Source organism: Dendrobates tinctorius, unplaced genomic scaffold, assembly GCF_039654945.1.
Source record: "Dendrobates tinctorius isolate UK_male_01 unplaced genomic scaffold, ASM3965494v1 ptg000276l, whole genome shotgun sequence".
NCBI lineage: Eukaryota > Metazoa > Chordata > Amphibia > Anura > Dendrobatidae > Dendrobates > Dendrobates tinctorius.
This window is the reverse complement of record NW_027361943.1, coordinates 4,650,600-4,756,688: the sequence shown is the minus strand read 5'-3', so window position 1 is coordinate 4,756,688 and position 106,089 is coordinate 4,650,600. Positions and strand designations below refer to the sequence as shown.

At 46.4% G+C, this 106,089-nt stretch overlaps 1 protein-coding gene and 1 long non-coding RNA gene across 6 annotated transcripts; both read right to left on the bottom strand.

Moving 5' to 3' along the window:
- Positions 1-6,494: 6,494 nt before the first annotated feature.
- On the bottom strand, positions 6,495-99,733 carry MED26 (mediator complex subunit 26). 5 transcript variants are annotated; one of them, XM_073559850.1, is made up of 3 exons: positions 99,590-99,733; positions 13,661-13,735; positions 6,495-9,475 (listed from the first exon to the last, which is right to left on the bottom strand). In XM_073559850.1, exons 1-3 carry the CDS (start codon positions 99,716-99,718, stop codon positions 7,814-7,816), a joined length of 1,866 nt encoding a protein of 621 aa, XP_073415951.1. In that variant the 5' UTR covers positions 99,719-99,733; the 3' UTR covers positions 6,495-7,813. The 5 variants fall into 5 exon arrangements, with proteins under 5 accessions (XP_073415951.1, XP_073415952.1, XP_073415953.1 ...); XM_073559851.1 differs by lacking the exon at positions 99,590-99,733 and adding an exon at positions 98,837-99,438; XM_073559852.1 differs by lacking the exon at positions 99,590-99,733 and adding an exon at positions 98,544-98,774.
- Positions 72,564-77,202, bottom strand: LOC141072571 (uncharacterized). The gene is made up of 2 exons (XR_012226703.1): positions 75,842-77,202; positions 72,564-75,605 (listed from the first exon to the last, which is right to left on the bottom strand). It is a non-coding gene; the product is annotated as an uncharacterized lncRNA (long non-coding RNA).
- Positions 99,734-106,089: the final 6,356 nt, after the last annotated feature.

Genomic DNA, 106,089 nt, shown 5'->3' with positions numbered 1-106,089 from the left:
GGCTGCTCATTGATATGGCAGGCCTGTACAAGAAGCAGAGCAAAGAGGCTCCGATCAACCTTTGTGAAGAGAGGAATAGAGACAGCCGACAAACCCAACGAAATGCTGATACGCGACTTAGTCAAGCAGGACATAGAACAAAATACAGAAGCACCTGGCAAAGGAGAGAGTTCACCTCGGAGAGACCCAGCAATGCCAGCTTTTGCACCAGAGATACCTGGTGGAGGTGCCTGTAATGCCAGTGCTGAGGAGCCTATGGACTTTACAAATGGCCTTACAACAGCTGGGAACAAGTGATCTTAATCTGCACCTGCAGCTTATTCTACTGTACCGAGGCTGCAGAACGCCGGGATAGGGAGGAGAGAGCTTTCAAGCTTCAGATGGCTCAAATAGAGAGGGGTAAGCGTTCTCAGCTAACCCCCTCCCAGGACATAAATCCAAGGAGACCACGTTTGTAAAACTTCCCTGTGATGGAGAAGGATACGGACTTAGATACTTTTCTTCGGAGTTTGAAAAAACTTGCAGGCAATACCATCTACCCCATGAGCAGTGGGCATAGTATCTAACTCCAGGGTTGAGAGGCAAAGTCCTGGAAGTTTTTGCTGACATCCCACCAGAGCTAGATGGGAACTATGAGGCAATAAAAGAGGCACTGATCAGGAAATACAACTTAACCCCAGAAGTGTATTGGAGTAAGTTCCGGAACCTACAACATGGCTCAACTGACAGCTATGCGGATGTCATGAACACCTTGAGGACCACATTCCACCAATGGATCAGGGGACTTTCTGTTAAGAGTTTTGAGGACTTAACGGATCTTATCATCAAGGATCAATTTCTTCATATGTGCCCCACGGATGTACAACAATTTGTGTGTGATTGAAAGCCACAAACTGCACAGATTGCTGACTGTTATGTGGCTAACAGGATGCCTGAGGTGCGGAAGCCATCGGGATTTTGCTGGGAGGTAAGCCAAACTGGGACTCTTCTCCCTCTGCCGGCCGATCACCAGTGCTGTCCAAGTCCACCTCCTATGGGGTCCCAGGGACTAGACATTCTTTAGGCAATGCACACCGATGCTTCTGCAACAAAGTGGGACATGTTAGCGCAGTCTCCCTGATAGGGAGAAATGCCCAAATACAAACTCAAAGCTGTCTGGGTCCCCACCTTCTGTCCTCTTTGTGGCCGGCTCTGATATGAGGACCAATGAGAAGTCAGTCAATCTGTCACTGTTGGCAAAGTCACCGTTGGCCTCAGGGACACTGGACCAGAGATAACTCTAGTGTGTCCATAAATGGTAAACCCTGCAGATATACCTGGAAAGGGTCTATAAACGGGACTGGAGGGGTCAGCCCTGCCATGCCCATGTATTCCTGGACTGGGGAGCAGGGAAAGGACAGAGGTGGGAGTATCAGAGGCTATTCCCATCAATGTTTTGAAAGGCAGTCTTAGGGAGGATAGTGTCCCACTATATCCCTCCCTTGCAAGGTAAATGCTACAGTGGTGGAAGTGACCCACCGGAGATCCCGTGAGGGAAAATGTACCAATGCACAGGAATGTACGTGTGTGGCAGCTGTGACCCAGAGTCAGGCTGCAGCTCAGACACATCCCCAGAGATTAGAGGAGCCTCAAATAGAACTGCCAGAACAGAAGGGCCATACTATGGCCCGGGAGCCTCCTCGTATGGCAGACCCTGCAAGGTCCCCGATAACCGACAGTGAAGACTCAGCTTCAGACCACAGACTGGCATTCACACTAAGCCAGGGCCTACAGACTGACAGAGCTTCCAGGAGGTCATGGGGACAGATATCAGTCTGGAGAAGCTCAGATGTCTTGCAGAACAACCCCCTACTGCTTCTGACAACAGGAGAATATACTGGGAGGAGGGCAGACTGTATAAAGAGACTCTCCCCACAGATATTACAGAACCTTGGGACTGTGAACATTCCTTATCTATTTAGGGAACAATTATTGAGAACTGCTCATGAAATTCCTCTGGCTGGACAGCTTGGAATACAAAAGACTAAAGCGCGCCTGCCACAACTTTTATTGGCCGGGGACAGATATTGCCAATTACTGTCGATCATGTGTAGTTTGTCAGAGAGTTGGAAAGTCTGGGAATATACAGAAAGCCCCATTGAAACCACTGCCAGTGATCGATGAGCCTTTCCAGCGAGTGGCTGTGGATATGGCTGTGGATATCATAGGGTCACTTGCAATACTTAGCAGCTCTGGCAAAAAGTTCATCCTCACCGTGGTGGACTATGGTACACGATATCCAGAAGCTGTGGCACTGTCCTCCATCTGAGCAAAGTGGCGGATGCTTTACTGACTGTTTTCTCTTGTGTGGGTTTCCTCAGGGAAATGTTAACCAATCAAGGAACCCAATTTATGTCCAATCTGATGGAAACCCTCTGCAAAAAAAAAAATACAAGTGCAGCATTTTTTGGCCAGCGTCTATCATCATACAAGTGCAGCATTTTTTGGCCAGCGTCTATCATCCCCAAATCAACGGACTCTTGAGTGTTTTATCGGGACATTAAAACAAATGTTCAAAATGCTAGTGGAGACTGAAGGAAGAGACTGGGAGCGGTACCTCACTCATCTGTTTGAGTACAGAAAGGTACCCCAGGCGTCTACAGGATTCTCCCCCTTTGAACTGGTTTATGGGAGGAGGGTCAGGGGGGCCACTTGACTTGATTAAGGACTGTCGGGAGGGTGACCCCAAAACTACAGCAGGCTAAATGATATTAATTATGTGGTGAACATAGATGAACATGCAAAGTGTCAGAAAGTATTCCATGCAAATACAGTGGGGAAAAAAAGTATTTAGTCACCAATTGTGCAAGTTCTCCCACTTACAAAGATGAAAGAGGCATGTAATTGACATCATAGGTAGATGACAACTATGAGAGTTAAAATGAGAAAACAAATCCAGAAAATCACCTTGTCTGATCTGGCAAGATTTATTTTTCAAATTATGGTGTAAAATAAGTATTTGGTAATTAACAAACGCTCATCTCAATATTTTGTTATATATCCTTTGTTGGCAATGACAGAGGTCAAACGTTTTCTGTAAGTCTACACAAGGTTGGCACACACTGTTGGTGGTATGTTGGCCCATTCTTCCATGCAGAGCACCTCTAGAGCAGTGAAGTTTTGGGCCTGTCGCTGGCCAACACAGACTTTCAAATCTCTCCAAAGGTTTCCTATGGGGTTGAGATCTTGAGACTGGCTAGGCCTCTCCAGGACCTTCATGTATTTCTTACGAAGCCACTCCTTTATTGCCCTTGTGGTGTGCTTGGGATCATTATAATGCTGAAAGACCCATCCACGTTTCATCTTCAATGCCCTTGCTGATGGAAGGAGGTTTACACTCAATCTCACAATACATGGCTCCATTCATTCTTTCATGTACATGAATCAGTCGTCCTGGTCCCTTTGCAGAGAAATAGCCCCAAAGCATGATGTTGCCACCCCCATGCTTCACAGTAGAGATGTATTCTTTGGATGCAACTCAGCATTCTGTCTCCTCCAAGCACGACGAGGTTTGTTTCTACCAAACAGTTCTACTTTAGTTTCATCAGACCATATGACATTCTCACAATACTCATCTGGATAATCAAAATGCTCTCTAGCAAAACTTCAGACGGGACCAGACATGTACTGTCTTAAGCAGAGGGTTACATCTGGCACTGCAGGATCTGAGTCCCTGGCAGCGGAGTGTGTTACTGATGGTAGCCTTTGTTACAGTGGTCCCAGCTCTATACAGGTCATTCACTAGGTCCCCTATGTGGTTCTGGGATTCCTGCTCACTGTTCTTATGATCATTTTGACCCCACAGGGTGAGCTCTGGCGTGGAGTCCCAGATCGAGGGAGATCATCAATGGTCTTGTATGTCTTCCATTTTCTTATTATTGCTCCCACAGTTGATTTCATCACACCAAGCTGCTTGCCTATTGCAGATTCAGTTTTCGCAGCCTGGTGAAGGGCTACAATTTTGTTTCTGTTGTCCTGCGACAGCACTTTGGTCTTCACCAAAGTGGAGTTTAGAGTGTGACTGTTTGAGGTTGTGGACAGGTGTCTTTTATACTGATAAGTTCAAACAGGTGCCATTACTACATGTAATGAGTGGAGGACAGAGGAGCCTTTTAAAGATGTTACTGGTCTGTGAGAGCCAGAAATCTTGCATGTTTTTAGGTGACCAAATACTTATTTTCCACCATAATTTGAAAAATAAATCTTGCCAAATCAGGCAGTGATTTTCTGGATTTCTTTTCTCATTTTGACTCTCAGTTGTGGTCTACCTATGATGTCAATTACAGGCCTCTCTCATCTTTTAAGTGGGAGAACTTGCACAATTGGTGGCTGACTAAATACTTTTTTCCCCACTGTATGTTGAAGGCTCATCACTACAGGGAGACCTGTGTCTTACCTGTCTGTAGCATGCCTGAAGAGGGGGAGAGGCTGATTGTTACTAGATGTGGGTCTGGGACTCAGTATATGGAGTCAGCAGAGTTTAACCCTGAGCTATCCCACAGTCAGAGGTCTTAGCTGATGGGGGTGCTCAGCGAGTTCACAGAAGACTTGACAGGGAAGCCTGGGAGGACTCACTTAGCAACTTCACCGTGATAACAGACCATAGCTCACTGAGTTGGCTCAGAGCAGTTGGGGACAATGGGAAATTGCTTAGATCGAGCCTGATGTTACAGCAATATTATTTTACATTTAAACATAAGAAAGGAATCAATCAAGGCAACGCTGACGGCTTATCTCGCCAAGGCGAGGTGGAATCAGATACGCACTCGGGAGATGACCTGTAAGTCAGCCCCACCCATGCACGTTCATAAGGAGGGAGGTGTAGTAGAAATATGTATTTGTAGGCAATGTATGGCCTGCAGGTAACTAGCATCTGTCCTTAGGTGGCAGGTCTCAGAGGTGATTGCCTTTTCTCAGGATAACCTATGCTGTCTTTCCTGGTCTCTGACACCAGGGGGGCCTTCCTGCAAACAAAGAATAGGGGCATTTCACACCTTTGATGCCTTGAGGGCAGATGCCAAATGGGACATATTTGCAGCCTGACAATTTCTATTCACTATGGGAAAGAAAAGCTAAGACAAGAACCGTTAGAAAAATAATGTATTCAATGGTAAAGTAGCCATGGTCCAGTTACAAACCAGCAATTAGAATATTAACATGAGAGGCTGGTCTAGAAATCTGATCTGCAGGCTAAACCCTATAAATTAGGCCCATACACAAAAGTTGTTCACAGATGAGGGCAGCCAAGCTGATGTGATCCATTTCATATTTCTCCCTCCCTCAGGGAACAGAATACCAGACTGCATAGTTTAGATATTTCTGCACATTTTCCCCCTTTTATTTTTATAATTGTTTTGCCTAATTGTATGTCACTTTTTATTTCCATATTTTTATATCCTTTTATTGTAAGCACTGTACCTTTTCTATTAAAGCTTAAAACTTTAATAAATTTGAACCTTGTATGCTCTAAAGAATCCATAGCCTCAGAGTGTGTGATCCTGGTGATTGACATATAGAAGTTTAATTTCCGCGACTCATCACCAGTGTGTTCGGTGAGTGGTAGCAGCGTATATGAAGAGAGTGTGTCGGGGGTGTGATTTATGCTCCTATTGCAACACAGGACAGAGGTTGAAGGCTGGACTGAGAGGAGATAGATTAACCATTGCAGGCACCACCCCAAGTCACACGCTGAGACAGGGGTACGTGACACTGATTCTCATTTGTTCAAGAATTTCTTGGCAGATCATATTTAAGCAATTTCTTGATTGAGAACAGGTGTGGCAGAAATCAGGCTGGGGTGTGACTAGGGAATTTGAACTCTGCTTCCTAAAAAAGATGTGATAAACCACAGTTAATTTATGTTTTAATTATGTGAGGGGGGGTAGGGGCATTTATTTATTTTTTTTGAATACAGGGCCCTGTAGGTTTAGATTAAAAACCTTCCTTTAGAAACTGCATTTGTTTTTTTGTGTTATCTTTGTCTAATACTTAAATTTGCTTGGTGATCTGAAACCTTTAAGTGTGACAAACCAGCAAATGAATAGGAAATCAGGATTTCATACAAATGTATATAGCAAGAAATTCTTTGTTAGTTTAGGGCAACCCCTTTAAATTCATAAGAATAGGATCTGATGTCAGAAAAATACAGCATTTAAAACACCTGGCCTTCAAGATAAATGTTTTTCATGTGATCATAAAAAAAGATACCCATCTACAAAGATCAAACCTGTTCAATTATGGCCCGTTCACATCAAATCTTTCTTACCACAAAAGTACTGTTTTTGCACAGTAAAAACTAACATTCTTCTGCAAGTAAGTGTCTGCATTTGACAGTCTTTAGTATTTGTTTTTGGTAACCACTGTTTTTTTTTTTTTTTTTCACAGAAAAGCAACATGTAGGATCCAAATGTCCATTTTAGGATTTCCAGGTCCCTCTTAAATAAGGCCAAACTATACACAATTTGTATTTTTTTTATTATGGTTTCCACATTTATATCACAATTTGTCCACTGATAGGACCAAAGTTAGCAAATTTGCCCTCTTCTGCATATCAGAAATACAGAAGTCTTACTGTACATTCAACTAAGGCTTTTGTTTTTTTAGTTTTATTTTTTGGAAAAAAAAAAAGGGGGAGAAAAAAAAAAAACATGTTTATGATGAAGATCCCATAAGGCAGATTACATCTAAAAGGAATGATAGCAAGTAGTTTTAAGGTTTGTTTTTTGCCTTCCTAGCATACAAACCAGCCTTCTTTGCATTGTGTCAAGACAATTTAGAAGCTGTTAGCACCGTCCATCACCTTGAAGATTTGGAGGTGAGGGTCATTTGAAAAACTGACGTGACAGAGGAAAGGACTTGAAAACACTGAAACTAAAGTAATAAAATGTGCTTTTAAAACAAGAGTCAATACCAAATTTTGAGTCAGTATTGGGCTTCTAAACAGTGAATAGCAGCAGCTTAGGGATCGGTCAATCACAAATACAGAGGCTGTGAGATTAATACAAATCATTTTTAAAAAGGAAAATATAAAAAAAAACCTAATGGGGAGGGGGGAATGAATGATTTTAAGATTCTTCCCCTGCCCACGACACAAGGGACCAGTTGTGATGCTTGGAACTGAACACTTGCGTTTGCGCCTCTACTTGGGACGCTTTGTCAATTTTTTCAAATTGAAATAAAATCTGAAGAAAAAAAATTTACAAAAAAAAGTTCAAATAAATAAATGCATACTCTGTTATGGTAACTTATTCTCAACTTAATTAAATCCTCTTTCACATAAGGTTTAGGTACCTGTCTCATATATATATATATTTTTTGTTTTATTCCAGCCCTTGATCAGGTACCGGAAAATTCTTTTTTTTGCATTTGAAAGGGTAGATTTGAACTTAACACTTAAATTTTTCACATATTTTTCTTTTTTATTACAGCCGACTCGCTATAGGAGTTTTAAAACTCCAAACTTAGCCCCCTTGCACACCCTTCCATTGCATTTCCGAACCCCCTTCCGAATCCTTTTAGTAAACCGGTAGCAGCATTTAGCACAAAAGAACGGGTGTCGCAGACGTAGGTGGAGCTCCGGCAGGGAATGCAATTCCCAGGATGTAGTGGACACAAAGCTTCTCCTCTTCCAGGTGCTCTACAACCCCACACTCCACATCCCCTGACACAGGGAATTCCTCTCATGTAAATCTTCCGTATAGAGCAGTGGTCGGCAAACGACCCATGGTTTGCAGTGAAAACTGCAGATATGAGAAAGCAGATTCGCAACTGGTGGTCAGTCTAGGCAGACATAAGGCAAGATGTTTAATCTACCATCATCACCATGAGGATCCAAGGAGATGCACTGCGTCCAATCATACCAATTGCCCTGTGTATCGTGACAGCCATTGACGCCAGGCCAATGTTGTTCATGTAGTCTTTCTAAGTCAGCACTAATTACTTCCCTGGTTTTCCCAGGCAGGTCACTAGGGAGGGCAAGTGGCACTAAAACATGAGTTTTTCTAGCTTCTCGCTTAGTGCATTCCTCCTGTTTTAAATATTCAGACATATAATAATGTGCACTCTGCGTATGTACACCAGAGGAAGACAACAAGCTGCTCTGCCGGTTGAGATAGGACTGGATGATCTCATTTCGAGACAATTCCTTCCAGTTTGTCTGCTCAAAAGGACTTGGCAGACCAAATTTGGGGTCCTGTTTGTCTGTCTCAGTCCTGTGCTGTTCTGAGGGGGCTGAACTCTCATTCTGAGTTGGATCTTTGTGTGTCAAAGGTTTTATTTGCCCAGTCATAAAATCAAATTTTAATTTTCGATCCTTTTTAACTCGTGTGTGTTTGCCATCTGTAGAATACCCTTCTTGTTCACCCCAATTACGGGATTTCTTTTTCTTTCGACTGTCTGAGCCTGAAGCAGCATCGTCGCTGTCTATTTTGGAGGGCTCCGGTGACAAGCCAGTGCGCGGTGTTTGAAGGTCCACGTGTGACTGACTACTCCGTGGTGTGTGCTGTTGAGCTATCCTGGGAGACTGCTGGTTGTGCCAGTCACCATGGAGTGGTTGCTCCACTGACCCGTGAGGTGAAGAGACAGCCATTTCTCTTCTGGGAGACTCAAGTCTTTTTGTAATGGCAGGAAGTGTAGCAGGGTGCCCAGGGGATTGATAAGAAGGTGTATGTGCAGTGTCCACACCAGGCAGCCTTTGAGAGGGGCTTGGCGCAGAACCCTTTGGTGCATATGTGGTGTGCTGCCGGGGCACTAGCTCTGCTCTAGTACCACGAGGGCTGAAAGAGGAACAGCGAGGACTACGTGGTTGATGAGAATGAGCATCTTCTAGTGCCGCACTGTGTTGCTGCAGGACGGCCACTTTTAACAAAGAGGAAGTGCTTGGGTGTTTTACAAGTCCAGGAGAGTTTGTATGAGGCCGGACAGCATTTACAGGGATTTTACCATGCTTATCATTCTCAGTATCTTGTCGGTTAGTCTGTGTGTTTCCATCAAGTGGACTAAGTTGGATTTCAGGGGGACTGCCACCGATGCCATTTGTAGGTAGAGGTGAGGAATTAGGAAACAGTTCGTGACTTGTTTTGGCCACTTTGTTAGCAGGCCCCTGGGTACCATCTCTAAGATCCCCCTTCCTCTTTCTATTAGCTAACTTTTCAGCCTTGGGAGAATGTACCTTCTGGATATCATTCCGGACTTTAAGGTCTTGAACAGGTTTTCCACTCAGAAGTACGGCTGGTGTTGACTCTCCCTTACAGTTGTGGGTACCACCTCCATTGGCAGAACCTGGTGGGTTTGGAGTACCCCTGGCTGATTGTTCATTCTGTTGCACAGGCTCTATCAGCTTTTGCCAGCTACGCAGAAGCTTCTTTGCACGTTTAGCTAGATCCTCATTGCTGGTCTTTTTTCGAACATCATTGATTAATTTTCCCAATCTTGTTTCCTGTGTAATAAATAAATACAAATTAGACTTTCCTGCCATGTTGATTTGCATTAAACAGAAAAGCCTCTAATGCGTCTCTCCCATACAAGTCTTACACCAATTCGGAAATTGAATGTGACAAGGTACAGGGTGCATATGTGGTAGCTCAGTTGAGTCCCAATGACTACTGTTCAGATTGTATGGACATTCAAGTGTACCAAAAGAATATGTTCACACACTGCATCTTTTATGCGTTCTTCCAATAAAGAAGCAACGTCAAAAAAGCAGGTTTTACAGAGTATATGCAGAGATTTTTTGGTGACGTTTTTGTCATGGTATATTTATCTCTTGTGCATGCTGATAAAGTTTAGTGCATAAAAAAATAATCTGATTGAACTTTCACACCAAAAACGCAGCAAAACCTGATACCTGCTTTTCTTGCACCATTCATTGCTTTCAATGGGTGAAAAACGCTGCAAAACCGCTGAAAGAAGGGACACGCTGCATTTTGAAAAAGCGCAGCTCTTTGGCAAAACAGTCAGGGAAAAAAAACAAGGCGTGTATGAGATTTCTGAAATCTCAGACTTTGCTGGTAATGTGAAATGCAGCAGAAAATTTGCATTAAAAACCACATCAAAAACACAATGTGTAAACATAGCTTTAAAGATGTATTCTAGTTATTAAAATTACTATAGTTAAACAACTTCAAAAACAACTCAATTACAAGCTTGCTTTTTTTCCCCCACCACTGGCTTTCCAGAGCTTTTATTTTACATAGCATACAGCTTGTTTCTAAGGAGATTGACCACCAGATCTTGGCTAGTATGTGAAGTAGTTACATTTCAGGCTGCGGATTTAACTCCCAAGAATGATCCCAACGTCTTTAGACAAGTCAGCTGCTCATCTCGTTCACCTCTCAGTTCCTGACCTGTTTTCAGTCCTGCAAAATCAACCACCACTTATCGCACTCCCCATTCAGTTTCCAGAGCAGTCCTCCTAATCCCTGCTCTTAATTTCCTGAGCCCTGTGCTAGTTCAAAATGCTGTTTTCCCTGTCTGTAAATAGTGATAATAGTGCACACCTCAGAACAATGACAGATGTGTCACAATGACAATTTGAGAATACCCCCTTAAAGAACTTTCCCCCTACCTCTCCACTTTCAAGATCACTTCTTGTTTTGAGCTAAAGGAAACAATTTAATTTATATTCAGGTGTTGAGTTGTAGGAAGCCGGATGGGTCTCCAAAGCAGATGGGCCCCCACCCGGTATCACACTTTCAACTGTGTCTGCATCCTAGCTGATATGACACCATGAAGAGACTTGAACAGCGGGGAAATGGGCAGAGGTGAGAATTTTTTTTTTCAGTGTGTGTGTGTGTGGGGGTGTGTGGTACAGTTCGGTCATCAAACCGTGCATGTGGAGGTTCCTGTGGACAAATTCACTGTGGGGGTATCATACTATGTTTGGGAACACTTGCTTGCACCATACATTATCTGCATTTTTATAGGTTTTCTTCTTCCTTTTTCATTACATATTTAAAATTAAGCCAGTGGGCTATATGCTTTTTACTGCTTTTACAGCATATTATTACATTATTTTATTCTAAGATCTATTAAAGTATACTTTTTTATTGGGACAACCCCTTTATCTTTTTCTTATGGAAACTTAAACCTGTATATTTGAGAAGGAAAGACTTACTCAATTGTAGACCATTTAATTCTTATATACATATCCAGGTTGGCCAGCAACTTTGTTTGAACTTTCATTTTGGCCCTCTGTGCATTTGAGTTTGACATCCCTGCTTTACATTCACTACTCTTCGTACCACTAGGTCTCCTATACCTTATTCTTCCTCATTATTACACTGCACCAAACAGCAGTCAGGTAGGTAGGTTCCTTTGCCTTACTACTCCCTTCTTATAATCATGCATGTTACCCTGACATTAACATGGAGTATTATTGGATGTTTATCGTTTTTCCACTAGAATGTTGCAAGTCTTGAGGAACTGTCACCCTCTGTATAACTTAAAAGACCACACACTTTGTATTTATGTTCTTTATTGGTATGATTAATTTTATTTTGATTTTGTTTGCATTTTTTATTGTCAGTACACTGATGAAGGTCACTGTTAGACCGAAACGTCTGGACTCTGCATTAAATTTACTTCATATCTTCAAAGTTGAGTGCCAAGTTTATCACATGGTTTTGGCTTTTATGGCAAGTCAGGTGATAAGGCTCGTAAAAGGGTTGATATTGACTTATGATTGCCATTTTCAATAGGTGGCGCTAGAGGTCAAGTCATCTTCCTCTCTGAAGAGAAAATTTGCAAATACACTAATTGTTACCGTGATTAAAAGCGGATTAGTCTGCATTTATTATTAAGCTGCTATGGTCATTTGATTATTATTTTTATTTTGAGTCGTGAGGGAGAGACTGATGAAATCACCTCTAATAGCGATTTTCAGAAAATGATGTAAGCAACCAGCAAACAGGCTGTAATTGATGCTGCGGTTTGGTTAGCATGAATTGTCTAACAGGCACCCTTTAAAGGGAACCGGTCACCAGGTTTGGCCGATATGAGAAACGGCCATCACCTTTCAGGGCTAATATACAGAATTCTATATCCAGTGCAGGTGTACTTCTCTGCCCTGTTGACTTTTGTCGACACCTGCGTACTGCAGGCAGATAAGTACGCCTGCGCAGGAGCGTGATGCTGAGCAGACTGTGTGAATGATGCAGGGACGCGTCATCCACATGAAGCAAGCAGGAGGACAGCATCACAAGAAGATGGGAGACGCTGGACCAGGAAGAACGACACCCCTCGTACTGGACAGCCCCGCAGGTGAGTATTCAGTTCTTTCAGGTCGAGTAGGGGGCTTATATACAACATTACACAATGCTGTATATCAGAAAGGTGGTGGCCATAAATTGTTATCGGCCAAACCAGGTGACAGGTTCCCTAACACCAATATCAAGGTGAACAAGTATAACTGTAAATTAATTTAGGGGGTGATCAGAATTCTGGCCAGTATGCAGTGAGGATGTATGGATCAAGTGACCAAGTCTGCTAAATCTTTCAGAAGGTCTTATGCAGTTAAGCAGGGGGGTTCTGATTTGCCTCTCTAGCAATCCTACCAGCAACCATCACTGAAATTTTGCTTTGTCTTCCAGACCTCATCTTGACCTCCACTGTTCCTGTAAACTGCTGTTAAATGTCTTAATTACATTTTGAACTGAGGAAAGGGCAACTTGAAAACGCTTTGCTATCTTCTTATAGCCTTCTCCTGTCTCAGCAATTTTAAATTTTCAGGGTGCTAGGCAGCTGCTTAGAAGAACCCATGGCTGCTATTTTTTGGCACAAGATTAGAGGAGGCTGGGTTTTTATTAAGCTGGGAAATTTGTATCACCTAGCCTTTCTAACAAAGATAGCGAACAAACCAAACCCTAAACAGGCTAAGGTCTGAAACCTTGATCAAAGTTATCTGAGCACACAGAGTACCCAAACAACTTTTGCATCAGACCAATTTACTTTTTGTAATTTTTAAAATGAAAAAAAAAATAAATAAAATACAAAGGAAATGTGTCATCCTTAACTCTAGGCTCACAATAACTAATTTTGAGCAGGGGAACACATACTTATTCATGTATACTATAAAAATATAATAAATACACCCTCTCCTTTTTTGTGATTGATGACAACTATTACTACCTGTGGTGACTCAGCCAGTTTGAAATTCTCCTCTGGCAGCTATACTCCTAACATTTTTGTAGGTTTACTGTTCTGTTCCTGATGTTAAAGAGAAAAGTACCAGTGGAACGCGTTAAAATGACAGCTATTCAGTTAGTTTTTGAATGGTGGGAATAAAAAAAAATAGTCACAATATAATTGAATGTAGTAAACTTAATATATCTATAAACAGGGCCTAGCAGTTGCTTTGCTACTGGACCTCCACGTAATCACTAGAGCAGGCCAATTCTGCTATACAGTTCTTTATATACACAGTGTCTATTCAGTACTGAGTATACAGTGATCATGAAGGCAGAGATGGTAATCAACTGTGTCAGCCTTCTGCCAGTGGCTCATAGCTCCTGCAGCTGCTCACTCTACAAAGGACACCAACATGTCCCAACAGTCCTATATGTGGACAGCCCGGATGTTTTAAACCAGTGGCCCACTAGTTAGTTACCAAAAATGCCACACCTACCTCCAGTGCCTCTTTGGTAATAGGATACTTCTCCAAGCTGGAGATCACTTCTAACACAGCCACCATGTTAATTATCTGCGGAGAGAAATTCTGACGTCAATCCATGGATTTTAGAAAACAAAAAGCAGTTGCCTGTTTGAAATACAAAGCAAGTGATGTGGAAATTCAGTTTTGAGAGAAATAGTATAATCAATGATAGTGCTGACTGTTGTAACAAAAAGAAGGCATTACGCAAAAGTTGTTTTTCATTTTTATATGGTTAATTGCAGCTTTGATTTTTATAGCATAGCAATAGCCCTCGACCCTGTCCTAGTTAGTGCCATAGCCGCTTTGAATGAAGTGGCTGAGCATGTGCAGCTACCTCCATTCAGCAAGAGTACTTCATGGCTTTTGAAATAGCCATGAAAGTGTTTGTGAAGAGACATGTGTGGTCCCCAAGTCTCCATTAATAGCAACAGGGAGACAGGAATCAGCAGAACCCTAGTCTAGGAGATAAATGCAGGTCCCAGAGATGGGACCCACATACGTACGTCACCATTTATGTTGTATCGGGTGGAAATGTGATCTGTCCAAGATGGAAATACCATTTGCGTGACCGTTTGTAGAAAAGATGTAAGAATTTCCACTCTATATCAGTAAATTTGAAGTTAGCGTGCTCAGGGAAGTATTTACAGATCTTCAGGCTGTGTGCACACGATGCAGATATGCAGCGTTTCCGCAGCGGATTTTACCGCGCAGAAACGTTGCATATCCGCATTGTGATGTACAGTACCTTTAAAATGAATGGAAAAAAAAAAACCGCTGTGCAGACGCTGCGGATTTTTCCGCGGTACAAAATCCGCAGCATGTTACTTCTTTTGTGCGGTTTTCTATCTCCCCTGTCTCCAAATCCGCAGGGGGAAAACCGCAATGGAAAACCGCACAAAAACCGCGTGAAAAATGGAAGAAATCCGCAGGAAAAATGCAGGTCATTTGACCTGCGGTTTTCTTCCATTCTGCACGGAAAAATCCGCAGGGCTTAAAACTCCGTCTGCACTCAGCCTCACACTTTCTCATTCAGTATTTTCAGTCATTTATGCAGGTAACAGAAAGCAGACATATTGGCTGTCACCGCAGAATTAGCATCTCAGTAAACCATTGTTTTTAACAATAGGCTTTCAGGTGATGAGGGTTATCGGTAGAGTGACCCATTCTTCAGTTGTTTCCCACCAGAACTAAGGTATCTTAGTTTTGTGCAAAGGCCAAACGCCAGCAATATGCAGGCTAGGCTCATGTGCTGAATACTACTACTACAGTTTTGGCAAGTATAGAAAATTATGAAACTTCAATCTCTCACCAATTCCAAAATCTCTGGTAGCAAGTCAATAGTAAACTATTTTCTACCATGGGACAATCTGTTCTGGTCTTGTCATGGAGGTTAAGCGCATGCATCTCAGAAACCACTCATTCTCAATGAGACTGAAGGAAACAGCTGAGTAACACTCTGCTATCGCTGGAGGTCCCATTGATGAATCCGAAACAAGGTGTCCCATCTGTATGGAGTACATCATATTACTGATCCACTGACTTATTACTTTCATTTTCTAATCATGAAAAATCCAAAATACACTAGGAATATTTTTTTTTTTTTTTTTTTTTACTAGTAAGAGCCTGCATAATATACCAGCACCCAACATGGGACATTACACGTTCTCCCTATGTAGGGTTAACATAAAAGCCTGATTCAACAATAGGTTATTCTCAGATGACTCATAAGGCCTCACACATCTGTGTTTAAACAAGTATGTAAAATGGTCCAAGTGCCATCAGTGTTTTGTATCTGTGTGTCCATTATGACAATTATTGGGTCATCATGTTTTTCATAAAAAAAGAAAAAAAGTTACCAAGTTCTCCTATACTTTGCACTGTTAAATATGTACAGCACACAGACTCTACTCTGATGCCATCAGTGTGCTGTACACAGACATGTGACTAGCACCATAAAGTATATCAGGTACATGTATACGTGAAAAAAAACAAAAACGGATACAGCATGTATGTACAACACGGGTATATGAATGAGGCCTACTACAGCATTCTCTGAGTTCCACAGCTACACAATTCTGAAGATATCAATGTCTGTTCCAAAGAGAGCAGATAAGGAAATGCAGACCTTTGGACTCTCACTTTTGCAAATCCCTGATCTTTTTAGGACCTCTTGTAAGAGTCATTTCCATTACTACACACAAACCTGTGAACAAGCACTGCAAAACTATTGATGGTAATGACACAAATTGTGTGCAATAGTATACTGTGAAAGAAAAACAAAAAGCAGGGTCCAGCAATGATTCCTCCAGGCTTTGTCAGTTCAAAACACGTGCCCAGTAGCAATGAATGAGTGTGCTCAGATAAGGTGTTATCAGAGCATGCTTGTGTCCAAATGTATGGAATGTAAACAGAGTATTTTCGGCATGCTCGAAGAAATGCTTAAGGGTACCGTTACACCTAGCGATGCACCAGCGATCCCGACTAGCGATATGACGCAGTCAGGATCGCTGGTGCATCGCTAGGTGGTCGCTAGTGAGCTGCCACACAGGCAGAGATCTCACCAGCGACATCGCAGGGGACGGGGATCGCTACTTACCTGTCAGACGCGGCGATCCTGCGTCCTCCCGCCCGGCTCCACACGTCGCTCGTCGTCACAGCAGGAAGCGCCGCAGGAAGTGACCGACGAGAAATGATCTAGGACGTTCTCAGCGATAACCAGTAGGGGAGCTGGTCGGAGGTAAGTATCACATGCAGCGATATCGCTAGCAATATCGCTGCTACGTCACAAAATCGGTGACTTTACAGCGATATCGCTAGCAATATTGCAGTGTGTAACGGGGGCTTTAGTCTCTGCAGCTGCATGTCTCGTGACTGGCTGTTCGATAGCCGCAACACATGCAGGGATTACCTGTTTGTTAGGGAGACATGCAGCAGCGGCAACTAGTGCCCAGACCTTTAAAGCTGTATTTTCTAGGTGCAGTTCTAAATGTCAATTGTTACCATAAAAACAGGAGGGAAACATGGATTTAAAAAGGAGCTATCCCACAAAAGTATTGTTTATTCAACAGATTTAAAAAAATAAATAATGAACAATTGTTAAAATGCTTAAAGAGTAACCGCCGTTTTAAATTCTATTTCGTAAATCAATAGTAAGGCCTGTTTCACACTTCAGTCTTTTTGCCATCAGCCACAATCCGTCAAAGTGTGAAAAAACGGATCCAGTGCAGATTGTAAAAACTGACGCACTGGATCCGTTTCTTCAACGGATCCGTCGCAGCAGCAAGTGCAGGAAATTTAAAGGAATAGGATTCGAGATAGAGAGAGAGAGGGGGGGGGGATTTTCAGTGCCAGAGCAGCTTTTGGGGTTAAATTAAAGGGAATGGAAAGTCTTCCGGGCATGCCCAGTTGAAAAAAAAAAGTAATCAGTCGCTGGATTCCGTCATATAACGGACGGCGATGGATCCATGGCCCATAGGCGTCCATTCTAGCAGTCGACAGATCCGTCACTGTCAAACTTTTCAACGGAGACAAAAACGTTCCTATGGACATTTTTTCCGGCCGACGGATACCTATTTTCCTACGGATCCATCGCACAACGGACGAAACGGAAGGCCATCCGTCACAATCCGTCGCTAATACTAGTCTATGGGGAAAAAGACGGATCCGCCAGGCAAATCCATCGGATCCGTTTTTTTCTGCTAACGACGAATTTTGACTGACGCCAGAAAACTGAAGTGTGAAGCAGGCCTAATAGAAATGAAAAGATATATTACAAAGTTGTATATTTGGGAAATCTGATTCTCTCTCTGAAAAAATATTAGTCATTATCAAATTTCTCAATTGTGGTGTAAAATCTGTATTCAGTGAAGACTTTCCCATGGGATACTGAGGCCACAGGCAGGGCTAGAGAATGTGCACTTATTCTCTATCAGCACCTCTACATACTCTGGCACAAGGAGTTACGCAGGAAGCAGCAAGGGCACTATTGTAAATTTCTCTGCACAGCCTTTTAGTCTTTAAAAACACATCACCCAATTGTGAAAATGCTTAAAGGGAAGCTGTCAGCAGGATTGTGCACAGTAATCTACAGACATTGTCAGGTCGGCACCATTATACTGATTATGATACCTTGGGTGAGGAAATCCATCTTGTGTTTGTTTGAAAACTACAAATAAAGATTAGTCAGTTAATGAGATTCTCATGCTCCGGGGCGGTCTGTGTGGGGGGGGGGGGGGTCTTTATATGGTGCTCTGCTTAGGTATTTATCAGTATGGTTTCTGACAGGTCACTGATCCCTCACTGACCTGCCATATGTACTGTATATGTATATATTTTTATTAAAATAGGGGGCAGGTCACTGAGGGAAATGACCTGTCAGAAGCCATACGGATGCATACCTAATCAGAGCACAACATGAAGACCCCCCCACAGGCTGCCCCGGAGCATGAGAATCTCATTAACTGACTGAAAAATACAAATCAAGATTACACAACAACCCCAAGATGGATTTCATCAACCAAGGCATCATGTTAATCAGTATAACGGCGCCAACCTGACACTGTCTGTAGGTTACTGTGCACAATCCTGCTGACAGGTTCCGTTTAAAGAGGTTGGCCACTACTCCACAAGTCATTTCATGCAAACTTCCATATACAGTTGAAACCAGAAGATTACATACACTACATAAAGACACATATGCATGTTTTCCTCAATATCGGACATGAAATCAGAATAAATCTTTTCCGTTTTAAGTCAATTAGGATTTCCATAATTAATATTTGCCAAATGCCAGAATAATAAGAATGTTTTAAGGCGTTTTTATTTACTGCAAAGTCAAAAGTTTACATACACCAAGATTACTATGCCTTTAAACAATTCTGGATTGCCCATATGATGTAATTTGTTTAGAAGCTTCTGAAAGGTTTTTTGGCAACATCTGAGTCAGAGACAAATCTGTGGATGTATTTTAATGCACACCTGGAACACACTTGCTTTGTGTAACATCATGGGAAAGACTAAAGAAATCATCCAACATATCCAGAAGAGAATTGTGGACTAGCATAAGTCTGGCTCATCGTTGGGTACAATTTCAAGAAACCTTAAAGTGCCTCATTCATCTGTACAATTATACGCAAGTACAAACAAGAAGGGAATGTCCAACAGTCATACTACTCAGGAAGGAGACTGTTTCTGTGTCCCAGAGATGAACGTGCTTTGGTCCGACATGTGCATATCAACCCAGGGACAAACACAAAAGACCTTGTGAAGACGGTGGTGGAAACTGGCAAGATTGTGTCAATATCCACAGTGAAATGATTACTGTACCAACATGGGCTGAAAGACCACTCTGCCAGAAAGAAGTCATTACTCCAAAAGAAACAAAGCCAGATTAAGGTTTGGAAATGCACACAGGAGCAAAAACCTTAATTTTTGGAGACATGTCATGTGGTCTGATGAAACTAAAATGGAACTTTTTGGACATAATGACCATGGTTACGTTTGGAGGAAAAATTAAGAAGCTTAGAAGCCCAAGAACACCATCCCAACTGTGAAACACGGGGATGGCAGCATCATGTTGTGGGATTGTTTTGATGCAGGAGAGACTGGTACACTTCACAAAATAGACGGCATCATGAGAAAAAAAGATTATGTGGCAATACCGAAGCAACATCTCAAGACATCAGCCAGGAAGTTAAAGCTTGGGTGGAAATAGGTCTTCCAAACAGACAATGACCCAAATCATACTGCCAAAATGGTAAAGTGGCTTTAGGATTTCATAGTCAAGGTTTTGGAGCGGCCATAACAAAGCCCTGATCTTAATCCTATTAAAAATTTATGGGCAAAGCTGAAAAGGTAGATGCGAGCAAGATGACCTACAAACCTCATGGTACCAAATACTAATGAAATGTATGTATGGCCGGGGTCACACTGGCGAGGAATACGGCCGAGTGAGAGGCGCTAAAAGCACGCATTAGACACGGACCAATGATTCTCTATGGGGTCACTCGCACCAGCCGTATATTTCTCATCCGTAGCCTACGGTCCGTGCCAATCGCAGCATGCTGTGATTGTCAGCGTACTACGGCCGTAGTACGCCAATGCAAGTCTATGGGTGCGCAAAAACAACGGATTACACACGGACCACACATGTGACTTGCGAGAAATACGCACCCGGTGTCTTTTAGCAAAGCCGGCAATTCAGTGCGCTATACAGTAAACTCACACTGACAGCTTTAATAAAGAAACGAAAGGATATATATACATATTTATATATTCTATATATATGCATTCTATGTGTCTATATCTAATCTTTGGTTTCTGTTATAAAACCTGTCATAGGGCTCCATTATATGTCCATTTTGCAAGCCTGCAAGAAAATCTCGCCATACGGATGCTCACATGCGCAAAATACGTGACCGCACCTTGCTTACGGATGACCTACGGAGCACTATTTAGGGGTCATTCATCCGTATTTCGCCTGTAAACTACGGACCATATTTTGCGCAGGTTAGTGTGACCCCGGCCTAACACTTGACTTTGCACTAAGTAATAAAAATGCCTTAAAACATACCCTCTCATTCTGGCATTTGGCAAACATTAATAATTTTGGTAATACTAATTGACCTAAAACGGGAAAGGTCTATTCTGATTTCATGTCAGATATTGAGAAAAACATGCATTTGTGTCTTTTTATATAGTGCATGTAAACTTCTAGTTTCAACTGTATAAGCCCTTTATTCAATTTTTTGCTTTACCAAACTTTTCTTTAACCCAGGGGAGGGGAATCATTTTTCTGCCAAGGGCCATTTGGATATTTATACCATCCTTCGGGGGCCATACACACTCCACCCACAAGTTACATCCCGACTCTGGCACTGGTGTCAGGACGTAATCTTTCATTGCATACCCTTCAGTGTTCATTAGTGAACATTGGTGTGTATGCTAATAGAGCAAGAAGAAATTAATGAGTTTGTGGCAATCAAAATACAGCTCCCTGCACAAGAATGCGGTCCCTGAGAATCTGCCCGAGGGCCTGATAAAAGGTCATCGAGGGCCGTAAATGGCCCTGGGGCCTGAGGTTCCCCATTCCTGCTTTAACCCATGCTGCTTTCCAGTCCACAATCTCTAGTAGCATGCCCTTTTTTTTGACTATCAGCTGCCGGCATTGACATCAGGGGCTTATCTACAGCATTCTGTAATGCTGTAGATAAGCCCCCGATGTAACCTGAAAGAGAAGAAAAACTAGTTATATTCTACTCACCAGAGGGGGCGGTCCGATCCGGCACCTCCCATCTTCATACGATGCCGTCCTCTTCTTCCCTTCCTGTAGTGGCTCCGGCGCACTGCTCTGCCTTGTTGAGGGCAGAGCAGAGTCCTGCAGTGCGCAGGCGTCAGGAGAGGTCTGGCGCCTGCGCACTGCAGTATTCTGCTCTGCCCTCAACAGGGCAGAGCAGTGTGCCTGCGCCGGAGCCACTACAGGAAGGGAAGAAGAGGACGGCATCGTAAGATGGGAGGCGTCGGACCGCCCCCTCCGGTAAGTATCATCTCACGTGTTTTTCTTATCTTTCAGGTTACATCGGGGGCTTATCTACAGCATTACAGAATGCTGCAGATAAGCCCCTGATGTCAATGCCGGCAAAAAAAGGGTGACAGATAAATGCCATTTACCTGCAGATTACTACTACATCAGCAAGCAGTGTTTTATTTGCGTTGAGAGGTTCCCTTTAAAATGGAATTTTAACTAACTGTACATAAACTAATAGTGCAAGTGAATAGAAGAAACTTTGTAATGTATCTAATAAGAAAAATCAGCTACCTTCCCCACTTATCAACCAACTTCTTACCCTCCCCCCTTGAGGTTATTATCCACACTGAAAAAAAAAAAAGCTCAACTACACCTGCCACCTCACTGTGGCATCATGTAACAGAGCCTATTATACTCTGAAGGAGACGGTATGAGTGAGGAGCAATGAGAGGAAACAGGCAGCGGGAGACATAGAAAGTTCATGCAGAGCTTTCTAACAAGTCTTTTACCTCAATTTATAGCTTGAAACACATCAAGACAATTCAGTAGTGCAGCATTACGGTAATTTCCTGTATGACCCTGCTGCTTTACTGTGTACTTAAAAAAAGGAATGAAGAGAAGAAATCCCTATGTGCTGTGTCTGGGAGAGATCATAGCAGCTTGTGTCCTTCCACAAGCTCCAATTCAATTGCAAATTAAAAGGAGCATTCATAAGGTAAAACGTGTCGGCTTGCTATGAAGTTACTTGAAAGTATGGTTACTCTTTAGTTTTCTATTCTCTATTGCTTAAACAGCATTTTTGTTCATTGAACACCCCCTTTAAGTGTAGAAGATCTTTTGAGCTGGGATTTAATCATGTGACTACAGACTTATTAACAGTCACAAGATTAGTGACTAGCAACTTGCACCTGACTTTCTCCATAGTCCAGAGCAAGACAAGTATTCCGTACTCAGGTTACATTGAAGCCCTTCATGATTACGATTAGGTACTGCTATAAGCAGCACAAGGACGATCCAAGTACCCCCCATGGAGTAGGTTGACCAAGTTTAGAGCCTGTGTGGCATTTCAAAAGTTGAACAATCAGGTTAGATTTTTTACAATCAGCAGAAAGCCTGTCTTTGTTGCTTATAGTAACCATAGTGCAGCTTTAGTTTGATCAGAGCTATATATATATATATATATATATATATATATATATATATATATATATATATATATATATATATATATATATATATAAAAAAGAAAGCAGCTCTGAACAACAAAAGACAGATTTGATAAATGGAGTCTGATGCACCAGAGTGCAAATAATAAAGCAACATTTCTGTGAGTAAATTGACCACTCAAAGGATTTGGACACCATAAGGGCATTTTTGGCACCAGCTCTGCAAAGATCATTTAGATCCCTTACAAAGCTGAATTTTGGTTTGGTCACACATGAGCTTATGCTCTGTTTTCATGTCTAATTGTCATCTGCTCGTATCAGGTCCAGTGTTATATCATGATTTTATTTTAATACACTGCTCAAAAAAAATAAAGAGAACACTAAAATACCACATCCTAGATATCTCTGAGTGAAATATTCCAGTTTCAAATTTTTATTCATTGCATAGTGGAACGTGTTCAGAACAAGAAACAATTATCAATGTAAATCAAAATGAATATCCCATGGAAGTCTGGATTTGGAATGATACTCAAAATCAAAGTGGAAAATCAAATAACAGGCTGATCCAACTTCAGTGGAAATGCCTCATGACAAGGAAAAGATGTTCCCTACTGTACAACGCCTGGGCATGCTCCTGATGAGGCAGCAGATGGTCTCCTGAGGGATCTCCTCCCAGACCTGGAATAAAGCATCCACCAACTCCTGAACAGTCTGTGGTGCAATGTGACTTTGGTGGATGGAGCGAGACATGATGTCCCAGATGTGCTCAATCGGATTCAGGTCTGGGGAACGGGCGGGCCAGTCCATAGCTTCAATGCCTTCCATCTTGCAGGAACTGCTCACACTCCAGCCACATGGGGTCTGGCATTGTCATGTACTAGGAGGAATCCAGGGCCAACCGCACCAGCATTTGGTCTCAAAAGGGGTATGAGGATCTCATCTCGGTACCTAAAGGCAGTCAGGCTACATCTGGAGAGCATATGGAGGGCTGTGCAGCCCTCCAAAGAAACGCCACCCCACACCATTACTGACCCACTGCCAAACCGGTCATGCTGAAGCATGTTGCAGGCAGCAGATTGCTCTCCATGGTGTCTCCAGACTCTCATGTCTGTCACATGTGCTCAGTGTGAACCTGCTTTCATCTGTGAAGATCACAGGGCGCCAGTGGCGAATTTGCCAATCCTGGTGTTCTGTGGCAAATGCCAAGCCTCCTGCACGGTGTTGGGCTGTGAGCACAACCCCCATCTGTGGACGTAGGGCCCTCAGACCATCCTCATGGAGTTTGTTTCTAACAGTTTGTGCAGATACATGCACATTTGTGGCCTGCTTGAGATCCATTTTGCAGGGCTCTGGCAGTGCCCCTCCTGTTCATCTTTGCACAAAGGCTGAGGTAGCGGTCCTGCTGCGGGGTGGTTGCCTTCCTATGGCACCTCCACGTCTCCTGGTAGTGCCTCCAGCCTCTGGAAACTATGCTGACAGACACAGCAAACTTTCTTGCCAAAGCTCGCATTGATGTGCCATCCTGGATGAGCTGCAATACCTGAGACACTTGTGTGGGTTGTAGAGTCCATCTCATGCTACCACGAGTGTGAAAGCACAACCAACATTCAAAAGGGACCAAAACCAGCCAGAAAGCATTGGTGCTGAGATGTGGTATGCGGTCCCCACATGCAGAACCATTCCTTTACTGAGGGAGTCTTGATAATTGCCAATAATTTCCATCTGTTGTCAATTCCATTTGTACAACAGCATGTGAAACTGATTGTCAATCAGTGTTGCTTCCTAAGTGGACAGTTTGATTTCACAGAAGTTTGATTTACTTGGAGTTATATTCTGTTTAAGTGTTCCATTTATTTTTTGAGCAGTGTATAATACCATATAAACAAGCAGAAAATGATGCAAAATGAAAACGAAAAGATTGCAAAAGATTACATTTCTAAACTAAGCCTCTGGAGACCACTTAACCATTACTGATTCTGTATCCTTTAGGAGCTTGGTTACAGGTGCTGCCACTATGGATAAATTATTGAAAAACTGTAATGGCCTACAATTCCCAGGAATGCTGTGACAGTTTAGTGAAGGGATGTGGCCCGCTCTGTATTGCCTCCTCTGAAATTTCCTCCTGGTGGGCCTCAGGAATCCTATAGGGCAGGCCTGGGCAATATGCAGCCCTGTGGGACACATCCGGCCCCCTGAGTGGCACCCTGACACTCACAGCCAGAGGGCAGGAGTCCTCATCTTTGTATGCGAGAATTAACCCTTACAACAGTACAAGCTGGGAGCGAAGCGGGAGATATGTCCTGTGCAGGACAGGTAAGGGTTAAGTCCCCCATAGTGCTCCCCCTGTGATCTGTGGCTTATCACATCCACTCCATAGACTGCAATAAGGATTCCCACCCCCTCCTGTCAGCTCCTGCCCATATATGATGTGGATCTCTGCATGTGGAGTAGAGATGGGAGAATAACTTTTCCAATGTTTCCAATTTATTGCTTGATCAACTGCTATTACAAGTTACGATAAGCTTTATTGCAACTAGTATTGTCAGGCTATGTTCACACGACTAAGGGTACCGTTACACTTAGCGATGCACCAGCGATATGACGCGGTCAGGAACGCTGGTGCATCGCTAGGTGGTCGCTAGTGAGCTGCCACACAGGCAGATCTCACCAGCGACATCGCTGGGGACGGGGATCGCTACTTACCTGTCAGACACGGCGATCCTCCCGCCCGCCTCCAACGGTCCAGGAGCTTCTCGCGCGATCAGCGATAGCCAGCGGGGGAGCGGGTCGGAGATAGTATCACATGCAGCGATATCGCTAGCAATATCGCTGCTACGTCACAAAATCGGTGACTTTACAGCGATATTGCTAGCGATATCGCAGTGTGTAACGGGGGCTTAATATTTGTCCAAGTGCTGTCTATGAGAAAAAAAAATAAACCCGACCTCGGACAGAGCGCTAGGAGCAATGTTATGGATTTGAGCTATTTAGATTACAGCTTGAAAACGTCTGTGTGAGAAAGGTCACAGCATCCACTGGTCTCTTCTGTATTTCGGATCAGACTCGCCTGTTGAAATCTATGGGTGTGCAAACATAAAAAAATTGCATCCCATATGAATCATCCGTATAGCACCCGATTTTTACAAAAATATTTCTATTATTAACACAGGACACATTCATTAAAATTTTCTTCACTTCTGATGTCTAAAAATGGATACCATAAGGATGACAATACAGATGGAAAATCTTTTTCTAGACGAAAATAACGATTTTTTTTATACGCTCATATAAACTTCATTACATAAGCAAATGCTTTTTATAAAGTGACAAAATTAATATTATGCAGAATTAAGGCTGATCCGAAACCAAAGGTGACTCATACTAAATTTAATTCATAATCTAACAACTTTTCTAAATCTATTTCAGTTAAAAAATTCCTACCTTTCCCTCTCTAACTTCCTGTCTGCTTATGGTTTTTTTTTTTTTTATTTTTTTTTTTTTTACTTCCAATGACATTTGTTTGCGAATCCCAGTGCATTTTGGGGTAGTCACACGGGACATCATTAGGGAGCAGAGGCTGCGGATACTGCCACAGATGCTTTCCCCACCATGAAATAAAGCGTCATCTGTTTCAGTGACTGGACTGGTCGTCTCCTTAGAGCCAGCAAGAGAGCGCACGGTCACTGTGCATTCAAAGGAATATAGCATAAGGCCGGAGTCACACTACAGAGAGATACGGCCGAGTCTCGCAGGTTAAAACCAAGCTCTGGCACCGGCACTCCGGAGCAGAGCGTGAAGCTCCATGTATTGCTGTGTGGCTGCACGCTCCGCTCCAGAGTGCCGGCGCCAGAGCTTGGTTTTAAACTGCAAGACTCGGCCGTATCTCGCTGTGTGTGATCCCGGCCTAAGAAGCTCATGCTGAGCATACGTCACAATTTACAACCAACGCATCATCAGGTGAGCAGGACTAGCAAAGCCTCCAAAACAGACATCCCTGATGGCGCCTAAATTCAGAGAGGGTGCAGAGCCTGCAGCAGTGTTTGCAGCGTCTGCCTCCTGATGACGGCTAGTTCGAGTATCCCAGCATGCACTGGTGAATCTCAAACTAAAGGTCATGGGAAGTAAAAAAAAAAAAAAAACCCCCCAAAAAAAACAAAAAAAAAACAGGGAGTCAGAATGTAGAGGGTACGTTAGGGAATTTTTCATAGAAGTATATTAGAAAACAAGATTAGATTATTACACTAAATATACATTTAATATGAAATTCACCTTTGGTTTCAGTCCCCCCTTTAAGTTCAGCCGATTGGTTCAGCCCTCCACAGCAGTGCCAGTTTCTCATGTGGCCCCTTGGGAAAATTAATTGCCCACCCCTGCTATAGGGCATAAGGCTCAGTGCATGTCTCATGCCTGATGCCATGAGGGAGACCTTGCAACTTTGAAAACCTGCCCCTTCTCTAATGCACCAATTTTCGGCCGTGCTGTCTGTGCCTCTTTAGCACATGCAATGTTAGCTTCTGACTGGGCCAACAAGCAAGGGGTTTTGAGCTTGTCCCCATCCTTCCAGGGTCTTAGTAGGTTGCCATGATATATCAGGAAGGGCTTTTTCCCTGGTTGGTGTATTTTATAGTTTCCCAGTTTCCCTCTCCCACCTTTTCCCCCTACCTCAAAGGTTACCCTGCCACTTGGCAAGGAACTCGCTCTCCACTGTGGGTACACTAGTAACTGATCCCCAGGTATAAACGGTCTCACTTGAGCAGACCTACTATGCCCCCTCGATTAGGGGGAACAGGGAACTGCTCACTACTTGCTCGATTGAGTATAGAGCACACTGGTCCATCACTAATCATCTGGCCAAACGTGGAAAACAATTATCAATGCCCGGAGAACATCATTCAACACCCTTAAATTTTCCAGAGCACTTTTCATTGTCAAGTCCCTGAGTTGGGCAGTCCCAAAGTTGTCCTTGGACTCCAAGGTTAGAGATATTGGTAGCCAGTAGAGGGAGAAGAAATTCATTGGTTACATCATATGACTGTTACTGTAACAGACTTGTGGGTGCTGCAGCTTGCCCAGAAGTCCTAGAATAGCGTCCAATAACTGCATGTAGCAAGTCCTCAGCAATTCCTACTTGGTGGGACACGAAACCACAGTATGTGCATATGTCAATCTGGGCCATGGGATAGGTTTTGGTGTCTCCATGGATACACCTCAACCCCACCCTCTGACCATGGACTGGCACAGTTGAGGTCCCTCACTAAGGTGAGGTATGGCCCTGCACACAGGATGCGCAAACAATAAGGAGTCTGCCTACAGAACAGTCCATTGGTTCAGATATCAACAGACAATGGGCTGATATATGACCAGGGGCCTGACCTCTCCAACAGCAATGGTACAAGCTGTACCCCCCTTGAAGCAGTGTCTGACCCCTCTTGGGTCTTTGGGAGTCCCTCAGATGTGGACTTATACCGAATAGAAGAGGTCTATCAGAAAGGTGGCCCCAGGCTTCCTTGAAGGCTGAAGGAGTTCTCCACAGCAAATTATCTTCCACAAGGCTCACAAGATCATCTGCATTCTGGCAATCTACTTGGGCAACCCAGCTTTACCCAGACATAGCTAGTGAATGGATAAATTGGTCCAATACCACTCTTTCCACCATCTGTGCCGGAGACCAGGTCTCAGACTGCAGCCATTTGTTTGCATCAGGTGTAACAGGCCGAACATCTGAGACCTTAGAGGCTTGTTCACTTGGTAGCACCAGAGGTGCACCCGTTACACCCAAATGTGCTGTAATCTCTGCCTTCAGTTTGCCATACTCCCTGGAATCCTGTTGGACAAGATCGTAGTACACGTTCAACTGTACCCCAGTTAAAATACGGAGCTAGGATCTCAGCACATTGCTCTGGGGACAGTTTGTCTCTGTCTGCCACCCGAACAAAAGACAGTCAGGAAGGCCTTGACGCCAGCCTCCAGAGGTGCAGGTTGCCCTGGACTAATTGCTTAATGAGCTCCTCCATGCATTCAGATTGTGTTTGCATCAGTGTAGCTGCCTTTACCCAGGACATTAAGGCCTGTTTCACATTTCCGTTATTTTGACGGGAGGCAAATCCGCCAGAGCGGTCAAAAATGGATCCGCCTCAGTCATGGGCTAAACAGATGCTACAGGATCCGTGTTGTGTACGGATCCGCTGGAGGGGAAATTTAAAGGAACCGCGGCCTAGAAAGGGGGGAGCGAGAAGGAGGAGAGAGAGAGAGAGAGAGAGAGAGGAAGGAGGAGAGAGAGAGAGAGAGAGAGAGAGGGAAGGAGGAGCGAGAGAGAGAGAGAGAGAGAGAGAGAGGGAAGGAGGAGCGAGAGAGAGAGAGAGAGAGAGAGGGAAGGAGGAGCGAGAGAGAGAGAGAGAGAGGGAGGGAAGGAGGAGCGAGAGAGAGAGAGAGAGAGGGAGGGAAGGAGGAGCGAGAGAGAGAGAGAGAGAGGGAGGGAAGGAGGAGCGAGAGAGAGAGAGAGAGAGGGAGGGAAGGAGGAGCGAGAGAGAGAGAGAGAGAGGGAGGAAGGAGGAGCGAGAGAGAGAGAGAGAGAGGGAGGGAAGGAGGAGCGAGAGAGAGAGAGAGAGAGGGAAGGAGAGAGAGAGAGAGAGAGAGAGAGAGAGAGGGGAGGAGCGAGAGAGAGAGAGAGAGGGAAGGAGGAGAGAGAGAGAGAGGGAAGGAGGAGAGAGAGAGAGAGAGAGGGAAGGAGGAGAGAGAGAGAGAGAGAAGGGAGGAGAGAGAGAGAGAGAGAGAGAGAGAGAAGGAGGAGAGAGAGAGAGAGAGAGAGAGAGAGAGGAGGAGAGAGAGAGAGAGAGAGAGAGAGAGAGAGAGAGAAGGAGGAGAGAGAGAGAGAGAGAGAGGGAAGGAGGAGCGAGAGAGAGAGAGAGAGGGAGAGGAGAGAGAGAGAGAGAGAGGGGAGGAGCGAGAGAGAGAGAGAGAGGGAAGGAGAGAGAGAGAGAGGGAAGGAGAGAGAGAGAGAGAGGGAAGGAGGAGAGAGAGAGAGGGAAGGAGGAGAGAGAGAGAGAGAGAGGGAAGGGAGGAGAGAGAGAGAGAGAGGGAAGGAGGAGAGAGAGAGAGAGGGAAGGAGGAGAGAGAGAGAGAGAGAGGGAAGGAGGAGAGAGAGAGAGAGAGAAGGAGGAGAGAGAGAGAGAGAGAGAGGAAGGAGGAGAGAGAGAGAGAGGAGGAGGAGAGGAGAGAGAGAGAGAGAGAGAAGGAGGAGAGAGAGAGAGAGAGAGAGAGAGAGAGAGAAGGAGGAGAGAGAGAGAGAGAGAGAGAGAGAGAAGGAGGAGAGAGAGAGAGAGAGAGAGAGAGAGAGAGAGAGAGAGAGAGAGAGAGAGAGAGAGAGAGAGAGAAGGAGAGAGAGAGAGAGAGAGAGAGAGAGAGGGAAGGAGGAGAGAGAGGAGAGAGAGAGAGAGGGAAGGAGGAGAGAGAGAGAGAGGAGAGAGAGGGAAGGAGGAGAGAGAGAGAGAGAGAGAGGGAAGGAGGAGAGAGAGAGAGGGAAGGAGGAGAGAGAGAGAGGGAAGGAGGAGAGAGAGAGAGAGAGAGAGGAGGAGGAGAGAGAGAGAGAGAGAGAGAGGGAAGGAGGAGAGAGAGAGAGGGAAGGAGGAGAGAGAGAGAGGGAAGGAGGAGAGAGAGAGAGGGAAGGAGGAGAGAGAGAGAGGGAAGGAGGAGAGAGAGAGAGGGAAGGAGGAGAGAGAGAGAGGGAAGGAGGAGAGAGAGAGAGGGAAGGAGGAGAGAGAGAGAGGGAAGGAGGAGAGAGAGAGAGGGAAGGAGGAGAGAGAGAGAGGGAAGGAGGAGAGAGAGAGAGGGAAGGAGGAGAGAGAGAGAGGGAAGGAGGAGAGAGAGAGAGGGAAGGAGGAGAGAGAGAGAGGGAAGGAGGAGAGAGAGAGAGGGAAGGAGGAGAGAGAGAGAGGGAAGGAGAGAGAGAGAGAGGAAGGAGGAGAGAGAGAGAGGGAAGGAGGAGAGAGAGAGAGGGAAGGAGGAGAGAGAGAGAGGGAAGGAGGAGAGAGAGAGAGGAAGGAGGAGAGAGAGAGAGAAGGAGAGAGAGAGAGAGGGAAGGAGAGAGAGAGAGAGGGAAGGAGAGAGAGAGAGGGAAGGAGAGAGAGAGAGGGAAGGAGGAGAGAGAGGGAAGGAGGAGAGAGAGAGGGAAGGAGAGAGAGAGAGGGAAGGAGGAGAGAGAGAGGGAAGGAGGAGAGAGAGAGGGAGGAGGAGAGAGAGCGGGAAGGAGGAGAGAGAGAGCGGGAAGGAGGAGAGAGAGAGCGGGAAGGAGGAGAGAGAGAGCGGGAAGGAGGAGAGAGAGAGGGGGAAGGAGAGAGAGAGCGGGAGGAGGAGAGAGAGAGCGGGAAGGAGGAGAGAGAGAGCGGGAAGGAGGAGAGAGAGAGGGAAGGAGGAGAGAGAGAGGGAAGGAGGAGAGAGAGAGAGAGGGAAGGAGGAGAGAGAGAGGAGAGAGAGAGAGAAGGAGGAGAGAGGGGAAGGAGGAGAGAGAGAGGGAAGGAGGAGAGAGAGAGGGAAGGAGGAGAGAGAGAGGGAGGAGGAGAGAGAGAGGGAAGGAGGAGAGAGAGAGGGAAGGAGGAGAGAGAGAGTGGAAGGAAGAAGGAAGGAGGAGAGAGAAAGAAGGAAGGAGGAGAGAGAAAGAAGGAAGGAGGAGAGAGAAAGAAGGAAGGAGGAGAGAGAAAGAAGGAAGGAGGAGAGAGAAAGAAGGAAGGAGGAGAGAGAAAGAAGGAAGGAGGAGAGAGAAAGAAGGAAGGAGGAGAGAGAAAGAAGGAAGGAGGAGAGAGAAAGAAGGAAGGAGGAGAGAGAAAGAAGGAAGGAGGAGAGAGAAAGAAGGAAGGAGGAGAGAGAAAGAAGGAAGGAGGAGAGAGAAAGAAGGAAGGAGGAGAGAGAAAGAAGGAAGGAGGAGAGAGAAAGAAGGAAGGAGGAGAGAGAAAGAAGGAAGGAGGAGAGAGAAAGAAGGAAGGAGGAGAGAGAAAGAAGGAAGGAGGAGAGAGAAAGAAGGAAGGAGGAGAGAGAAAGAAGGAAGGAGGAGAGAGAAAGAAGGAAGGAGGAGAGAGAAAGAAGGAAGGAGGAGAGAGAAAGAAGGAAGGAGGAGAGAGAAAGAAGGAAGGAGGAGAGAGAAAGAAGGAAGGAGGAGAGAGAAAGAAGGAAGGAGGAGAGAGAAAGAAGGAAGGAGGAGAGAGAAAGAAGGAAGGAGGAGAGAGAAAGAAGGAAGGAAGGAGGAGAGAGAAAGAAGGAAGGAAGGAGGAGAGAGAAAGAAGGAAGGAAGGAGGAGAGAGAAAGAAGGAAGGAAGGAGGAGAGAGAAAGAAGGAAGGAAGGAGGAGAGAGAAAGAAGGAAGGAAGGAGGAGAGAGAAAGAAGGAAGGAAGGAGGAGAGAGAAAGAAGGAAGGAGAAAGAAGGAAGGAGGAGAAGAGAAGAGGAGGAGAGAGACACAGAGAGAGACACAGAGAGAGAGTTTTTTTTCTTTGCACGGCTGTTCCGGAACGCCATTCAGGGGTTAAAAGCCCTGCCCCAGCGAATCTGCTGGGCATGCGCAATAGAAATTAGCGGACAGTCGCTCGGAAAAAACGTTGCAGAGTCCATCCCATCGCCCGGGAGACGCTAAAATTTTGACGGATCTGCCAAAAAACGGGTGGGACGGACAGTCGGTCAAGATCAGCCGCTAATTTAAGTCTATGGGGGGGGGGGGGGGGGGGGGGGGGGGGAAACGGATCCGCCCCTTTTTGGCTGATCCTTTTTTTCCGAAAATTGGCGGATTTTGATTGACGTAAAAAAACGGAGGTGTGAAACAGGCCTTAGACTTTAAACTAATAGACAGTGCCCGCATGCAAACACCAATTGTAGGGTTTCCGCTCTCCTGTAGAAAAATATTAAATTTTACAGTCCTCAGGTGTGGCTACATTTTAACGGTTAACCAAAAAAGATGTTAAAATAGCAAGCTTTCAAGACTATTCAGGTCTCTTCATCAGGCATTATATAACAAAATCTGAAAAATCACCTTTATAAATAGGACATAGAATAGTGCAGTAAACAAGGCAAGTTATGTGAAGCAGGGCTATCGGTGTAGAGATGGAAGAAAACAGTTGGGGCAGTAAACATTAGAGCAGTTCATAGATAAGCAGTGTGAAAGTTTTATTGTTCCATTGTTGTGATGCCTCCTAATGGTTTGAGGAGCACATTCCATAATTGATGTAGAAAGACAAATCCATGCGACACATTCATTCCTGAGCAGTGTGTAAAAGGTCAGAAGTTTGTACTCCTAAACTGTCTGAGATTTGAAACTGATAGCTGCCCAGATATGCACATGGCTTTTATATCAAAACAGCATAAATAGTTTGTCCAACATCAGAGCTCTAAAATTAAAACAGCTGTTCTCCAGTACAAATTGAACAAAAAGTCCTATCTGTAGGCGCAATGAAAGAACGTAAATGTAGCAGCCTCACCAATCTCAGTATTTCAGGCAATACCAGCTCAAGCAGTTTTAAATGTGCTCACCAAAAAAAAAACACCTCTGCTCCGGCCTAAACTCCACTCTGCTGAGCTAACCCAGCTGCTGTTATGGCCTGTAAGCCTCAGGCTGGATTATGAGAACAACCTTTTTGCACCCAGACTTTTGATTGCTCCCAAATCCCAGACCAAAAATCCAGTCGAAAAAACAACCACCCAGTAACCTAGTGTTACTGGTACAGACTTTATATTACTGAGGCCAACCACCTCAGTGACATCTGCCATGCAGTACCTTATCTTCCATTTTTTTTTCTTTTGTTCATTGGCTATTTGTGCACGTTGCGGATTTGCTAGCAGAAATTTCTGATCAGTTTCTGCATCTCTTGGCAGAAAAACTCAGTGGAAAATCCGCATGTTTATTATGCATTTTTGATGCGTATTTTCATGATTTGTAAATCCATAGAGCTAAATAAAGCTATATTTATAATTAAAAAAAAATAAAAAAAAACGGATTACTTACCGGTAATACTCTTTTGTAGAGTCCACGACAGCACCCACTGAGAGAGGGAATCCGCCCCCGGAACAGGAAACCTACAGAGAGATAAATGGGGCGGTCCCCCTCGCTCCCTCAGTTTGTGTTACCGAGAACAACGGAGGAACCGCCATACATGTTTTAGTCAAACTGTTTGGGCGATTCATCTATCTTACCCCTATGCAGTTTTAAGCTTACCAAGTTTAATCACATATCTAACTTAAATCATAATCTCCACCACCAAAGAGACCCATGTGTGAAAAATTCTTACGGGAGGGAAGTGAGCGGGTGCTGTCGTGGACTCTACAAAAGAGTATTACCGGTAAGTAATCCGGTTTTTCCTCTTCGCCACGACAGCACCCACTGAGAGATTTCCAGAGATAATCACTTGGGCGGGCACACCGTGTTAAGGACTGATCTACCAAAAGTTAGATCCTCGGTAGAGGACAAATCTAGTCTATAGTGACTATAAAAGGTAGATGGAGAAGACCAGGTTGCAGCCTTACATATTTGTTCAATTGGGACGTTCGCCCTCTCGGCCCAGGAGGATGATATGGCTCTAGTGGAGTGCGCCTTAATCCCCAGTGGAGGGTCTTCTCCCTTTGCCAAATATGCCCTCGTGATCGCATCTCTAATCCACCTGGATATCGTGCTCGTTGGAACTGCAGACCCCTTTCTGCTGCCCTGGAAGGAGACAAAAAGAGACCTACTCTGCCTCCAGGGACTGGTCCTATCTAGATAGATGTGAAGAGAGCCGTGCTAGCCTAAGGTGTGATATTTCTCCTCGTCCTGTGTTGACGGGTTCTCATAGAATGAAGGTAGACATATCTCTTGAGATCTATGAAATTTAGTTGCCCGTTTGGGCAGGTAGGACGGGTCCGTCTTTAAAATCAGACTGTCTCGTGTTATTAACAGGAACGGAGGGTCTACTGATAGAGCGTGAAGATCACTCACCCTCCTGGCCGATACTAAGGCCACTAGCATAGCCGTTTTCAATGAGAGGCACTTTACTGATGCTGAGCTTATGGGCTCAAACGGTGCCTGAGTGAAGGCATCCAAAACTAGAGTAAGGTTCCACGCTGGTAGCCGAGGCATATGCACCGGTTCTGCTCGTTGACAAGCCGAGATAAACCGAGTCACCCATCTATTTGCTGCCACGTTATAGTTAAACAGGGCTCCTAGGGCTGATACGTGGACCTTTAGAGTGCTCACAGAGTCTCAATTCTCGGCCTTTTTGTAGAAACTCTAGAATGGCCGTAATGGGTACTTCACCGGCTAGTTTTGTTGGGTGAAAGGCCAGGAACTTCCTCCACACCTTAGCATATATTTTTGTTGTGGACTCCTTCCTGCTTTGTAGCAGGGTATTGATTAGGTTCTTTGAGAAACCCTTCTGCCTCAGTAGCTCCCTTTCAAATTCCGCTAGGTGCAGGGCTTTGGCCTGTGGATGGTAGCAGGGTCCCTGCGAGAGAAGATTCTGGTGCAGCGGCAGGATCCACGGGTCGGTTACTGACTTGGCTCTCAGCCATGAAAACCACGGTCTTTTTGGCCAAAACGGGGCTATCAAGATGACCCTCGCCCTCTCCTGTCTTATTTTCCTGACTACTGTTGGTAGTAGCACCATTGGAGGGAAGGCATAGGCTAGTTGGAATGCCCAGGGTGCTTGGAGGGCATCTAGAATGTCTGGGTTGTCCGACCTGTAGAGTGAAGCAAACCTTTTTATGCGCCTGTTGGCTCTGGTTGCGAATAGGTCTATCTCTGGTCTGCCCCATTCTGACGCTATCATTTCGAAGACGTGTCTGCTGAGGACCCACTCGCCATGGTATAGGGCCTGGCGACTGAGATAGTCTGCTCGGGAGTTGTCTACTCCTCTTATATGGAGAGCTGACAAGGAGAGAAGATGGACATCGGCCATTTCCAGGATCTTTCCCGCGATAGACATCAGTGGCATTGACCGCGTGCCTCCTTGCCGGTTTATATAGGCCACTGCGGTGGTATTGTCTGTCTGGATCTTTACGTGGGTGCCCCTTAACTGCGGGAGAAAGTGAGATATCGCATAAAAAAAATCGCTGTTAGCTCCTTTACATTAGAGGAGGCCTCTATTTCATCCTCACGCCACCAGCCTTGTACCATGTGCTCCTCTAGATGGGCTCCCCAACCTAAGAGGCTGGCATCCGTGGTGAGTATTTTGGAGGGAGTCACCCACCACTGTACTCCCTTCGATAGATTGGAAGGATTTAACCACCATTTTAGGGATTCAACCACCTCGGGCGATAGGGACATCTTCCCTTCCAGCCGCCCCTGCAGTCTGTCTCCTGCAGAATAGCCCACTGCACCGCTGGAATGCACGATATCAGAGACCCCAGCAAGGACATACCCTGTCTCAAAGATATTACGGGTCTTCCTGTAGTATTCTGTATCTTATCGATTATGGCCATTACCTTTGCGTTCGGCAGAAAGCACTCCTCAGTTACGGAGTCCACTTGCAGGCCCAAAAACTTCTGACAGGTCACTGGCTCTAGTCTGGACTTCTCCCAGTTAATTAGCCAACCCAGTGTTTGTAGGGATGAGATAATCCTAGCTATTCTCGCTTCACACTGTGAAACAGAATTCCCCACTATGAGTAGGTCATCTAAGTAAGGGACAACTAGGGTGTCATTCAGCCTTACATACGACATTACTTCCAGCATCAATTTTGTAAATACCCGAGGAGCCATGGATAGCCCGAATGGCATTGCCGCAAACTGGAAATGCTGAATCCGACCTTTGAACCAGACTGCTACCCGCAGGAACCTCTGGTGCCCTCGATATATGGGGAGATGGTAGTAGGCGTCCTTTAGGTCCAAGACTGCCATATAACACCTGGGAAACAAAAGCTTTATTGCAGACTTAATCGACTCCATTTTAAACGACCTCAGTCTTAGGAAGGTATTAAGTTTCTTTAAATTTATTATAGTCCTGTAAGAGCCATCTGGTTTTGGGACTAAAAATAGAGAATAAAAGCCCATCCCTATTTCGTCGTCTGGGACCTCTACTAGGACCTGTTTAGTTAGCAGTACTGCAATCTTCATCTCCAGCGCTTCCTGCTGTGTCAGGGACTTCATGGAAGTCAATAGGAAGGAGTTCGGTGGATACCGAACAAATTCTAATTTCAGGCCTGATGACACGATATTCATGGCCCATGGATTTGATGTCACCTTCTCCCATTGGCGGCTAAATTTTAATAGCCTGCCACCTACCGGTATAATGATTTTATCGGGATCTGTCTCCCCTGAAGGGACGCTTCCCGAAAAGGTTGCCCCTTTGTTTGGGGTCCTTATTTCCCCAGCGGTCCTGGGGTCTAAAGTCCTCCTTTTTACCAAACGGCGGCTTCCTGTAGGCCCTCCTGTTGAACGGAACATACGGGTTAGGGAAACCCTTCTTCCTCTCCCCCGCTTTTGTCAAAATCTCATCCAGTTCCGTGCCAAACAAGTACTTACCCTGGCAGGGTATAGCACACAGTCTAGTTTTAGTTTGTGTGTCTCCTTTCCACCCCTTCAACCATAAGGCCCGCCTGCCTGCATTGGTCAGTCCTGCCGCTCAAGCCGATAACCGGAGAGAGTCCGCGGAGGAGTCGGAGAGGAAGGCCGCTGCTCCCTTAATGAGGGGCATAGAGGAAAGGAGTCTATTCCTAGCTACTCCATTCTTAATATTGTCCTCTAAGTCATTCAGCCACACCAACAATGATCTTACCGTACATGTGGCTGCTATTGCGGGCTTAAAGGCTGCCGTAGATGCCTCCCAAGATCTTTTAAGAAATGTATCGGTTTTCCGATCCAAAGAATCAGCCAAGGTTCCCGAATCCTCTACCGGCAGAGAGGATCTACGAGAGGTAGAGGCCACTGCCGCATCCACCTTGGGGGCTCTTGACCAGGCTATTAACTCCTCATCGTCAAAGGGGTAATTACGCTTTGACGTTAAGGGGAGGAAGGTTCTTTGAGCTTGTTTTTCCCACTCCCTTTTAACTAGCTCTAACAGCTGGTACCACTGGGAAAGCCCGGACCTTTCTACGGGAAATGCCTGCAAACATTATGTCCTGTGGGGTCTTGGGGTCCTTACTTTCTGGCAACCCCATGGTATTTCGGACAGACTTCACTAAATTACTGACACTGTCCGTGGGGAAACACGTTTGGTCCTCGTCCTCTGAGGAAAGGTATTCCTGGGATTTGTCGGAATCTAGTTCCCCGGTTTCAGATGGCGATTTTGACGCCAGCGAGGCTCCTCCTCTTGGCGAACATATTTCTCTTGCGGAGGAGTGACCCCCCAAACTACTGGAACCGCCTAAGGCCCGTAGCTCCTCTCTTATAATTGCCCGGATATCCTCCTTCTTTCGTGAGGACTCCTCCTGTAAGGCCTCCTCAACATCATTGGCATAATCTCTTAGGGTGGCCGTCTGGGAGGGGCTGAGAACATAAGGCACACTCTCTATGTTTCGCCTTCTCCGTTCTTTTAGCCTAAAGGGGGTATGGACCAGAAAGAGAAGGCCATCAATTATATATTCTGACCACAAAACACTCACCCGTGAGTTTCGTCAATAAACTACCGGCTGCGGGGTCCGCGACCCAGGCTGAGGCGAGGCATGGGACGACTTCTTTTCTTTGCGTTTTTTTCCTCTAAGGGCTCATCTTGCCTGGAAGGTCCACTAGATTCCTTCCTGGAGCTGCCACTTTTCCTGGTGCTACTACTTCTCCTTGTAGCACTGCTCTGTCTACTGCCATGTGGGGATTACACTGGCTGACCTAACGGGAGCGAAGCTGGGTCATCTAAGGACGACATGACTGCGCACCCCCGCTGCGTTTGTGGCTTCTTTTTATAGCCGCTGCTATAGCTGCTCCTCTTCCTCTCTTTTTTTTTTTTCGCCCACCATTTTTTTTTTTTTTTTGCGCTTCTGCGCATGCTCGGGCGTTCTCCCGCGATCTTTGCCTCCTGTCTGACCCCGGAAGTTCTCTTCACTTCTGGGTTGCCTCTGCTGGGGAAGCGCTCGCTCACAGCAGAGCACTGATGCCGCGGCTGTCCCGCTGTGCCTCCCGGGTATCTGCACCCCGCCACCAACACACGGGGTCCTTCTCCCCTCCACAGGTATGACCCCCGGAAGCGCTGCCCAGCACAAACGCTCGAGCCCTTTGCTGGGGGGGGGCACCACTGAAATTGCCCGACCGGTTATTGTTACCTGTAATGCGCCCCCCTCGGGGGGGGGGGGGGGGGGTATTTCACCGTCCTCCCCAGTGAGCCTTGGCACCAATCTCACCTCCGGCCTCACCTGCATTACCAGCTCTGGGGGGGGGGGGGGGGGGATATACCTCTCCACCCGACGCTGCCTCCGGTCCTGGGGCCCCTGCTGCTCATATTCTGCACGCAGGCGGCTACCAGACCAGGAATCCTCTTCTGCGGGTTCCTTTCCAGGAACAGGAAACCAAACTGAGGGAGCGAGGGGGACCGCCCCATTTATCTCTCTGTAGGTTTCCTGTTCCGGGGCGGATCCCCTCTCTCAGTGGGTGCTGTCGTGGCGAAGAGGAAAAATTGTGATTTAATTTCCTTGTTCAACCTTTTTCATTCTCCATTGAAGACCATAATATCATTACATACCATGTTCAAATTTATAATGTTTACACACACAATAAAAATAAGTGAATGTGAATCAGCGCTGAGATTTCATCTCCCGAGATCTTGGTGCCAAGTTCTCCATCTGCGCATGCACCGCCCCTGGCCGCCAGTCATTTTCCCAGAGTCCAGTCAACTGCATAGGAAACCATGTAACTGCGGGGGCTTTGGGCTTTCACAAGATGTCGGCAGAGAACCCGCAGCACAGAACACATGCCGCACCGCACATCTGAACACCCCCTGATACCAGTCTGCAGCAACACTCCAGTCTACAGCAACACTCCACTCTTGCCTCCTCCAGCTGCGACCCTGGGACCACACTTCACGACAGTCACCACCTCCCGGTAGGCAATAAACTGTGTTCCAAATTATTATGCAAAAAGAGTTTAGGAGTGATAAGGTTAGAATTTGTTTGTCATTTAAACTCATTGATGGTGATGTGTGTCAGGGCTCTTTATATCACTGAAAGCAATTGCAGATACCTGTGCAAATTAGTTTGGCAGGTGTGTCCAAATAAAGGCAAGACTACTTAAGAAGGCTGTTCCACATTATCAAGCAGCCTACATTTTTTGCCAAAATGGGAAAGAAAGAGGATGTGTCGGTCAATGCATGACTATAATCAACATTGCCAAGACACTTCATCGTGATCATTGCACAATCAAGAAGTATGTAGCCGATTCCCAGCACACACGTGTGCGTGCTGATAAGGAAAAATTGAGGACTCTTTCCAACAGGCAACTGCGTCAGGTTAAAAGAGCAGCTGCAAAAATGCCTTGTCATAGCAGCAGACAAGTTTTTGAAGCTGCTGGTGCCTCCAACGTCCCCCGAACAACAAGATGCAGGATCCTTCAGAGGTTTGCAGCTGTGCGTAAGCCATCCTGTCGACCACCTCTATCCACTGCACACAAGCAGAAACGGCTCCAGTGCGCCAAACGATACATGAAGACTGACTTCCAAACTGTTTTGTTCACCGATGAGTGCCATGCAACGCTCGATGGTCCAGATGGATGGAGTGGAGGATGGCTGGTTGATGGACACCCCATGAAAACACGGCTAAGGTGCTAACAAGGAGGTGGAGTAATGTTTTGGGCTGGAATCATGGGGAGAGAGATTGTCGGCCCCTTTAGGATCCCTGAAGGGGTAAAGATGAACTCCATAATCTATGTGGAGTTTCTAAAACAGCACTTCCTGCCATAGTTCAAGAGGAAGAACCGTGCTTTCCGCAGCAAGATCATTTTCATGCATGATAATGCACCGTCTCATGCTGCAAATAACACATCTGCATCTTTGGCTGCTATGGGCATAAAAGAGGACAAACTTATGGTGTGGCCACCTTCTTCCCCTGACCTCAACCCCATTGAGAACCTCTGGAGCATCATCAAAAGGAGTGTCTATGATGGCGGGAGGCAGTTCACATCTAAGGCCTCTCACACTTCAGTTTTTTGCATCAGTCAAAATCCGCCAAAAGGACGGATGCTGGATCCGTTTTAGAACTGATGACAACGGATGCCACCCATCTGTTTTTTTTGACGGATCCGCAAAATGAAGAATTTTAAAGGAAACGCAGTCTGGAAAAGGAGAGAGAGAGACAGACAGAGAGACAGAGATTTTTTTTTTTTTGTCCAGCACCCAGAAAGAATTTCGGGTTAAAGGAGTGTCTGGAGGATCCGCCAGAGAAAAAAACGTTGCAAGCTCCGTTTTCAAATCTTTGAGGATGGTGACGGACAGCAACTTTTGGCGGATCCTGAAAAAAAACGGATGCAACGGACGGCAATCCGTCACAATCCGCCAATAATGGAAGTCAATGGGGAAAAAAAACGGATCCTCAAAAGAAAATTGAGGATCCATTTTTTTTTCAAAACCTGGCGGATTGTGACTGATTGCAAAAAACTGAAGTGTGAAAGAGGCGTAAGCAACAGCTCTGGGAGGGTATTCTGTCCACATGCAAAACAATTGAAGCACAAACCATCCAAAAACTGACAAATTCAATGGAGGAGAGAGTTCAGAAGCTTCTTTCTAACAAGGGGTCCTATGTGCAAATGTAACATCACCTAGAATAAAGTTTTGACTTGAAAACTGTTTGATTTCATTTTGTAATAAGCTGATAATGCTTAAAATTTCACAATTGACCATTTTTTTGTTCAAAATAAAAATAAAAAGGTTGAAAACTCTGCAGTGCATAATAATTTGAAACATGCATTTTGAGTTTCTTATTTTTTAAAATATACTGTTTTCATAGGCAGTTTGTTCAAAAACATTGCAATTATACTAGAATATTAGATGACTTTAAAAATAACAATGACTGCAATTCATATAGGTAATTTAGAGAAAATATGAGGAAATATTTTTTGCATAATAATTTGGAACACAGTGTAAGACATATGGATTATGAGAAGCACCACAATATTATTACAAATTTTTTTTCCCCTCAAAATATGCGTCTTATAAAGCGAAAAATAATACACTTATACACTAATATATATACACTCATAATGTATGTAATACATACATACACACCGTATTTTTCGAACTATAAGGCTATGTGCACACATAGCGGAACTCTCGCGGAAGTTACCGCGAGAATTCCATTCCGCGGGAAAAAAAAAAATCGCATTTTAAATTCCCGCGATTTTCCTGCGGAAAAAATAGCGATTTGCAAGCGTAATTAGCTTGCAGAATGCTAGCGTTTTCCAAGCGATCTGTAGCATCGCTTGGAGAACTGATTGACAGGTTGGTCACACTCGTCAAACATAGTGTTCTCACCTTCCGGCGTCCCGCGCAGCCTTCCTGGGCCTCAGCGATGCTTCCGTTCCCAAAAATGCCTTGTGAGACCTTGGATGACGTCGCGGTCTCGCGAGGAATAGGGACCGCTACATTATCGCGAGACCGCAACGTCATCAAAGGTTTCGCAAGGCATTACTGGGAATGGAAGCATCGTTGAGGCCCGGGAAGGCTGCGCGGGACGCCGTAAGGTGAATATAACACCATTTTTTAATAGGGATATGGTACCCACAGCCCGGAGGACAATCTCCTCTCCTCCGGACCATTGGTAACATCCGCAAATGTTCTGCTTACTATTCGCATGGTGGGCACAGCCACATGCAGGAAGTAAGCGGAACAATGCAGTCCTATGGATGCGTGATCTCCGCGATTCCGCAAAATGAGCATGCTGCGTATTTTTCAGCGATGCGATTCCGCCGTCGGAAAATCCGTAGCATTAGCACAGCATTGTGGAATCCCACAGGATTGCATAGGATGCTTTTTTTGCGTTTTCACGGCAAAATCGCGAGTTGAAAACGCAAAAAAAAAGCGACGCGTGAACGCAGCCTTAGACGTACTCCAAATTTTCAGATGGAAAATAGCAGAAAAAAGAATTTTATAAGATGGAGGTCAGTCTGTCTGAATTTAATACAAAAAGGGTGGGAGAACAAGAGGCGCAATAGTGCCCTATCACTAGTGACACTACGATGTGAGTGGTGTAATGCAGTTCCACTCACCTATTCCGGTTGTGTGACCCACAACTGGCTTGAAGACATAACACAGTATCAGCTGCTGCAGGACCTCCACCGACCACTCCAAAGTGGAAAAACTGCCAGAGAATATGGGAAGCAAGATGTGCCACAGTCCGCGCTGCTGAATCCACAAAATCACCTGGGATGCAAGATGTAGTAACAAAGTTCTGCTTTATTCCTTCCTACGCGTTTCGGCGCCCTTCCTGGTACCTTCCTCTCTGGCTGTCTGAATTTAAGGTATTTTATCTGAAGGCTGGCGGTGATAGAGCGGGGTCACAGGAGGCATGGTGCCTTCCTCAGGAAGCCGGCAGCGGTAGAAGTGGGGCAATGCTGCAGTCCCGGGGTATCCCAGCGGTGCGATGCTGCGGTCAGTGGTGAGGCAGAGCAGATAGCAAGGAGCAGACCCTGGAGTCATTTACCAGACACTGCAGAATCTTCACGTTATTACTGGCTCAGGATGCCGGCTTCAGAAATGCGGCGATGTCGTGGCACGGTGTCCACAGCGAGTAGAGCAGAGTGCATCACTGGTGTCTAGGCGGCCATCTTCGTGAGGCCACGCAAGCGCAGATTGAGATCTCGACAGCCCTCTGCTTCAGGAAAATGGCCGCCAAGATATCTGCGCACGGGCGACCTCCGGCAGCCATTTTCCTGAAGCCGAGGGTTGTAGAGATCTCAAGTCCACAGCCCCAGGAAAATGGAGCACTAGAGGTCAGCCAAGATCTCAATCCACGCACACGCTTCAGGAAGATGGCCCCAGGGAAACCACAACGATCACTTCGCAAAACCCACATTGAGCCTCAGCATTGCCACACCTCTGCCGCTCAGCTTCTCTAGAAAAATCAGATTCTCTACATGTCTGGCATCCATACCATTCCAGTGTCAGTTGAATTCCAACCAGAGTACACCTCATTCTACTTAATGTGCTTTTGATTAGGTGATCACCTGAACCAAATCTTATTTAACAGAGAAAAATATAAAAAACCCTGCTGTGGTGTTCAGAATATTCTTGCAATAGGACAAGCTGGATGGCAAAACAAGTGTTAGCAATATCCCAAAAGTAATAGGAATGAAAAATAACTTAACTATGCCAAAGTAGTTGAAAAGAAAAGTCATGAGTGAGGAAAAGAAGGGCTCGATTCTGGCTTTACTAGCAGAGGGATACAGTGAGCATCATGTTGCCTCCATCTTTAAAGTTTCTAAGACGCAGTCCATTACAACAAGGTCAAGCAGCAGACATTGGGGACAACAAAGCTAGACCGGCAGAGGGCGAAAACGACTCCACTGACCGGGATGGCCGTCTTATTCAAATGTCACTCAGCAACTGCAGGATATCAGGTGAGCTACAAAAGGAATAAGGCAGCTGGGATGAAGTGCATGGCAAGAACAGTTCGTAACACGCTCCTAGAGGCAGGGCTCAACTCATGTAAAGCTAGAAAAAAAACCTTTCATCATGAGAAGCAAAGGAGAGCCAGGCTAAAGTTTGCCAAAGACCATAAGGATTGGACCATAGAGGAATGGAGTAAGGTAATCAATGAGTTTAATTTTTATCTCTGCCCAACACCTGGTCTAATGGTTAGACAGAGACCTGGAGAGGCATACAAGCCACAGTGTCTTGCACCCACTGTGAAGTTTGGTGGAGCTTCAGTGATGATCTGAGGATGCTTCAGCAAGGCTGGAATTGGGCAGGTTAATCTTTGCGAAGGACATATGAATCAAGCCGCATACAAGGTTATCCTGGAAAAACAGTTGATTCCTTCTGCTCAGGCTATGTTCCCCAACTTTGAGGACTGTTTTTTCCAGCAGGACAATGTGCCATGCCACACAGCAAGGTCAATGTGTGGATGATGGACCACCACATCAAATCCCTGTCATGGGCAGCCCAATCTCCAGACCTGAACCCCATTGAAAACCTCTGGAATGTAAATCAAGAGGAAGATGGATAGTAACAAGCCATCAAACAAAGAACTGCTTAAATGTTTGTACCAGAAGTGGCATAAGGTCACCCAAAAGCAGTGTGAAAGACTGGTGGAAAGCATGCCAAGACACATGAAAGCTGTGATTAAAAATCATAGTTATTCCACAAAATATTGATTTCTGAACTCTTCCCGAGTTCAAACATTAGTATTGTGGTTTCTAAATGATCATGAACTTGTTTTCTTAGCATTATTTGAGGTCTGCAAGCACTGCATTTGTTATTTTGACAATTTCTCATTGTGGCACCTCAGGGGTTCTGCCAATGTGATATGGAACACAAACCATTCCAGAAAAATTTGAACTCCAATATGGCGCCTCTTCCCTTCTGAACTTTGGACGGTGCCTCAAAAGTAGCATTCCCCTACATATGGAGTATGAGTGTACTCATGAGAAATTGCACAAACTGTATGGTGCAATTTCTCCTGTTAACCATAAGAAAATGCAAAATTTGGCAGTAAAACAACATACTTGTGGGGAAAATGATTTTTCCATTTTCTCCTTTTTCCCCCTTGTGAAAATACAAAATTTGTAGCTAAACATTTTTGTGGGAAAAATGTGATTTTTTTATTTTCACGGCTCAACGTTATAAACTATTGTGAAGCACCTATGGGTTCAAGGTGCTTACCACCCATCAAAATACACTCCTTGAGGGGTCCAGTTTCCAAAATGGGGTCACTTGGGGGGGGTGGGGTGTTCCACTATTTAGGCACATCATGGGCTCTCCATATGAGATATGACGTCCGCTAATGATTCCAGGAAATTTTACATTCAAAAAGTCAAATGACACTCCTTCCCTTCCAAGCCCTGCCATGTGCCTAAACAGTAGTTTTCGCTTTCATATTGGGCATCGGCATACTCTAGAGAAATTGCATGGTGCAATTTCTCCTGTTACCATTATGAAAATGCAATATTTTGTGATATAAACATTTTTGTGGGGCAAAAGTGTTTTTTTTTTTTTTTTACGGTTCAATGTTATAAACATCTGTGAAGCACCTGAGGGTTCAATGTGCTTACCACACATCTATCAGTTCCCTGAGGGGCCTAGATTCTAATGGTGTCACTTTGTGAGGGTTTTGATTGTTTAGGCACATCAGGGGCTCTCTAAACACGACATAGCGTCCGCCAATGGTTCCAGCAAATTTTGCATTCAAAAAATTAAATGACGCTCCTTCCCTTCTGAGCTCTGCAGTGCACCCAAACAGTGTTTTTTTCCCCACATATGGGGTATCCGCATGCTCATGAGAAATTACACAATAAATTTGGGGGTTTATTTTTTCCTGTTACACTTGTCAAAATTTTGTCTCCCCAAAAAAATTACTGTGAAGCACCTAAAGGGTTAATAATCTTCTTTGTGGTTTTGAGCACCTTGAGGGGTGAAGTTTTTAGAATGGGGTCATTTATGGGTATCTTATATTATATATACCCTTCAAAGGGACTTCTAAATAAAAAAAAAAAAAAAAAAAAAAAAAAAAAATGTTTTGTAAATTTGTCAGAAAAATGAAAAATCGCTGGTCAACTTTGAATCCTTATAATTTCCTAAGAAAAAAAATTAGTTCCAAAATTGTGCTCATGTTATGTAGACATGTGAGAAATGTTATTTATTAACTATATTGTGTGACATATCTGATTTAAGGGCATGAGAATTTAAAGTTGGAAAATTATGAAATTTTCTTTTTTTCCACAAATAAACGCAAGTCATACCGAAGAAATTTTACCACTAATAAGAATTACAATATGTCATGAAAAAAACAATCTAATAATCACCGGGATACGTTGAAGCGTTCCAGAGTTATTGCCTCATAAAGGGACAGTGGTCAGAATTGTACAAATTGTCCCGGTCATTAACATGCAAACCACCCTTGGGGGATAAAGAGGTTGAACTAGAGAATTATGTCATACAAAATAGTTAATAAATAACATTTCTGACATGTCTGCTTTACATCACAATTTTTCCAGTGTGCATTTTTCCAGCAAAATTTACAAAACCAAATTTTTATTTAATATTTTTTGGGACCACATCGTATTTGAAGTGCATTTTGAGGGGCCTATATAACAGAAAATACCCAAAAGTGACACTATTCTAAAAACTGCACCCCTCAAGGCGTTTAAAACCATCCAATAAGTTTATTAACTCTTCAGTTGCTTCATGAGAACGGAAAGATGTATATCTTTGTACCGTGTTAGCCAGTAGATAGAAAAATATTCAGGATTGAGAGTCCTCAGTAGTTGATACCTTTTAATGGCTAACTGAAAAGATGGTAATACATTGCAAGCTTTCGAGACTACTCAGGTCTCTTCATCAGGCTAGACTAATACAAAATCTGAAGTCACATATTTATGCACAATACAGCCTAGAAAAAATGCAATAGATAAGACAAGTGACGTGAAGCAGAACTATCAATATGGGAGAGGGAGAAACATAAATATAAACATTGGACCAGTTCATAGATAAGGAGTCTGGATGTTTTATGGTCCTCTGATTGGGGTCTAGTTCTGTGTTGCCCCGCAAGGTTTTAAAAGGAAATTCCTTAATTGATGTAAAAAGACATAAATCCATGCGACACATTCATTCCAGCACTGAGAGTGTCAAAGTTCGTCATAAATTTGTACTCCCAAACTCGTCTCTCTCTCTGAGATGTGAAGTTACCTTTCAATACCAGTAATTTCATATCCATGCTGCTGTGATCAGGGATACAGAAATGTTTTGCCACAGGTAGATCCATTCTTTTTTCTCTTATTGTGTGACGATGAGCATTCATCCTTGTTCTAAGCTTTTGCCCTGTCTCCCCCACATACAGACCCCCAGTTGGACATTTAGTACAAATAATTAAGTACACCACATTAGATGTAATGCAGGTGAAAGTACCTGGGATCTTGTAGTCCTGATGTGAGTTGGGGATCTTTATCTTGTCCGTGGTCATTATAAATGGACAGGTTTTACATTTTTTCTGGTTGCAAGGAAAGGTTCCTGCAGCTGTTGGAGGAGAGGACAGGGAGCTTCTGACAATGATGCTTCTTAAATTTGGGGGCTGCCTAAAACACAGCAGTGGGGGGTCTGGAAAAATGGATTTTAATCGGGCATCTTTTTGTAGTAAAGGTTGTAATTTCCGTGCAGCTCCCCTTAGCACCTCCAGATTTGGGTTGTAGGTGACTACTAGAGGCACTCGGTTATTTTCTTCTTTAGCTTTGTAATGTAGCAGGTGATTCCTTGACAATCTGGTGGCTCTTGTAATTTGGTTTTCAATTGTTCTTGGATGGTAACCCTGATTCAAAAAGGTTTTTTTGAGGCGACCAAGGTGTTTGTCTCTATCCATGGGGTTGGAACATATACGATTGTATCTGATGGCTTGGCTATAGATAATAGAGTTCTTTATGTGTTTTGGATGGAAACTGTCCCATTTAAGGCATGTTGGACGGTCGATTGGCTTCTGATACAGGGATGTCTCTATTTCATTGTTTTTTAGCTTAATGATGGTGTCCAAAAAATTAATCTCGGTACTGGAGTAGTTGAGTGTTAAATTGATGGTGGGATGAAATTGATTAAACTGTTCGTGGAACGTCTTTAGCTGTTGCTCAGACTCCGTCCAGATGATTAAAATATCATTAATGAAGCGGTAGTAGGCCAGGGGCCTGATGGGGCATGAGGACAAAAAATCGCTTTCAAGCTTGGCCATGAAAAGATTTGCATACTGTGGAGCCATTTTACTTCCCATAGCTGTGCCAGTCTCCTGTAGATAGATCCTGTTGTCAAATTCAAAGTAATTGTGGGTGAGGATGAATTTTATAAGTTTCACCACAGCATCAGTCCCTGTGTTTTCCATGAAGAATTTGCAGGCATGTAAACCATCTTGGTGTGGGATAATAGAGTACAAAGATTCCACATCCATGGTGGCCAGGATGGTTCCTTCTGGTAGAGGACCTATTGCTGCTAGTTTATTCAATAGGTCAGTTGTGTCCTGAATGTAGCTGGATGTATCCTTCACCAGTGGTTTAAGAATACCCTCTACCCATCCAGATACCTGCTCAGTGAGGGTGCCCACACATGAAATAATTGGTCTTCCTGGATTTCCAGATTTGTGGATTTTGGGAAGCATGTAGAATGTCCCTATTCTTGGAGTCTCTGGTATCAGGTCATCGCCAGCTCTTATGGACTGGTCAGGCAGACAAGAAACCAACTTGTTTAGTTCCTTGTAATAGTCCTGTGTAGGATCCGACTCCAATTTTCTATAGTAGCATGTGTCCATAAGTTGCCTGTTTGCTTCCTTCATGTAGTCGGACGTATTCATCATGACTATTGCACCTCCCTTGTCAGCAGGTTTAATGATGATTTCTTTGTTGGTTTTTAAAGACTGTATGGCCTTTCTCTCCTGGGCACTGATGTTGGATGCTTGTCTCCTGTTAGTGTCTATGATTGTGGATTTTATCAAATGTCTGAAGGAGTCTATATATTTATCCAAATGAGGGTTGCGTCCAGGTGGAGGTGTCCAGTCTGACCTTTTCCTAGTTGTTACAATCCCTTTTCCTTTGGTCTGAGTGTTTTCTGAATCTTCTGTATCACTTGAAATATTCCCTCAGGCGCAGTCTCCTGAAATACTGTTCCATATCACTGCAGAGTTCAGTTTTATCTAGGGCCTTAGGCTGGTTTCACATTCGCGCTTTTTAAGCGCACGCACGGCCGGGGGTAGCTCCGCCCCCGAGCCGGCTCTCTGCCCGGCGTGCCCGCCCCTTCCTTGTAGCGCCGCCTCCTAGCGCACAGCGGCGCCTGCGATCGGCGCACCCTATCTTTAGCATAGGGTGCGCAGATCGTGCGCTAGTTGCGCTTTGACCTGCGCTGCGCACTTTTGACGGTGCGCCGTGAGCGCCAAAATCAAACTTCGGATTTTGGCGCGCATGGCGCACCGTCAAAAGTGCGCAGCGCAGGTCAAAGCGCAACTAGCGCACGGCCTGCGCACCCTATGCTAAAGATAGGGTGCGCCGATCGCAGGCGCCGCTGTCCGCTAGGAGGCGGCGCTACAAGGAAGGGGCGGGCACGCCGGGCAGAGAGCCGGCTCGGGGGCGGAGCTACCCCCGGCCGTGCGTGCGCTTAAAAAGCGCGAATGTGAAACCAGCCTTAGTGGGACAAAATGAGAGTCCTCTAGAAAGCACGGCCAGTTCCACTTTGTTGGGTTTATAATCTGAGAGATTGATGACACAGTTAGATGCTTTTGTGTCTGGAATGGAGTGGTTGTCCAAGTTGTCAGGTTTTGGATTTGTTTTGTATCTGTTTGTATAGTCCTGAATTGAGACGCAGTCTGTGTAGTTTCTTTTCCTTGTTATGAACCAGAAAGGTCCGTAGTTTGTTGTAGTATTGTTGTAATTTTTGCTCTGTGCTTTCTGTAAGTGTTTTCCTCAGAGTTTCAAATTGCCCCTGGACTTTACTCCTTATGCTGTAGCAGACATGTAAAAGGTGGTTCCTTAGTCTCTCAGAAGTCCTGTGACAAAGGTTTTGTGCATAATGGGTATTGTAGGTATGAGAACGAGAAGAAATGTGGAAGGAAAAAATGAACATTTAACTTTTCACAAAAATTTACTTTAGACCCATACTTTCTTATTTTCACAAGGGTAACAAGAGAAAATGGACCACAATTTGTTGTGCAATTTCTCCTGAGCATGCAGATACCTCTCATATGTGGCGGAAATCCATTTTTTTGGGTGCACGGCAGAGCTTGGATGGGAAGGCGGATCATTTGACTTTTTGATTGCAAAATTGATTTCAGACACTGGCGGGGGCTATACCCTTATTTCTCAGCGCCGTTTAAAAAGTGGAGCTGAGGAATAAGTACCCTTAATTGCCGAAGTTACAAGGCGTATGTCGTTAAGGATTTAATTTTAGTTAACTTGTAGGGGATACATTTTCAAAAAACAAAATAAACATCAATGCTTTTTGTGTACATATCAGGAACAAACTGTTTCAGAGTCATAAGAATTAATCAACTTGCCCTGTGACTAAATTAATTGTGAAGTATTTCCATGAACATAGATTACATAGAGTAATTTTAGTTAAGGACGGGGTTAATCCTACCCAGGACACTGCACCTTTAGTCTGTTTACAGTTCAGGCCTGCCATCCCATCATGCCCTGGGTCAGACCGCTATAAATAGGGAGGTGAAAGCTATTCATAGGCACACTTGTCAGGACAGCGATCAGGTTATAAGTGATTAGCTCACAGAGCAGTGGCACTTGTGATGTCCAGCTCACTTAGAAAGTTGTGCATACAGTGCTGCAGAAAAGCTGAAATTTTGGGGTGCCCAGACATGATGCAATTTTACAGACAGTAAAAATGCCACTTTGCAAATCCTCATTTAACAGCTGCAAATGTCCTCTTCAGGAGGCTCACTGCTACGACTGCCTTCCTGCCACTATCGGCACAGATGAGCATATTTACAAAAGGGGGCTTCTAATCTAGCGGATCGAGAAAAAACAAAAACTCATTCTTCAATGCATTTAGTGTGGATATCTGCAAAACGATTTAGCTCAATTCGTAATATTAAAAAAGTAATAGTACCTTATAGGGAGAGTGCTCGGACCGCGTGGCGCCCATTGGAGCAAGCCTTGAGGAAGGTTCACATCTCTGGACTGAAATGTCGCCATATGGGCGATTAAATTGCACATGATTTTTCACTTATTTGGTGTGCTGCCTCTATTTTTTGGGATATAGCTACAAGGTTTGGTACGTACTCGGGAGGCTTTTGCACCTCCACCATTTTTGGTGCTGCTTTTTGCTCACACACACCAACCAGAAAATGTGCGTCCTGGAGGCTCGCACATTTCAGTTATGGACACTGCCTCACAGTCATACTGTTCTAGTTGTCTAGAGCAACCAATCAGATCTCAGCTTTCACTTTACCTCAGCAGCTGCACACTGGTTCCTAGAGGCGATCTGTGTTGAACGTCAAGGCGAGTGGCGACTAAAGCCATTTGTAAAATTTAGAAGTTTGACCCCTTAACGCTGCAGCCCTTTTTCATTTTTGCATCTTTTTTGCTCCCCTGAGCCAACATTTTATAAACAATTTTACATCAATATGGCCCTGGGAGGGAACAAGATGTACCTTTGAATGACACCATTGGTATTACCATTGCTTGTACTGGAAAATGGGGAAAAAAAACCCTCCAAGTGTGGTGAAATTGCAGAAAAAGGTGCTATTCCACAACAGTTTTTTTTGTTTGTTTTTTTTTACTACTGTATGTTCACCAAATGCTAAAACTGACCTGCCATTATGATTCTCTAGGTCATTACGAGTTTGTACATACAAAACATGTCTAGGTTTTTTTTTTTTTTATTTAAGTAGTGAAAAAAAAGGTTGCTAAAGAAAAATAAATAGAATTACACTTACCAGTAATTTGGTTTCTAAGACCCTCCATGACAGCACACTGGAGGTTGCCTCCCCATCCTAATTAGGGACAGGAAAACACAAGAGGTTTAAATAGCCCTCCCCTTCCCTCTATCCTCAGTGTTTTCCAAGGACCACACAGAATGAATGCTTGAATCTTTTTTTTTAATTTACACTAAAGAATCAAATGAACACAACATTTTAAGGGGGGGGGGGGGATTACCTGTGCTGTCGTAGAGGGTCTTAGGCCTGTTTCACACTTCAGTTTTGTTGTGTCAGTTAAAATTCGGCAAAATGGCGGAAAGCGGATCCGTTGCTAACTGATGTGAACGGATGCCACTGGAAAAAAAAAAAAATACGCAGCCCGGGGAGAGGAGAGAGAATTTTTTCCGTCCGCCAGAAAGGATTTCAGGGTTAAATTTGCAGCTGACTTCCTTCCTCCGGGCATGTGCACTGTAAAATGCGGATCCTGCAGCAAAAAAAAAAACGTTGCATGGTCCGTCCAGGCATGTCGGCGGACGCAAAAAATTTGGCGAATCCGCAAAAAAAACGGATCCAACGGATGGCCATCCCTCAAGATCCACCGGCAATGCAACTCAATGGGGGAAAAAACGGATCCACCAAAAAAAATGGCGGATCCGTTTTTTTTTTTTTTTTTTTTTTAAACGGCGGATTTTGACAGATTGTCAAAAACGGAAGTGTGAAACAGGCCTTAGAAACCAAATTAGGCCTCTTTCACACTTCCGTTTTTTACAATCAGTCACAATCCGCCAGGTTTTGAAAAAAAACGGATCCTCAAATTTTTTTTGAGGATCCGTTTTTTTCCCATTGACTTGCATTAATGGCGGATTGTGACGGATTGCTGTCCGTTGCATCCGTTTTTTGTGAGGATCCGCCAAAAGTTGCTGTCCGTCACCATCCTCAAAGATTTCAGAACGGAGCTTGTAACGTTTTTTTCTCTGACGGATCCTCCAGACACTCATTTAACCCGAAATTCTTTCTGGGTGCCGGACAAAAAAAAAAAAAAATTCATTCTCTCTCTCTCTCTCTCTCTCTCTCCTTCCCAGCCAGCGATTCCTTTAAATTTCTTCATTTTCAGGATCCGTCTGAAAACGGATCCTGTGCCATCCGTTCACATCAGTTGAGAACGGATCCGCTTGTCCGCCTTTTTGGCGGATTATAACTGATGCAAAAAACTGAAGTGTGAAAGAGGCCTTACCAGTAAGTGCAATTCAATTTTCTCTAATCCCCGCCATGACAGCAAACGAGAAATACCAAAGAATAATGGTTAAAATGGGACAACAGCCTGGAGGACTTCCCTGCCAAAGGTTATATCTTAGGGTCCCGTTACATTTAGCGATGCACCAGCGATCCCAACAGCGATACGACCCGCTCAGGATTGCTGGTGCATCACTAAATGGTCGCTAGCGAGCTGTCAAACAGGCAGAGCTCACCAGCGACGCAGCAGCGATAAGTGATCCACCTGCGGTCGCTCTTACCTGTCATACGGCAGCGGTGATTACGACTTCCGTCTGCTTTCATGCGTCGCTAGTCGGCGCCAGCGGGACGCCAACAAGGAAGAAATGGCCCAGGACGTTAGAGTGTGATCAGCGATATCCGGGGGGGGGGATTTGGTCGCAGGTACATGTAGCGAGATCACTAGCGATATCGCTGATGCGTCACAAAATTGGAGACGCTTTAGCGATATCGATCTCGCTATGTGAGAAGGGGGCTTTATGGACATTAGTTCTAATCTGTAGTGTTCAGTGAAGGTATGGACCGAGGACCAGGTAGCAGCTCAGCAGATCTGCTCAATGGAAGCATTGGCCCTTTCAGTCCAGGAGCCTGCGACAGCTCTAGTGGAATAGGCCTTTAGCGACTCTGTACGAGAAAGATCTTGATTTGGCTACGTGTCTGTGATTGTTTTTTTGATCCAACTTGCCAGAGAGCTCTTGGAGGCTCTCTTTTCTTTGTTTGGTCCACCTTACTGGACAAAAAAGGTTATGATCCTTTCTCCAATGTTGTATTTGACTTAAGTAGAAGAGAATACTTCGTGGACTATCCAGAGAATGGAATCCTGCTTCTCTCTCGTCATTTGGGTTGTCACAGAAGGGTAGAATTATTTCTTGGGACCTGTGGAAGTCAGATGATACTTTCGGCAGAAATGACGGGTCTAGGTGGAATATTAGTCGGTCGTCCAGAATTCTCAAATAAGGTTCCCTAATGGATAGGGCCTATATCTCGCTCACCCTGTTGTAATGGCTACTAGTAGTGCCACCTTCCAGGATAGTTTGTTTATCTGGACCTGGTCCATAAGCTCAAAAGGGTGGAATAGTTAGACCTTTCAGTACTATATTAAAATCCTAAATTGGAAGTATATTGAACTTTCTTGAATGGATTCTGGAGGCAGCTGTCATGAACCTCTTTATCCATCGGTGGTCTGCCAGGATCTGATCAAAATAGGAGCTCAGAGACGACACCTGGATTTTTAAAGGTACTGGGTTTTAGTCCTCTTGCTAAGCCGTCCTGTAGAAAGTCCAGTATTTTAGCCAACGCAGGGTGAAAAGGATTGATGGGAGTGGATCCATACCATGCCAAGAAGGTCTTTCATATTTTGGAGTAGATGGCATTTGGGACCTGTTTTCTCCTTTTTTGCCAAGTTGATATGACTGCATCTGAGAGACCTCTGGCTCTCAGGACTATGGCTTCAGGAGCCAGGCTGCCAAGTGTAGGCTGTGTGGAGCTGGGTAAAAAAAAAAAAAAAAAAAAAGGGACCTTGACGTAGAAGGTCGTAGTCTAGCGGCAGGGCCAGAGGTTCTTCTTAGCTCAGGAATTTCAGAGCCCCAAACCTGCTCCTCTATGGCCAGAGGGGCGATCAGGATGGTTTTGACCCTGTCCGTACTGATCTTTTGTAGCATCAGTGGCAACAGCGGAATTGGAAGGAAAGCGTAGGCCAAGCTGAAACTCCACGGGTGAGAGAAGGCATCCAGCTTTAATTGGGTTTCATTTGGACCTATGGAGAAAGTGCTCTACTTTTGCATTTTTTTCCAATTCGCAAACAGGTCAACATCTGGGAGACCCCATTTTTTGGTTACTAACTGGAACACCCTCGTACTGAGGCTCCATTCCCATGGGTCTAAATCTGTGCTGCTCAGAAAGTCAGCATCGGTGTAGTCGGATCCTTTTAGATGAAAAGCAGGTAAAGATACGTTCTGCCCAAATTAAAATTCTTGCCGAGACCTGCTGCAGACTCGAATTTTGTGCTGCCCTGATGACGTAGATGGGCCACAGAGGTCATGTTTTCAGAATATACTCAGACCTGGGTTCCATGGAATATTGGTTTTGCTGCTCTCAGGTCTTCCTCTACTACTCAAATCCCTGAAATTGGAAGGTCGGTTATCTTTTTGGGACAGATTCCCTGAATGCCCTTTTGAGAGGTCACTGCTCCCCAACTGCGTTTGCTGACATCTGTTACTGAAGAGACTGGATAGAGGATCCAAGGTATTCCCTTTGCCAGATTTTCTAGGCTGAGCCAACCAGTTGAGGGATAATTTTACGTGGTGAAGGAGATTCTTGTACTGAGTGCTTCCAGAGTGCTGTCCCAGCGAGAGAGAGAGGATACATTTTTGAGGATCCTCGAATGAGCCTGGGCCCAGGGAAGTGCTTGAATACATGTCATCGATCCCAGGACTGACATGACAAATCTTAAGGTCACCTTCTTCTGGGTTTTTAGGGTCTGAACCCTCGATCTAATGTTTGATGACCAGAAGAGGGGACCTCTGGTTTTGGGAGTCAAAGAGGATTCCTAAAATGATCTTTTCGGTTGATGATTTTCCCCAATTTATGATCCAGCCTAAAAATGTTAGGGTATGTAGAACTGAATGGAGATGTGTTCTTAGAGTTACAATGGAAGAAGCCATGATGAGAAGGTTGTCCAGGTAGGGAACAATGCAGATGTCGTGCTTTCTGAAAAAGGCTACCTCCGCCATGATCTTTGTGAATGTTCGGGGGCAGATAAGCCGAAGGGAAGGACCTTGAACTGGAAGCAACACCTCCTGGCCTAGAGTGACCACAAACCTAAAGATACCAACGCTTGTCGATTTTACTGACTCAATTTGAATCTTCGATACACAATGTATTGATTCAGTCATTTCAAGTTAATGACCTTGGCCCTGCTCAGTTTCTGGAACCGGAGATATTACCACAGAGGATAGCATTTTCTGGAGTTCTGTGTACAGAATGTTCTGTAACCTTGATGATGAAAGATGTCACCTCTAGCCTCTGTGGGGGAAAGGAGGGAAACTATTTTTACTCCTCTTCTGAATGAGTCCAGGATTTTGCGGTCTGATGTTACTTCCCGCCATTTTGAGAAGTAGTCTGAAATTCTTCCCCCTACTCGTTTGGCGTCATTTCCTATCTGAACATGGGTTTTGAAAAATCTTTCTTCCTCTACCCCTTTTTCGGATAGCTCCACTGTCCAGTTTTATCTTTCTCTCTGTATTGAGGGGTTTGCGTCTGAGGTGGACGAAATGGCCTCTTTTTGAGGCTTTTTGGTTCAGGAAGATTTTTCTTTTTGTGGGTCACTTTCTCCAATAATTAGTCCAGTGCAGGATCAAACACATTCTCCTTTGAAGGCAATAGAGCATTTTTTAGACTTGGATAGGATGTCTCCGCTTCACATCTTTAATAGTGATGAGCGAGTATACTCGTTGGTCCTTTTTTCCCCGAGCATGCTCGGGTGTCCTCAGAGAATTCTGGCTTGCTCGGAGATTTAGTTTGTGATGATGCAGCTGCATGATTTGTGGCTGCTGGACAGGCTGAATACATGTGAGGAATGCCTGTTAGGGAATCTCCACATGTATTCAGGCTGTCTAGCAGCCATAAATCATGCAGCTGCTCCGACAAACACGAAATCTCCGAGCATGCCACAATACTCTGAGGACAACCGAGCATGCTCGGGAAACCCTGAGCAATGAGTATACTCATCACTAATCTTTAACCATAGTGCCTTTCTGGTGGTGTGTGAGAACACCGATGTCCTCGCAGCAATGCGGAATGATTCAGCTGAGGAGTCTGCAAGGAAATCAGCAGCTTTCTGGAGGAGAGGTAACTCGGCCAGAAGGTCTTCTCTGGGGGTACTGCCCTTAATATAGTCTTCCAATTGTTGCAGCCAGAGAAATAGGGTTCTCATGATGCAGGCGATGTGACATTTGTCTTTAAGGAGGTCGCCAATGCTTCCCAAGACTTCCTCAATAAGCTATCCATCTGGCCGTCAAGTGGATCCTTAAGTTGAAAGGAGTCCTCAAAAGGGTAACTTAGTTTTCTTGGAAACCCTAGCCACCTGGATATCCACTTTGGGGATTTCAGTCCAGCACTTTGAGGCGTCTTCATCTAGAGGAAACCGATCCTTCATATCAGTCGGGATGTTCAGTTTCCTTTCTCAGAATTCCGATTCATCCAGAACTAAATTTTGAACGCATTTGCAGTTTGCAGATTTTTCCCTTGATTTTGGTGCAGGATCCTTCTCTCCCTAGAAGAGAGAAGAGAAATATCCATAAGGATGGATCCTGTGCCAAAGGGGGGGACCTACCCTTACCAGGTATACTCACTGGGTCAGGGTTAGCACTGGGCTTTGCAAACGCAGATCTAAGAGAAGGAACATCCATCATTAGAACCTTAATCCTACCTCATGGAGTCTTCAGTCAGGGTCCTTTTATACAGGAACCGAGACCCAGCACTTCTCATCCAACAGGATAATATCTCTCCCCCTCTGTGATAGGTCCTGTCTTCTGGATCGTGATTCCACCCATGGCTAATCCAAGCACGTCAGCTGTTCAAAACAACTAATGTCCCGGGAAAGATGTGGGCTCAGCACCGGAGCCCACATCAAAGGGAGTGGGTCCGACATCAGCGCAAATTTATTTCCGCCCGATGTCAGAAAGGGGTTAAACCTCCTAAAACGCTAACAAAATAAAATTTAACAAAATGGTGCTGATATAAAGAAGACATGAAGGAAATGTTATTTATTAAGGCTTCTGTGTGGCATGACCATCTGGATTAATGGGATAATCATTCAACATTAGAAAATTGCTATTTTTTTAATTCTTCTCAAATTTATGACTTTAATATAAATATATCGACCTAAATCTACCATCAAATATGTGACAAGAAAAAATAATCTAAAACAAAGACTGGGATTTGTTGAAGCATTCCAGAATTACCACAAAATGACATCGGTCAGATTAAAAAAAAATGTGGCTCGGTCACCAAGTGGATAAATGTGTGAAAATGGATTTTAAAAAAAAAGGTCTACAGATTATAAAAGGAGTCCACATTGTTATAAAAAAAAAAAAAATGGAAATTTCGAGGCAACCAACACACGAGTGAACAGTATCAAGTTGTCAGTTTTGAGAGAATTTGGTTAATGCATTCTGAAATTTTTTCCAATGTTTTTGACAATTGCATCACTCGTAATATGCAAGAAAACAAAAATAAATAAATGAAATTCTCTCAGACGCCACATCGAGATGTAGAATTTAACGTTAACGTCAAGTGCTGCTGTAAGGAAGTTTACATAGATTCCTCACCAATTATTAACAAAGCATTGGAAATTAACAGTCACATTGCGCTTGTTTTTCGAGTTTTAGGTGTTGGACAAGACAACCTAAATTTATTTTGCGGCTTGATGGACATTTGACATTGCATGGCTACAAACACTTATTAAGCTTGCCTTGAAAATATATCCTACACATAGCAGCATCTGTAGCGTACAATGGCATTTTAACGCAAGCAGTTTCCGGAGATGGAACATGGAAATTAAAAGGATACCTACTTTTTCTGTGGTCTACTTGGAAAACATCTGAAAAAAAGTAGCCGATGCGGTGGTTAACCCCTTTACTCCCAAGGGTGGTTTGCATGTTAATGACCGGGCGAATTTTTACAATTTTGACCACTGTCCCTTTATGAGGTAATAACTCTAATGCTTCCATGGATCCCGGTGATTCTATCATTGTTTTTTTTCGTGACATATTGGTCTTCAAGCTAGTGGTAAAATTTCGTTCATATACTGTAGCTTGCATTTATTTGTGAAAAAATGGAAATTTGGTGAAAATTTCACAATTTTTCAACTTTGAATTTTCATGCCCTTAGACCCTTAAATCACAGAGATATGACACACAAAATACTTAAGTAACATTTCCCACAAGTCTACTTTACATTAGCACAATTTTGGAACCAAAATTTCTTTTTTGTTAGGAAGTTATAAGGGTTAAAAGTTAACTAGCAATTTCTCATTTTTACAACATCATTTTTTGGGGGGACCACATCACATTTCAAGACACTTTGAGGGGTCTTTGTCCTGAGTACGCTGATACCCCATGTGTGGGGGTAAGCCACTGTTTGGGCGCATGGCAGAGCTCGGAAGGGAAGGAGTGCCATTTGACTTTTTCAATGCAGAATTGGCTGGAATTGAGATCGGACACCATATCGCGTTTGGAGAGCCCCTGGTGTGCCTAAACAGTGGAAACCCCCCACAAATGACACCATTTTGGAAACCAGACCCCCCCCACAGGAACTTATCTAGATATGTGGTGAGCACTTCCCCAAGTGCTTCACAGAAGTTTGGAACGTAGAATCAAAAAAAAAAAAAAATCATTTTCTATCCACAGAAGTTATCTTTTTGACCCCAATTTTTTTTTTTTATTTTCCCAAGGGTAACAGGCGAAATTGGGACCCAAAAGTTGGTGTACAATTTGTCCTGAGTAGGCTGATACCCCATATGTGGAAATAAACCACTTTATGGGCGCATGGCAGAGTTTGGAAGGGAAGGAGCACCATTTGACTGTTTCAACGCAGAATTGGCTGGAATTGAGATCAGACGTCATGTCGCGTTTGGAGAGCCCCTGATGTGCCTGAACAGTGGAAATCCCGCAATTATATCTCCAACCCCAACACACCCCTAACAATAATCCCAACCCTAGCGGGAAAAAGGAAATACTTTTAATTTTATTTTTCCCTAAGGGAGTGATAACGGGGGGTTTGACTTACTATTTATAGTGGGTTTTTATGTTTGGCAGCTGTCACACGCTAAAAGACGCTTTTTATTGCAAAAAATAGTTTTTGCATCACCACATTTTGAGAGCTATAATTTTATCATATTTTGGCCCACAGAGTCATGTGAGGTCTTATTTTTTGCGGGACAAGTTGACGTTTTTATTGGTACCATTTTCGGGCACATGACATTTTTTGATCACTTTTTATACTGATTTTTGGGACGCAGAATGAACAAGAACCAGCAGTTCATGAATTTCTTTTGAGGGGGCGTTTACACCGTTCCGCGTGTGGTAAAATTGGTAAAGCAATTGTATTCTTCGGGTCAGTAGGATTACAGCGATACCTCAATTTATATTTTCTTTATGTTTTGGCGCTTTTAAACAATAAAAACAATTTTATATAAAAAATTATTTTTTCATCGCTTTATTCTGCGAGCTATAACTATTTTTTTGCTTATGACGCTGTTTGGCGGCTCGTTTTTTGCGGGACAAGATGACGTTTTCAGCGGTACCATGTTTATATCAGTCTTTGATCGCATGTTATTGCACTTATTGTTCGGTGGTATGATAAAGCATTGTTTTTTGCCTTTTTTTTAAAGGGTTCACTAGTGGGACAGTTTCATAGGGCGGGTCGTTACGGATGTGGCGATACTAAAGGTGTATTTTTTTGTTTTTTATTTACAAAAAAGTTAGGGAATTTTTTTAATTTATTTAGGACTTTTTTAAAAATTATTTTTACACATTTTTTCTAACTATTATATTGTCCCGGGGGGGGGGGGGGGGGGGGGGGGGACATCACTGTATAGTGTCAGATCGCTGATCTGACACTTTGCAGTGCAGTGTCAGATCAGTGATCTAACAGGCACTGCAGGAGGCTCTCAGCGCTTGCTCAGCAGGCACTGAGAAAACAGCCTCCCTGCAGGACCCCAAAGGCCCCCGCGGCCATATTGCATCTGGGGCCTGCAGGGAGGAGGCCCTCGGAGCAACGCAAGCACATCACGTTGTTCCGAGGGTCTTAGTGAAGCACGCAGGGAGCCCCCCTCGCTGCGTGATTCTACCCTATGCCCCTGGTACACTGCGATCATGTTTGATCGCAGTGTGCCAGAGGTTAATGTGCTGGGTGTCAGCTGTGATAATCAGCTGACACCCGGCTGCGATCAGCTGCGCTCACGGCGGGAGCGCAGCTGATCGCATATGACGTACTAGACTTAAGTCCTAGATCACAAGGACGGAATAGTATGTCCAATGTAAGAAAGGGGTTAAACGTGGGTTGTGTCAAGTGGGTAGTGTGTGGGGGAAAAAAAAGGACAACAATATTGAGGAATACAATGAATTAGGTGAACCAAGCAAAGTCAGTGAGGGAGAAAACCTCTTGTGCCACTTGTTTGGGGAAATAATGGCTACATTGCCAACTAGGAGTTACCATGTGGAGGATCATCCCTATATACTAACACCATCCAATCAGTGCTGAGTGTCAGCCTATGAAGGGACACACCCCTTTGACAATGTAAACAGTAATATTGAGGAGAGACTACACACAGATGTAAAATGAGATGCTTCATGAGACAGGACAGGTCCTTTCTGGGCTTCACCAAAAGCATTTTCCTAGCAAATTCATTGGAATTGTTTAGAAGCTGCAAAACATTAGGGTTGTCAGAAAGTAGATAAGAATAGGAAAGGTCTGCTTTTTAACCGCTTCTCAACCTATGACATGTACATCACACTTCAGGTGCCAGTGTATTGAGTAGGCTTATGACGAACCCATTCCTCATAGTGAATGTCAGCTGTGTTAAACAGCCTGCATTCATCTGGCTCTAGTAGCAGTGATTGGAGCTTGCTCTGATTACTACCGCTTACCCCCTTACATTAATTACAGTGTCACTTAAAGCAAGCAATACATGTGCTACACTGTTTCAAGCACCAATCACACCCCCATAACATAACTAGCCCCCATCTTGGCACTCCTCAAAGCCCAACTATATCTATATCTCTCTATGGAAACTGAAAGATCACATGAAAGACATGGGGCTGCTGGTAGGTAGCAATGACCATAGCCAGAAAGCATACCTAGCTGAGCTGTACTGAAGCCACAGATCAGCATCATCTAGACAACGTGAGCGCACATCAGTCTCACTGCAGAATTACCATGTATACAGTCACTTACACACAGGGGGGCTTCCATTAATTAATATTTAGCCTATTAACTTGAGTTACAGCAAGTTGTGTGCGCTTTGTCAGCCAAAAATACGATTTCAAACTTCTATTGTATGGTTACACTAATGAAAGATATTTGGTGCAACCTCAAGTTACATTCACATGCATTAGATATTATTAGGCTAACTTCACACTAGGCATTATGCCAATTTTCAGCTGCATTTTACAGTACCAGCAAAGCCTATGAAATTTCATGCACACACCTTGTTTTTGTCATTAGTATGTTGTGCTTTGCATGTTTTTGGACACCAAGCATGTCACTTGTCAGCTTTTTTTTTTTTTTAGTGTTTTTCACCCAATGACATGAATGGTGAAAAAAATGTACCAAAAAAGCAGGTATGACGATTTGTGCCAAAATCTTATTCTATGGAACATGACTTTCTCAACAATAACCATCAGCAAGCACAAGAGAAATTTAGAATCCCAAAACTGCCACAAAAAAAGCATCAAAAACGCCATGAAAAACGCAAGAAACACATGCTTTATTTTCTGCAGCTTCTTTCCTGCGGAAAGATAAGGTTTTGCTGCAGGAAAAAAAAAATGCTGAAAAAACACCTAGTGTGAACTTACCCTTGGTGGCACGCACAAGGAGCTTTGCAAAACATAATGCAAGGACCCTATTAGCCTGATGGAATGTCACAATCACTGGGGGACAGTGCTCGACAGTAGGAAGAGTGGGCTGAATTAAGAGCTATGAGGGTTTTTTTTTTTTTTTTTTTAATTTCATTAAGCACATTAGGGCACTTACAGTTGTACAGTAGCAACCAACCCCGATACCCCACTACTGCACAGTATGATGCCATCTCAAATAGGTTTTTTGTTTTATACTTTTTCACATTAAACCAAGTTAAGGAGGGGCGGGAGCAAGTCACTTTTGCTTGCTGCATCTCGAGATGCATAACCATTTTCCTACCAACATGGCCACATAAAGGGATTGTTTTTTGTCAAATCAGTTGGAAGTTTACCTTTTTGCACCAATTTGGAGATACACAATGTGACTAATTTTTTTTTAATTGTTGGAGCAAAGATGGAAATTAAAAAAAAGAAAGAACACAGCAAAGTCGCAATTTTAATTGTTTTTTATTAAAACTTTATTCAATTTAATAGTACTTTTTGTGTACCTCTGGGGAACTTGAAGCAGCATTTGTCCGACTTCCTATATGATGCACTCTATTTGAATACACTGTATTCCAAAGCATTATTGCCTGTCATTGTCTTATGTGATATACCAACATAAAGTAGCAAGTATTTGTGAATTGTATTGGATATCATATCGCTTTAGTATTTTAAATGCACAACAAAATTATCAGATTTATATTTTTGCATTCAGCACTCTGTAGTCCGATACCCCTAAATAAATTCCTGAGTGACCATTTGCCTCCAGTCATATAATTAGTAAATTCAGTCCTCCCTACGTAGAATTTATTCTTAGTATAACTACAGCTGTTATGTGAAGGCCTTAGGTTTGTTAGAGAATATTACGGATCAAACAGCATCATAAAAACCAAAAGAACACATCAGACAATGTTGTGGAGAAAAGTAAAACCAGGTTTGATTATAAAAAAATAAAATAGGCCAAGTTCTGAACATCTCACGGATCACTGTTTAATCCATCATCCAAAACAAAGGAGTTCTGCACAACTGCAAACCTACAAATAACATGACTGCCCACCTAAACTGACATCCCAAGCAGGGAGAGAACTAATTAGCGAAGCCTATGGTCACCCAGGGGGATCTACAGAGATTCACAGCTCAGTTGGGAGAACCTGTCCACAGGACAACTATCAGTGCTCACTCAAGGGCTATCTGATGTATTATCAGATAGCATTCGGACCAATTTTATACTATGGGTAAAGGCCCTTTTACATTTAGCGATGAACCAGCGATCCGACCAGCGATCCGACCCGGTCAGGATCGCTGGTGCATCGCTAAATGATCGCTAGTGAGCTTTCATACAGAAAGATCTCACAGCGATGCAGCAGCGACGCAGCGCACGATACTCACCTTTCACACACAGCGATCCTGACGTCCTCCCGCCCGCCTCCACGCGTCGCTCGTCGTCACAGCAGGAAGCCGACGACGAGAAATGGAGCCGGACATTCTCGCGCGATCAGCGACAGCGGGGGGAGACGGTTGGAGGTAAGTATCACACATAGCGATATCGCTAGCAATATCGCTATAACGTCACAAAAGCGGTGACGTTTTAGCGATATCGCTTAGTGTAAAACCCCCTGAACTGCAGAGCCCTGCAGGTTTTTTTCCTCATGCAGATTTGGCATGAGGAGGAGAGAGAAAAAAAAATAAGTGCATCTAAACTACATGCATGTAAAACATCAGACTGCAATTGGATTTACGCAGACTCAGACTATGGAAAAGATGGAGAAATTCAATCATATCACACTAAGCTGACACTGCTCAAGCTCTGTACAAAGTTTGAGCAGCGTGTCTAACCAAATCAATCCGATTCTCTTGCAGAGAGAATATAAAATTGTGTGACCCTGGCCTTAGTCGTACACTTCACAAACCTGACCTTTATAAGAGTGGCAAGAAGGTTTTTTTTTTTTTTTTTTTTAAACAAGCCATAAGTAGTACCATTTGCAACAAGCCATGTAGGGACACAGCTAGCATGTGGAAGAAGGTGCTCTGGTCAGATGAGACCAAAGTAGAAGTTTCTGGACAAAGTGCACCACTGTATATGTGGTGGAAAACTAGCACTACACACCCTGAAAATACCATTACCATCGGAAAACATGGTGCATCATGCTGTGGGGAGGCTTTTCTTCAGCAGGGACAAAGATGCTGGTCAGAGTTGATAGGAAAATAGATGGAGCTAAATACAGGGCAATCATGGAGGAAACCCTGTTACAGGCTGCAGAAGACTTGAGACTGGGGCGTAAGTTCCCTTTCCAGCAGGACGAAGACCCTAAACATACTGCCAGAGCTACGATGGAATAGTTTCGATCAAAGCATGTTCATACATTTGAATGGTGATGGAATTGAATTTGATGGAAGGGTCATCAGAAGAAAACCTCTTCTGCATCCTCAACATAAAATTCAGACAGAATTATGCAAAAGTATGTGTAAACCGATTTATTTTGGAAACAAGTCTTGTGGACGGACAAGGTTAAAATAGAACTCTTTGGCCAAAATGAACAAAGGTATGTGTGGAGAAAAAAAGGGCACAGAATTCCAGGAAAATAGCATCTCGCCAAATATTAAGCATGGGAGTGGATAAATCATGCTTTGGGGTTGTGTTAGAGCCAATGGCACATGGAACATTACATGGGTAGAGGGAAGAATGAATTCAATGAAATTTCAAATTCTTGATACAAAAACACCATCTATAAAAAAAAACAAAACGCTAAAGTTGAAAAGAGGATGGCTTCTACAAATGTATAATGATCCTAAACACAAGTCAAAATCCACAATAAACTACATCAAAAGTTGCAAGCTCAAGGTTTCACAATGGCCCTCAGTCCTTTGATCTGAACATCACTGAAAATCTGTCGATAGACCTTAAAATAGCAGAGCATGCAAGATGACAAGAATTAGAGAATTTTCCAGAGGAAGAATGTCTGAACATCTCACAAACGAGAATTGAAAGACTTTCAAAAGGGATGCTAGTAGGTGCCCAAACTTTGGCATATTTTAATTTTTGCAATTTTTAAAATGTAAAATATGAAATTATATATTAAAATACTAAAGGATTGTGCCATCTTTAACGTTAGGCCTTTTAGGCTAGTTTCACACTAGCTTATTTTCCACGCAGCGCTCGGCGCCGCTAAGCCCCGCCCCCTGCCGACTCCCTGCCCGCGCCATCCGGTCATCGCCGCCTACTATCGCACACGGCTGCATGCGATCTGCGCACCCTAGCTTTAGACGGTGACAACACAGATTGTGGTTGATGCAGAAAGTGGTCAGCTATAGTCTACAGTTGACAGCTGCTGGATTGTCACCTGTATGGGGATGCTAGTCCCTTATATCCTAGGTCAGTAAAAAGACGTATTGACGGTCATTAATGGGTTTAATATATGTATATACACAAACATATCCAACGTTAAACAATGGCAATTCAAGTTACCTTGTGACAGCTTTGTACCTCCAATCTACAGTAAATAAGTCAAAAACTTGGTGGCAATTTTGTACATTAAGGTTTGCCTTCTGATCAGCAGTCATAAGAAAAGGCTGCAGTCAGACAATGCAGGGGAAATTAAGCATTAAAGGCCAAATATGTAATAAATGAAGGGCTGTCATAGGATTATAAGAGGAGGTCTAGCACTGATGTCCAAACAAAGTAGATTTTAGCTGACAGAATTTCAAAAGCCAAGTGCTTGCAAACCAATAGTATGAGTTACATGCTTTATGCCTTTTTTTTAATGCTTATGGATAATAAAACCCTGTAGAATGACGGAAAACACGATAGTGACATCAGCTAATATATGAAAGTTTGAAACTTGTACTTGAGCTTATTTCTTTCTATATTACAGGTATACTTCAACTACCGGTACTAAATATTCCTAAAGAAACCAGCAAAGCCAAATATACACCAGAATTCTGATTTAGAGGAGATCCAGAATAGCAGTTTCTTTTTTAGTGGCCAACAATAAGGAGTCAAACATGAGTAGAATAGAACCCAGACTGGTTTTACTTTGCACCGCAGACTCTTTCTATACATGTTTCAGCACAAGTGCCTGCTACATAGGGAGCATAGTAACTTTGTGTTCCTGACAATTGATCCAACAACCACCAGTTCTGCATTCCAGAGCAAAGGTCTCCAGGGAGCCAAACATAAAATCTAAGCTGCAGTCAGTGCAAGCAAACCAAGGCATCACTCTCTACCTGTCATTTTTCATACTAAGCATCTCTCTCTATCGACCTCATGTCACAAGCTGCAGAGCGGGTCCAGAGAGCGGTGTGCAGGCTCAATAGACTTCTGTGTGCATATTACCTCTAAGAGCCAAGTGCTTCAGCATCCTGAGCAATGCAATTCAGGGTATTTTATGGAGTGGACAGTAGGTGTCCAAGGAAGTGGAAACTTAGGCTATGTTCACACTAGGAGTTTCTTCAAATTTTTTCCTACAGCAAAACAGAATCCTTAGAACAGAACACAATGATAAGTCAAACCCTATACCAAGTGGTGAAGGGGGCTACATTAGCACGGGATACTCCAATAATTAATGAAAACGCACAGAAGAAAAAAAAGAGCAAAAATTATCCCATATAAAATATATCAAAGTTTATACAAAAGATACTGCAATGCAAAAAGCTAAAGTACACAAATCACATAAAAAACAGTGGATAGTTGATCTACACAGGTGCAAAGCACATGGTTACTAGTTAGTACCGTGTTTCCCCGAAAGTAGGACCCCCCCGAAAGTAAGACAGGGTGGGGGTTACGGGGGGGTCCTTCAATGTAAGGCCTCCCCCGAATGTAAGGCAGGGTTGGGGGCCGCTGTGAAATGTAAGGCCCTTACCTTTGGGCCGCCGCTGTCCCCCATTGGGTCCCCAGGCTCCAGAGGTGTCCTCAGGTGCAGCTGGGCGGGTCCAGCGCTCATGGGGTTAACTCGCCGTGTTAACCCCGCAATCCGCCCAGCTCAACAGCTCATTGGCCGCCCCTGTTACCCACGTCACCGCCGGCCCCCGGCTCGAGCACTGATTGGTCCAGCAGCTCGGGCTGTAATTGGCCGCCCCAGCCCCACGTCACCGCTGTTTCCCTGCTGACTGGCACAGCGTTCCCTGCAGCACAGGCCTTCCGCACCCACAGCCGCACCGCAGAGGAAAACGTCCAGCATTTAAAAACCAAGTAGGGAAACATGTACTGTATAGGGTGTGGGGCTGTGTGCAGTGGGATACGGCACTGTTATGGGGTGTGGGGCTGTGTGCAGTGGGATACGGCACTGTTATGGGGTGTGGGGCTGTGTGCAGTGGGATACGGCACTGTTATGGGGTGTGGGGCTGTGTGCAGTGGGATACGGCACTGTTATGGGGTGTGGGGCTGTGTGCAGTGGGATACGGCACTGTTATGGGGTGTGGGGCTGTGTGCAGTGGGATACGGCACTGTTATGGGGTATAACAGCATGTTAATAAATGTTAATTTATTGGTTAAAAAGAAATTGTCATTTTTTTTCGGCTAATGTAAGACCTCCCCCGAAAGTAAGACAGGGTGGGACTTTTTGGGGTAAAATTAATGTAAGACAGGGTCTTACTTTCGGGGAAACACGGTATAGTGGATGGGGGAGACCAAAAAATAGCAGCAAGTCTCAAAGTGCCAGTGCCCATGCAGTTATTACTTCCATGCGAAAAAATTACAGCATTTGGTCCCAGGTGGATACAATGGGTAAGAAAAAATTTAGCCCGATTTCTGCAGTTTTCACTCCCTTAAAACAATATACACCTCATTAAGTAGTGACATACATCTTTCTTACTTATATATTTTATACATGCGGTCTAAGAAAGGGTATTTTTTCCGCATGGAAGTAATAACTGCATGGGCACTGGCACTTTGAGACTTGCTGCTATTTTTTGGTCTCCCCAATCCACTATACTAACTAGGAACCATGTGCTTTACACCTGTGTAAATCAACTATCCACTGTCTTTATGTGATTTGAGCAACTTAGCTTTTGGCATTGTAATATCAAAGTTTAGTGAAAAGATATATTTTATATGGGATAATTTTTGCTCTTCTCTTCTGTGCGTTTTCACTCGTCGTTGTCAAAAACGTAGGTTGTGGTGCTTTTTTTTTTTAGGATCCCAAAGTTCAGCTTTGCTTCCACCACAGAAGCATGAACACAGGTCAGCAATACAAGACATATGTTCATGAAAAAAATACACATACAAATGTAATAACAGGGGGAGGAGGAGAAAAAAGTGTGCTGGCTGTTCCAATCATTTCTCTCTTCTGACATGGTATGGGTATGCACTCAGTGTCACGGATCCCTGCATGTTTTTTTTTCTTTTTTGTGTCTAACAGCCGCGAAACAGGAAGGGCAGGGACTCGAGCACCTGAGATATTTGGTGCATACCGATGCAAACTATAGTAGCGAGCACTTGCTCTCAACACTAATGATGACATTCAATATGATGACAATGTTATCAAATTCTGTGTCATACCTGTGGGTTCAAGATACTCACCATGACCCTGGATAAAATCCTTGAGGGGTGTGGTTTTCCAAATAGGGTCACTTGTGTGTGTGGGGGTTCCACTATTTAGGCACATCAGGGGCTCTCCAAACACGACATGGTGTCTGCTAATTATTCCAGCCAATTTTACATTCAAAGAGTCAAATGGCGCTTCTTCATTACCAAGCACTGCCGTGCACCCAAACAGTAGATTTCCCCCACATGTAAGGTATCAGACTCAGGAGAAACTGCACAAGTTTTGGGGTCCATTCTCGCCTGATACCCTTGTGAAAATAAAAGTTTGGGTTGAAAGAAAATTTGTGAAAAAAATTTAAATATTAATTTTCTCCTTCCACATTGCTTCAGTTTCTGTGAAGCATCTGAAGGGTTAATAAACTACTTGAATGTGGTTTTACGCACCTTGAGGGGTGCAGTTTCTAGAATGATGTCAATTTTGACAATCTGTCATCTAGACCCTTCAAAATCACTTTACGTGTGAGGTGGTCCCTAAAAAATGGTTTAGTAAATTTTGCTGCAAAACAAAACGGTGGGAGGGGGGGGGAATCCGCTGGTCAAATTTTAACCCTTATAACTAGAGTTGAGCGATTTGGTTCACGTTCCCGCTTATTCGGCAAGCTGTAGCGCTTAACGAATAAGTTACAGCGAGAGCGAGGATACAGAACACGGATACATGGAGCACGACAGTTGATCAGCACCGCAGCTGCATGATCTGCGGCTGTGTCACACTCACAGCACATGCATGGAAAGCTTGTGTGTTGGGTTCTCCAGGCATGTGATGTCACTGTGACACAGCCACGACACATGCAGCTGTGGCACCAATCAGCTGGCGCGATCCCTGTATCCGGGTTCCTGCTGTAGCTTATTCTGTAAGCGCTATGGGTTCCCGCTGTAGCTTATTCAGTAAACGCTATAGCTTGCCGAATAAGCGGGGACCCAAACAAATTTACTTAATTCTACTTATAACGCCCTAACAAAATAAAAAAAATTAAAAAAGTTTCCAAAATTGTGCCGATGTAAAGTAGACATATGGGAAATGTTATTTATTAACTATTTTGTGTGACATCACTGATTTAAGGGCATAAATATTAAGTTTGAAGATTGTGACTTTCAAAACTTCCATTTTTCACAAAAATAAATCTGGTTCACATACTGATGTACTGGCTTTTTTCACTAAAAATGCAGCAAATCTGATAACTTTTTTTAGCATTTTTTTCACCACCCATTACCTTCAATGAGTGAAAAACAAAAAAAAAAAAAAAACAAAAACAACCCAGGTCTGTGGAGTCGGTGTCCATTTTGGTGGCGTTGGAGATGGTATAAAATGGACCGACTACGAAAATGTGCAATAAATTGATTCAGTGCAGGATGTGCTGTAAATGTTTTCATAATTTTTGAAAAGTTCTGAAATGTCCTATAAATGTCTGTCTGGTTCCTGATCTAATGATCTGGGCTTTTAGGTGAGATGAATCTGTGCTGCACTTTATGTACATGCTCAGTAGTGAGGCAGTGCTGTGGGGTCGGGAGTCAGGGAAATGTCCTATAAATGTCTGTCCTCTTCCTGATCTAATGATCTGGGCTTTTAGGTGAGATGAATCTGTGCTGCACTTTATGTACATGCTCAGTAGTGAGGCAGTGCTGTGGGGTCGGGAGTCAGGGAAATGTCCTATAAATGTCTGTTCTGTTCCTGATCTAATGATCTGGGCTTTTAGGTGAAATGAATCTGTGCTGCACTTTATGTACATGCTCAGTAGTGAGGCAGTGCTGTGGGATCAGGAGTTAGGGATATGTCCTATAAGGCCCTGTGCACACGGTGCAGATTCTGTGCAGTTCTGCAGCAGATTTGGCCCTGCAGAACTGCAGCAGAACTGCACGTGATGTACAGTACCATTTAAGGCTATGTAAAACAAAAACCGCTGTGCACATGCTGCAGATTTTTCCGAAGAGATTTGGTGCGGAATAAAAGCAGCATGTCGCTTCTTTTGTGCAGTTTTGCTGCAGTTTTCCACCTGCTCCATTATAAAAATCTGCAGGGGAAATCCGCACAAAAACTGCACTAAATCTGCAGGTAAAACGCAGGTCATTTTACCTGCAGATTTAGCAAAATCTGCACGGAAAATTCCACAGCAGAATCCGCACCGTGCGCACATAGCCTAAATGCCTGTCCTGTTCCTGATCTAAGGATCTAGGCTTTTAGCCGAGATGAATCTGTGCTGCACTTTATATACAGGCTCAGTAGGGTCAGGAGTCAAGGAAATTGAGGAGTGAGTAGGAGTCAGATTTAGCTTGCCAACTCAAAAGCCCTGGGGAAATGCTGAAAGAGGTGACATGCTCAATTGTGCAAAAACCAAGCAAAGTACAAAATATTGAGGGGAAAAAAAAACAAGGTGTGTGCATGAGATTACTGAAATCTCAGACTTTGCTGGTACTGTAAAACGCAGCTGAAAATTTGCATAAAAAAAGCATCAAAACTGTTGGAAAAATAACACCTAGGGTGAACATAGCCTTAGAGGAAATTTCTGACATGTCAAATGATGCGAATGATGGATATCCAGGAGTATAAAACTAACGAGCTGTTAGTCAACCACAGCTCAGCAGTTCTGCCCCCTTGTTTAGTGATTGGTGAGTCTTGGCACAGAGTCCACAAATGAAATGACAACCTTCATATGACGTCCGTCATAGAGAGGTACAGAAGGCATCTGACATGTGGACTACACCACATAATGCCTGATGCTATATATCCTGAGTACTCTGGCATTACTGTTAATCCCAGCTGTCCACTCCTACCCATTTCATACCCACAGTGGTCCAGGACACAAATTACAGTATTTGGTAGTTTCTCTGTGGCTATCACTTTCATCATAATACCCAGCACTGCCGTCAACACTTGGGAGCGGAGCGTGCGGCTGCATAGAAATACATGCAGCCACACACTCCGCTCCCGAGTACCGGGTATTAAGATGCCAGACTCGGGCGAGTTTCTCGCATGTGTGACCCCTGCCTTAAGCTTCTATTTCTAAAAAGGGAAAAAAAAAAAAATTATATATTAGTTCATAGTAGAATCCATCAATACACACTTCAGAAAAGGATTCCCTAATCCTATAAGACAAGACCCAAAACTGTATGTATCTGAACACTGTCATTTGTCGGAGCGCCACCTGAATTGTTATTGGAGATGACACAGACCTATTCAGTAGGCCGTAATGTAACCTTCAAAATTGGATCAGGATAAGGCATACTAAGAACTTGATGAATCTCATTCTTTGATCATTTTTTTTTTTTTTTTAAGTCAAAATTTTTATTGAAAGTTTCTTCAGTCCTTTACAACATGTATCACCATTGATCAATCATTTTAATGGATGTCTGAACAGATCCATGTAATTTTATGGGTCCATGTGCAGTCCAGACATGTCCGCAAAATTTATGAGACTACTATCTGCTGCAGTTTTTTTTTTCCGCATGGATCATTTGTCCATATGAGGGAAGGTGTCCACCACACACGACACAACATCAACAGGCCAAGTATAAACTTGTCTAAATTCGCACCTAAGGCCATGTGTCTGCATGGTACACTGCAGTTTGTTTGCAAAAAAAAAAATCAACTGCATTTAAGAGCTGAAGCCAAGTGGATGTGATTTTGTGAAAACTGTGTTTTTTCAAGATGTTGTTTAAGGCTATGTGCACACGTTGTGGATTAGTCGCAGATCCGCAGCGCTTTTTTCTGCGCAGAATTGATCCAAACCCGCAAAGGATTGTTCAAGCAATCTTAATCAATGAGAATCCAGATGTGGTGTGCACATTATGTCGAGAATTCCATCCCGATTCACAGCGTTTTATTTTCCGCAGCATGTCAATTGAGTGTCTGCGAGTGTGTGTACCCAGGCGTCGTCTGATGGGACTACTACTCCCATCCGGCTATGTCTGCTGTCACATATAACAGCGACAGCATGAGCCGATGATGGGAGAGTAGTCCCACCATCCAGCGCCTGTGTTCAATTGTAAAGAAAAAAAAAAATTATACATATCTATCTCTATCTATAGATCTGCCCCATTCCCCCCATCCACCTTCCCTATGCCATGGACTTCTATAGCCCCATCCTGGATCTGCCCCCATCCACCTTTCCTACAGCCCCTACCCAACATCCCAACAGTCCCTATCCCTATTCCCTTTTGTACACTTGCTTTGGCAAAACTAATGTGTATTTAGTCCTGCCAACAAAGTTTCTTTGAATTTGAATATACACACACACACACACACACACACACACACACACACACACACACACACACACACACACACACACACCCTTGTATCCTGCAACAAAAATAAAATAAACCAGCATATACTTACCTTTCCGCCGTAGTCCATTTAATAACGAGTGTCCCGCGACGTTCTCACATGTAGAACAGTCACATGAGGGGGATGTGACTGCTCCATCTGGCAATACAATGACAGGAGGTAATCGCTCCCCCAGTGTATCACTGCACCACCGTGAGAGTTCACCAGAGGGCATAAGATGATTAGCTCCGGTTCTCACGCAGCAGTGCCGTAAGTGAGAGCACGAACTCCAGTGAATTTTCAGTGATTTACCTCCCGTCAGTGTATTGCCGGATGCCAGGTAGAGCAGTCACATCTCCCGACATTGACAGTAAGGGTGTGTGCACACGTTGCGGATTCTGCTGCGTTTTTTTCCACGCAGATTTAGCTACATCTGCAGGTCAAATGACCTGCGTTTTACCTGCGGATTTAGTGCGGATTAGCCTGCGGTTTCCCCGTGCGTTTTGACACCTGGTCATGGAGCAGGTGTCAAATCGCTGCGGATTGTGCACAAAGAAGTGACATGCTGCGGATTTAAAACCGCAGCAAATCCGTGCTGCAAAATATGCAGCATGTGCACAGCGTTTTTCAAATTCCATACACTCCCTGACAGAAGATATGTCGCTTATTCGTGTTATGTAAATAAAAGCTTATAACCTGACGGTTAAATTCATCCATTGGTTGTATAAATTATTGTTTTGAAAGCTGAAACCCTCCGAAATGTGGTTTAGGTTAAAAAAATAAATTGGCATCAATGCAAAAATGTTGATCATTTAATGGACACAGAATGGTCAGATTTTGACAAGACAAACGTTTTGTCGGCCACAGAAATTTGTGATATTCAAACAAATGATTAACTTAAAATACAAATATATGTTGCATAACATTGGGGAATGAAGTTGTGGTGCTTTGAGTCATATTTAACATTTTGTGCGACTTCCATGAGCTTGAAGGACTGCATCCATGCGGTTCAACAATGATTCATACAATTTATTAATGAAGTCATCAGGATGCAGTCTTACATGGCTCCCAGAGTTCATCTAGATTCTTTGGTTTTGTCTTTCAAGCTTCCTCTTTCATCCTACCCCGAACATGCTCAATGATGTTCATGTCTGGTGACTGGGCTGGCCAGTCCTTGAGCAGCTTGATCTTTTTTGCCTGGAGGAACTTTGTTGTAGAGATGGATGTATGAGATGGAGCACCATCCTGTGGCAGAATTTGACCCCTTTTATGATTTGGAACATAAGAGGTAGCTAATACTTCTTGATATTTTAGGCTATTGATATTGCCTTCCACCTTGCAAATGTTTCGCACACCCCTATACTGAATGTAACCTCAGACCATGATCTTTCCATCACCAAAATTAACTGTTTTCTGGGTGTATTTTGGATCCATACGGGCTCCAGTAGGTCTCCTGCAGTATTTGCGGCGGTTGTGGTGTAATTCTACTGAAGATTCATCAGAGAAATCCACCTTCTGCCACTTTTCCAGCATCCATCTGTTTAGCAGGCTGTGGGACTTTGCAAATGCCACACGGTTTATTTGCCTTTTGTTTAGTGCTGGCTTCTGGGCACTGATTCGACCATGGAGGCCATTCCGAGACAGAATCCTACAAACTGTTCTAGTTGACACAGGGACTTGAGGTGGCCAGGCTTGTTGGAGCTCTGCTGCAGTGGAAGAGGGGCTTGCTTTGGATTTTCTAACCAACAAACCTTCCTCCTGAGCAGTTGTCTTGCGGGGTCTGTCGGACCTGGGCTTGTCAAACACATCTCCAGTCTCTTCAAATCTTTTTTTTAATTCTTTGTACTTGACGCCGAGACACATTAAAGATGCCAGCCACCTCTGCAGTGGATCTGGTCTTCAGCCTCTTGAAAATCCAGGCTTTGGTCACAGGGTGGATTTTTGGCATGTTGTCAGAGCTCAAGTTGCAGCTCAAGTGAAGGTCTGAGGTACTGGGTTTCTTTTTATACACACCTACTAATTAACCGATCATTTACTGAGCACAGGTGAGGATGTAAACTAGGATTGGGTGCATTATATGACCAGGTGACAAAACTTTTGTCTTGCCAAAATCTGACCATTTTCTGTGTCCATTAAATGATCAATATTTCTGCATTGATGCCAATTTATTTTCTTAACCGAAAACACATTTCGGAGGGTTTCAAGCTTTCAAAAGAATAATTTATACAACCACTGGATGAATTTAACGCCAGGTTATAAGCTTTTATTTACATAACATGGATAAGTGACATAACTTCTGTCGGAGTATAGGCTATAAAGGTACTGTACAACGTAGCAGAAACTGCTGTGGATCCGCAGGGCCAAATCCGCTGCGGATCCGCAGCAGAATCCGAAATGTGTGCACACACCCTTAGGGTGATCAATGAGTGGAACAGGATGCCATGAGAGGTGGCGAGTTCTTCCATGGAAGTCTTCAAACAGAGGCTGGACAGACATCTGTCTGGGTTGATTCAGTGAATCCTGCTTTGAGCAGGGGGTTGGACACAATGACCCAGGAGGTCCCTTCCAGCTCTAACATTCTATGAAATACAAGCTGCAGCAGCATAGAGGAAACTATACTGGGTATGAGTCAGTTCTGGGTTGAGGTATAAGTTGTTAGAAAGTTCACTTCTAATGATGAGCGAACGTGCTTGGGTAAGGAGTTATCTGAACATGCTCAGGTGCTAACAGCGACTTCTGCATGCTCAAAAAATATGTTCGAGTCCCTGTGGCTGCATGAATCGTGGTTGTGCGACAGTGTATACCAGCATTGCATAACATATATGCGCTTATGATATCCATATGGCCATAGACACTGTATACTAGCAGGGAAAAGCGTGAGTACTCTTCAGTTATCCTTGTACAGTAAGCATATTCAGTGTGTACACTCACCCTACATCCATATTTTCATAGTCATTGTGTACCAGCAGTGCACAGTGTTTATACCCATATGAATTCCCAGAGAGCATAATCAGTGTATTCCAGTTTACTCCAAATACATAAGCTAAACAGCTTCCTATTAAATTGGCCCAATATGGAAGCTGGAGTGCACTATATTTAGTACTGGCTGAAGAGCCCGGAGTTGCACGGGCATAGTAAAAAAATAAATAATATATAATATACATATACACACACACATACACACAGAGAAACAGTACAACAAACGTGAAAAAATACTCTGCTGTAAAAAAATATCTACCAATAAACAGCAAGTGCTAGTAAAAAGAGGTGTGTGTGTAAAAAAAAAAAAATATATACATTATATACATACACACTAAACTCCAGAAATGCGCTGGACAAAATTGTTGGCATTCGCAACTAATATCTGGTTGCATACCATTTGGAATAAATAACTGCAATCAATCGCTTCCTATAACCATTAACAAGCTTCTTAGGGTATGTGCACACGCTGTGGATTCTGCTGCAGATTTGGCCTCTGCGGATCGGCAGCAGTTCTGCAGACATTGTACAGTACCATGCAAGTCTATGGGATTTACAATCCGCTGTACACATTCTGCGGTTTTTTCACTGCGGAAAAGCTGCGGTTTTAAATCCGCAGAAAGAATTGACATGTCAATTCTTTCTGCGGATTCCGCTGCGGTTTGCCATCTATTCCATCGTCCAGGTGTCAAACCGCAATCCGCAGGTCAATTTACCTGCAGATCCACACAGAAAAATCCGCTGGTGAATCCGCAGCGTGTGCACATAGCCTTACACCTTCTCAACTGGAATTTTGGACCACTCTTTTGCAAACTTCTCCAAGTGTCTCAAATTTGAAGAGTGCCTTCTCCCAACAGCAATTTAAAGATCTCTCCACAGGTGTTCAATAGGATTTAGATCTCAATTCATTGTTGACCCTTCATAACTCTCCAGGGTTGTGCTTCCATCCATTTCTGGGTTCAAGCTTTTTTGGGGTCATTGTCCTGCTGTAAGAACCATGACCTACAACGCAAAACCAGCTTTGACACAGGGTGCTACACTGCAACCCAAAATCAGTTGGTAATCTTCAGATGGCATGATGCCTTGAACATTAACAGTCAAGCCACCCAAACAACCCAAAACCTCTTTAAACCTCCACCATATTTGACTGTAGGTACTGTGTTCTTTTTCATCTAGACTATCCAGCATTGCATCCTTTCATCAATTTTTCTCTGCCGTCCACAGCAAGGGAGATTAGCTACAGTGCCATGGGTTGTAAACCTCTTGATTATGTTGCGTACCATGGACAAAGGAATACCAAGATCTCAGGAGATGGAATTGTAATTTTGAGATTGATGATATTGTTTAACAAGTATGGTTCTCAAATATTCAGACAGCTCTTTCTGTTCTCCATGCTTAGTGTGGCACACAGACAGGCAAAGATTGAGTCAACGTCTCCCCTTTTTATCTGGTTCAAATGTGATTTTCATACTGTCCACATATATTACTTGCCACAGGTGAGTTTAAATGAGCTTCAAAGTTGTTAACCCACAAATTTCGAAAAGTGCCAACAATTTTTTCCAGCCCACATTTGGGGTTGTGTGTAAAATTTTGTTTTTTTAGCGTTTCAATACAGACAAAAGGAAATAAACATGTAAACCAATTCATGTGCAGTTGTAGTCATTTTCTGGGAGAAATACTTCATTTTCTGGAACAATTTCAAGGGTGCCAACACTTTTGGCCATGACTGTTAGCTCTATAAAAACCATTTATAAAATTTGCCTCAACGTGAATATGGAGAGATTAAAGCTCAGTAAACTACAAAAAATAATTCTGGATGCCTGAAGGTTGTACAATCTGCTGTCATCTAGTAAACAAAAGAAAAACAGATTATGCAGGATTACAGAGGTTGGCAGAGAGGTCAACATTATCCCCATATACCCTTAAAGGGGTTGTCCGGGCTTTTCACATAATCTCAGTACATATCTGGGCTGCAGAATTATGACAATAAGTAATTTACTTTCTGTCACTAATTTGCACGGTTTTCTAGATATTCTTTACAGAACGTCCGGGGGGGGGTGTTATGGCATTGAAATGAGAACTAGACGTAACCTCCTACTCTACTCCAAACATGCCCTCTATAGCAACAACCCCACCCTCCATAGCTACAGGCCCTCCCCGTCCACATAAAGAAGCCTATCCCTCCTCAGACAGTAACAAATTCTTCCCCTCCAGCAGCCTCACTGCAGAGAGCTGCTCCTCCCCCAGACACACACTGAACAGTTATCTATGGAAAGTGAAACCAGTGAGGAGGAGGGAAAATCGTGCTGTATTCTAATCTGCACAGGGGATGGCAGTCACTGATGTAATCTGTTGTGTGACAAAGCCTCTGCTGTGTGAATGAGACAGCTCTGTAGCTGATGTCTTCACACAGCAGCAGATTTGGTGCAGTGTATGTGTGAGCACTGTGTCTCTAATGACACAAATAATGATGGGAGCAGCTTGTCCAATCAGCAGCTGTAACAGTGTGAAGTGTTGGGGGGTGTATGTATGTATTGTGCTGCTTTCACAAATACAGGATCACTGCTGTGTTCTTTCCAATGCTGGAATGATGATAAAGATGAGTGCTGGTGCAGTTTACTGCCAGCCAATGAGCAGGCAGTGGGTGGTGCTGGTCACTGGAGCTTCGCACATACTGCACCAAATCTGCTGCTGTGTGAAGACATCAGTGACACAGAGCTGTCTCATTCACACAGCAGAGGCTTTGCCACAGAACAGATTACATCAGTGACTGCCATCCCCTGTGCAGATTAGAATACAGGACGATTTTCCCTCCTCACTGGTTTCACTTTCCATAGATCACTGTTCAGTGTGTGTCTGAGGGAGGAGCAGTGCTCTCTGCACTGAGGCTGCTAGAGGGGGAGGATTTGTTACTGTGTGATGAGGGCTGCTTCATGTGGACGGGGAGGGTGGTGTTGTTGCTATAGAGGGCATGTTTGGAGTAGAGTAGGAGGTTACGACTAGTTCTCATTTCAATGCCATAACACCCCCCCCTTGGACGTTCTATTTAGAATATCTAGAAAACCGTGCAAACTAGTGACAGAAAGTAAATTACTTATTGTCATAATTCTGCAGCCCAGATATGTACTGAGATTATGTGAAAAGCCCGGACAACCCCTTTAACTCCAGAAGAATTACAAAAGAGTTGTACTAAACCTACTAGTAAAATTCTCCTCTCATACAGCACCCAGCCTACAGTAACATTATCTCACAAGCATTGTCTGAAGTGAAAGTCTAATTGTCGCATCAAAAAGCAGTACAGAAGAATTTATCAAGGACTTTCATATTGGTATTCTCTTAAGAAAGGGCATTATTACTAGATCAGTAGGGGTGTGACATACAGCATCCCTAACAGACTTATGATGGATTTACTAGACAAAAAAGCATCAATGTCAAAGTCCCAGAATGCCCCTATATCCAGATGTATAGTATGAAGCTACACAATTTATTTAGAATATGACAAGAGTACAAATAGTGGCCAACTGATTCACACTGACAAATCAACCTTGGCAGATTAACTGGGTAGCCAAACATTTAACTACACAACATGCCTGTAGTGCCAGCATACACGTAATGGTAAAAAAAAAAAAAAAGTCTAGAATTTAATTTCTGAAGATGTGTATTCGAGCAATACTTAAATTACTGAGAATATACACAGTGCACTACATAATCATACTGGTCTGTATATACACACACTACATATACAATATAACCAGTGCTATTATCTATACTACTTGGTGGTGGTAGCATCATCATGCTATGAGGGTGTTTTTCAGCTGCAGGGACAGGACGACTGGTTGCAATTGAAGGAAACATGAATGCGGCCAAGTACAGAGATATCCTGGATGAAAACCTCTTCCAGACTGCTCTAGAGCTCAGACTTGGCCGAAGGTTCACCTTCCAACAAGACAATGACCCTAAGCACACAGCTAAAATAACAAAGGAGTGGCATCAGAACAACTCTGTGACCATTCTTGACTGGCCCAGCCAGAGCCCTGACCTAACCCCAATTGAGCATCTCTGGAGAGACCGGAAAACGGCTGTCCACCAACGCTCACCATCCAACCTGACGGAACTGGAGGATGATCTGCTAAGAAGAATGGCAGAGGATACCAAATCCAGGTGTGGAAAACTTGTGGCATCATTCCCAAGACGACTCATGACTGTACTAGCTCATAAAGAAGTTTCAGGGTGCTTCCTTCAGAGGATCTTTAACCCAATTTGGAGCAAGAAGGTTATATAGCCAAATAACTGATACTCCGTTATTTGGCTATATAACCTTCTTGCTCCAAATTGGGTTAAGGATCCTCTGAAGGAAGCGCCCTGAAAATTCTTTATTCGCATTATCACGAGGAGGAAAATTATCTCCATGCTATTACAGACGGGCCGCACACCGGTGGAAGGATCACCCTTGTTTGCAAACCTTTCCCAGTGCAAAGGGTCTGAATACTTAGGAGCATGTGATATTTCAGTTTTTCTGTAAAAAAAAATTCTACATTTCTGGGGTTTTTTTCAGTCAAGATGGGGAGAGGGTACATTAATGAGAAAAAATGAACTTTTTTTTGGAATTTACAAAATGGCTGCAATGAACAAAGTGAAAAATTTAAATTGGTCTAAATACTTTCTGTACCCACTGTACACAGTACACACACAGTGACTTTCCCGGTAGCAGTCTATATACCCAGTGACTTTCCCGGTAGCAGTCTATATACCCAGTGACTTTCCCGGTAGCAGTCTATATACCCAGTGACTTTCCCTGTAGCTGTCTATATACCCAGTGACTTTCCCTGTAGCAGTCTATATACCCAGTGACTTTCCCTGTAGCAGTCTATATACCCAGTGACTTTCCCTGTAGCAGTCTATATACCCAGTGACTTTCCCTGTAGCAGTCTATATACCCAGTGACTTTCCCTGTAGCAGTCTATATACCCAGTGACTTTCCCTGTAGCAGTCTATATACCCAGTGACTTTCCCTGTAGCAGTCTATATACCCAGTGACTTTCCCTGTAGCAGTCTATATACACAGTGACTTTCCCTGTAGCAGTCTATATACACAGTGACTTTCCCTGTAGCAGTCTATATACACAGTGACTTTCCCTGTAGCGGTCTATATACACAGTACACACACACTGACTTTCCCTGTAGCTGTCTATATACACAGTACAAACACACAGTGACTTTCCCTGTAGCGATCTATATACACAGTACACACACACAGTGACTTTCCCTGTAGCAGTCTATATACACAGTGACTTTCCCTGTAGCGGTCTATATACACAGTACACACACACTGACTTTCCCTGTAGCTGTCTATATACACAGTACAAACACACAGTGACTTTCCCTGTAGCGATCTATATACACAGTACACACACACAGTGACTTTCCCTGTAGCGATCTATGTACACAGTACACACACAGTGACTTTCCCTGTAGCGATCTATATACACAGTACACACACACAGTGACTTTCCCTGTAGCGATCTATATACACAGTACACACACACACAGTGACTTTCCCTGTAGCGGTCTATATACACAGTGACTTTCCCTGTAGCTGTCTATATACACAGTACACACACACAGTGACTTTCCCTGTAGCGGTCTATATACACAGTGACTTTCCCTGTAGCGATCTATATACACAGTACACACACACACAGTGACTTTCCCTGTAGCTGTCTATATACCCAGTGACTTTCCCTGTAGCAGTCTATATACCCAGTGACTTTCCCTGTAGCAGTCTATATACCCAGTGACTTTCCCTGTAGCAGTCTATATACCCAGTGACTTTCCCTGTAGCAGTCTATATACCCAGTGACTTTCCCTGTAGCAGTCTATATACCCAGTGACTTTCCCTGTAGCAGTCTATATACCCAGTGACTTTCCCTGTAGCAGTCTATATACCCAGTGACTTTCCCTGTAGCAGTCTATATACCCAGTGACTTTCCCTGTAGCAGTCTATATACACAGTGACTTTCCCTGTAGCAGTCTATATACACAGTGACTTTCCCTGTAGCTGTCTATATACACAGTACAAACACACTGTGACTTTCCCTGTAGCGATCTATATACACAGTACACACACAGTGACTTTCCCTGTAGCGATCTATATACACAGTACACACACACAGTGACTTTCCCTGTAGCGATCTATATACACAGTACACACACACAGTGACTTTCCCTGTAGCGGTCTATATACACAGTGACTTTCCCTGTAGCTGTCTATATACACAGTACACACACACAGTGACTTTCCCTGTAGCGATCTATATACACAGTACACACACACAGTGACTTTCCCTGTAGCGGTCTATATACACAGTGACTTTCCCTGTAGCTGTCTATATACACAGTGACTTTCCCTGTAGCTGTCTATATACACAGTGACTTTCCCTGTAGCTGTCTATATACACAGTGACTTTCCCTGTAGCTGTCTATATACACAGTACACACACACACAGTGACTTTCCCTGTAGCGATCTATATACACAGTACACACACACACAGTGACTTTCCCTGTAGCAATCTATATACACAGTACACACACAGTGACTTTCCCTGTAGCGGTCTATATACACAGTAAACACACAATGACTTTCCCTGTAGCGGGTCTATAACAGTACACACACACACAGTGACTTTCCCTGTAGCGATCTATATACACAGTACACACACACAGTGACTTTCCCTGTAGCGGTCTATGTACACAGTACACACACAGTGACTTTCCCTGTAGCGGTCTATATACACAGTAAACACACAATGACTTTCCCTGTAGCGGGTCTATAACACAGTACACACACACACAGTGACTTTCCCTGTAGCGATCTATATACACAGTACACACACACTGACTTTCCCTGTAGCAATCTATATACACAGTACACACACACAGTGACTTTCCCTGTAGCGATCTATATACACAGTACACACACAGTGACTTTCCCTGTAGCGATCTATATACACAGTACACACACACACAGTGACTTTCCCTGTAGCGGTCTATATACACAGTACACACACACAGTGACTTTCCCTGTAGCAATCTATATACACAGTACACACACAGTGACTTTCCCTGTAGCGGTCTATATACACAGTACACACACAATGACTTTCCCTGTAGCGGGTCTATAACAGTACACACACACACACACACACTGACTTTCCCTGTAGCGATCTATATACACAGTACACACACAGTGACTTTCCCTGTAGCGGTCTATATACACAGTACACACACACGGACTTTCCCTTTAGCGGTCTATAGACACAGTAGACAGTACACACACTGACTATCCATGCAGCGTTCTATATACACAGTACACACAGTGACTTTCCCTGTAGCAGTCTATACACACAGCACAGACACTATAAAACCAGTGACTCCTCCTATCCCAGTCTATACACAGAGAGCAGACACGATATAACCGTGACTCCCCCTACACCAGTCTATATACATAGCACAGACACTATATAACCAGTGACTCCCCTATACCAATCTCTATACAGACACTATATAAGCAGTGACTCCCTTATACCAGTCTACATACACAGCAGACTATATAAGCAAGTGACTTCCCCTATACCAATCTATATACACAGCAGACACTATATAAGCACTGACTTCCCTTATACCAATCTATATACACAGCAGACACTATTTAAGCAGTGACTACCTTATACCAGTCTATATACCCAGCAGACACTATATAACCAGTGACTCCCCTATACCAGTCTACATACAAAGCAGACACTACATAAAAAAGTGACTTTCCCTATACCAGTCTATATACAGAAAAGACACTAACCAGTGACTCCACCTCTACCAGTCTATATACACAGCAGACAATATATAACCATGACCTCCCCTATACCAGTCTATTTACACAGCACAGAAACTATATAACTGTGACTCCCCCATACCAGTCTATATACAGAGCGCAGACACTATATAACCAGTGTTTGACCCTATACCAGTCTATATACACAGCAGAGACTAAATAACCAGTGAATCCCTCTATCCCAGTCTATATACAGCGCGCAGACACGATATAACCGTGATTCCCCCTACACCAGTCTATATACACAGCACAGACACTATATAAGCAGTGACTCCCCCGATACCAGTCTATATACACACACAGCACAGACACTATATAGCCAGTGACTCCCCCGATACCAGTCTATATACACACACAGCACAGACACTATATAGCCAGTGACTCCCCCGACACCAGTCTATATACACACAGCACAGACACTATATAACCAGTGACTCCCCCGATACCAGTCTATATACACACAGCACAGACACTATATAACCAGTGACTCCCCCTACATCAGTCTATATACACACAGCACAGACACCATATAACCAGTGACCCCCCTATACCAGTCTATATACACACAGCAGACACTATATAACCAGTGACTCCCCCGATACCAGTCTATATACACAGCACAGACACTATATAACCAGTGTATGCCCCTATACCAGTCTATATACACAGCACAGACACTATATAACCAGTGTATGCCCCTATACCAGTCTATATACACAGCACAGACACTATATAACCAGTGTATGCCCCTATACCAGTCTATATACACAGCACAGACACTATATAACCGGTGACTCCCCCTATACCAGTCTATATACACACAGCACAGACACTATATAACCAGTGTATGCCCCTATACCAGTCTATATACATACAGCACAGACACTATATAACCAGTGACTCCCCTACACCAGTCTATATACACACACAGCAGACACTATATAAGCAGAGACTCCCCCTATACCAGTCTATATACACACACAGCACAGACACTATATAACCAGTGACTCCCCCGATACCAGTCTATATACACAGCACAGACACTATATAAGCAGTGTATGCCCCTACACCAGTCTATATACACACAGCACAGACACTATATAAGCAGAGACTCCCCCTATACCAGTCTATATACACACAGCACAGACACTATATAAGCAGAGACTCCCCCTACACAAGTCTATATAGACACACAGCACAGACACTATATAACCAGTGACTCCCCCGATACCAGTCTATATACACAGCACAGACACTATATAACCGGTGACTCCCCCTATACCAGTCTATATACACACAGCACAGACACTATATAACCGGTGACTCCCCCTATACCAGTCTATATACACACAGCACAGACACTATATAAGCAGAGACTCCCCCTATACCAGTCTATATACACACAGCACAGACACTATATAAGCAGTGACTCCCCCTATACCAGTCTATATACACACAGCACAGACACTATATAACAAGTGACCCCCCCTACACCAGTCTATATACACACACAGCACAGACACTATATAAGCAGAGACTCACCTTATACCAGTCTATATACACACAGCACAGACACTATATAACCAGTGACTCCCCCGATACCAGTCTACACTCACTGGCCACTTTATTAGGTACACCATGCTAGTAACGGGTTGGACCCCCTTTTGCCTTCAGAACTGCCTCAATTCTTCATGGCAGAGATTCAACAAGGTGCTGGAAGCATTCCTCAGAGATTTTGGACCATATTGACATGATGGCATCACACAGTTGGCGCAGATTTGTCGGCTGCACATCCCTGATGCGAATCTCCCGTTCCACCACATCCCAAAGATGCTCTATTGGATTGAGATCTGGTGACTGAGGAGGCCATTTGAGTACAGTGAACTCATTGTCATGTTCAAGAAACCAATCTGAGATGATTCGAGCTTTATGACATGGCGCATTATCCTGCTGAAAGTAGCCATCAGATGTTGGGTACATTGTGGTCATAAAGGGATGGACATGGTCAGCAACAATACTCAGGTAGGCTGTGGCGTTGCAACGATGCTCAATTGGTACCAAGGGGCCCAAAGAGTGCCAAGAAAAAATTCCCCACACCATGACACCACCACCACCAGCCTGGATCCATGCTTTCATGTTGTTTACGCCAAATTCTGACCCTACCATCCGAATGTCGCAGCAGAAATCGAGACTCATCAGACCAGGCAACGTTTTTCCAATCTTCTACTGTCCAATTTCGATGAGCTTGTGCAAATTGTAGCCTCAGTTTCCTGTTCTTAGCTGAGAGGAGTGGTACCCAGTGTGGTCTTCTGCTGCTGTAGCCCATCTGCCTCAAAGTTCGACGCACTGTGCGTTCAGAGATGCTCTTCTGCCTACCTTGGTTGTAACGGGTGGCAATTTGAGTCCCTGTTGCCTTTCTATCAGCTCGAACCAGTCTGCCCATTCTCCTCTGACCTCTGGCATCAACATGGCATTTCCAGCCACAGAACTGCCGCTCACTGGATTTTTTTTCTTTTTCGGACCATTCTCTGTAAACCCTAGAGATGGTTGTGCGTGAAAATCCCAGTAGATCAGCAGTTTCTGAAATACTCAGACCAGCCCTTCTGGCACCAACAATCATGCCACGTTCAAAGGCACTCAAATCACCTTTCTTCCCCATACTGATGCTCGGTTTGAACTGCAGGAGATTGTCTTGACCATGTCTACATGCCTAAATGCACTGAGTTGCCGCCATGTGATTGGCTGATTAGAAATTAAGTCTTAACACACAGTTGGACAGGTGTACCTAATAAAGTGGCCAGTGAGTGTATATACACAGCACAGACACTATATAACCAGTGTATGCCCCTACACCAGTCTATATACACACAGCACAGACACTATATAAGCAGAGACTCCCCCTATACCAGTCTATATACACACAGCACAGACACTATATAAGCAGAGACTCCCCCCTACACAAGTCTATATACACACACAGCACAGACACTATATAACCAGTGACTCCCCCGATACCAGTCTATATACACAGCACAGACACTATATAACCGGTGACTCCCCCTATACCAGTCTATATACACACAGCACAGACACTATATAAGCAGAGACTCCCCCTATACCAGTCTATATACACACAGCACAGACACTATATAAGCAGTGACTCCCCCTATACCAGTCTATATACACACAGCAGACACTATATAACAAGTGACCCCCCTACACCAGTCTATATACACTATATAAGCAGAGACTCCCCTTATACCAGTCTATATACACACAGCACAGACACTATAAAAGCAGAGACTCCCCCTATACCAGTCTATATACACACAGCACAGACACTATATAACCAGTGACCCCCCTACACCAGTCTATATACACACAGCACAGACACTATATAACCAGTGACTCCCCCGATACCAGTCTATATACACACAGCACAGACACTATATAACCAGTGACTCCCCCGATACCAGTCTATATACACAGCACAGACACTATATAACCAGTGTATGCCCCTATACCAGTCTATATACACAGCACAGACACTATATAACCAGTGTATGCCCCTATACCAGTCTATATACACAGCACAGACACTATATAACCAGTGACTCCCCCGATACCAGTCTATATACACACAGCACAGACACTATATAACCAGTGTATGCCCCTATACCAGTCTATATACACAGCACAGACACTATATAACCAGTGTATGCCCCTATACCAGTCTATATACACAGCACAGACACTATATAACCGGTGACTCCCCCTATACCAATCTATATACACACAGCACAGACACTATATAAGCAGACACTCCCCCTATACCAGTCTATATACACACAGCACAGACACTATATAACCAGTGTATGCCCCTATACCAGTCTATATACACACAGCACAGACACTATATAACCAGTGACTCCCCCGATACCAGTCTATATACACAGCACAGACACTATATAAGCAGTGTATGCCCCTATACCAGTCTATATACACACAGCACAGACACTATATAACCAGTGACCCCCCTACACCAGTCTATATACACACAGCACAGACACTATATAAGCAGAGACTCCCCCTATACCAGTCTATATACACAGCACAGACACTATATAACCAGTGACCCCCCTACACCAGTCTATATACACTATATAAGCAGAGACTCCCCTTATACCAGTCTATATACACACAGCACAGACACTATATAAGCAGTGACTCCCCCTATACCAGTCTATATACACACACAGCACAGACACTATATAAGCAGTGACTCCCCCTATACCAGTCTATATACACACAGCACAGACACTATATAAGCAGAGACTCCCCCTATACCAGTCTATATACACACAGCACAGACACTATATAACAAGTGACCCCCCTACACCAGTCTATATACACTATATAAGCAGAGACTCCCCTTATACCAGTCTATATACACACAGCACAGACACTATAAAAGCAGAGACTCCCCCTATACCAGTCTATATACACACAGCACAGACACTATATAAGCAGAGACTCCCCCTATACCAATCTATATACACACAGCACAGACACTATATAAGCAGAGACTCCCCCTATACCAGTCTATATACACAGCACAGACACTATATAACCAGTGTATGCCCCTATACCAGTCTATATACACACAGCACAAACACTATATAAGCAGAGACTCCCCCTATACCAGTCTATATACACAGCACAGACACTATATAAGCAGAGACTCCCCCTATACCAATCTATATACACACAGCACAGACACTATATAAGCAGAGACTCCCCTACACCAGTCTATATACACTATATAAGCAGAGACTCCCCTTATACCAGTCTATATACACACAGCACAGACACTATATAAGCAGTGACTCCCCCTATACCAGTCTATATACACACAGCACAGACACTATATAAGCAGTGACTCCCCCTATACCAGTCTATATACACACAGCACAGACACTATATAAGCAGAGACTCCCCCTATACCAGTCTATATACACACAGCACAGACACTATATAACCAGTGACCCCCCCTACACCAGTCTATATACACACAGCACAGACACTATATAAGCAGAGACTCCCCCTATACCAGTCTATATACACACAGCACAGACACTATATAACCAGTGACCCCCCTACACCAGTCTATATACACTATATAAGCAGAGACTCCCCTTATACCAGTCTATATACACACAGCACAGACACTAGAAAAGCAGAGACTCCCCCTATACCAGTCTATATACACACAGCACAGACACTATATAACCAGTGTATGCCCCTATACCAGTCTATATACACACAGCACAAACACTATATAAGCAGAGACTCCCCCTATACCAGTCTATATACACAGCACAGACACTATATAAGCAGAGACTCCCCCTATACCAATCTATATACACACAGCACAGACACTATATAAGCAGAGACTCCCCCTATACCAATCTATATACACACAGCACAGACACTATATAAGCAGAGACTCCCCTTATACCAGTCTATATACACAGCACAGACACTATATAACCAATGACCCCCCTACACCAGTCTATATACACTATATAATCAGTGACTCCCCTTATACCAGTCTATATACACACAGCACAGACACTATATAATCAGTGACTCCCCTTATACCAGTCTATATACACACAGCACAGACACTCCCCCTATACCAGTCTATATACACAGCACAGACACTATATAAGCAGTGACTCCCCCGATACCAGTCTATACACACAGCACAGACACTATATAAGCAGAGACTCCCCCTATACCAATCTATATACACACACAGCACAGACACTATATAAGCAGAGACTCCCCTTATACCAGTCTATATACACAGCACAGACACTATATAACCAGTGACCCCCCTACACCAGTCTATATACACTATATAAGCAGTGACTCCCCTTATACCAGTCTATATACACACAGCACAGACACTATATAAGCAGTGACTCCCCCTATACCAGTCTATATACACACAGCACAGACACTATATAAGCAGTGACTCCCCCTATACCAGTCTATATACACACAGCACAGACACTATATAAGCAGAGACTCCCCTTATACCAGTCTATATACACAGCACAGACACTATATAACCAGTGACCCCCCTACACCAGTCTATATACACACAGCACAGACACTATATAATCAGTGACTCCCCTTATACCAGTCTATATACACACAGCACAGACACTATATAAGCAGAGACTCCCCTTATACCAGTCTATATACACACAGCACAGACACTCCCCCTATACCAGTCTATATACACAGCACAGACACTATATAAGCAGTGACTCCCCCTATACCAGTCTATACACACAGCACAGACACTATATAACCAGTGACTCCCCTTATACCAGTCTATATACACAGCACAGACACTATATAACCAGTGACCCCCCTACACCAGTCTATATACACTATATACAGTCATGGCCAAAAGTATTGACACCCCTGCAATTCTGTCAGATAATATTCAGTTTCTTCCTGAAAATGATTGCAAACACAAATTCTTTGGTATTATCTTCAATTAATTTGTCTTAAATGAAAAAACACAAAAGAGAATGAAGCAAAAAGCAAAACATCAATAATTTCACACAAAACTCCAAAAATGGGCCAGACAAAAGTATTGGCACCCTCAGCCTAATACTTGGTTGCACAACCTTTAGCCAAAATAACTGCGACCAACCGCTTCCGGTAACAATCAATGAGTTTCTTACAATGCTCTGCTGGAATTTTAGACCATTCTTCTTTGGCAAACTGCTCCAGGTCCCTGATATTTGAAGGGTGCCTTCTCCAAACTGCCATTTTTAGATCTCTCCACAGGTGTTCTATGGGATTCAGGTCTGGACTCATTGCTGGCCACCTTAGAAGTCTCCAGTGCTTTCTCTCAAACCGTTTTCTAGTGCTTTTTGAAGTGTGTTTTGGGTTATTGTCCTGCTGGAAGACCCATGACCTCTGAGGTAGACCCAGCTTTCTCACACTGGGCCCTAAATTATGCTGCAAAATTTGTTGGTAGTCTTCTGACTTCATAATGCCATGCACACGGTCAAGCAGTCCAGTGCCAGACGCAGCAAAGCAACCCCAAAACATCAGGGAACCTCCATGTTTGACTGTAGGGACCGTGTACTTTTCTTTGAATGCCTCTTTTTTCTCCTGTAAATTCTATGTTGATGCTTTTGCCCTAAAAGCTCTACTTTTGTCTCATCTGACCAGAGAACATTCTTCCAAAATGTTTTAGGCTTTTTCAGGTAAGTTTTGGCAAACTCCAGCATGGCTTTTTTATGTCTCGGGGTAAGAAGTGAAGTCTTCCTGGGTCTCCTACCATACAGTCCCTTTTCATTCAGATGCCGACGGATAGTACGGGTTGACACCGTTGTACTCTCGGACTGCAGGGCAGCTTGAACTTGTTTGGATGTTAGTGGAGGTTCTTTATTCAACATCCGCACAATCTTGCGTTGAAATCTCTTGTCAATTTTTCTTTTCCGTCCACATCTAGGGAGGTTAGCCACAGTGCCATGGGCTTTAAACTTCTTGATGACACTGCGCACGGTAGACACAGGAACATTCTGGTCTTTGGAGATGGACTTGTAGCCTTGAGATTGCTCATGCTTCCTCACAATTTGGTTTCTCAAGTCCTCAGACAGTTCTTTGGTCTTCTTTCTTTTCTCCATGCTCAATGTGGTACACACAAGGACACAGGACAGAGGTTGAGTCAACTTTAATCCATGTCAACTGGCTGCAAGTGTGATTTAGTTATTGCCAACACCTGTTAGGTGCCACAGATAAGTTATAGGTGCTGTTAATTACACAAATTAGAGAAGCATCACATGATTTTTCGAACAGTGCCAATACTTTTGTCCACCCTCTGTTATGTTTGGTGTGGAATTATATCCAATTTGGCTTTAGGACAATTCTTTTTGTGTTTTTTCATTTAAGACAAATTAAATGAAGATAATAATACCAAAGAATTTGTGTTTGCAATCATTTTCAGGAAGAAACTGAGTATTATTATTATTATTTATTGTTATAGCGCCATTTATTCCATGGCGCTTTACATGTGAGGAGGGGTATACATAAAAACAAGTACAATAATCTTAAACAATACAAGTCATAACTGGTACAGGAGGAGAGAGGACCCTGCCCGCGAGGGCTCACAATCTTCAAGGGATGGGTGATAATACAGTAGGCGAGGGTAGAGCTGGTCGTGCAGCGGTTTGGTCGATCGGTGGTTACTGCAGGTTATAGGCTTGTCGGAAGAGGTGGGTCTTCAGGCTCTTTTTGAAGGTTTCGATGGTAGGTGAGAGTCTGATATGTTGTGGTAGAGAGTTCCAGAGTAGGGGTGATGCGCGAGAGAAATCTTGTATGCGATTGTGGGAAGAGGAGATAAGAGGGGAGTAAAGAAGGAGATCTTGTGAGGATCGGAGGTTGCGTGCAGGAAAGTACCGGGAGACGAGGTCACAGATGTATGGAGGAGACAGGTTGTGGATTGCTTTGTATGTCATGGTTAGGGTTTTGTAATGGAGTCTCTGGGCAATTGGGAGCCAGTGAAGGGATTGACAGAGGGGAGAAGCTGGGGAATAGCGGGGGGACAGGTGGATTAGTCGGGCAGCAGAGTTTAGAATAGATTGGAGGGGTGCGAGAGTGTTTGAGGGGAGGCCACAGAGCATGAGGTTGCAGTAGTCAAGGCGAGAGATGATGAGGGCATGGACTAGGGTTTTTGCAGATTCTTGGGTGAGGAATGAACGGATGCGTGAAATATTTTTGAGTTGAAGTCGGCAGGAAGTGGAAAGGGTTTGGATATGTGGTTTGAAGGAGAGATCATCTGATTATCTGACAGAATTGCAGGGGTGTCAATACTTTTGGCCATGACTGTAAGGAGTGACTCCCCTTATACCAGTCTATATACACACAGCACAGACACTATATAAGCAGTGACTCCCCCTATACCAGTCTATATACACACAGCACAGACACTATATAAGCAGTGACTCCCCTTATACCAGTCTATATACACAGCACAGACACTATATAAGCAGAGTCTATATACACACAGCACAGACACTATATAAGCAGAGACTCCCCCCTATACCAGTCTATATACACACACAGCAGAGACACTATATAAGCAGAGACTCCCCCTATACCAGTCTATATATACACAGCACAGACACTATATAAGCAGAGATTCCCCCTATACCAGTCTATATACACAGCACAGACACTCCCCCTATATCAGTCTATATACACAGCACAGACACTATATAAGCAGTGACTCCCCCTATACCAGTCTATATACACAGCACAGACACTATAAGCAGTGACTCCCCCTATACCAGTCTATATACACAGCACAGACACTATATAACCAGTGACTCCCCCTATACCAGTCTATATACACACAGCAGACACTATATAACCAGTGACTCCCCCTACACCAGTCTATATACACACAGCAGACACCATATAACCAGTGACTCCCCCTATACCACTCTATATACACACAGCACAGACACTATATAACCAGTGACTCCCCCGATACCAGTCTATATACACAGCACAGACACTATATAACCAGTGACTCCCCCTATACCAGTCTATATACACACAGCACAGACACTATATAACCAGTGACCCCCCTATACCAGTCTATATACACACAGCACAGACACTACATAACCAGTGTATGCCCCTATACCAGTCTATATACACACAGCACAGACACTACATAACCAGTGTATGCCCCTATACCAGTCTATATACACACAGCACAGACACTATATAACCAGTGACCCCCCTATACCAGTCTATATACACACAGCACAGACACTACATAACCAGTGTATGCCCCTATACCAGTCTATATACACACACAGCAGACACTATATAACCAGTGACTCCCCCTACACCAGTCTATATACACACAGCACAGACACTACATAACCAGTGTATGCCCCTATACCAGTCTATATACACACAGCAGACACTATATAACCAGTGACCCCCCTACACCAGTCTATATACACACAGCACAGACACTATATAACCAGTGACCCCCCTACACCAGTCTATATACACACAGCACAGACACTATATAACCAGTGACTCCCCCTATACCAGTCTCAGTCTATATACACTATATAAACAGTGACTTCTCTATACCAGCTTATATACAGAGCACAAACACTATATAACCTACGTGTGCCCCTATACCAGTCTATACACAGCACAACCACCAAGCAGTGACTCCCCCTATACCAGTCTGTATACACGGCGCAGACGCTACATACCCAGTGGCCCCCCGTATACACGGCGCAGACGCTACATACTCAGTGCCCCCCGTATACACGGCGCAGACGCTACATACTCAGTGCCCCCCGTATACACGGCGCAGACGCTACATACCCAGTGCCCCCCCCGTATACACGGCGCAGACGCTACATACCCAGTGCCCCCCCCCGTATACACGGCGCAGACCCTACATACTCAGTGCCCCCCATATACACGGCGCAGACCCTACATACTCAGTGCCCCCCATATACACGGCGCAGACCCTACATACTCAGTGCCCCCCATATACACGGCGCAGACCCTACATACTCAGTGCCCCCCATATACACGGCGCAGACCCTACATACCCAGTGGCCCCCCATATACACGGCGCAGACCCTACATACCCAGTGGCCCCCCCGTATACACGGCGCAGACGCTACATACTCAGTGCCCCCCATATACACGGCGCAGACGCTACATACTCAGTGCCCCCCATATACACGGCGCAGACCCTACATACTCAGTGCCCCCCATATACACGGCGCAGACCCTACATACTCAGTGCCCCCCATATACACGGCGCAGACCCTACATACTCAGTGCCCCCCATATACACGGCGCAGACCCTACATACTCAGTGCCCCCCCGTATACACGGCGCAGACCCTACATACTCAGTGCCCCCCCGTATACACGGCGCAGACGCTACATACCCAGTGGCCCCCCCGTATACACGGCGCAGACGCTACATACTCAGTGCCCCCCATATACACGGCGCAGACGCTACATACCCAGTGGCCCCCCCGTAAACACGGCGCAGACCCTACATACTCAGTGCCCCCCATATACACGGCGCAGACCCTACATACTCAGTGCCCCCCATATACACGGCGCAGACCCTACATACTCAGTGCCCCCCATATACACGGCGCAGACCCTACATACTCAGTGCCCCCCCGTATACACGGCGCAGACCCTACATACTCAGTGCCCCCCCGTATACACGGCGCAGACGCTACATACCCAGTGGCCCCCCCGTATACACGGCGCAGACGCTACATACCCAGTGGCCCCCCCGTATACACGGCGCAGACGCTACATACTCAGTGCCCCCCATATACACGGCGCAGACGCTACATACCCAGTGGCCCCCCCGTAAACACGGCGCAGACCCTACATACTCAGTGCCCCCCATATACACGGCGCAGACCCTACATACTCAGTGCCCCCCATATACACGGCGCAGACCCTACATACTCAGTGCCCCCCCGTATACACGGCGCAGACCCTACATACTCAGTGCCCCCCCGTATACACGGCGCAGACCCTACATACTCAGTGCCCCCCCGTATACACGGCGCAGACGCTACATACCCAGTGGCCCCCCCGTATACACGGCGCAGACCCTACATACCCAGTGGCCCCCCCGTATACACGGCGCAGACCCTACATACTCAGTGCCCCCCATATACACGGCGCAGACCCTACATACTCAGTGCCCCCCATATACACGGCGCAGACCCTACATACTCAGTGCCCCCCCATATACACGGCGCAGACGCTACATACCCAGTGGCCCCCCCCCGTATACACGGCGCAGACGCTACATACCCAGTGGCCCCCCCCGTATACACGGCGCAGACGCTACATACCCAGTGGCCCCCCCGTATACACGGCGCAGACGCTACATACCCAGTGGCCCCCCCGTATACACGGCGCAGACGCTACATACCCAGTGGCCCCCCCCGTATACACGGCGCAGACGCTACATACCCAGTGCCCCCCATATACACGGCGCAGACCCTACATACTCAGTGCCCCCCCGTATACACGGCGCAGACGCTACATACCCAGTGGCCCCCCCGTATACACGGCGCAGACGCTACATACCCAGTGGCCCCCCCGTATACACGGCGCAGACGCTACATACCCAGTGGCCCCCCCGTATACACGGCGCAGACGCTACATACCCAGTGGCCCCCCGTATACACGGCGCAGACGCTACATACCCAGTGGCCCCCCCGTATACACGGCGCAGACGCTACATACCCAGTGGCCCCCCCGTATACACGGCGCAGACGCTACATACCCAGTGGCCCCCCCGTATACACGGCGCAGACGCTACATACCCAGTGGCCCCCCCGTATACACGGCGCAGACGCTACATACCCAGTGCCCCCCATATACACGGCGCAGACCCTACATACTCAGTGCCCCCCCGTATACACGGCGCAGACGCTACATACCCAGTGGCCCCCCCGTATACACGGCGCAGACGCTACATACCCAGTGGCCCCCCCGTATACACGGCGCAGACGCTACATACCCAGTGGCCCCCCCGTATACACGGCGCAGACGCTACATACCCAGTGGCCCCCCCGTATACACGGCGCAGACGCTACATACCCAGTGGCCCCCCCGTATACACGGCGCAGACGCTACATACCCAGTGGCCCCCCCGTATACACGGCGCAGACGCTACATACCCAGTGGCCCCCCCGTATACACGGCGCAGACGCTACATACCCAGTGGCCCCCCCGTATACACGGCGCAGACGCTACATACCCAGTGGCCCCCCCGTATACACGGCGCAGACGCTACATACCCAGTGGCCCCCCCGTATACACGGCGCAGACGCTACATACCCAGTGGCCCCCCCGTATACACGGCGCAGACGCTACATACCCAGTGGCCCCCCCGTATACACGGCGCAGACGCTACATACCCAGTGGCCCCCCCGTATACACGGCGCAGACGCTACATACCCAGTGGCCCCCCCGTATACACGGCGCAGACGCTACATACCCAGTGGCCCCCCCGTATACACGGCGCAGACGCTACATACCCAGTGGCCCCCCCGTATACACGGCGCAGACGCTACATACCCAGTGGCCCCCCCGTATACACGGCGCAGACGCTACATACCCAGTGGCCCCCCCGTATACACGGCGCAGACGCTACATACCCAGTGGCCCCCCCGTATACACGGCGCAGACGCTACATACCCAGTGGCCCCCCCGTATACACGGCGCAGACGCTACATACCCAGTGGCCCCCCCGTATACACGGCGCAGACGCTACATACCCAGTGGCCCCCCCGTATACACGGCGCAGACGCTACATACCCAGTGGCCCCCCCGTATACACGGCGCAGACGCTACATACCCAGTGGCCCCCCCGTATACACGGCGCAGACGCTACATACCCAGTGGCCCCCCCGTATACACGGCGCAGACGCTACATACCCAGTGGCCCCCCCGTATACACGGCGCAGACGCTACATACCCAGTGGCCCCCCGTATACACGGCGCAGACGCTACATACCCAGTGGCCCCCCCGTATACACGGCGCAGACGCTACATACCCAGTGGCCCCCCGTATACACGGCGCAGACGCTACATACCCAGTGGCCCCCCCGTATACACGGCGCAGACGCTACATACCCAGTGGCCCCCCCGTATACACGGCGCAGACGCTACATACCCAGTGGCCCCCCCGTATACACGGCGCAGACGCTACATACCCAGTGGCCCCCCGTATACACGGCGCAGACGCTACATACCCAGTGGCCCCCCCGTATACACAACACAGGGCAGCCATGATCCCCCATGACACGTGCAGGCTCCGTAAACTGCTCTCAGGGTCTCGGGCTCCTCCTACGAGCACAGCCGCCTATGACTGGCTGCAGCTAGGCCTAAGCCTCGGTCTTTCCTGACTGTTGGCTCCGGACTTTGTCGGCTGGGCCTGGGTAATCAATGAGGCGCGGTGTGCGGCCTCGGCCCGCTCTTACCGGACACTCTCCACCACTTACCGTTGGGCGCAGGAGCCCGCGGACTCCGACCCCACCGACATAAAGTAGTTCCCCGGCAACAAGTGTCCAGGACGGATCCTCACATGTCCCCGGCCCAACGTCTGACACTTCCTGTGAGCCCCTCGGAGCAGTGGCCCGGCTGCCGGGGCCTCTCCGCACACAGCACCGGGTACGTCCTGCCGGCCCCACTCACCACACGTTGCCCGGTGCGCCGAGCCGTCTCCTCCCGGGGCTGGGTGCCCGGTGAGCTCGTAGTCACAGCCCCACATAGCCCTCCAAGCCCCAGCACTCACATTACTGTGCGTATCGATGGCCTGCATCAGCCTCTCCCTGATCTCCCGCGGGGATACCGGAGCCGCTGTCATTGCCTCTGTCCGGGGATCACTGCGGAGGGCGGCGCGGCATGTTCCCGGGCGGGAGGGACACAGTGGCCTGGGCACCGGAGACTCCCAGGCGCGTCTCTCCAGCTGGAGTCGAGCGACCGGGAGCCCCGAGGCACGACGGGAAATCCGCCGCCGCACGCTTTGTGACGCCACTGGAGCGACGTCTCCGCGTCACAATTCCTCTGGGCAGCACGCACGTCACGTACGGACGCAGAGACGCACACTTCTCCTCCCCCAGCAGGAAGTGTCAGGCTCGGCGTGTAACTGGCAGTGCGGGCTGGGCTGTGGCACGGCAGGTGACCGCTCCTGTGGTCCGGCTCTGTCCGGTGGGCCGCTTCCTCTACAGCCGCCATGTTACCCACTCGGCACGTAGCTCAGCTTTGCAGTCATTTAGCTACATTGCGGGTTTCCCAACCCCCAGTACTGTGGATGCACGGGGGACGGTAGAGCCCTCACTAGTGGCAGAAGCCCTGGCTGAGGAGCTGGCTCGTTCCTTAAGAGCAGTACAGCACTAGGACAACCCCTTCTCATTCTGAATGTTTGCCCCACATTAAAAGGAAAGCGCTTGTCCTCTCCTCCGTGCTGATCGCACGGTGTCCGTATCCACGTTCCCGGGGTTCTGGTGCGGAAGTCATACGTGACCCTGGCGTCACTGTCCCCCACCTTCAGACAAATAAACCCAGGCAGGAAGTCCGGGCTGCGGCTACTCTCTGGCCACCTCCTGGTGTTGCATTTGTCCAAAGGCGGGGGCAGTGACAGCAGTGCTGATTGAGTGCCACGGTCACGTGTCATAACCGCACCGGAGCCCCGGGAGTGCAGGCACCACACCGCCGGAACTGCTCCCGCACCAGAGCCCAGGCGCCAAACCGCCGGAACTGCTCCCGCACCGGAGCCCAGGCGCCAAACCGCCGGAACTGCTCCCGCACCGGAGCCCAGGCGCCAAACCGCCGGAACTGCTCCCGCACCGGAGCCCCGGGAGTGCAGGCACCACACCGCCGGAACTGCTCGCGTACCGGAGCCCAGGCGCCAAACCGCCGGAACTGCTCCCGCACCGGAGCCCAGGCGCCAAACCGCCGGAACTGCTCCCGCACCGGAGCCCAGGCGCCAAACCGCCGGAACTGCTCCCGCACCGGAGCCCAGGCGCCAAACCGCCGGAACTGCTCCCGCACCGGAGCCCCGGGAGTGCAGGCACCACACCGCCGGAACTGCTCGCGTACCGGAGCCCAGGCGCCAAACCGCCGGAACTGCTCCCGCACCGGAGCCCAGGCGCCAAACCGCCGGAACTGCTCCCGCACCGGAGCCCAGGCGCCAAACCGCCGAAACTGCTCCCGCACCGGAGCCCCGGGAGTGCAGGCACCACACCGCCGGAACTGCTCGCGTACCGGAGCCCAGGCGCCAAACCGCCGGAACTGCTCCCGCACCGGAGCCCAGGCGCCAAACCGCCGGAACTGCTCCCGCACCGGAGCCCAGGCGCCAAACCGCCGGAACTGCTCCCGCACCGGAGCCCCGGGAGTGCAGGCACCACACCGCCGGAACTGCTCCCGCACCGGAGCTCAGACGCCAAATCGCCGAAACTGCTCCCACACCGGAGCCCAGGCGCCAAACCGCCGGAACTGCTCCCGCACTGGAGCCCCGGGAGTGCAGGCACCACACCGCCGGAACTGCTCCCGCACCGGAGCCCAGGCGCCAAACCGCCGGAACTGCTCCCGCACCGGAGCCCAGGCGCCACACCGCCGGAACTGCTCCCGCACCGGAGCCCAGGCGCCAAACCGCCGGAACTGCTCCCGCACCGGAGCCCAGGCGCCAAACCGCCGGAACTGCTCCCGCACCGGAGCCCCGGGAGTGCAGGCACCACACCGCCGGAACTGCTCCCGCACCGCAGCCCAGGCGCCACACCGCCGGAACTGCTCCCGCACCGCAGCCCAGGCGCCACACCGCCGGAACTGCTCCCGCACCGGAGCCCCGGGAGTGCAGGCACCACACCGCCGGAACTGCTCCCGCACCGGAGCCCAGGCGCCAATCCGCCGAAACTGCTCCCGCACCGGAGCCCAGGCGCCAATCCGCCGAAACTGCTCCCGCACCGGAGCCCAGGCGCCAAACCCCCGGAACTGCTCCCGCACGGAACTGCTCCCGCACCAGAGCCCAGGCGCCACACCGCCGAAACTGCTCCCGCACCGGAGCCCAGGCGCCACACCGCCGAAACTGCTCCCGCACCGGAGCCCAGGCGCCACACCGCCGAAACTGCTCCCGCACCGGAGCCCAGGCGCCACACCGCCGAAACTGCTCCCGCACCGGAGCCCAGGCGCCACACCGCTGGAACTGCTCCCGCACCGGAGCCCAGGCGCCACACCGCCGGAACTGCTCCCGCACTGGAGCCCCGGGAGCCCAGGCGCCACACCACCGGAACTGCTCCCGCACTGGAACCCCGGGAGCCCAGGCGCCACACCACCGGAACTGCTCCCGCACTGGAGCCCCGGGAGCCCAGGCGCCAAACCGCCGGAACTGCTCCCGCACCGGAGCCCAGGCGCCAAACCGCCGGAACTGCTCCCGCACCGGAGCCCAGGCGCCAAACCGCCGGAACTGCTCCCGCACCGGAGCCCAGGCGCCAAACCGCCGGAACTGCTCCCGCACCGGAGCCCAGGCGCCAAACCGCCGGAACTGCTCCCGCACCGGAGCCCAGGCGCCACACCGCCGGAACTGCTCCCGCACCGGAGCCCAGGCGCCAAACCGCCGGAACTGCTCCCGCACCGGAGCCCAGGCGCAAAACCGCCGGAACTGCTCCCGCACCGGAGCCCAGGCGCCAAACCGCCGGAACTGCTCCCGCACCGGAGCCCCGGGAGTGCAGGCACCACACCGCCGGAACTGCTCCCGCACCGGAGCCCAGGCGCCAAATCGCCGAAACTGCTCCCGCACCGGAGCCCAGGCGCCAAACCCCCGGAACTGCTCCCGCCCCGGGAGTGCAGGCACCACACCGCCGGAACTGCTCCCGCACCGGAGCCCAGGCGCCACACCGCCGGAACTGCTCCCGCACCGCAGCCCAGGCGCCACACCGCCGAAACTGCTCCCGCCCCGGGAGCCCAGGCGCCACATTGCCGGAACTGCTCCCGCACTGGAGCCCCGGGAGCCCAGGCGCCACATTGCCGGAACTGCTCCCGCACTGGAGCCCCGGGAGCCCAGGCGCCACACCGCAGGAACTGCTCCCGCACTGGAGCCCAGGCGCCACACCGCCGGAACTGCTCCCGCACTGGAGCCCCGGGGAGCCCAGGCACCACACCGCAGGAACTGCTCCCGCACCGGAGCCCAGGCGCCAAACCGCCGGAACTGCTCCCGCACTGGAGCCCCGGGAGCCTAGGCGCCACACCGCCGGAACTGCTCCCACACTGGAGCCCCGGGCGCCACACCGCCGGAACTGCTCCCGCACTGGAGCCCCGGGCGCCACACCGCCAGAACTGCTCCCGCACTGGAGCCCCGGGAGCCCAGGCGCCACACCACAGGAACTGCTCCCACATCGGAGCCCAGGCGCCAAACCGCCGGAACTGCTCCCGCACTGGAGCCCCGGCGCCACACCGCAGGAACTGCTCCCGCACTGGAGCCCAGGCGCCACACCCCCGGAACTGCTCCCGCACTGGAGCCCCGGGAACCCAGGCGCCACACCACAGGAACTGCTCCCACATCGGAGCCCAGGCGCCAAACCGCTGGAACTGCTCCCGCACTGGAGCCCCGGGAGCCCAGGCGCCACACCACAGGAACTGCTCCCACATCGGAGCCCAGGCGCCAAACCGCCGGAACTGCTCCCGCACTGGAGCCCCGGCGCCACACCGCAGGAACTGCTCCCGCACTGGAGCCCAGGCGCCACACCCCCGGAACTGCTCCCGCACTGGAGCCCCGGGAGCCCAGGCGCCACACCACAGGAACTGCTCCCGCACTGGAGCCCAGGCGCCAAACCGCTGGAACTGCTCCCGCACTGGAGCCCCGGCGCCACACCGCAGGAACTGCTCCCGCACTGGAGCCCAGGCGCCACACCCCCGGAACTGCTCCCGCACCGGAGCCCAGGCGCCAAACCGCAGGAACTGCTCCCGCACTGGAGCCCCGGGAGCCTAGGCGCCACACCGCCGGAACTGCTCCCGCACTGGAGCCCCGGGCGCCACACCGCCGGAACTGCTCCCGCACTGGAGCCCCGGGCGCCACACCGCCGGAACTGCTCCCGCACTGGAGCCCCGGGCGCCACACCGCCGGAACTACTCCCGCACCGGAGCCCAGGCGCCACTCCGCCGGAACTGCTCCCGCACTGGAGCCCTGGGAGCCCAGGCGCCACACCGCCTGAACTGCTCCCGCACTGGAGCCCAGGTGCCACACCGCCGGAACTACTCCCGCACCGGAGCCCAGGTGCCACACCGCCGGAACTACTCCCGCACCGGAACCCAGGTGCCACACCGCCGGAACTGCTCCTGCACTGGAGCCCCGGGAGCCCAGGCGCCACACCGCCGGAACTGCTCCCGCCCCGGCGCCACACCGCCGGAACTGCTCCCGCCCCGGCGCCACACCGCCGGAACTGCTCCCGCCCCGGCGCCACACCGCCGGAACTGCTCCCGCCCCGGCGCCACACCGCCGGAACTGCTCCCGCCCCGGCGCCACACCGCCGGAACTGCTCCCGCCCAGGCGCCACACCGCCGGAACTGCTCCCGCCCAGGCGCCACACCGCCGGAACTGCCCCGGCGCCACACCGCCGGAACTGCTCCCGCCCCGGCGCCACACCGCCGGAACTGCTCCCGCCCCGGCGCCACACCGCCGGAACTGCTCCCGCCCCGGGAGCCCAGGCGCCACACCGCCGGAACTGCTCCCGCCCCGGGAGCCCAGGCGCCACACCGCCGGAACTGCTCCCGCCCCGGCGCCACACCGCCGGAACTGCTCCCGCCCCGGCGCCACACCGCCGGAACTGCTCCCGCCCCGGCGCCACACCGCCGGAACTGCTCCCGCCCCGGCGCCACACCGCCGGAACTGCTCCCGCCCCGGCGCCACACCGCCGGAACTGCTCCCGCCCCGGCGCCACACCGCCGGAACTGCTCCCGCCCCGGGAGCCCAGGCGCCACACCGCCGGAACTGCTCCCGCCCCGGGAGCCCAGGCGCCACACCGCCGGAACTGCTCCCGCCCCGGGAGCCCAGGCGCCACACCGCAGGAACTGCTCGAGCCCCGGGAGCCCAGGCGCCACACCGCAGGAACTGCTCGAGCCCCGGGAGCCCAGGCGCCACACCGCAGGAACTGCTCCCGCACCGGAGCCCAGGCGCCACACCGCAGGAACTGCTCCCGCCCCGGGAGCCCAGGCGCCACACCACAGGAACTGCTCCCGCACCGGAGCCCAGGCGCCACACCGCAGGAACTGCTCCCGCACCGGAGCCCCGGGAGCCCAGGCGCCACACCGCAGGATCTGCTCCCGCCCCGGGAGCCCAGGCGCTACACCGCAGGAACTGCTCCCGCACCGGAGCCCAGGCGCCACACCGCAGGAACTGCTCCCGCCCCGGGAGCCCAGGCGCCACACCACAGGAACTGCTCCCGCACCGGAGCCCAGGCGCCACACCGCAGGAACTGCTCCCGCACCGGAGCCCCGGGAGCCCAGGCGCCACACCGCAGGATCTGCTCCCGCCCCGCAGCCCAGGCGCCACACCGCAGGAACTGCTCCCGCCCCGGAGCCCAGGCGCCACACCGCAGGAACTGCTCCCGCCCCGGAGCCCAGGCGCCACACCTCAGGAACTGCTCCCGCCCCGGGAGCGCAGGCGCCACACCTCAGGAACTGCTCCCACACCGGAGCCCAGGCGCCACACCGCAGGAACTGCTCCCACACCGGAGCCCAGGCGCCACACCGCAGGAACTGCTCCCGCACCGGAGCCCAGGCACCTCACCGCAGGAACTGCTCCCGGATCGGAGCCCAGGCACCTCACCGCAGGAACTGCTCCCGCACCGGAGCCCAGGCGCCACACCGCAGGAACTGCTCCCGCACCGGAGCCCAGGCGCCACACCGCAGGAACTGCTCCCGCACAGGAGCGCAGGCGCCACACCGCAGGAACTGCTCCTGCACCGGAGCCCAGGCGCCTCACCGCAGGAACTGCTCCTGCACCGGAGCCCTGGGAGCACAGGCGCCACACCGCAGGAACTGCCCCCGCACCGGAGCCCAGGCGCCACACCGCAGGAACTGATCCCGCACCGGAGCCCAGGCGCCACACCGCAGGAACTGCTCCCGCACCGGAGCCCCGGGAGCGCAGGCGCCACACCGCCGGAACTGCTCCCGCATCGGAGCCCAGGCGCCACACCGCAGGAACTGCTCCCGCACCGGAGCCCAGGCGCCACACCGCAGGAACTGCTCCCGCACCGGAGCCCAGGCGCCACACCGCAGGAACTGCTCCCGCACCGGAGCCCAGGCGCCACACCGCAGGAACTGCTCCCGCACCTGAGCCCAGGCGCCACACCGCAGGAACTGCTCCCGCACCGGAGCCCAGGCGCCACACCGCAGGAACTGCTCCCGCACCGGAGGAGAGGGGGGGCAAACATTCAGATTGATGAGGAATTGTCTGAGTAGTGGACCACCCCTCACAGGGGTATTCCCAAGACAAGTCAACTCTGGAGTCTGAGAGGACAAGATCAGAGCCCCTTTTTGTTTGCTACCCGCTTGAAAAAGCCCTACCCACACACACACAAAAAGGAAAGCACTGTAATGTTAGGACACCTAGTTGCGCATATGATCTGTCCTTTGTAATTATACTTACTGCATCAGGCTTTGCAAGTTGTGAAGCAGCTTAATCAGGGGTAGGGAACTTTTTCACTGCCAGGGTCATATGGATATTTCTACCATCACTCAGGGACGTACAAAATTATCAACTTGAAATTTATCCTGCTATATTTAGTCAAACATTTCATTAACTCATCCCTAGTGTAACAGCTGGAGCAGCTTCTCTTTGGTGAGGTGTGTGATGTTGCTACACACAACTGCATTTTCCGATATGCTGATGTCAGGAGTGGAGTCAACGCTGCAATAAGTTTTTTTTAAGAACTGACAGCAGTACATTGTTCTGAGCACCGATGTATATTACACGGCAGGTCTCCTCACAGTGGGAAATTCAACCCTGGTCACATAACAGAACTCAAGCAGTGGGAGGTCTGCTGTACATAC

Excerpts from the sequence above, each read along its gene's own strand:
- MED26 (XM_073559850.1), bottom strand. The coding sequence starts at position 99,718 with ATGACACGTGACCGTGGCACTCAATCAGCACTGCTGTCACTGCCCCCG. Across the intron at positions 13,736-99,589 it reads CTGGGTTTATTTGTCTGAAG|ATAATTAACATGGTGGCTGT; the intron begins GTGGGGGACAGT and ends TTCTCTCCGCAG. Across the intron at positions 9,476-13,660 it reads TTACCAAAGAGGCACTGGAG|GAAACAAGATTGGGAAAATT; the intron begins GTAGGTGTGGCA and ends TTTATTACACAG.